We start from the raw sequence: 144179 nt of genomic DNA, 5'->3' as shown, positions 1-144179 counted from the left end.
AAAGCAGAATTACAGGGTAGATGAGAAATGAAAGGTAGGAATCATCTTGTTTAACTTGTGCAATGTGGATTCCACACACACACACACACACACACACACCCCCCCCCAAATAGCTGTAGCATTGTCCCTCACTGTCAAAGCAGGCAGGAGTTTATAATCCTAAAGGGACTTACTGGAAAACTAGAGTACCATAAAAAGGGATAAATAACAGACTATTAGTATTTTGTATGTGAATTGCTATGATTAGCTGTATTATATAGCAAATATCACTCCTTGATTACCGGATTGTGTTTTCCATACCTTTTGTTTTGTCATCTAAGCTGTTGTTGCTAAGTAGTCTTTCTCTTTTTGTCTTGTACGAGAAACTGATACATATTGAAGTAGTATAAGATTAAGGTAGTATTGAAATAAGTGACAGGCAAAATGGAAGATGTATTTGTTCTAAGAAATCATGACTTGGCAGTGATCTGAATCATCACTTCAAATAGTAGTAATTTAGGCGTTTTAAAAGTTTTTTTGGAAGATACCACACTAGGCCTTTCTGCCTCGCACAACAGAAATTTGATTCCTAGCGTAAGTGAAAAAGCCTTTCTTTACATTAAACCTTGACTTAATTCTCTTTTGTAGACACTAAGAAGAGGGAGGTAAGTGAGTGACCGGGATCTGGAGGAACTCCTGTTGAAATGAATGAGAGTAACTGTGTTTTTACAAAGTCATGTCTGTGTGTCGTCTTAGTACTGCAGTGTAAACAAAACAGGCGGATGATAGGAGAGGGAGAAAAGAGGATTTTGCTGCTCCTGGTTTCTAAAATGGGGAACAGCAAAACATTTGTGTTTTGCTTAAGCTTGCATAGGCAGTCTCTGGCAGAGCTAGAAGTTGAAGCCATGTCTCCTTTGTCTATCTTCTCTTTCACTGCGAAGCAGATTTTCAGATAATCATACTGTTTTAAAGACAAATTTCGCAGTAATGCAATTTCTGCATGTAATTCCATTTTAAAGTTTAAACTATATTCTCGGTTTTGCTGTTCTAGTTCAATCTGTAGGGGAAATACCTTTTGCCAACACTGTGTCTATAGGTGCACAACTGAAGCTCTTCAGTTGCTGCCTTGGTGCTTGCTCTTACCATACCAAAAAGACATAGTGTGCTCTTTAGTGAAAGAGGGATAAGCTACCTCACATTTTATATGGGATACTTGACATGAGGTTGATAATAGCTAGCAGCCTGGCTCGAAGATCTGTGTACATGCCATTTTCCACATTTTGTTTTGTGTAAATGTAGAATACTGGACTTCTATTGATTTTTAAATTTTTTTATAGCTACTCTGTATATTAGACTTCACATGGCTCTCGCCCAGACCCTCAGTTACTTAGACATGAGTGACCTGCTTACAGTATCGCTTGCTGCCTAATTCTGTAGTTGCCCTAGTCTTCACAAATGGGCATGCTACTAAGCTGTGGGGTGCTTGGAGCTCTAATTCAGGCTCAAGTTATTGATTACACAACATGAAGACTATCAGACTAGGTGTTTACTGAACAGTTGGCATGTAGGTAGTTTTCTGAGAATCAAAGGCTTAATCTGACATGAAAAAAGTATGAGAGATCAAGAACTGAAGTGAGTCTTACTCTTGGGACTTGTTTTCTTCATCTGTGTTGCAATAGTTTAAGGGAAGTAATTGAAACATGATTTAGGCTTGAAATCTGTTTATACACTAGAGAGAGAGCCAGATGTCCAGATTGCCAGTACTGATTAGCAAAACCACATGAACTTGTGTGTAATAACTGAAGCGATTGAAGAGACTGAAGGACCATGGAGAGCTACCGGTTATTGGGAAGGCAAACAAATCATCGCTTCACCTAATACAAAGTCAGCTGCATCTCTAGGCAGCAGGCCATTGCTTGAAAAATCCACACCTCTCAAAGCAATAGTCAGCAATAATTGTAATAGTCTTGAGTCGAACTGAAAGTGGAGCAGATGCTCAGGCAATTTATAGCCCCACCTTGTGAAGTAAGTTGGGCTAGCTACAGAGCAGAGTGCTACTTGCAGTAAGTCAGGGTGACAAGGCCGGACCTAGTAATTACAGCTGAATTACATGATATCCTATGAAGTAAGAAGGAGAGTCAGAAGCTAGTGTAGTAAACTTCTCGGGAAATCCTGAAGACTTTAGATATTGTCAACCCTATATGTGTGTCTCTGTTTCAAAATGACCAGTGGATTTTTCTATAACTCCTATTTTCAGGATGGATCTGGATTAGTAATACAAAAAGCGAGAGTTTGTTGCTATGCCAGATCTAACTCTGGAAGAATAATTGGTCATCATTGCTGTTCTGTGTTTTGGTTGGTGAATGAATTATGGAGATGACTTTTAGTAGATACTTTTCTTGAATTTACTGTCCAGCTCTGCAGCTTAACTAGAATGCATCAGAATTCTTTGGGATCATTGGAGTGACCCTAGACTGACATCAGCACATGCTTGCCTACATGGGGGAAATGAACACATGGCGCTCTGAAGAGTACATGGTTGTAACATACAGTAGAATGCTGTGCTTCGAGAGCCTGACTTGTTTAATCAGTGGTAACCTTTAGACTCTTACTCCTGAATTTTGTCATTATATGTAAATGGTTATTCAACACCGATTGTTTGATTGATTACAAGAATGCTTTGCATTCCTTTGCAGGTAGACACAAAAATAGCTGCTTATTTAATATTTAACTACCACATGATTTTGTTCTTTCATTAAATGGCAGAGGTTTTTGCTGGAGCAAGAGATAATAATCTAAATGAAAGTAGAATCTTTGTAGTATTAAGAGTATGTACACTGTCCTCCAAAGATGGGATTGCTGAGGCTTCCAGGCAAAGGTATTGGGTGGTCTGCTGTTGGTTTGGAATACTTAAGTGTTCTGTTTTAGATCAGGAAGGTGTTAGGGTACTTTTATAAAACTGTATAAACCATCATTAAACATTGTTCATTGAGGTAAATTTTAAGTAATCCTTCATGTGACATATTTGCCGTAGTTCCAGGCTGACATTTCAACAAGCTGTTTTACGTCAGTCTAACAATTAACTGTGACAGTTTCTCCATTTGCACCAAAGAATAAACATTTCTTGCAGCCAGTCAAAAGTATTAGCGTGGTTTAGTTTAATGGAAGATGAGGGAAAAAACCCCAAGTAACAAAAATGATGCTAATACTGGATGCTGCTAGAGGATATAATCCAGACATAATTATGTATGAAATGAGAAAGTAAGTTTGGTATCACTGAAAGCATTAAATATCTGAACTCTGATCCCACTGAAGTGAATTACCACTGTTAATTATAGTAGGGAACAGTTAAGCCAATATTTAATACTTTAATTCAAGCAAATTAAATGGGACCAGTGAGTTCCCTGTTATGTAGATAAAAACAGACTGACCTGGAGTAGTTTTGAAAGTTTTTCTCAAATGCTTCTTTCAATATACAAAACTCCTTTAGGAATAAATTCCAGACACATATGCAATGTAGTGTTGAACATGTCATTTGTTGAAATCTTTTAAAATCGGAAGGTAAAAATTCCTTGGGTAATATGAGAGCATCAGAGCTCCACAACACTAAGTTTCGAGACAGTTTATGGCTATGGCTTCAGTTCTAGTGTTGACTGAAGATGGCTACCATTATCACACTGTTGATAACTGGTTATCTTCCACCATCTTCAGGAAAGCCCAATGGTGACTTAGATGTGGCAGCTGAGCTAACAGTGTGGTTTTTGGGTTTGGGTTCCCCCTGCCCCAGGCAAGACAGGCTGATTTACAAACACAATTTATATAAACTATCACTTGATTTTGATTGAGTTAGGGATTGGTTTCCAGCGTATGGGATAATTGACTTGTGTAATTGGCATACCAGCCTGGTAGTAACCGCTGGTGGGATGGGTTGTGATGAGTGACTTGGCTTACAGGTAAGGGTGGGCATGGAGGCAGTAGTCTTGCTGTTCCTGCATATAGAGCTAGGAGGTGTCTTTTAGCATTAGTAGTGCTTAAACATTTCACTGCTACTTTTGAAAGATCCAACTGCTCACTGAAGTTTGGCAGTTGAACTAATGCAAGCTGAGAAGGAAGAGCACTGGGTTTGGGCTCTACAGACAGCCTGATATTCCATATCAGTAAAAAGCTCACTGAGAGAACTATATGGAATTCCTTGAATGATCTTGGTTACTGAAACCAAGCTAGTAAGAACAATTTAATTCTCTACTTTTCATGAATTTATTCTTTAATTAAGGGAAATAACCCCCAAATGAATTAATGCTTATAACTTGAGTAAAAAAATTTAAAGCAAACATAAATTTAGCTAATTAATCAATTCAAGCAAAATGAGATTTATAATGAAAAACTCATGTCCTTCTAACTGCAGGTGCTAGTAAACTAAAATGAGTATTTAATGAAAGGAGTTACCTAGGTTTCTTGAGTATAAGACGGCAATATTGCCTGGGGGACAATATCTAGCGTATAGAATTGACCAAATGAAATAGCTAATGGCTGTTTCATTTCAATATTTACTGTATTTTTGTACTGGAGCTTCATGTAAACTGAAGCAGCAGAGGAGAAAGTCTGTAAAATTGATTCTTATTCACCCTAGAACAACACTGTCATGACAAGAAATGAATTTACAAACAAGTAATGTCTAGGCATTTTAATTGAAAAACACCTCATGAGAATTGTCTTGTTTTCTGCATTTGTGCGTGTCCTTTAAAAACTTATTTCTTGCTCTGTTTAAACTTAGAGTTTTCAAGTAAAACGTGAACTATAAACTCTTACTGCTCTTTCAGAAAGGTATTATTTGTCTGTTTTTCTACATAACTGCTCCAGGTTGCTGTCCTGCCATTGATAATCAGTTGTAAAATAAATAGGTGTTTATTCTAGTCCTTCAGGGTAGAATTTTTAATTTCTGAAGAGAATTTCTACTCTTTCGAACAACTAAGCCCACACAATCTAATCCTTCAATTGTCTTTAATGTTCTCATGTTCTGCTTGGTGTGATTTTTTTTTTTTCTTTTTTGTTTTAAAACCCAATGTCATGTTTAGTATGATACCTACTGCTAGGCTGGGATCTTGTGATAGCTTATATTCAGTATTAAAGCTTATTCTCTGGCTTTTAATTAAGACTAGTCTTAAATATTTCAAACATGATGCTTTATCTGTTCTGTCTGTTGCAGATATTATTTCCCATTATTTGTCAGGTGACAGTGGAGAATTAGAGCACTTTCTAAAGGTACATTTTCTATTGGAAAACCACCAATGTGGTCATTGGTTTAAAGGGGCAAAATTTTAAACCAAAATCTTAGTCTGTGGAAATGCTTATGGGCTATTGTTAATCTTCTAGTAGAGTTAGCTAATCTTTCAATATGAGTTATGTACACCTTCATTATGTTTAATTTTCTATCCTTCAACATACTGAAAAAGCAGGAGAGATTCTTGATTTATTTTTTGTGTTGCTTCTCAACTAAGTTGCAAGTTATTCTATATCTTTCTAGTATGTAGATCTGTAAACCTCAGTGGAAGCACATGTACCACATCTCCTTGCTCTATCCTACATACCCAATCCTACTGTATTTTCATACTTTTATTCAATGTGGTTTTTCAAAACCCCACAATAAAGCAGTGATGTAGGTAATCCAAAAATAATTTTTCATATTAGTTTTTGTCTTTTTCCCTAGCCTCCTTTTTCTACCTCCAGTAGCAATTTGTGTTTGATTCTTCCCTGTCTGATTTTTTCTTCTTTTTCAGATTTTATGAAGGCTTGTTATCAAGTAGTGGTACTTCTAAAAAGAGGTAGTTTATCTGGGTGTACCTGAAAAAACAGCACGTGATTTGTCTTTGGTATTTACCAACAAAGTGTTGGTGTCATCTCTTGATCTCTCAGAAATAACTGTTTTCTGAGTATATAATTCCCATCAAATATCTGTTTAGACTGCTTTTCCCCAGATACTGTAGTTTTCATTCCTTTCAGATAGAAGAATTAATTGTGCGCTTACGTTAACATAAAGCAAGGGCAACCTCATTAAACCGGTGGAGCAGTGTAAGTGAGGAGAGAGTCAGGTTATGCGTATTGAATGAAAAAAAGATTGATACAAGTATCTTGCAAAGGTTGAATTGACAATTGGGTTTATCTATGTTGTCAAAAACTCGGATTATCTACATTGTTTGTGTAATCCTCTTCCCTTAAATTATGATGCGGTCTTTCTATAATTACATATTCTTTTTCCCCACCTTGTTTTAGGAATGAATCAAAATAGCATAGTGAAAGGAGTCTACCTCTGGCTCATCTGGAAATTTGAAAAGTATAGAGTGAATGAGGTGAAGTCTTGCAGAAAGGGAGAACGTGTTTTTTTGATTAAGACAGATTGCTGTTCTGGAAAGTTGGACTCCATCTTTAGCTTCTCACACAATGTTTCTAGCAAAGTCACTTGAATATTTTCGTAGGTGATCACTAATTGTCTGTTTCTTGGAGTATTTACCCTGAAACCCCTGGTTTAGGTTTTCTGAAGTACTTAGTGTTCTCAGATGTTGCTGAAGGCAGAGGTTCGCTTGCATCATCCATTCTATTCTATTAAAGAGTTGACCTGTTTAAAAAAAAAAAAATAATAATCTTTGAATTAAAACCAATGTAATTCACTTATATTAGGGACGAAAGCTTGCATTCACATAGTCCATTTCTCTGGCTTCTGGTGGCAGCCCTAAATTTCTTGCTCTAGAAGTCATCATCTCTGGACTCTGCTTCACCCATTCGCAGTGCTTGTTTCCTCCGCAGTCTTCAAACTGGGCCCAGGCTCATCTCCAAGTCTGGGTGCTTTCCCATCCTAGCCTTTAGTTATCACCTCACTCCCATTCTCCTTCCCCAGAGCTCTCATCTGTCTCTGTTCCTTTCCCGATTCACTGCTGCAGCATTTTGTATCCTGTTAAGTAATAATTTTTCTCACCCAATACCTGTTTCCTCAGTTTTCCCCCCAAATCCCCTTATTTTCCTGTTTTTTTCCTCCCCGCAATCCTGAAGATTTTCCTTCCTTTCCCAGCTAGTCCCAACTAATACAGTGTGCTTTCTCCCCATACTGCATAATACGTATTCTCCCTGTCAGCTCTCTCCCTGTCCTGCTGAAGTAGCATGGTGATGAGATTATTGAGAGCACAGGGGAGAGTTTTTCCTGCTTTTGGTTATAAAAGTCAGTCCAGCCCAAAGATACAATACTTGGAAGCAGCTATTATAGCAAAAGGTTGACTTTGCTCTACAGCTTCACACAAGTCATGTTCAGGATTGTTCTATGGGGTGTGTACATTTTTAGGCTTGGCCAAAACTGGGCAGACTTTCGTAAATGATTATAGGTATATCTTCTATTCTCTCTCCTTTCCCATCTAATTTCAGAAACTCTACTGCAAAGCATTAGAGTGCTAAAAGTTTCCAAATAAAAGATTGTGAGAGTATTTCTCTGAAATGGCTGAATAGTTTTGGCTGGAGTTTTCCAAAATAAATTCAGCCTGAGGCAGACAGCTGGTATGGGAAATTTCAGCTAAGAGTTGCAATTTGGCTAAGGTTTGAGAAACTCAGAAGAGATTTGTGAGGGAATTAACCCTGGGTAATGTTTCGCATTTCACCAAGTATCGTCTTCTGGGCAATATGCTTTGTCACTTTCTGTGCACCTTCCCACTTGCTTTAAAATTTGTTCTCTATAGTAACTAGCTAAGCTTCACTACAGTAGAAGAGCTATTTTTATTTGGGGTTTATAGAGTCAAAGAGTTCTTAAAATAATTTATTTGCTTCCTCAGACTAGTTGAAGTAGATAGGTATAGTCCGTCCAGGGCATTTGTATTGGAAATACCTCAGTTCTTTTATACTTGTTTATAGCTTACACCTGGGATTAATGCTAGATTAGCACTGTCACAGAGCTAGCTCGCTTACAGTTTTAACCTACCACCGTCTGTAGCACCATGCTGTGAATCCGCTTCCCTAGCGTGCCGTCTGTATGGTAATAAAAGAAGCAAAGTACACTCCTCCTGCCCAGTTCTCTTTAACTACTTGTGTGAGCCAGATTTATTCATGCTCTTGTTTTTCAGGCTCTGTCATTATTAAACTTTTTTCTTTCTTCTTTCTTACCCTCCCCAGCTTTTCACTGGGTTTCAGCCCAGGCTTACCTTCACTACTGCAGGCCTTTTTGGGCTAATTGATGGTTCTTGATTCCTGGTGTATGCTGTGACCTGCCCAATCTATTCAAAACTGTTAAAAGCCATTATCTTCTGTCATGCAAGGTTCTCTTTGCTAGATAGATAAAGTATGTGAGGTTTGTACTTTAAGACAATAAAGATGGTTGGAACATCTATCTGGCCTTCAAAAACAAGACTTAATACTGCACATTAGAGCTATCAGGAGTTTCTAAACTCCGAACCTCCTAAACCCAAAAGCTCTGCTGAAGACAAGGAAGTACTTGACAAAGACAAATCTGATCATACAGAGAGCCTTTTTGTGCTCCAATGGTCCTGAAGCACTCAAACCAAAATGAACACAGCAAAAAAAAAAAAAAAGGAAAATATGTCATTTCACCCTGGAAGATAATTAAGGCAGAGAAAGTATTTTCCCCATCTATTTCATGTTAGCTCCTATTACCATCTGGATGGGTGAGTTGGGATAGAGGAGTGTTACCTCAAGACTATCTCTCCATTGAATGTAATTTCTGGTTTCACACACCTGTTAAAAAGCAGTCTGCTAAAAACTGAATGCTGTCAAATTAACGGATTAAAATCATGAATACCATGGAGTGAGTAGGGATTGATTTTATTTCCCCCCCAATGTCTTTTTCAGTCCAAGAATGAGAGGATGTTAAATTATGTCAGCAGATTAGAAGTTCAAAATAAATAAAAGAATGTTGTTCTCAAAACGGTATAAGTTGTGCAGCTCCTGACTGCAGCAGGTTGTAGGCATTTAAAGCTTGCATGGTTTCTAAACGTGACTGAACAAATCCATTGAAGATTATGAAATACAAAAGACATAGGCCATAAATTGTTGGAGATTTCTGTAGTACTGGGTGAAATACCATTACGTGCTTGTCCTCTTACACTCTTCTGTAGATATTTGCTTACTGGTATTGGTCTACACCAGTTCCTTTTTAGGAACAGGATGGTGTCAAGCCCTGGTAAGACCAAAGAACTTTTTTCTTGGATGAGGAGGAAGGGCTAAGGGAAACAAAAGCTTGGAGAAACAAAGTGACTGCAGGGCACAACAAATGTGATAAAAGGAAGGGGTATTAGGTTCAAAGTATCAAAGATGGGAGGAGGAGGAAGTGGAGAGGATGCTGTTCAGAGCACCCTCCAAAGCACAAGGAAGTGCTTGAAAATATGTAAGGACCCGGTGGATACTTCCCAGGGGCTCCTGTCAGGGACAGGTTGTTGAACTAAATGGACCTTGTGGTTTTCTTTGCTGCCATTCGTACATTCTTGAGTGGTTTAAGTTCTTGAACGTTTGGCTGTTGGCAAAATTTGCTTAGAATGTGAAGCCAACTGAGAGTAGAAAAATTGTGATTTAAGAATTAAGCATTGCATTTCATTTCTGTAACCCCCCAAAAGCAAACTTTTGAGGGAGGAGTATGTTTAAAAAAGGGTGTGTGTTTGTGTGTGTGAAGACCTTAACTGTTTTCTCATCATAGTACACTGAGAAAATGTTTAGACTGATACATAACCTTCGTAGTGTTATGTTCTATAAAACTGGCAAGAGCTTAGTTCTTAGTCTGAATGCTATGCTTGTTTTGAAATTTAAATAATAAACAATTTATATATGTATATATTTTAGCTTAAAATCACATTTTGTCGGATTTGGCTGTTAATAAAAGCTTATGGCGGAATCAGCACTCTGTCTATCCAGTGAAAATACGAACAGGACCACACAAAATGCTTCCACTGTGTCATTTCTTTTACTGCTGTTCCATTAAAATAAACTCTTTGCCACAGAACTTACTTGTCATTTCCCACTTCTCAAAAATATCACAAGTCGTGTAGTTTCTAAAGCTTTTCCACTTCTAGCTTTGGTATCTACTTGACTGTATTTGCAGAAGATCCCTTTATATTCCTCCTTGTCATTCCTTTTCTACCACATATATTACTGGATCTTAAATATACTGTATTAAATGCAGTTTTTGGCCAGCGCTGCTTACAACTAAACCTAGGCTAGTCAGATAGCGTCATATTCGTCTTGGTTTCTGTCATCACTGATTCCAGAAAGAAAGTGCTTATGATCTTAATGCATGTATTCTTCTGTCCATGTCTACTTTAGCATTTACTGAGATAAATTCTTCTTGAATTGTATCTTCTTCTGGTTGCAGTATGCTGCTTTTCCTGGATTTTATAGCTTACTGAGCTACACTGAAGTAAAAAGAAAGAGACTTTAACTTTATGGGCATTTGTTGGGCTAGATAATGGGCTTATCTTGCTTGCACGTTTGTGCTATCTTCTATAACGTGGCCTTGTGTCTTTATCACATCTGCTGGACTTGCTTAAATCCTAAAACCCATGGGTGTATTCTTATTCAACTTCCTTGATTCAAAATTACTTTTTGTTTCATCTGACAATGGGATTTCCCCGCCTTTTTTACAAAGTATGAGAAATTCTTTAATGTGTGTTTTCAGTACTCCTGAGGTTTTTCTAAGTTACTTTTCTGAAGGCAAGTGCATAACTAGGATATGTTTAGAAAGCAGAGGAACCGGTTTAGTAGAGAAGTATTTTATGATTTCTGCTTCATATGCACAAATGAAAATTCAGAAAACTTCTTTGAATGTTGTCTTAAAACTCAAATGTAGGTAGTGATACCTTCAAATCACTAATGCCCAGCAAGTAGTGAACTGGGACACTGGAGGTTTAGGGTGAGTTGCTGTCATATGAATTTATTATTCAGTACCACCAACTTTGGTTATTTGCTTTGGCATTATATCACCTTCAGAGTAGCTAGATGGAATTATTAAGATGCTCTCTGTGAGGCTTAGTTATAGCATCATGATTCAAAGACGGTCTTCCAAATGATAAGAATGCATGAGATTGCTGTCCTAATAGGGCTATAATTCTATTCTGGTAACAATGCACAGTAAAACATTAGATGTGCTGTTAACATCTTTAACAAAAGTTTGTGTTTTAAGCATGATTGAGGGATGCATTTTAGTTTGCAAATCAACTTACTTCACATCTTAAAATCCTGGGATCAAATAAGAGTGCTCACTTGCTCCTACAGTTGATGAATACTTACAACACTTTGTTACATTTTTCTATGCAGTTAGTTTCCAACACCTTCTCTTAGTTTACAAGGGTGTGAATAATCTGCATTTACATGCACTGCCAGTAGTCTTCACAAGCTGGCAGGCAGGTAGTACTAACTCACAGGGCTGTGCTTGAATGCATCACTTCTGCTATGCTCTTACCCTCTACTGTGCCAACAGCTGAGAGAGCTGTGAGTTTCCCCTACACTCACATCTTTCTGGCTTATTGTCAGTCAAGCCGTGCCAACTGCACCAGCCAGTAAAAGCATATAGGAAAAATAAATTTGTCATAGGAAAAGTACAGAAAAGTGATTACTTTCATGCAAGACTACAGTAAAGGCACTGTTAGGCTACACTTCACTAATGCTGAAAAAATAGCTTTCAAAATCAGGGGGTTTTGTCAGTGACAGTGTGTTTGAGGACACTTCCACTTAAAGGTTTAGGTCCAAAACTTACTTTTTAAAAAATGTTTACATTACAGCAGTTTTAATAACTCTGAGTGGATGAGACAACACAATATCATGGTGCTGTATCATTCTCAAAGAATTCTGTGTAAATAATAGTAAAGAGATGTGCTGGCTGATCCGCAAGAAGATAGAGATGTGTGTAACGAAAATTATGTTTGAACTGCACTTTCTACAGTGGTTTATTCATTGTCTCCAAACATAGCATTTTTCAGGTTGTTTATATTGTAATATAAAATAATAGAAAGTAAAATAGTTGTTGAAGTACATTTGTGACTGTTAAGGAAACTCAGCAGGCTTTTGTTTTTTAATCTTCCTTAAACACACACTTACCATTTCCTCTTCTTATTATAGGGAGGGGAAATCAAGCAGGCTTCTTTTTCTGTGTAACTTCACTTGTAATTACAAATTGCAGCTTCAGGATTTGTGTGATTATTTTGTGTCTAATTCTTGCAAAGAACTTTGCAGGACCATGCAGAAGGCATTGTGATACTGAATGCTTCAGCTTATGCTTAAAGTTGCTTAGTCTTGGCTAACTAATCTAAATAATGACAGATTGCTTTTTTATTACTCATACATGTTTACAAGAATCAGTCTCACAAAAGTCAGTAGTACAACTAAAATTAACATTAAATAACACACACAATATTTGTCAGAACCGTCTTAGAGGACTGTTGCAAGTGCATCAACTTAAACTAAGGTCAATCTCATTAATCTGTATTTAATATATTGTATTGACATATCAGAGACCTAATTTCTAGCCTTCACTCAAGACTTGCTCCATGTGGCAGAGATGGCTATTGAGTAGAAAGTTCTTTTTATTGCTTTAGAAATAAGGAGTACAAGTCATAGAATGGCGTCAGATTTTCTGAAGTCAAAACGTTCGGAGTATAAAACGTGCAGAACGTTACAGGTGCTTAGCTTTGATATTTATGGACAATCTTGTCAAAACTTGCAGAAACCAATGTGTACCAAAAACAGAGACTACATTTTCTGTTGAAGCGGCTTACAATACCAAGAACACCTAGGAGTAGGATTTTTCATAGGAAAAATATCCCCTGCGTGACAGAAAGCTAACAAAGCCTGCCTTCTCTTATACCTGCTATCTCCCTGATCTTGATATAAGGTGAGGAAGGGACTATGATGAGAAACTCCGAGTAAGCCAAGGGATCGGTGTTGGTAAATTGCACCATATCAACTCATGTTGATACATGTACCCGAAAACCTGCAACGATTTTTCACTGGGCTCATCTGAGCCCTGTGAAGCCCCAGGAACTTGAGTTATTCCCGTATCTATGTGAAAGCTCTGGCTTAGATCACAATGTCAATTTAGAGGCTTAAATGCAATCTTAAGAGCCATCCTCTGTTTCCTAATATACTTTTTTGATCTCCAGAACACCCACTCTGTAATCTGGCTGTATCAGAAAACCATAGGACCTGTATTTTCACTAGTTCATTTCCTCTGGATATCTATGGAATCGCCCACATCTGATTTTAATTAGCAATTATAATGAGTCACAAGTGTGTGTTTATGAAAAAGAGTGGAGGAAAAAACTCTAGTCTAGTTGCCTTCTCTTCCTTGTGCTGGCCCAAGGAATGTTTCCTTCAAGTGGGTCAGTTTAACATGAAAAATCAATAAACTATTTTCCTTTGCTTTCCTCATTCTTGCATCCTCTCTGGCCTGCCACACAAGTGATAGAGGTGGATTCAAATCACTCTGGATCAGAAAGGTTAGTGAACTCTGGCCTTGCGTGTTGGTGGGTGAGGGTGAAAGGAGAGGGAATTCCACCGTCCAGTCAAACCCCAGGCAGGGTCCTTCTCAAGGAGTGCTCCTTCCTGTAGCCCAGAGTTAGGTGTTTAAGAGCATATCTACACCACTGTCCCTGGCTCTCTCTGCCCACTAGTCCTGAAGATATCGGTACTGGAAACCACAGTGCAGATACTGGTGGTGTAGATTGACTGGCTGGAATTCTGTTAGCATTGTGTAAACATACTCTAGTTCCAGGAGAAAAGCAAATCCATCTCAAGGCATTTGCTGTAAACAAGTCTTACACAGCTCTAAGCTCAACCTGCTCCCTTTTGAGGACTCTCTTCTGAAGTGCCTGTCTCTCACCAAACATTGCCAGGGGAACTGAGATAGCCAGCTTGGGACTGTGGTTTTCACTAGGTGGCAAACCAACCAAGTTCTGGGAGCTGTTTCAGTGAGTACCTTCTGTGATATAGCTGTTTCTCTGTGAAAGCTCTGTTAATTGTGACTCGGGCTCAATGTTGTTGTCTTGCAAGATCTGGTAAGCTGGGAGAGGGAGAACAATTTGAATTTTTCTGGCTCTTTTTTGGTTTAGAGCCTTGAGGAAAGGTGATATTACTACAGTGGCAGGTGAGACCTCATCTATAAATGAGTGGAAGACTAAGAATAGAAGATCCTTCACAAGGATGGATTTTGGGGATGGTCCCCACAGCCCTATTTGTAGGAGAAAGATAGGTTAAAAGGGAATAGGGAAAGCACCATCATGATGTAAGTCTGTACAAAACTGTGCTGTGAATTGGAGTGGTAATTTATGGGCCATGCTATTAAAATGTATTTTAATAGAGTTCATATATTTCTGAGATTACTGCAATGATGGCTGCTTCTCCTGAAAGGTAAACAATATGTTCCTCAACATATGAAATGTGTGTGAAACATGTGTGAAATCCCACACAAATGGATTAAGCACAGTTTGTGACTTTCACTTATACTCCCTTTTTTGGAAATAATTCTAATTTTTCTTTCAAATTGGCATAAACTGTTCTTGAGCAACTAACAACTTCTTTTCAGCTTACTCCACCCTCTTTTTCTGGATTTCTCCAGGCTTCTAAAAGGCGATGGGAATACAGTTAGCTATTTAATCACCAAGTAAGAGTCTTTTTAAGTCCCTGGCTGTGTGAGTCTTTGATGCAGATAGGTGGGTTTTTTGTGGACCACATGGGCTAAATAAGCTTGAACTTAACAACTTACCATCTGTTCTGGCTCTTTTACATACAAATAGAACAAGTCTGTCAATAATTAAAAAACCACTTTCTTGCTGCAGAAGACCCAGCTAACTGAGATTATACACTTGAATCAGTGGGGATTTAGCTGCATCACTCACAGAATCTGGTATGTCAATACTACTTAGTCTAATTGATATGAATGAAGAATTTGGAACATGGACTTACATTTTCTTCATTCACAAGTTTATTTAGTATCAATAAAGTTTTAGGTATAATTGACATTTAAGTGAGCTTCTGCTCTTGTAGGCTTTTCTTGTTCCCACTTCCAACATAATTGTTCCAAAGCTCTGGTCAGGCTCTCATCTTATAGAGGAGTAACGTTACTAATAGAATTTTTAAATGTTAATATCGTTACATACTCAGCAGACATCGGGACTACTGATAAGCTGCTGGACACTACTGTGGCATACTTTATGCAGGTATAAAAGCTAGACAGATGTTCTCCTACGTGTGTACCAGAGTGGCCCCTGTGTCGCCTCTTCACAAATTCTGCTAAGACTTGTTGCTGGTGAAAAGAGAGGTGGTGTGGCATACAAGCACAACAGTAACCAGCTGCCAAACCCAGCTCTAATTACTGGTGGTAGGTGGAGTGAGATTGGATACTTTCTATTTAAAACTAGATTTGCTTCCTTTCTTCAGTTGTGTGAAGTGCTATTCTCTAACAGTTCAGAATTTGGGATCTGGATTAACTGGAGTAATGAACAGCTGTTGAAACTGCCAGACTGAGCTGGTGGTGCTACCAGAACTCATTTTCTCCCAAGAGGGCATGACCTCAACTAATATAAGCTGACGTACTGCCGTTAAGTCTAGAATTTCTAATGTTTCTACTGCTTAGCAATAAGAAGACAGAGATTTTTAAAAAAACAACAAACTTTAATAGAAATATCTAATATTCTACAGCATTTTTTCAAGCTGTAAAATTTAATAGACTAATACATTATTCTGTGGGCACTTATCCTCTATCCATAACTCTGTGGAGGAATAGCATTCTCCATTTTAATACAACTTTGAAGACATGTTTGTAGAATCCTTCCAGTCTGGTTCTCAACTGAGCAGATGAAACCTACATTAGAATTCATAATTAATTTTGTTCCTATTGTTTGTCATTTTTGCTAACTCAAAAACAAACCAACATCATTATTAATTTAGAATTTCCTTTGGCAATCATAGTCATAGAAACTTTTTTTGTAATGATAGAGATACAGGATTGAAGACACCTTTTAAGTCATCAACTCCAGTCCTCATTTCTATCATATATGCCTATAGAAGTATATTAATATTACATATACTAATTTAGATAATATCAATTTATACCTATTTGAAGGAGTATTAAGCTAGACAAATCATCTCATAGTTGATACCAGGTTTACATTGGTATAATTATATTGATTAAAGTGGCTTCATTGACTACAACAGAATTACTATAATTCGCAGCAGCCACGTTGATCAGGTACAACAGTCATGCATCGTTATTGCACATCAGTGGAACAAGACTGGTTACTGAGAAGGGTGATTTATTTCCTCCAAGAATACTACAAAATGTCTTTTAAACGACACTGTGTGATGTCTACAGTTAGTAAAATACCATTTTGTAAATGGCATTTACTTTAATAGGAAGACACTAGTATTTGTGCATAGTCTCTTTTTGCTTTGAATACACAATAAAAAACATTGCTGACCAATTTTCTATACGCAGCTTAGGTTATTTAGTTTGAAAGAAATCTATGCATGGTCTGTGCTCAAAAGTTAGGAGTTTGGCAATCTTAATAGGGTGCAAAATCTCTCACTTAAGAGATTAAACCTTTAAGGCAAAATGTATTTTCCTTGACTACCTATGTATTTGTTTTTCTTTTTGATATCACAATACTTTTCAGATTTTTTTTTTCTGGCAGCTCTGATGGTGTTTCATGATTAACTTTAGCTTTACAAATGCTATTTATACATTTTTAAATACACAAATGATGAGAATGTATACTGTGCTACTGTGAAACCGTGGAGTATGCATTGCTCTAAGATACACCTCATTCTGTCTTACAAAAATGAACACATGCTTTTGTTAAATACCTGTTAATCATATTTTAGCACGTACTCAAACATCAAATTATTTGTACTTTTGCATTCTTGAGAAAATGTTAAGTTAGAGCTGAAAAAAGGTTTCTTTTTGGTGGCATTTCATGCATCTTTCTAATGAGTGGGCATTTGCATCATATGCCTATACAGGGTATTTGACAGCAGGTAGAAAGAAACCTCTGCAAATGTTTTGAAGTGTGCTCTAACTGGCAACTTGTGAGAAAGATTTTTAAACTGAGTATTCAGGCCTGAGCCAGGAAGTAGGATAAAACATGAAACAATAATGAAAAGAAAAAACCATCTAAGCAGCTTGTTTCTATGTTAGAAAAATATATAAATGGTTCCATCAGAGGCTTTACTAAAGATGCCATTTTACTTACGTGGGATATGAAAAACTTGCTGAGCTTGCACTGAAAGTTTTAAAAAGTGGCCTTTCCAACAGAAAGTGGAAGTCAATGACTAATTACTTTAACTTCATTTTAATGAAATAAAGAATACCAGTTTATCCACAGATAAGAAACCACTATGATTGTTGTCTGTTAGGAATGTTAGCAATTCTTTGAGACAACTTGAACGTGTATTACTATAGGATTAATTAAGATGTAATAGTTGTGTTGTGCATCAGCTACCCAAATCTACCTTCAACAAGGCCAAGTGCTGGGTCCTGCACTTGGGTCACAACAACCCCCTGCAACGCTACAGGCTTAGGGAAGAGTGGCTGGAAAGCTGCCCTGTGGAAAAGGACCTGGGGGTGTTGGTCGACAGCCGGCTGAATATGAGCCAGCAGTGTGCCCAGGTGGCCAAGAAGGCCAACGGCATCCTGGCCTGTATCAGAAATAGTGTGGCCAGCAGGAGTAGGGAAGTGATTGTCCCACTGTACTCAGCACTGGTGAGGCCGCACCTCAAATACTGTGTTCAGTTTTGGGCGCCTCACTACAAGGAGGACATTGAGGTGCTGGAGCGTGTCCAGAGAAGAGCAACGAAGCTGGTGAGGGGTCTGGAGAACAAGTCTGATGAGGAGAGGCTGAGGGAGCTGGGGTTGTTCAGTCTGGAGAAAAGGAGGCTGAGGGGAGACCTTATTGCCCTCTACAACTACCTGAAAGGAGGCTGTAGCGAGGTGGGTGTTGGTCTCTTCTCCCAAGTAACAAGCGATAAGCCAAGAGGAAATGGCCACAAGTCGCCTCAGGGGAAGTTTAGATTGGATATTAGGAAAAATCTCTTCACTGAAAGGGTTGTCAAGCACTGGACCAGGCTGCCCAGGGAAGTGGTTGAGTCACCATCCCTGGAGGTATGTAAAAGCTCTGTAGATGTGGTGCTTAGGGACATGGTTTAGTGGTGGACTTAGCAGCATTAGATTTAAGGTTGGACTGGATGATCTTAAAGGTCTTTTCCAACGTAAATGATTCTATGATCTTTAGAGCCTGATCTGTCTTGCACTGAAGCAAACACAAGACTTCTCAGCTGACATCAGTCTTTAAATTAAGTTGCTGTGAGTTAAGAGTTTTGAACTATACTTCTCATAATTATTTTACATTTATTTAACTCAAACCTCTCTCGTTTACAGGACCATAATGCATTCATGATCTCCACTGAGTTTTTGTATTGTATTATCTGTTGACCTTGATTTTTATATATATGATAATGAACTGTAAATCTGCTATTTCCAGTCAGGAAATAGATCACTGTAAGTTGTTCTACAGAACTATAAGTAGTATACGAGCTGCAAATTGGTTTTGGTGGTCCTTTAGCAGGGGAAGGAGGATGACATGAATAGCCCAGAAACCCTCGAAGTCACACATGACCGACTATACATGGGAGAGTGTGTCGGAGGAGTATCACTTCTTGCCTGTTTCTTTTATTTTTTTTTTTTCCATAAACATTCATCTTGACTGCTTTCAGGTAGGGTACTGGGCTATATATATGTGCATGTATATGTGTCTGTATGACTTGTTTTGTTCTGTACATTAGAAGACTAACGATCATGTATTTAAAATACTTAGTACAGAAAAATGATGTAGACCCTAGAAAGTACCTAATTCATAACTGGCATTTCAAATCTTTTAATGTCAACAAAGGTAATTTAAAGCTATTGTTTTGTATATGTAGCTTTCATCTTGGACAGAAGCTTAGTTTGGAACTGCTGGACTGCTGAGAGACAATCACAACTTTTGCAGTTTGCATCAACAGTGATATAAAGCACTCTCTTAGCAGTCATACCAAGAGGTGATTAGGAAAGAAGGTATGATGGCAACAGTACTGCTAAGCTTTTGTACTCCCAAACCAGCATACTGGTTCCTTGAATGCCTTTATAAACGGATGAAATGATGACTGTTCCCAGAACTGTTTTAAATTCTTGTGGGAACCATACTGTCAATAATCTGTCTAAAGGATTAAGCAGAGGTAACATTCCCTACAGAGTCCAGCTAGGCTAGCTCCCCAAATTGTAAGACCAGGAGCTTATTTTATGGGGTCTTACACTGTAATTTTGAAGGAGAAATTGAGCTTTACCAATCCTAAGGCATTCAAAAATCTTAAGTCAGAACTCCCAAAAGTAGATGTTGTGAATGCCCCTCATACTCCAACACTATTGCACCCAGGTGTCAGATAAAATTAAACTATATGGTATAATGGAGAGCTGTTCAGTGAAGCAGAGAGCTCACTTGACTTTGGAAAGAACAAGCTATTGGGGATTTAAGAGGAAGAGTCTCAAAGAAGAGCGAATCTGGTTTCATTAGATAAGCTGATAAAGCTGGAACTCCTCTTTCAAGGTCTTTTTCAAAATATCATTAAAAAGTTCAGAATCCATGATCACAATGTGATTGTGATCAGGCTTTAATCCATGATCACAAAATGATTTTACATTAGATTGGTAAACAAGAGGTACTGTGTAAGTTTATTGTATCCTTTCATATATTATTCAAATTAATCTGGTAGCTGGGGGAGCCATAGGTAAGTTATTTAGAGTTTAGATGTCTTCAGCAGCTTTTTTAATACATGACTCGTTTTATCTCATGATAGCTCTGAAAAATGTTTTCGAAGTTGGGAAGAGATTGTTGTGTTTGAATTGTTCTTCAGGAAATGTCAGCAGCCTAGAAATCACCATTACAGGTAGAATTTTTCAGGCATTTATCCCCTTGTCTTTATCCTGTGCTAGAATACCTCTACTAACGAGATGTTGCTAGGAGAGGAGGAATAAGCATATAAAGCCACTTACAGAGTGGCCTTACTGCTTACAGAGTTTGGACTGTTGGTGCTGTTGGTCTGCACCTTTACAAGGGAAAATGTGATTTTTAAGTTAGAAGATAAAAACTGGAGAGAAAAGAAGGGAATTAACAACAAAGTGCATGGAAGTTTTCAGTATTCTAAGATAATATCTGTTCACATAAACCATCAGGCTACAAAGGATTTCAGAGTTTTACAAAGCTGCTGCTCAGCTTCCAGCTGGCAAAAATAACTATTTTCAATAGTAGGAAAGGTGGTGGTTATGCTGTTTTGCATTGCAGAGTGTTCCATATCCCATGTTGTGTCATGTCTCAGAGTAGGTCAGTATGAAATCAAGAATGAAAGAAATGAAACTTTGAAGATATTTGTTTTTTCCAGCTCAGTAACTTAATATTTCATCAAGGGCCTTCTGGGAGCTGATCAGAATATGCTGCAGTGAAGAGAGCAGCCAGGGAGGAACTCTAATGAGTCCTCAGTATACATTCCTGACTGCCTTCAAACAATTTGGCGGCCATAATTTTTTAAAACATTCCAAGCACTCATCTCTCATTGTCTTTTGTGGTTTGGACGGAGGATTGTTGATTGTTGGACTGGTTTTGAGGTAGTCCCTCGAGTGAAATTGTGGATCCTACCTCACACATTATCATCTACATTTGCATATAATTGAGACATAAGCTTTCTGGCAATCTGCAAAAGGAATGCTGTAGAGCTGTTGTTAAATTTTCTAAGAACAAACACAATAGGAATGCCATCCTAGGATGTAGGTCAAGAATTTGTCCACGGAATAGTCTTTATTAAATCCAGTGAAATCCTCTGGAGGTTGTTAGATACGAGTTAAAGGAAAGACCTGCGTCCAAGACTTCCTTCAGTGAACTGTGGGGAGTAAGATAAAACGAGATTTGGATCTCCTTTGCCTCTACACTTGTTTTTTTGGAAAATAAAATCATTCCTGGTTTGTTCACTTCCTCTTTTTGACTTTTTTTTTTTTTCTGGAAAAAAGCACCAAACCACCCCCAAAAACAGGGTGTCACTTTTGTAAATAACGTCCATGCATAAGAGCATGTGCTGGTGGTGGGGGGTCAGCGAGACACAGTGAGAAACCGCAGAGGCACTTTATACTGAATGTTGCTCCTGCAGCAGCTAGTAGGGTGAGAGGTGACTTTAGCAATGACTTACATTACATAATACCTCCCATCTCTCTGCAGATGTGTGAGTTTGTTTAAATGTTTTATGAGGTTTTTATTACAGTGTAACATAGTCCCAACCCCTCTGCAGTTGCCAGTTTGGTCACAAAATATAATAAATTTTAAAATACCTAATGCTTCAGCTATTCAATAACTTTCTGACAGGGCCCCCGATGCAATTATGGTACCACTGTGTCGCTGAGCTACTTTTGTTTGGGATGTGTAGAATAGCAGTTTTAATTCTCTGATCCTGTTCTAGGAAATCCCTGTGTTTAAGCAGATTTGAATGTTCTGTACACTTGTAAAAAATTACTGTTCTCTGTCCCTGTCTTTTATGTGCTGTGATTCAATAGCAGGCTGTGTAACGATAACCAGTGCTTTCATACTCTTTTGGGGTTGCCATGCCTAGGTGATTTGTGGTGGAAGTAGAAGTCTCAGCTATGGTGTTTTTCAAGGTTCCGAAACAAAGCGAGTTCATGGGAAGCATCTGTACTGTATGCTGATATGCTGTTTTTCACCCGTATGATAAAGTTGACATTGAAGGCCATGGAACATTAAACACCAAGTCATGTGAGACCCGAGTACAGGCCAGTGTAGTCTTTACTTTATATTAAAGCATTACTCCCCACTATCCCCTTCCCTCAAAAATTTTATAAATTTTTGTAAAAGGGCGTAAATTCCATTTCTGAAAGGAAAAAACCCAACCCTATGCTTAAAAAAATATACTTAATTTATAAGCAGATGATAATTTTTAACTAAGTATTTCAAAGAATACTAAGGGAAGAAATATATGCATAAGGAAAGTGATTCCCTGTTTCCAATTTCTAGTTCTGGTGAGGCAGCTTTCTGCTAGTCTCTGAACACTGTATGGAAGGCCAAGGTCACATCTTGACTGAGAAGGCCAATTTTCCCTTTTGAAATCCCTCTCAAAAAGGAATGGCTCCTGAGATGCAGAAGCAGGCAAATAGAGCTTGAGTATTTCAGCAGAGTTATGCTCCTAAGGAACTTGTGTTGCTAAGTGGGAGATAGACTGTTGGAAAACAGTGGCCTTAACTCCTGCATGAAGTATCTGAATTTGGGAAGATGGAAAGTGGCTGCGTTTACAGAACTGTGAGGAATATGAAAATTCTGTACCATTTCTTTGTATGACTAATTCTTTAGGAATGACAGGTAGGAATAGAAACCTTTGGTTTCTGGCATTCAGACCCAAATGGAGACCCAAGATTCTAGAAAAGGAAAGATGTGTGGTTTTCTGTAGTTACTCTTCAATAGACTTTCTGGCAGATAAATGACTGTCTTCCATTCTAAACTAGATTATCTACATTTTGCCTGTTAATGACAACTTCTATTAAAAACATATTGACAAGATACAATTAAAAATTCCATCCTGAAACACATTTAAATTATAGAAGTGAAGTGCCCAATTGTCAAAGACATCTGTCTTGTAAAAGAAATGGTCTTACTTTGGCCTACAGCTTTCTGAATGGTCTTTGTAATAATAGGCTACTCAAAGAATGGATTTGGGTCTCAATATATCTAATCTATATCTTCTATGTAAATATCTGTCTATTGTTTAGAAATATAAAAGTTGTTTCCCTAACATAGCTCTGTCAATTTTAAACTTATTTGTAAATTCCTCAGGTCACCTCAGCAATAACAGTATCTTACATTTCATTCAGAGGTCACAAAAGGTAGTTTTTGACTAATAGGGATTACTACAGGGATTAACAGACTGCTGATTTCACACCATTTGCCAATGACTCAGTAGGGATAAGAACCTAAAGCCCTAGACCAAGCGGTATCTTCTGGTCTGTACATAATTACAAATTAAAGAGCTACCGTTTGTTACAGTGTGCTATTTCATATGTCAGATATCTCAAATTCAACAGAGTAGTGTCAGATGAGTAGCAGGATGGGATGTTCTGAAGAACTGCAAGAGTTAACGTGAAATAATGCAGTGCTGCTTTTTCCTCTGGATCAATAATTGCATGCCTGTGCCCCTCATGGTATTAGCAAGAGGTGAAAGCTTTGCCACCCATTTGGAACACTTTATGAATATTGTGTGTATGTAGCTATGCCAACTAAAATTATGTTTTGAATAATTAAATTATCCTTTTGATAATTTAGGTATGATCTATTTCCATTGTTATTCTGCTCCTCTGTGAGGTGTCTTTTGCATGTGTAAATAGTCATTTTCCATTGGTTTGAAGCTAGCTGTGTGGATTGAATACCTGCATATTTGTACAGTGCTGTACTTTGGGGGTAAAAGATGGCATATACTTACACTTTTTTAATGTTAGTGGATAAAACACAATTATCCTTACGTGGAAAGGAGTCAGTGAGATGTTCAGTTCAATGGAGAGTGTAACATAATATGAAACACTTTGGTAATTTGCTGTTTTTTCCCCCCTCTGGAAATGAAATGTTAGAAATATCAATCTAAGCTGAGAAGAAAGAATTTTAACTTAATTTTAGCCAGATGGAAACAGTTTATAAGCAAGGGTGAGGTGGGAGAGATTTTTCTCTAATTATGGCTTTTGTGACTTGGGTGAAGAGCGAGTGTGCTACCTACAGGGAAACCAGCTAAAGCCGACATACCTCACTGCCAAGGTGTTGGGATTGAAGGTACAGAAAGAAGGTTGTGAAGGCACGGTCAGTACCTCGGGGTGGACATGGGTTTGTGAAACAGATGGGAAGGGAGTGAGCTATCCCTGTCCTTAGCTGGTCTATAGTTCAGTGGGAGTTAACTCCAATTGACATAAGGGTTGGGAGAAAGCAAGGGCAGAGATCTTTGGCTGAAGCTTTATTTTCTTCTATGTAGCTTTGTGAAGAAAGGCGCCTAACTTTGTTAGAAGCTTTCCTCAATTCAGAAAGAGCCAGCCATCGCCTATGCTGCTTTCCACCATCCGAATAGGAAGCGGGCAGAGGGCCCAGGAGCCACATTCTCTACCTTAACCCAGTGACGCCTGAAGAAGGCAAGAGTCCTCTTCCACGCAGTTGCAGTGGGAAAGGGCCAGCAGCTACTTAAGATTGCCCCTTACTCACATCCGAGATACTTTGGGGGCTAGAAGGGAAGTAGCAGAAGGCAGCTGGGAGAGCTGCCAAGTGTCACACTTTTGGCAGCTTTGTCACACATTCCTTTAATTTAGGATTTGGCTCTGCCGCAGGAAGACTTGCAGGTTTCTGCTTGAATTTTTCCTTATTTGCCACTTGGGGCCACTGTGGCACTCTTGAGCAGGAAACGTAGAGCATCTCCTCCCTGTTAGAACCCTGGCAGGAAGGAGCTCTTGGGAGGCAGAAGTTGCAGCAGCATGTAGGCAGGACCATTTCCTATTGTCCTTGTTGCCTTTGCTTCACTCCAGGTGACTGAAACAACCTCGAGCATCCCGGGAACTTCCTATCACTCCTCAACTAAGCAGGTTCCCTGGCAGCCCTGGACTAGCGCTGATGGATCCCCATCCCAGTTCCCCATCCAGCTGGGAACACCTATTCGAGGTGCTGGGGTGGTGTAGTTCTTTACTTTGCCCTTATCCCTCTTCAGGGTAGGCTGTGCTGACAACAGGATTAGGTATCTGGTCATCAAAAATTACACTGCGGGGCAAACTGAAGACAAGATTATGCAGAATGGTTAAACAGTGAGAGAAAGCCGGGAGAGTGGGACAAGTTAAAAAAGTCATATAATTGCTGTTGAACATACACAGGTATCTTGAGGTAGTGAAGTTCTCTGATGGTGGCAAAAACACTGGAGTTTTTAATTTAACATATGATTGGATCAGCGTGTTAACTCATACTTTGTTAGGCAAATGCTTTGCTGTTAAATTCAATAGAGTTAAACTATTGGTTTTTTCTATAGCAGTACCTGAAAGAAAGTACATTACTACATTACTCTTTCAATCTGTAGTTAGGACCATAATTTTCGTGTTCACTTGCATTTGAAATATTGTGGAGTTCAGGCTAAATAACATTGCTTTTTCTAGTTGGATCAATGTTCATAAGGTGTTTTTTTAATTTTCTGTATTATTGGAATAGCACTGAATTGGAATGCTGTGGTTTTTATACAGTTCTCTATAGGTTTCATACAAATTAAAAGATAATTTGAGAGACTTCACATTGACTCTCACTATTTTCAGCTTCCTTCAGAGAGAACAGGCAGTGGAGATCACTTCTTTGAAGGGGTTGGAGGAAAAGATAAACTTGCCGTTCTCTCTCGTTTTAGTGATAGCAAGTGACCTCCTTAGCCTGGAGCAGCAAGTCCCTGGGGCCCAGACATCCACTGGAAGCAAAACTGACCACAGTGACCCACCGCAGCTCTGCTTCTCGGTTGCGGGGGTGTGGATTGGTATTGGTTTTCAATTTAGACAAGATGTTGTGTGAGTCACCCTGCCCCCTGCCCTCCCACCAGTGCTATGAATAATAAACTCAGTGAGGAGTTGCAAGCCAACTGATGTGCTGCCAGGGCACGGCTCCGTCTCCCTGTGGTCCTTTCCCTCTCTGCACTTTGCTGGACCTGCAGGGCCTGTTGTGGGTGGAGGTGAAACACATCTGGAAGGGGCTGATTCAAATGGCACTCGTAAGTGAAGAAGGAGGTTCTAAATCCAACCCACCCTGGGGAAAAGGGGCTGAGGTCATAGGAGGGCAGAATGCAGAGTATTATTATGATGAAAAAGTGAAAAAAAAAAAAATTACATCAAATGTTTGTTTAAGGATCAGGAGTCCTGGCCCAGCCCCTTCGGTTTGCCAAATATTACATGAAGCTACATAAAAACCAACTCTAACCTCTTACAGCTCTCCCATAAGGTCACATTAAGCTTTGGCAGGGAGGATGGTCCTACTTGGTGGTTTTCTGATTTGTGGTTTGAATTTGGCCAACCTTACTTATTTAAATTTATTTTATTTTGTAAACGCTCAATGATAGAGTAAAACTCTAGAGTAAACTTTTTCTGGCCAACATTTATTGTGGAAACATTCTGTATTATCAAGAGATCTTTGCAGAACAGCTAACAAATTAAAACAAAGCATTTCAAGCACATATTGAAGTTCTTTTTGTAAATGAAGGAAATGTACTGATGGCTTCAAGCCATCACTTTTGGTTGTTATCCACTTCTAGCCCTCCGGGCTTTCATAAAACTGGTGTCTCTTCACCCTCCCCATGAGGACAGCAGTCCCTTTGGCTGTGGTGCAACCAGGGGAATGAATCAAAATATGTTCTCCTCCTTTTAACTTTGTTAACTTTTTAACAAGTTTGTCTTTCCTTCCTTTATGAATACCTCGGTGAGCCTGTTTGCTCACATGGACGCTCGGTTTGACTGTTGCCATTGAAGTATGAAGAGCTGATTCCAAGCAGGGGTTTTCCTAATCTGAAACAGTATTAAGTACACTATATGTAAGCTATATTTTGCCCACTGAAAACAGATTTTAAAATACAAGGAGGATGACCTACTCTTCTTTTTATGTCTTCTGAATGAAAAATTTGGTTTCTCTATCAGTGATCTTTTCTTTATAGAAAACACCTTAAAAAGAAATGAAAAAAATATTCAGTTGCATTTTCTTTAACGGGACATTTGATTGGTTGAAAATAATAGAAATGCTTTACTTTGCCATCACATTGGTAGGTGACTACCTGTGGTAGAGTAATAGTCCTATTTTTTCTGAGGACCATGATCTTGTGACATACTTTCTCATCTTTATAGCTTTTTCTAGTGCAGTGCCAAGCTGTATCATTGAAATATAATCTTGCCACAGATAAGAATTTGTATTGCATGGAACCTAAATAGCTAGAGCTGTGAAGCACTTGAAGTAGCCCTGCTTATGAACCTGCTGCCTTCTAACTTTTACAATTGGGGAGTGTTGAAAATTGCAAAGAAACTATTTGAAATGTTTGTAATATTTTTTCAGAACTTCAGGATTTGTGAACTTGATCTGAGGGGTAAAAATGGCACGCTACTTTTCTCTTTGAAAAGAAATTTTGCAATGGTTTTAAAAATAAGCGACAGTAGTGCATAGGGAGCAATAGCCTAATTATGATTTTATGTATGAGTTATATGTCAGAAATATGTCTCTTAAATTGTTTTAAGAAATATATGACTACAGTTTTGTCTCAGCAAATACAATTATGTCCTGCCAAAATTAATGATTTTATTCTGTGCATGTATCTTGTGCAGCTTTTCCATCATTTTGCATATGAATTTAGGCTCTGTGCGTAGCAGACTGACAGCCTCATAATCTGGTGATTGACCAAACAGGTTCAATACACGTAGCAGCGTTGGTACAATGTTCCCCATATTTGGCACTTAACTAGGTTAATCGCTCTGCATAATTAACCAAATACCATGCTCGCTGATACCTCAGCAGAATTGTTTCTTGTCCTGGAGTTAGCTTGTTGAAACAAGTTTAAATGTTCTTATACTTAAACTGTAGTGCCGTCAGCAGTGTAGATTTAAAATATATTATAATAAGTAATTTGAAGAAATATAATCTCTGGGGTTTCTTTATGCCTATGCAGTCTTTGAACTCTTGGCTGGCTTTTTCACAAATGCTGGCAACCATAGCAATAATTTTATTGATATGGTTGATCATCTGCTACTTACTGTTAAAACACCAACCCGTTCTACGGGAGTCACTGTCACACCAGCTAGTGATGGCCTGGCTGGAGGGGAAGAGTAACCTAAAGATGAAAAATTCCTGTATTCTCTGGAAACATTCTCTTCAGCTTAACACTTTTTTCTCTTGATAGCAAAACCACCTTTAAATACCAAAGCTGTATTGTCATAGCTGTCACTGACTCTGCAATACAGAGTTGGAGACACTCTTTTACAAGGAGACATGTCAATAGCATTTTGTTGTTGTTGAGAAGGATGTTGAATCATTAAAATTTGCAAAGCTGAAGATTGTTGGAGGGAAAGTTTGCCATGTCTATTTGTATGCTGTACAAATTGGCTGCCGTATGACAACATTATTTCCATTTGTTTTTAAAGTATCTAGATAAACTTGTCTGTGAAAAAAACTGTACAAAATCTCAATAATTTGTTGGATGGAAAGCGTCTGTTGTGTTCATTAACAGTAATCTTCTATTACAGTTTATGATTTTGCTGTAGAGTTTCAGAAGTGACAGAAGGGGTAGTGTATGATATTTCTTATTGCAGGGTCAGCCTGTGAATACAGCAGTTCCTCCAATTTGTGATTAACTATCTTTACTGGCTTGCCAGAGATTCAGATTAAATGCCTAACCACCGTAATGCTAAAGCTGGTAAGAGGTCATTACTTCCAGTTGTATGAATGAGTGAAACCGAGGAATCTAAATAGAGGTTGTTTGAGTCAGTATTGGGTCAGTACTGGTGACTGCTCCCAAAAACTGCTACAAAATAAGTATCTTGTCAATCTGCTTATATTTGGTGTGTTTTTGGCAGAGAAACCTGTATGCTTAGCTCCCTCAAAAATTTAAATAGAAATCAACTAGGGAATTGCGCAGTTTTTCCTCACAAATCACACTACCCCATTTGCATTATTACGCTGTATTTTGATTTCTCAACGAGCTTCTATGACAATAGCATTTATACTTATCTTGGCTTTTATTGTGCACTGGCCAGATTTAGACACTCTTGCTTTATTTAGTATAGACTGGCTGATCTCGCAAACAGCCAGCACAGTTTAATGGCAGTATCCTGAATTTAGATTTATTGTCACTCCTCATCTGTGCTACTCCCCAGTTATGGAGAGGTGCTACGTCTTTGCCTCGTCCCTTAAAATTCTCTGTAGCTAACCTCTGTGTTACAGTTGCTTATTGGTGTATAGGTATACGAGAAGTGTATTATAGGGGTAAACCTGACCAATAGTAGGTTGCAGTGTCAGGGCTTCCTTTTGTTATTTGACTCCAGATAGGTTAACAATATTCGAGTTATATTGATATAAACATGTAGTGTGTATGTTTAAGTTCATGATGCTGAATACAGTGTAAATAATTGACTGAAAGAAGCTAACAGGAGAAAGAAGTCTTCCTAAATTATAATTAATGTGAAAAATACACAAGAACAGCAATTGGTAGAACTGGTTGAATAATGTTGAATTTGGGGAAAAAGGGACTTGAAGAGTTCACCAAAAATAATTTAAAATGCCACTTATTCAATCAAATGCCAGACACTGCATTGGCATCAAGATAGGCATAGAAGTACTCAACCCATTACATGGACATGTTGCTGTGACAATATACATCCGTGATTTGAGAATTACTGTAATAGGTGCTAGTTTGTTTACCCTGGAACACTTTTTCATGCTTTTCAACCTCAGGTACACGTATATTACAGTTCAGATCGTGAGTATACTTTTGAAACAAATCTCACAGTGGTCTCCACTTGCTGTATTTTTGGTTTGTATCACAGTGAAGTCCCAGAGGACAAAAACTGGATTCCTTTCAGGGAAAACTTGTGCTCCAGGAGGCACCTAATACCCTCCAGGCTCTACTGGTGTTCCATCCACAACCCCAAACTAGAGCAATTCTGAAACAGCAACCGTCAAAAGGCATATATAGGCAGGGATGTCAGGTCCTCGATGCTGTTGGTAAAGTAACTGCTACTTCAATTGCTACTTCAATGTTAGTTACTTCAGTAGACCCATTTCTATTGTACCACACTGCTTGCTAATGCAGACCGAGCTGTAGTATCTCTTACCTTTTTGTCATAGTGTATCTAGTTTATTCAAGGTATGCTCAGTGAGGCAGATAAGCTGGCTAATGCACTTTCCTGTGTAATAATATTTATTCTATGTCTGCTATCATTCTCAAGCAATGATGAGATACCTGCACAATGCTAAGAAATGAAATGGTACTGAGAAACATTCTGCTCTTATGCGAGTTATGGATGGTAGTATTTGTTTTTTCTTAGAATGTCGGAGCTACCACTTTTCCCTTTTAAGACTCCCCTGTGGTGACAGTAAGCACTGCCAGTCACATGGCTAAGATTCAGAGCTGGGAGAACTGCCATAGTAAACTGAATTTGAACTCTGGTCTTCCCATGCCTCCACTGGGATCTATAACTGTCTAAAAGGCAGGTCTGGCCAGAAAATTTTTGTGTTGCAAAATTACTTTTGATGTGCAGCTGGCTATGTAAAACGCTTCTTATTTGTTTGTCCAAATTCCAAAGCTGATTTAAACCACACAGTCTAATCGATAATGCAAGTTCTTTTAAAAAAATAAAAATACTTATCTTTTTTACTAGTTGATTTGATGATGATTGAACCCAAGCGTTTTTCAACACTGGGTGCAACCGAAGCGCTCCAATTTATTATAGATTGGCTAGCAGGCTGGTGAATCACTGTAAAGCCATGTTGGGGCAATGGCAAGCCTCAAATAAGTTGCGCTTGTCAGGGTTTTGTATGTAATCCTAAAAAATGCATATAATTTCTGTATTATTACATGTTAATTTAATTGTAACAACATCACTTTTTAAAGCACAATATTTTGTGCACAACATCTCTTAGATCTGCTGGTATAAAACAGCGGAGCTTCATTGCATTCAGGCATTCGTCAATTTAAACTGAAGACCCTGTCCAAGCTCCTTGTTTTCAGGAACTTTGTTTTAGAAACCTGGTAACGCAGCAAGTGAAAGGAAAAGTGTGTAGGAAAATTTAAATCAGTGACATATGTACTTATTTTGATAATGCGTTCGTTGGCCTAATCTTATATGTTCTTGGAGGAAATGTGAATAAAATCTGTTGTTGGAACAGATGAAAACAATGGAGATTAACTTATTTTTATTTTGGATGCATTTTAGTATTCAACTATAAATTGGTTAGTATACTGTCATTTAGAAGTCGTGAAAACGTTGCCAATAGAGTCTCACAGCTGAAAGAGCTGTAAGAATTGGAGTAAGTGGCACCATTCTTCTACCGGACGTGAAAAGAAAGCTACTTGTCAGCCTGGTTCCCTTCAAATGTGTGGTGAAGACCAACACAATGTGAAATGCAGCCAGAGTGTATATGAAATGTATTTGTCGATGCACGGAGACAACCATTTGTGCATAATACATTTTTCACTCTTTCCACAATTTAACAACTGTTATATTTTTTTAAAACACTAATTTAAAATTGATTAGGCAGAAGGATAGAGGTTTGAAGGACATTATGCTCCTACAAGCTTTGTGGAAACTGGTAACTGGATGGAGACCACCACTAGTGCTCTCATTGAAGGAAGAGCATTTGTTTGAGCTCGACAGTCATTTGCATTATTTGTTCCAGCAGTTGATCAGTCAGCAAACATGTACTGACTGGCCGGGCAGCACATCCGTACCTCTAAGCCAGCCGTAGCACGTGCTGCCGTTCAACCAGCTACTAATGGAAGGTGGCACGGGAGGTGTGACGTAGCTCCACTTACGTGGGTGACAGGAATAGGAGAGAGAATTTTAAAAATGTTATGAAAAATGTTTTGGAATATTTAGGAGAATAAGAAGATCAGAAGAGGGAAAGTGAGGAATGAAAGAGGAGAAAGGGCATAGGAGAGAGGCAGAGTACTACACAGGGGAGGGGAAGGGAAGCGGGAACAGGGGGCACAGATCTTGCAACGAGCAAGGCTTGGTTTGCTTCACTGATCACTGAAGACAGTCGGCTCCATTAGGACTGGGACCACATGTGTCTGACAGCGGGTTATTCTCTGCTTCTATCTGTATGACCCTTAGCTTCTCCCTATCTTTTACTTCCTTCTCTGCAGCTATTTCAGGTTTGGGGATATAGGATGGGAGAAGGCTGCAGCCATTTTTACTCTGGGAAGACATTTTTGGAAAATATGTAGGACATGAAGAGCAGGTGGAGGCAATTCTAGTTTCTCTGCATGACTATGGGTGTCTCTTGGACTTGCGATCTAGATTTTTAGACTGGTCAGCTTTACTGGGGAAAATGAACTAGAGGTCAGTAAACGTGCCTTCTACAGTCAACCTTACCAGTTACAGACATCCTGCCACAGTGGTTTTGAGCTTTTTGGTTCGGGTATATGTATAAATTAAAAACTTTTCGATGGCACTTTATAATTTTCCAACAAACCTAGGGTTTTTTTCTAGTTTTAAATGAAAAACGTCACTATAATATCTAAGCTGAGACGTTATCCTGAAATTTTCTCTTCCTGGTTACTTTCTCACTGATTTTATAGGGCAAATAAAAAGAAACATAGTATCTTTTCTTGAATGATTTTGTTAGAACTCAGCTATTTGACAGATTCAGGATTTTATTTTGGCCTGCTACAATGCTGCGGTCTGACTTCTAGGTTTTAATCATATTTTCTTTGAATATTTTCAGGATTTTGTTTTTAATTTATGAGGCCCTGTTAAAAAGGGAACTGTGGAAATTAATACTGTAATTTTAAGGTAACCTAAAATATTTTCTAAATAATTATTTTCTAAACTATGTAGGTTGAGTTGATTCTAAATAAAAAGAGAAACTTTCCTGCAGGGCTAATAAAAGTCCTTGCCCATGCTCATACAGCCTCACTTTTTTTCCAGACAACCTCATGAGTCGCATTTTTTCAAGCTCTTTATTCGTTAATGTATTTTTGCACATAGCAAGTAGGAAATAATTGGTGAGCTACCCATGATAGCATGAAGTACTCAAGCTTATTATGCATAAACCAGTTTTCCTTTTAAATTTCCACTGGATCTCTCTTCTACTTGAATACTGTACAAAATAATTATAAGCCTGACCCTGCTAGGTCCCCTGAAAGGTACCAGCATGACTCTTCAGCTGGTGTTGCGACCAGATGCAATTTGGTTCAGTATAAGATTTGTCCAAAGAAGGTAAAAAAGACACACCCCCCAAGCCCTGTAAGTATGTGGTCTAAAGAAATGCACACAGCTGCAGGAAAGAACTGCCAATTAATGTAATTTACAACAGGTTTCAAAATCTTGACTTGGATTGTGAGTTGAATAGTGGGGGGAAACACAGAAGGGAATGGTGTAGAAGTTCAGGCAAAGGATGCAGTGTGGCAGGGAAAAAATGGGTTAGCAACAACATCTGGAAACTAACTTGAAAGAGGAAACAACCAAAAGTGCAACTAAGAAGAGAGAATCCAGGCTACAATAGACTGGAAAAGATCAGAAGTAGCCAAGAGGAGAGCTTTGTGGTAACGTGGCACGCAGCAGGATGCGAACACGATTGTTCCTTTTGACTTGCAAAGTTCTATAATTTTCTTCAAGTGTGATACCTGTGTAATTAGTTTGGCATGTTGCGCTGGTTGCAAGGTCTGAGATTAATAGAGATTTGTTTTCAAAGGTGGGAAGTGAGTAAACTCCACGACTTTCTTCACGGTCCTGCTGTCTGCGATTGCCTTGTGGCTGTAGAAGTTCTTTCTTTATATGAGTATGGAGGTGATTTTTCTAATCACCTTACTAAACTATGTATTTAACTACTGTGTGATGTGCCTCTAGAGGAGCATCTTTGGTTGTGTACACATAATATATTGCTAGATAAATACTTTCTTTGGCAGGTTGCTCGTAAGTCATGTTATCATCACCTTTGCCAGTCATGTGGAGCCAATCGCAGCTTTCCCTGTTCATTGCAAAAGAATGCAGAGTGACCCATTCAAAGTGGTCCGCGAACGCTTGCTTTAACTGTTACCAGTTGCTTTGCTCATCCCTCATTAATTACCAATGGATGCTCTGGTCCACGCTTACTGCAGTGGACATGCAAGGGTCTCTCAAAGCACATGCTGACTGTGGGGCTGATAGTACTGGACAACTCAGGGCAAATGTGTATGGGGAAACCATTAGAGATGAGATGATTAATTTGGTGATTCTTTCTCATTAAAATTGGCTCTTCATTTTAGGTTAGAAGTTTTTTCCAGCTCTCATAAACTTGAGGGATGTGTCACTTCTCATGGGAGAAAATTGAGATGCATGAACTTCCAAAATGCTGTGGATCTGCTTATATTTATCAAAACACTGACTATTCTTATAAGAAAAACAAAATCACCATTTGACAACCTGGAAGCAAAGGAAATTAATCTTCATGAGACTAGTTGGGTAATTGTGCAGCTGCCACGTTATTATAGAGTATCTTATTCATATTTGCGTCTGCCTAAGGTGAAAGCATTTTACCTTTCCAATCTACAGGTTAGGGTCCTGGCAACAAAAGTGCATAGGCTTTTGAAGACAGGAGGAAAAAAATAACCATCTGAATTTATTTTTTACAAGAAATGACAGAGACAGTCTATTTTTGTTCCCCAGAACATGCTGTATCTTGGGGCAGGGAATCACTAAACAAAACCAACCTTCTTTTGCAGGGGTTTTCTTTTTACCTGAGAGTGTGAAAGCATTCCCCAGCTTTTCACCCAATGGAGTCTTTTAGACTATCTGGCTGCATGGCAAGGATTTTTTTTTTCCTGTTTGTTTGGAATAATGCGGCTGCAAATCAAATGGAGTGTTTGGTCTCTACTGTAGTATAGATGGCATGATGATAAAGGTCTAATTTATGTTAATTTTCCTCACCAGATGTTTAATATCCATCCCTGTGATCCTAACACATGGATGTTTTTCTCAAATGCCTGGTTTTCCCTGTTATCATCAAACCCTGTCTGTTTTCTCTGGACAAACTACTCCTTCTCGAAGCATAAACAAGAAGAGTTAACAGAGCAGTGAAGGGGCCTGTCTTGGATCTGTGCTAAAAATCTGTGCATTGCTATAAATCTCTGACTGGTAAAGCAAATGTCTATACTTACGTAAATGTATAGATGCACGTGAGAATGCACATCCACACGCTCACATATATACATACTCGCACATCTTCTGAATAGACACAATGGTAACAGTGTCTTAGTGTAATTGTGTTGGACTAGAGTCCCAAATGGTTTCATGCAGTGCTTTGTGGAGGGTAGATTATGTTCCTTTGCTTCTTCACTGTTACTTTTACTTACAACTAATTTTGAAGACGAGGAGGACAGTGGTCTATAAGTGATTCTTCTAAGGTCTATATGGGTCTGGTCTTGTTAAAAATGCATGGTGGTACAGCTGTCAGAGAATCTCAATATGTAATTGTATTTTTTTATTTCTCCGGACTTCTTTTTTCCTTCTATTGAAATTTCTTAGGTTTATTGTGTACCATACCTTCCACTGCATAAAATAAAGATACTTAAACTCAGAAAATTTTATGCGAAAGAAAAGTGTACGATGAAATTACACCTCACCATCAGTTATTTTTAGCCCCCTCAAGTTCTGTTGCAGTTAGAAAACAGGTAAGGGCACATAAAAACGTTCAGAGTCTTTTAGAATCTATGAAAATGTCTTATATGTATGCTTCTAGGAGAGATTCACCAAAGAGAACTTCATACTTTTAACTGAATATTGTATACAACTCATAACTTGCATATTTAAGTCATGCAATTTTTGTTTGCTCCTATAGTACCTTCTACACTGGACTATTCCTATGACTTAATACAACTACACTTTACAAAAAAAATTCCACTCTGAAATTATAATGTAAGATTGAAAGAATCTGTATATTTTGGTATTCAAATTCAAGAAAAAAAAGTCAAATAGTTTTTCATGAAAGGTGAAGGTGATTGGGTTTGTGATGTAAATTTATAGGAGCAATTAGCTAGTACTGCTATCTGAAATGCTGCGTTTTTTTGAAAAATAAAGTCGTCTTTTGGAAAATTGCCTGTTAAAGTAGTCTTTAGACTCAGAAGTTACTCTTTTCTAGAGAGCTGAAATTGGATGTTATTTGGTCTCATCTCTCTGCTTTACTCTCCAGATTAATTTTCCTGGCTGTTTCCGAAGGCGTATGAGTTATGCGTGTGTCTGTCTTGCTGTTTAGCAGTGGGTAGCTCTTTTCTCATCTTAGTTGTATACTTCTGCTGGTTAGGGGCAAAAAATCAAGAATATCTATATTGGAATAACATCTCACGCAGATTCCAGTCTTAGCTAGACAGCAGAGAAAGTGCCACATTTCATTTTACCTGTTAACACATTTTCTGTGCTCGATTAATTTTGATCTTGGTTTAGGGTACGTGTTTTTAGTAACGAGTACTAGCTATTTTAGAAGTCTTTTTGGTTAAATTCTAATTCTAAGCAGAGCAAAGTTTGCAGGGTGGGCTAAGGAGAATGGGTGATGTGCAGTGTGAGAAGTGGTAAATGCAAAGCTGTTCTTCTGGGGGGAGCTGGAAGGTCAGCAGAAGGCTTTACTGGACAGCAAAGCCTGTGCCGGTGCAGAGCTAGCGGCTTCTTTCTTGTAGAACTTATTCCTATGTCCCACTAGGTGGCACGTTTTAGGAGACTTGGTGACATGGGGTTGTCAATACATCAATAAAATCGTATGGAAAATTTTTTCTTTAATCAATGTATAGCATGCGTGGTATGCTTTTACAAGGCGTAAATTTTGCTCTGGGACCTAACGTTATTAATCCTGTATTTCCTTCTGTCCAATGGAGGCTACATTTTCAGAGCAGTAAAACATTCAGAATGTGTTCCTATGCTTTAGACTGTAGTATGCTATCCAAATTGAAACGTCAGCTATTTTAATATCTGATCTTTAATGTGAACCCCCTTTTCTTTACAATCTTCTGAGGCTCCATAGAACTTTAGTAATGCTCCATTTTAGCTTTCCTTCGTTTGGAATTTGTTTGAAACAAATAGCATATGCAATGTAGGATAAAGAGATACAACATTTGTTCTTGTTTTTTTTTTTTCCCCCTCAGGATTTTTAAAAATAGAATCATAGAATCACTGAGGTTGGAAAAGACCCTTAAGATCTTCAAGTTCAATCATTATCCTAACACTACCAAGTCCACCACAAATGGTCCTCTCACACTCCTTTAGCTTTAGATCATTCAGTAAATCTCATATATTGCATAGGAATTATTTTTTTTTAATCACATCAAGTTAAGTTTTCAACTTTTAGAGAGGATTTTTTTTAATTAGGTCTAAAGGTAAGAAATTTGAGTATTACTATTTGCAAATTAATCTGAATAGAACTACTTAGTGTTAAGTATCTTGTTGAACCAAGTCTCAGTGCTAAATTGTCATACCATCTTAAACGTGAACTTATATCCTCTATAGTGTTTTGTGTATTTATATAAAAAAGTCAAATATAATGATCCATGATATAAGAATGTAATTAAATAATTAGCTTTAAATACATGCATCTTTTTAGGAAGTTACACCTCAGTGCAATTGTTGATCGGATAATCGGGGAGTAAGTTTTCTTAAACAGGTTAGCTGATGGGTGGTCTTAAGAATATTAATATTAAAAGATAAAATCAAAGAATAGAAGTAGATAGAATGAAATTGGTTAACCTCCCACTCTGTTTAGAGAAGTATTCGGTTTCAGTAGAAGCTAGCTGTTACAAGACCATGACAGCTTTTGGATATCTCAATGGGCAAATAGTTTGTGGGTATAGGTATGACAAACTTCCACAGGTGTTTAGAAAAGCCTTCTGGTTCACCTGAGGTTTCATATGAAACTTATTGTGAAGAGTAGTGAGGAGTGCAAGCACAAATGAATAAATATCTCAAACCTTTTTCCATAAATCATGCAGCTGTGCTCTGGGGAACCTTCAGAGTGGAGTGGGGCAGGCTTCTGCGGAGAAAACAGATTCTTTTCAGATCAAGAGGGGTTGTCCCACAAAATCTGCCTGTGAGTGGTGGAAGCTCATACAAAACTGAGTATAGAGTAAGGATTAAGATAATATAGAGAAAGAAAAAGTTATTGGATAATGCCAATCATGTTTTTTCCAGATCTGTTGAGCACCATTTTAGTGTATATTTTTCAAACTTAGAGGTTGCTATTCAGTATCTATACTCATATTCTTCCAGTAACAGAAATGGTGTGTTTTCAGAGGTTACAATAGTCAGCACTGAAAATCAGGTTCAAATTTGTTGTGCCAGCTTTCTTTTTGGTTCCTTTCTGTAAGGTGTGACTAATATTTATTATATATATTATTATATATTTAGAGAATTAATTAGCCCTTTCAAAGTTATCTGAAACTTTGGATGAAAGGTGATATAGAGGTATGAATTATGAGTGTGAATATTTAATTTTAGAACATAAAAATTTTGGTAGGCAAGTGCAAAGGAGAAATAGAAGAGAGACAGGCTAGTCTTAATGGCCATACTCTTGAGAAATATTGTTTATTTCTGGTATTGCCAGTAGGTTTTATGTGCAGGAGGCAGTGTTGACTTGCTATTAATTTATCTGAATAAAGGATCTGCACAATAGCTGTAGTAGCTACTAAGAGGTAATTAGTTAAATCTTACTTTCTGCCTGTGGCTGAGATTTGGGGTTGTTGGCCAACGATACTGAAAACACTGTAGCCTTGAAAAGATTTTGACAGAGCTCTGTCACTCGTGTTTGCAAGAGACCTGCAATTCATAAAGGTTTTGTCTCTTTCCATCTGGGGTCTGGGACAGCAGTCACATTTTTGAGATGAAGGGTATTTCTGACAGTCTCCAAGACCAAGTGAATTCCTTTCCTGACTACTAGCATAAATTGTTACAGTAATCTGTTGTATTCTGAGTTATTGCCTAATGCTTTATTTTTAGATAGTTGATGTTAAATACACAATCATCAGAACATCATTTTGCTGCAGGGGAAGCACAGAGACTGAGGAAATACATACATAATACAATGGTGGATTTCATTTACCATGAATCAGTGAACTTTTGAGTGTAAAGCTTGGCTTGGAATAACTCTTGCATTATTTCTTATGTGTGCAATTTGATATTCAATTAGTGTTTCAAAAAAACAAATCTTAATGTTTTAAAAATATTAAAAATACTTTAGAGAGTTACATCTAAGCTTTCAAATTCCTGCAGTATCATTTGATAATGGTATTTTAAAGTAAATAGAATTGTACTAAATCCCTTCTAATAGATGTGAACATCTATGAACAATTAAAAAAAAAAACTTGTATGCAATTAACATGAACTTCATAGGCTTCTGTTATCATTTTATTGGAAATCAGGTTAATATTTGAAGGATAACAGACTCTCATTAGCTTAAAAAAAATCCACAGTCTATTAAAAAAACCCTAATGAAATGGAATAAGTGGTTCCTGATTATTGCAACTAAGGCTACAGCCAGTTTCTACAATTTTCATTCTCATGGACAAAATGTTCAGTTTAATATTTTCCTGATGGAGAGTATGAGTATGTATCTTTGAATCTAAAGGTCTGTTCTACCAGTTATTTTCATGCTGGATCCAAGTTTCTACAGCACCTGGGATTAATTAACTGATTCACTAATGGTTTTGGGTCCACCTTTACCTGAAATCATTGACCACATATTTATCATCATGCTTTGGTCTAACGAGTTTTGTAATGAATGTAGCATTAGTATAGACAATGGCCTACAAGGTTCGGTAGTTTAAGGAGGATTGTTGGCCAGGCATCAAGAGAATTTAAATTTCATCCTTAGTCTTGAAGTGTGATAAATCTGGCTAATGCTGCAAAAAAATGATATGTCAAAATATGGTGAATACTGTGTCAGTTTTGGAATACTTTTGTTACTCAGTTACTGCTTTCTCAAATATTCAGCTAACGAGATACTTCTTTCTTTGCCAAATGCCTTTTTGGTAATAGAAAACACTCTGGTGAAAGACTGAGATGGCTCTGCATAAAGTGTTGTGGGATAACTGCACGTGAGTGGTACACCCTAGCAAAAGCAAGAACTCTTGTGCCATATTATCTTACAAGGCAGGAACTGGTCCAGAATGGATGTAATGTTAATTTCGGGCAAGAATGTAATGTTAACTCAGGAAGTTGCAACAGTACCTTGACTATTGCTGAGTGATTTCTTGTTAGGGGATATTTTATTTGATATACCTTGCCTGTTTATTTATTTGTGAATGAGTTCAAAGTAATTCTCAAGATTTAAGATGTTCTCAAGCTTAGTGGTTGAAGTGAGTAATTTAATTTTTTTTTTATACATTTAGTTCAATCAATGTAGTTAAATAAGAGATATATAGTTAAATTAAACATAATCAACCAACAGATCAGTGCAGTACTTGTTTGATATAATAGTCAAACTTAGTTCTGAGAGATAACATAGCCAATAAAAGAAATTTCTAATCTAATGGAGGAATACAATGCTGAGAATCTAGTTCCTTGTTAAATACACAGTTCAGTTTCTAGGAATGTTCATCAGTGTCTGCTTAATTTTTTTGCTCTAAATCACATCTGCAAGTAAAATGCCAGAATATTTGCATAAAATAGTTCAAAGTCCTGAGCATAGATACAGTAAATCCATTAGACATTTAAGATTTTATCTTAAATAAGATCTGTAATGAGATCTATAATATTCTTCTGCAGATTAATTCCAGTCTATTAATATCTATTTACTTCTGTAATTTCTCTTTTAAAGGTAGCGTTCAGTGATTGGGGAATGCATGGTAGGATAGAAACAGTGGAGAAAGGGAGGCATGCATTCTCATAATTGACATGGAAGCGTCATATTTTACTAAGATTTGGATTCTGATAAGAGGCAAAAGATGGGTTTATCTAAGGGCCTAGATAGCTCTGTGCAAACTAGATAAGGGACTCACAGTTGCTGCTACGGCAACACAGTAGTGTACAAAGTGGCTTCGAGCAGTGCATAGTTTGACACAGAGGTGGAAACTGCCACCGCCAGTGATCCTGACTGCTGTTCTGCTACTGGTGCTACCCAATGCCATGGCCACTAGTGGTATCGGCAACAGAAGTCTCTAAGATGCCTGGGTACAGATAGGTATTAAAAAGTATTTACATTTATCATATTCAGAAATAATTCACAGCAATGAAATATGAGGAAGACTGTTGTTATTCATATCCCTAACTTTCTCTTCAGGGCTCATTATCCTATCAGTCCTTCTTTCTTTATAATCTTTCATTCCATTTCACTTTTCTTTGCCATTTTTCAGACCCCTAATCTTTTCCCATCAGTCTGCTTCCAGTTCCACAGGCTTTTTACTATTCTAGCCTGTCTTTTTCACTTTGTCCACGGATGAGGAGCTCAGGAGGAGCTAACAGTACTCTTCTCTGGAATAAATAGGAGAGATTTTAACATAATAATAACAACAACAACAATAACAAAAAATAGAGAAGTTAAAAAGAGGAGCCTTCTCCTTGTAACTTCTCCATGGTCAGAAGAAAATGCAAAGGCGAGTCTTGCTCTGCATTCTTCCCTAGAAATTTCGGAAGGTAGCACAAAGGTTACCCAAACCCTTTTTTTCCGAGAAGAGCTGTCTTTTGTTCCCAGGTTGGATGTAGTGTAGGAACTATGGTCATTGTACTCAAAAGCTATCGTTTGTTGCTGGGTGAAATTGATCACATCAAGTAATCTGTAAAAATCCATCAGTTTTGTGCTGCTGCAATAGCCGGCTTGGTTATGATTTGCAGAGAGCAAAGCTATTTAATGGCCATAACTTGTTTTAGGATGTGGACCTCAATGTTGCATGGACTCAAAATGCTAAATCATGGAGTGTATAAAAACTTACGTTCACATTTTATTTCCGTACTTGGAAAAATGTCTGTTTCTTTTTCAACTGAAGAACAGGAGTTTTGTTCACAAAGTTTCTTCTGTTACTCTGGCAGGGATGAGTTTCAAAGTCTTATTTTTATTCAATGTGTATTCCACATACACTGTTAATGAAGTAAAATTAGGCAATGACATTTATCAATTTATTTTGAGGTTTGAATTAATGATGTGGAAATGTTGAGCTTTCCCTTATATTTGGTCTCTTCTGATTTTGCCCTTGTTTCTGTTGGAACAGTACAACTGTTCATTAAAAAAAAAAAAAAAAAGAAAAGGTTAAAACTGTCACAACCGAATGAAAGCCTTGTTTTGATGAAGTTATAACGCATGTGTAAATTGCAGCACTTGCTGTTCTGTGTTCCGAGCCTGCTGTTGCTTTCTCCATTAGTTGAGACTCTGGTACTTAAAATGCTCCTCTCCTTCATACATACAAACGCACCTCCAGCCCATCAAACTATTTCCTTGGGAAGTTGTGGTTCACTACAGTACGACCAAGTTAGCGTTCTAACCTGGAAATGAAAGGAAAGCAGAAGCTGAGCAGTTGGAGAAACATTGGCATGGCAAGGGATTACCCTGTCTCGTTTTCCCCAAACCGCATTCCTCTGAAATTACGCTGCCAGGGAGAGTCCCCACCCAGGCAGTCCTGCTCCCAGATGAGGTATAGGAAGCCACCATCACGCTGAGCTAGGAGCCGCGTTAGGCTTCTCGGACTTGGAAGCCTCTCTTCATTACATCACACCTGGCCGTATTTCAGAGATTAATGAACAGCATCTTGTCAGTTTTAATATATCGCAGTGCTTTCGTTTACATTGACGATGTAATCATAAATTCCCTGAGCTGTGAACTACACCTTAAGGACTCGCATGGAGTTCTGAGAAGGCAAGAAAAAGAAATGACTATAAACTAGAGAGTGTGCCAGTTTTGAGAAAAACCTGCAGATTTTCTAGGACATTAGGTTTCAAAAGAAGGATTACACACAGACTAAACAGAGTAGAAGTCATAAAAATTTAAAGACATCACAAAAATAAGAGCCTTTTTAGCTATGACAGAATACTAAAGGAAATTTATACTGAATTATACCACCCAGGCAGACCCATTAATTAACGTAATGAGAAAATATGTTCCATTTCCATGGACCTAAGCGTGTCAGGAAGCATTTGACACTTTTAAAAGGGGGAGAGGTGAAAGCATGCACTTTACCACTCCTGAAATTCTCAGATTTTAGCTTATCTATTCACATTCATGTTTGGGCTGCTGAGGCATTTTGATATGTACTAATCAAGAGAGAGGAAGAAAAAATTACTGTAAGTGACCAATATGTCTAAAAAAAAATGTAAACACATTTTGTGCTGTGTGACTTTTAAAATTATGTCTTGTATCTCTAACATTGGAGAGATTATCATATCACACCAGGAAACCATGAGTGAAGAGAAGCTTTTTATTGTCAAGATACGATTCTGAAAATGATATGTACGTGAAACTTTAAAATCCATAAGCAGATACTCTGTGTTCATTCCAACTGCTTATATTTCTAAAGCTGGCAAGTAGGGCAATTTGCAGGATCAGGAAATAAAAGCCAGACTTTCAAGGTTGTTCAGACAACAATTTTTCGTGCAAATGATTTTAAAAGTCAGGTTCTAATTCCTTTTCTCAGAGTTTTATTCCATTCCTGTTGTTATAATATTCCCATGCATATTGCTTGGAAATTCTTAGTCATTCCTTGATAGAAGCAAACTGAAAAAATTAGTTTGATCCTTAATTTTTTTTATGATGCAAAAAACCCCTGGGACGGGTTCTTTCATTTCGTATCTGTGATGTAGTGGCCGCTTGATCTTAAGAATGGGATATTATAGGTAGTGTCTTCTGCAGTGTGTCATGTAATTTTTCAGTTTGGATAGCACCTCCCAGATGTTTCCATCCCTGTTGATTTGAAGAATTTTTGATAGATGTGACTACCCTCTGCAAATATATTCTTAGACTTAATACATTGATCTGTCTGTATTCAAGTGAGGGCACCGCTTTACTGTGTTTTAATAAATGTATGTTTTATACATATCTGGCTGGTGCTGAAGGATTTTCTAGATTACAATGTAGTACAGTTTTTATGCATGCAAAATTTTAAGAGTTAATTACACTTGTGTAGGTAAGCGTACACGTCTGATACAGTTCAGTTAATTCTTTGATTTTTTCAGATTAAACTTCATGTTCCGTTTCATTTGTTAGTGGGAGGAAATGGGCCTGCAGATCCCTTTTCTCTTTTGGGCTAAGCGGTTGACATGCTGTGTGCGCAAAACTGCGCTGTAGCCAAAATAATATTTGAAATATTTGGTCACCATGAAGCAACAGAAAGAAGGCCAAACCTCATGCTTTTATGAACGCATTAAAAAGCAGGAGGTAGGTAATAATAGCTATCTGTGCAGTTGAAATGCAAGGTAGCAGTTGTTTTATAATAGTAAAAAATACAGGATAGTTGTTAAGGCAGAAGATGTAGGAGAATTTTGTGTTTAATTGAAATCAGCGCAAATATTTTACATAGGCAAAATCCAGTTTATTTACTTTAACCATTATCATATATTGCACTGCCATTTTATAGGAGTGCTAATTACTACCCTGATTATGTTAATCTGAATGTTTGCAATCCAATGAATATTCATTTGTTAAAAATCTTTTGTCTCTTATAGTTGTTGTGCGAAGTTTATCAGCATTACCTATTTCTGAGGAGAAACTTACTGGGGAATATGTGCTAATAATCCCATTGCAGGTAATTGATGAAAGCTCTTTCCGAGCAGGTAGCTTTCAAAATAGGCAGAGGAAGGAATCTGATTAGCATGGCTTTACTCTTTATAATTGTTAGTTAATCCCTGTTAATTTGAGTGATCATTTTCTGATCTGTGGAAGGTTTTACTTCAGTCAGTAACGATACTAAAGATGAGTCTTTGGCCATGTCTGTACTGCAGTTAATAGTGACTGCAGCACATAGCATAAATTTCTGAATGAGGTGTCAGTAAGCACTTTAGGAGCCTGGTCACAGTTACAAACAGTGATGCAGAGCTTCACAGGCTTCCATGAGATGTTTCTTTGCTTCCCTACACTTCCTGATGCCACTACTAGACTGCTGCTCATGCTCAAGCTGACTTAAAGCTATCTCCCAGATCTCTCTACGACTCAGTAGTCACTAAAAACTTCAGCAAAGGCATGTCTTTGCTTTCATTTCCTTTTATAAGACAGAAAACACTTCAGCACTTTCTGTTACCTGTTGAAAAGATGCATGCAAGGATTCATTTAATCTTGTTGTTTTTTGATGTCTCAGTGCCATAATCTGACCAATCTTTCGTTTTGAGCTTTTTGTAGGGGTATTCATTTGTCAGGGAGCTGAAGCTCGAAACTTACAGTGATAGCCACACGCTCCACTGAAGCCCATTGCCGTCTGAACTTGCCTTCCTACAGAATCTGTTCAACTTCATCAGATTTTAATCTCTCTGTGGGTTGGTATGCTGGCACCACTGAAATTGCAGGCAGAGCTCCTATGGACATCAACAGATCTGGATTTACTCTGTGATCTTTTTTGGCAGGTGGATTTTGAAAAACGAAAGAAATAACTTCTAGCTCTCAGGTGGTAATTTTTATGTTGGGGCTGTTTTCTTAGCACTTCGTCTGATGGCTTTTTGCTTTTTCTGTTTAGTCTTCTCTTCCTTGTAAACCTATGCCTGTGATATGAACTGGGGCTTTTATCATGTGTAGAATAGTAATAATTAAAAAATCCCTGATTATTACCTATAAGCAAACACTTCAGCTCTTGTCCCTAAATACTTTTACAAAACTTCTTGGAGATTTCAGGGATGCTCTGCCACAGTGAGGGGTAAGTGAAGAAGTGCAGAAGAAGAGGCATTCTCAGTGCTGTCTGTTGAAAATGGACCAGTTGGAAGGGCAGAGCACAGAGGCAGAAAAGGGAGTTTGACTCACCTGGAAGGAGGAATAACTGAGACACTGAGTCCTGCTTCCTGGAGTGTGTATAACTAAATTGCTAAGCAGAACTAATTTAGGGGGCCTTTCCACTTTCAAATAAGTTTTATAGGCCAGAAGATTCTGACTCTGTTCTTCTCCCTCTTTTGACCCACTGATTTTTATCATTTCTGGCTGCATCATAGCTTGGGTTCAACCAGAAGGACTGCAGTCGAAGCAATTTCTTGGGAAGTTAACTAGAAGAGTTAGATCCACCTCTTTCTGAATTGTAGTAGTGTTCTTATCATTAAACTGGCACCACCACCCATGAAGTTAATTGAGGTGCTGACTATGACTAACTTTTCAGGATTCTCCAAGGTCTCAAGCAAGCTTTGGCAGTTGTATGTCTTATCCTGGATTGCTTTTAGAAGGAGATAAATATCTGTCTCCATATTGTTCGGGTACTTCTGAGGATATATGCCAGCCAGAAAAATTTCTAGCCAGATTAAAAGGTACGTAGTGAGTTCAAGTGCCAGGAAATTTAAGTAGTACTGGAAAGTGGGTAGATGGGATTGTTTGGGACTCAGAAGGGTTTAAGTGCCTGGGACACGCTTTGGATAGACATCAACAGCACATAGTTTGAAACCTGCTATCTCCTTGGAAGAAAAAGTGGTCCTAAACAAAACAAAAAAATCCAGTCTGATCTGTGTATGACAGTCATAAAAAGTAAGATATTAAGAGTGTTCCATCTGGAGTAATTTTGGGTGAATTCCATACCAGGTCACTCTGCAGTCTCAGCAGTCACTGCTACCTGAGTATTATATGTGATTATTTCCAGGCTAATAAAAGAAGTGAAGAATTTGCAAGACAATCAGAAGTTTAGAAAATATTAAGATGACAATTTATCTGCATACTGAAAATCTGATAATTCCATAGATGTTCCATCATAAACAAAAAGCTGTAATTATAAATGCAAAGTAAATATGATTCTAATAATTCACAGGGGGCATCTTAGACACAAGTTCATCTTACTGCTAAGGTATTTAAATAAGAAAACCCAGAAAATGTCAGACAGTTGTATTCTTTGGAATGATTTTAATAAGCTAACATGATAATGAGTTTACTGGTTGCATCCTGTTGCCTATATTCAAGTCGCTGTGCAACTCAGTCACCTCAATATAATTTTTCTCTTGCATAACCATCTTAAAAGCTATCTAATCTATTGTGTACCTTTTCATTCCTTGTTTGCATTGATTTAGAACCAAATAGCTTTGAATAAGCGCACAAATAATGCATGAGGTATTATGCGTGTGTGCGTAGCTGCAGGTTTCTGTTACAGATATAATAAGCAACAGGTATATGTAGACTGTACGGTTATATGTCTTGAAAACCTTAGGGTTAGGCTGACATAAGTGCCTTCTGATGGCTTGCTAGGTTAAGATCTAGCATGAGGCTCTCTAGGGATGAATTTCTTAAAAAAATAAAAGTTGGTTCGACCACATTTATTTGATATTACATTCATAGGTGTAAAATAGCAGTTTATAGTTTCACTTGTCCATTTCCCTTGCTCTGGATCTGCCTCCCTGATCAAGAAATTCAATAGCTATTAAAAGCTGCAGCTGTACTAACAGTCTTAGGCTTTATAGGAGGCATTTTGCAGCTATTACTTTAGAACAGGCGTTCCGTGCCAGTACAGATGTTGCGTCCACCTTTTTCATAAGCACTTTATCTGCACCATGGGCATTGCATTTCTAATGTTTGCTTGAAATTGCTAAACATGCTCCATAGCTGTAATTTATTTGGGCTGGTGTAGTTTAAAGACCTGAAAGCTGTATCTGCACCTGTTCTATTCATCTGACCAGGAAAGGACTAATTCCACTGCATGAGAGTTTGTAGAGTTTGGATCTCTTCTTTCATAAACCTCCTGAACCAAATGCAGCCCTTTGATTCATGTGTATGTTCCCCTTGCCTGAAGTAGAAATAGCTTGCATATATATCACCGAATTTCAATTTTCTAATATTGAAGGGAGAACGTACCGCTTCATGTAATGGAGGACTGGCATAGAACTCCTACATTCCCTCCCTCAGTCAGTCCATCTCTGAGTAATCAAACGTACGTAGTGAAAGGTGAAACATGTAGAACTGTGTGTGTAACTGGAGCAAACTCTGCTAGTATGATGACACTGGTTTCATTGTAGAACGGTATGACCAACACTTCTGAGTGTAACGTATTTAAAGTGATATAAAATGAGTGAGAAGGAAGAGCAGCTACTTAACATAACCCGATTCACTTCCTGACAACACTGATATCAGTGAATTTGTACTAATGTCAGATAAGCAATGGTTGAAGAAGGCTGTGGTATTGGCAATAGCCTAAGTAATAAATGATACATTTTAAATATTGAATGTTGAACCAGTGTAAGAGCCATTCATTCAACTGTTTCAGCCTAAAATTTTGGAATTCAGACAAAATCCAGGAGTAGTCCTAGCTTTGCAAGACAAAAAACCTCCAAAAAAACCTTTAAAAAAAACCCAGAAACCACCCCAAACCAAGCAAACAAGAAAGCGACTGTTCAGTGAGGTTTTTCAAAACCAAAGCTATGTCCCACTTTGCCCAATTCTGCCAGAGATGTATGTCATCCGTAGACATGTCATCAAATATGACTCAAACCAACCCTTCCCCCAAAATAAATAAATGCAACCACATAGACCGAAATGATTCTTTGGCATTTTAAAGATTCTCCCCTACTTACTTGCGGTGCCTTTTTAATTTACAGTTAAACCAGGGGCTGATCCCTTACTTAGTGTTTTTGTTAAAATAAAATAGAAAAAAAAGCACTTGTGCCATAATCAGTCTTGTTAAAAACTTGTAAATATGTAGTAAATTTAGTGCAACAGAGTGGAGAAGCAGCAACTCTATAAGAAAACAAATAAAGAACAAAAGACTTAAAGAACAGAGCTACACATGGAAGTAAAGAGAAGGCAATAAAAGTACAGAAGCTTATTCGAAGTATATATTTGGGGAATAGTGATTAAATACTGAAGCAAAGATATTATTAGTAACTATTTTACTAAAATGAAATGCTCCAGAATTGTGCATTTAAGCTTTGAATTCCTTTTGAAAGTTCTGATGACTTTGACAAACCACATAAGCCTCGTTCAAGAGGCCAAGGATACCTCCTTTGATTCTTCTAAAGGCAGAGCAGAATTTGGCCCCTTGGGTTTAGGATGCCATCAGAAGCTCTAGATAGAATTACAGTCTTGCTGTACACAGCTGAGCGTATATAATTCTTTAAGTAAAATTCATGTCTTATGTGTTGTAAAAGAAATGAGAGGTAGCTGTTAATTTCAAGGCTTATAAATATGTCAGTGGGTTTTCATAATGTCTTAATAAATTACAAGAACAAACTCCATGACTCCTGTCACCAGAACTACATGCTGCACTGTATTTATTGTAATTATGTAGTATACCTCACAGAATTCCTTTACTTTCTACATGAGTATATAGGTCCCACTAAAAAAATCAAAACAATCCTCATTGATTTCTTCATTCTTTTTTATTTGCTATCTTTCAGCTGTTTTCTTGTTCTGAGCCCTTCTTCAAATGAAGAAAATTTTGAAGAAAATGTATTGAAAAGAACATTGCTGCAATTGCTATACTTATTCATTGAAAAGCTGGAGTAAAATACAGTTTTCAAATATCCCCAAATTTGGGTGAAGTTCAAATTTTCCTTGGATCCTAGTTCTCTGGCTGGCCACCAGCCCGTATCACTAATGGTATAACTAGCTGAAAACTGGAAAAACAATTTCATGAAAATGTCAAGATTATTTTGGCTTAGATCTGAAACGTAGAGATAGCGTCAATGTCGTAGTGTCAGTAACGCTTCATTCTTTAGTCTACAAAATAAACGCGGGACGGGCTAAACACTTTAGGTAAGTTAAATGTGTAAGACTAATTCAACAGCATTTCAAAACCACTAAGGTAAACTTAGCGTGTGAAGAAGCCTTTGGCTCTTTGGTGCTCCCTGTCCAAACTGGTTTTTACTCTCACAGATGTAAGCTGCAAGTGTAGTTTGCATTTAAGTGCTGTGATTAAATGTTCTTTTGTATCAAAAAATATAGTGAGTTGATAGATTGGGTTGGCCCTCCTCCCACATTTATGCTTAGGTGTTGATTTCAATGGAACAGAACCTGTTGCTTTTAAGATGGGGAGAAATGGAAAGAATTCCGCACTGCATCCATTTTTTATGGCCCTTATTTAAATCACTGGAAATGGTACATCTGCATTTAACATACGTTGATCTGATGACATGCTTCTCTGAAGATATTAAATAAACAAAACAAAGAAATTACCCCCAAGGTTTCTCCCATCGTTACTGAACTAACTCTCCAAGCTACCTATGCTTGAAAAGCCTGTACGTGAAATCCCCTGTATATGAACTCATTCACGTATGGCTTGCAATGAAACAGGTATCTTTTCAATATGGAGGTCTTAATTTTCACTCTCATTTATCCAGAAGCAAACAGGAAACCCCATTCCAAACTTCCCATTCCAAAAATAATAGCAGTGTTCAGTCACATTTTATGAAAGCATCTTAGAATTTATATAAATAAAACTAGTGTACATTTCAAAGAATATATAAAAAGCTGGCCTTTTGCCTTTACTGCGAAGATCAAAGAGCTGATTAAAATTAAAATTTCATGAATTTTAAATTATGCATTTAGTCACAACAAAAATATTAAAACAAAAAATTTAAAGCAGCAGGTGTACCTTATATAGTAAGATAAAGTTTAATATATTTTATTAGCTTAAGAGACACAGAATAACTATCTATCCAGAACTTCAGGCATGCATTTACATAAATATATTAAATTAAGAAAAGCAATTATACACTTAAACATCCTTTTGTCTAAAAAAATCATTAAATCCACAGATTAACAATAAATCCAACTCTATGCATTTATCACTTCCAGATACAACTGTTCCATTTCTCAGATATTACACAAATACATTTGTTAGAATTTATATGCATTATACATATATTATATATTACATAATAGTGTGTATACATACATGGTGTTCAATAATATAATAGTAATTTGTACTTTTTATAGCACTTTTCATTTGAAGAGCTCAAAGCGCTTTACAAGGATTGATTTCACTAATTTTCAGATGGAAAGTGGAGGCACAAAGATGCAATTATTTCAGGTTATATAGAATTTGTGACAGACAGTAACTGAATTCTTTTGTTGTGAACTTCAGCCATGCTGTCTCCCTAAAAAGAAATACGCATATAGCATATGTAGTGTACGTAGGTAGACTTGCAAAGACTTGTAAGGTCTCAAGCCAAGAAAGCACTTAATTATATTAATAACGTCAAGCACATGACTTCAGTGAAACTCATATGCTTAAACTTACTTATGTGCTCCAGTGCTCTGCTAGATTGGTGCCTGTATATGCTTAGTAGTATGATACAGTTTATAGAAGATACTTAAACGTAGTTTGAATGGTATTTTCTAAGCTATTTTCCCACATTTCAAATGTACATACAGTACCTGACAGCTACTATAAAGTAAAACTAATCGAACAGAGGAGTATCACAACGGTAATGTTCTCCAGTGACAGAATTTTGTTATTTCTTTTTCGGCTTGGCTCCTATTACAATCTGATTGTTCTCAAAAAGGGAATTGAAGTTTTAATTCTGCAGTATATTTTGTGGGGGACAGCTAACAGCATTTCAGGATAATTCACGGGGTAGGGCTACTGCTTCTGCTATTAATGGAGATCACTACAAGATATATCTGGTGACTTAACACCAGATGGTTTCTGGCCTCAGTATATCTTGATACGAATTAAGTTCATTCTGCACACCAGTTTTGACTCTGCCTAGAACATTTTCCTTTCAGCGGCTCCTCCTAGGAACATTCAGAAAATGGGATTTGTTTGTTACTGCCTTGTGATGCAAACCATCTTTTTGTCCTACAGCAAAATGCATCCTGCATAAAAAAAAACCTCCTCCGAAACAGCCACCTCTCTCTGCCGTCTTTCCACCCAAGAATATTATGAACACAGCCACTGTATATATTCACATACTTTAGCTGGCGCCTCCTTTCTGAAATTTCCTGGGAATTTAAGCAATTTTTCATTTAAATATTTTTTCCCTTCTGTTTTCATTGCAAAATGAAAATAAATGGGAAAATCTCATAGACTGTAAAAGGAACTAAACTAGATGATACAGGGGACCCTATTGATCACTTAGATGGAAAATTGGGTTTTATCCGTAGAAATAAAACTCTTCTCCAATAATGCAGCTTGCTGTTTGTGCACATTCTTAGCCGTAATTTCTGACATTTTTCATTCTGGAAGCCAGTGTGTGTACAGTAGACAATAGGTAAAGACACACATTAAATGTGCGTAACACAGAATATTTTTTTTTTGTGAATTCCTATAGCATGAAATGATCGCTACAATGATATATTTTCAGTACTGAGAGCTCTGGTAAGCAGGTGTGTCACTTGGCTTTCAAATCAAACTGTGCAGTGTAATGTGAAGAAAAATTTCCTATGGAAGCCTGTGGAGTTTTCTTTGGGTTATGGGACAACATGATAATCCTTTGCTAATATATAGACCAAATTAGTAATTCTTAATAACTCATGAGTGAACTGAAGGAAAAAGGTGGATGTGTCAGTTGAACCACTTGTACAGCGCTATGAAACACTAATGTTTCTCTTTTCCCAGATAAGGCATTAGTAATACTGTCTGATTAGTCAGTCTGCCCGGTGTAAATCTATGCAGAATTAATTGCTGTGCTAAGATTGTCTGGATGTTGTGCATTTTATAGCTTGACAAATTCTGTGTGCAGAGTCGTAATTGAAATCCATGAGTACACAGGCAAGCAGCTATCCTTTTGCCTAGCACGCGTCTATAGAATGCCTGCTCATGTCCCACCCCGTAGTCGCTTACGCCTGTCATTTCAGTACTGAGCAGTCTCATCGCTTTCAGTCTTACTAGTCTTATTAGTAAGGGTGACAACAACATTTTTGGATTAGGATGTAGTCTTGATTGAAATATTACACCATCCCTATTAAATACAGGAAGAAAGGTTTGAAAACGTGCCTAATGCTGCTGAATTCAGCCTTTGTACTCTGGACTCGAAACAGTTGAGGGAACTCTTCCATGGATGTTTGTGAGCATCTGTGGGGGCAACTTTGGGCCCTGTCTTACTAAGGCTATTTCATAAAATGGGGCCGCTGACTTGGTATTTTAATTACTTTCCTGCTTAGTGGCATATGCTTACGTATTTGAAATAAGGATACGTATATTATATGTGTGTGAAAGAGAAAAAATGTGAGCTAATTGCTCTACATTTTTAAAGAAGTCTCAAGAAGTCTGGCAGATTTAATAGACCCCTTGTGTAACTGTTGGCAATACCTGCGCGGAAACCCAAGAGGGTTGGATATGCTCCGTACGGCTTTATGCAGGGCTGAATCTGCAGTCTTACTCCAGAAAACCTCGGTGCGTCTAATGACTGCAGATGCAGACACAGAGAGGTCATGTGTGCACTGATGTCTGAAGTTAAGATTTTCTGCCAGCTAAGTGGATATCTTTTAAGGACTTAATCCTATAACTAATGAAGTCAACAGGAGATTTTCAGTTGACATCAATGGACTTCAAGTCAGGCCCTCAAAGATTAAAGTAATCCTGTACTAAGCTTTCAGGTGGTTTCTGCTGTTTCACACCTATAGCCTAAATAGTGCACGCGTCTTATTTGACTGAATTACTCTGCTGTTGAAAAGAACAAACAGTTTAGCAAAACGGTCCTAACTTTTTTCAATGTTTCTATAACATTTTGCCCTGAAGCTACTTATGGAAATATTTATCAGTGTTTTTTGTAGTCAGGACCCAGATTATTTGGTACATATTTTCTGCAAATTTGGATTGAAGAAATTTAAAGGGTTGGTTGCCTTTTTGGTGACATCCTTAGTTAATTTTTTTTAAATGGCAAAAATAAAATATTGGTCAATTTTTAATATTGCAAAATGGGAAAGATTAGTTTTTATTTACTTCATGATTCCCTTCTGTTTTTTCTGAGACAAAGATCACCTTTTAAGTTGGACAGAAGATTAAAATGGTATAATTCCTAATTAAACTGATACACAGTTAAACTAAAGGTTAGTAAATTAAAATGCGTTAATGTCTTTTAAAGGATTTGCATAATTAAGGAAAAGTAAGCAGAGCAGGATGTCCTTGGAGTTGTTTTTTCCATGTAGACCCAATCTTATAAATGCCTATTTCATGGATGCAAGTAGAATTACATGTACGAATATTTATTTTCACCTTAAGGGGACTTTACACCTGTGAAAAATTACTTGTTCGTGTTTTCAGAATCTCCGTTTTGCCTATTTGTACATGAAAAGGTCCTCATTTCTAACCCCAAATTAGAGAAAGGGTATACTGAAGAGCGACATCTCGTCATCCCAGGAATATCGTTCTGTTTTTTACTTGAGGCATCTGATCATTGGATCGAAATTGGTAACTTTCTGATGCGCATAGTGACGGTACAGTGACCAAGTGCTTTCTCCCTTCCTCCAGCCTCAGTCTCTCTGTAGCCGAGCTTCACAGCCTGAGGCTGAGCTGCTTGAGGCTCGTACTCCTGAACTGTAAATGTCCAGCTAAGATACGGTATTAGAAGTCACTATAAAATAACAAAGTTCTGTGGAATGATCAAAAGATAAAAACCTCAGCCTGCTGGGAAGCCTCTTTGATGCACATGTCTATCAGACAGTTTCAAAAATAATAAGCATCACCTGCAGCAACCAGGGATTATTGACGTTTGCTGTGGTTCTAGAAAGGAAGGAGCTGCAAAGCCAAAATGTGGAGAAGTGAATGAAAGGAGGAGATAAACAGAGGTGTCATGTTGGCAATACAGAATTTATAGTCTTATACCTAACTTACACTTCGTTTGCATGAAATAGAATAACCTGTGAGGATTTAAAGGTACAGAGGGTTTGCATCTGACTGTTAGCGGAAGAAATTAATTTCTGTGAAGGGGAGGGTTTGAGTTAGTATTTCTTATTGGGCGCATTAGAAAAATGAGTTTACTGTTTTTCTGAAGTGGAGTGAAACAATTTGGACCTGATTTTACATAACATCTTTTTGTATCCCTACTTATGTATGGAGTAAAGATGTTTCTCCGTATATTCCAATAATATGCCTTCTTTCTGATCAGTGGCATTTAAAAAGAGAAAGATGAAGGTTTTCTGTCCCAAAATAATAAAACGAGGGTTGAAAACTAGCAGATATCAGGAATAGAGTTATGTTTCTTGCAACAGGTATGTTTGTTCTCTGCTAACAGTAGAAAGCCTCAAAGAATGCTTGAAATGTACAATGTGTTGGGAACAGAGAGGCAGTATCTCTGAATAAAGGAAGAAATGAACGGAATAAAAGATTAGGAGAGAGAGAGACAGAGACAACTTGAACACATACATAAAATCCCTTCTGGAGGCCCTTATCTAATTGCCTCATTTATCTAGTTTCATTTATAAGCTCAGTTTTATTCTGGGACACTCTTGGAGGTTGTGTGAGAATGGCTGCAGAATGACCTAACTGGCAACGGGCTTTCTACAGACCTTTTTTTTTTTTTTTTTTGTATGCCAATTCTCAGGGCAATTACTGCAGTTGCCCTTTTTCTATTAGCATCTTGGGTGGCTAGGCCTGGGGTTTACTCACTCTTTTTAATAGTATAATTTCTTTTGATAAATAAGCAGCTAGGATTTTTTGTGTCCTTTTTTTTTTTGAGACTACTTCTTTTCCACTGGGACTTCCTATGTACCCATGTGGGCTTAATGCAGATGCTTGCTTTCACGTGATATAAAAGATGATTTAAAAATGAAGCAAAACACTTTCCACGAACTATCTCCCCTCTCCCTCTAATCCTCAGTTAGATTACCTTTTAGTTTGGAAGTTTTGATGGAATGACTCAAACAGAAATTATTTTTTTAAGGAATTAAACGGAAGTATTTTGCTTGAATTTTGAAAGCCATTTTCTGGGCACAGCACAGCCGATGTGAGTATGTTGCCGTTGATTTGAATGAGGCCTGGGTTTCATTCTTAGCTTTTACTGGAGTTTTATTTTCTGATTTCACTAGTAAACTAAATTGCCTTTATGATTAAGATCAAAACTCTTAAGATCATTATTACCTCTTCTCTACATGACTATGGCATATATATTACTGGGGATCTTCAATTTAGGTACCATCTGTGGTATTTTTTAAGTCTGCAGGAACTAAGCAGTGAGAAGAGAACTATCACATCTCCCCAGCTGGTTGTTGAAAATAATGCGTCACAGTGGAGTTAAAGTTGGGTTTATTTTTAAATATATTTCATTAAAGAAAGTGTTAAAGATGTTATCTCTGTCAGATATTTAAACGTTGCTGAAATACTTCAGCGACTTTCTTGCTGTGCCGATTATGAAGAGTGTAATAAAACTGCGCTATTTGACAGATTTAGACAGCTGGCTCATTCATGAGAAGTTCACATTTTTGTCACCCACGTTGAATAAGGAAAGATTAGATGCTAAGGTCAATTTACAAAAATGGTTGTCAGGACATTTTTTAATTGTAAAACTTTTTGTGATGGAATTCAGGGAAAAGACTAAAGGCAGAAAGCAGCGGAGACAAAGAGCTGCTATTAACCTACAGATGCTACCGCAGGGTTCATTTTAAGATTGGTCACACTGCTTAGCCAATGAAGTGTTCGTGTGACTATAAGGGACCACCCTTTTCTGGGGTGAGAGGGCAATTTGGTCTTCATGCTCATTTAATCCCGAGACGTCTTTCAATGGTCTGTCAGTTGAATCTACATTGTGCAAAATTATGCATGCACTTTTTAATGCAGACCATTGTTCGCTGAGCACTTAACCAAGATTTCTCAACCAATTTCCATTTGGCATGAGGTCACTCAAAACCCAGGCAAACATATATGGAAGGCAAATGTAATTTTCTGTTCCTCTGAGCTGGAATGCGTAAGACAGAGTAATGCAAGTATCAGTCATGCTCTACTTTCAGATTTAATACTTAGGAAATGAAGACTGACAACTTTCTATAAAGGAAAATTCGTTGCATGTCACTGCCCTGGAGAGGTAATTTTGCTGCTGGAGAGTAAGATGGCTATTAGGTCTTATTGCCTAAAGTGTTGTAAATCGTTGACGCATGAGCAGCTGCTTCTAAGAACCATAGGATGAGCAGTCTGTGGCTACTCTGCTTTCTTTTCATAGGCAAGATTTTATAAAAGCCGGGTAGTGCAAAGGAAATCTGATAGTCGGTAAGTAGTGAGCAAAGAAACTGCCAATAACGCCCTAGAGCTGGAGATAAGAGGGCACCAGTTCTGAAATACATCTAATTAGACTATTAATACTTTAGAAAACCTGACTATAGCATGTACACCATATTTATTGATACATTTACAAAGACTCAATTTTATGTTAGCTTTTCAAGGAACATTTACATTTAGAACGGCATTTGGCGAGCATCGTTATACGTTTTGTACAAGTGACATCTTACACAGCCAACACATGCTCATGTGAGCTCTCATCCAGGGACGTTCCGTTCAGTGTGAAATCGGCAGCAGTCTACTCGTGTATAATCTGGCCCGTCCTGTTACAGTGAAAATCACTTTATGAACACTTTTAACATATGCTGGAATTTTATTATGATTGGTTGGCGGTTGATTTTTTCATCCGTCGTAAATGAATACAAGTTGACACAAGGATACATTTCTAGATTAGATCCACAACACATTAAAGAGTGTGTTTGCTCTCTCTTTCCCCGTCTTTCCAATTAAGTTGGTGAAAAATGTAACTTTAGTATTTTACAGGACATGGTAAAGCTGTCTCATCTAGGTGATGTCTATATTATAAAAATAAAATAAAATAATATAAATATGTAACATGAACCCAGTGCCCATAGTTAAATAAAATATATGATAAAAAGCAGACCTTCTAGGATGACTGGTTTTGAAATATGCTAATATAATTTAATTATTAAACACTTGAAACAATCTTGATATTAAGCTGCGATAACCAGATTTTTGCATCTATGCTAGATAAAGAAATGCGTAACATTCTGTAATAGAGTTACATTGATGAAGGTGAAGGTTACAGCCTTGCAATGAATTGCCTAGATAGGAATGCATTAAGGACTTCTGAAATACTGTCTCATGATGTAGTTCAGTTCACCTCAGAAACTGTTACAACTGGATTTTATTAACTCCAGCAGTTTATACAGCGATGTTCGAAAACCGCTCTCTTATTGCTCTAATCAGATAGGTACAGACACAAGATTTCTGGGATGTCAAAGAATCCATTAAGACATCAGGGAAGTCCTTTGACGAAAGTGTGGTTTACAGTGGAATTACTTTGTAAACTATTTCTCATGAAGAAATAAATAGAAAAAAAAAAATTCCACTAGCTGTAAAACCGTATTTGTGATAGTGCGTGCATGTGTATGTGTGCACGTATTGGGTTATCGGTACGTCGGTGGAGACGTACAGAAATATTTACACACATACAAAGAATTTATCTGCACATTTGTGGATATTATACTTAAATTAATAAAGTAAATCAAATCACCGGTACTTGTTGCAGGATAACAGTCTTTTAAAAATGACAGGATTCAAAACAAATGCCCGTTGAAAGTGTAGTTTCCAAATAGTCCCAGAAACTATACAATATAGCTGGTTAGATCCAGCAAATAGGATGTCATGTCTAGGATCTGATCAAGAATACCTGCCCTTGTCACTCTTCGGATGTTTCTATCCACTTGTTCACACTGGGGGCCGAGATAGCCTTTTTTACATAAGCATTTATTGGGCCTTACACAGACACCTCCATGTCGACAGGCGGGGTCACATTTTGCTGTGGGTAAAAAAACAGCGATTTTTCTCATTTGTTTAGAACATCACAAACCAAAAAGATACAGTACGCATTCATTAAGAGCTTTTCTAAACTTATAATGATAAAGCACATCAATTAAAAACAAAATTGAAAGGATGAAATAGTATTGAAACTCTATTTTTAAAAGTTTTAGAGTATTAGGGGGAGGAGGTAATTTTGTATGTCTGAGAAGACATCACCCAGGACAGACCGTGAAACTCAAATAGCGTATTTTTGCAAATGCCCGATTCCCATATTCATGCTTGACTTTGGAGTGCATAGGAGACCCATCTCAAAAGACTTCCGGCTCCAAATGTCTTACCATTTGAAAACAAGACGTACAGCACATCTAGATCTTTAAACAGTGGTGGTCTACCTCATCCCATTTCTCATGCTGGTAACCCAAAAAAGTCCTGAGGTTGGTGAGACGTTTTAGCACCTGGCCATCTCCAAGCTAGCAAGTACTGAACCTCAGGCGAATGCCTTTGTACATGCAGAGTTCTGCACTACACGCTTTTCTTAGCAGAGCCGACTACAATTGACCACAGAGATGCACTCCTTTGGCTCTTGCATCACTTAGGCTTGGAACAAAATTGAATTCCCTTTAGAAAAAAAAGAACCAGCGTATTTTTTTGACAGCTTTTGTCAGTTAGTTAAATGTCAAAATTTTCCTTCTCTCTTTAGCAGATGCCTGACAATTCACCTATAGAGTTCTAGGTTAATCAGCTATATAAATATAAATGCTATTTTAAATACATATAAATGCTATTTTAAATTGAAGCCAGTGATAGCAAAACTAACAATCAATAACTGTAGTTGTGGAAGTATTTTCTTCTGGGGTAGAGTCACAGCACTGTGATAAATATAATGTATCTTTCTTTTTGCAGACTTTTTGCTGTTTAATGTTATCTATTACAATAAAGCTGTAATATTGATTTACAGAGATTTATAATATGCTATATAAAAACAGGTTTCTTGATTTTATTCATGAGTGTCTTAATTACCTTAGGAGGAAACTGATGCCTCAAGGTAATTTTTCTTACTTAAATTATAATAGTAGCTTGAGGTCCAACCTAGAACATCTCTGTTAAGTGCTGCGTGGGATACAGGGAAGAAAGATCCTTAGTCTGCGTATTTTCTGTAGCTTTCTTGTACATTGCATCGATCAAATTATCTATCATAGAGCTGTATTTTTTTAAACAAAACAGATTATTGAAGACCCATTTATGTTCACACTGGTGACGATTTTTACTTTAAGTTCCACTTGGATGAGGGCTGTAGAATGGGCCTTTTTCTCTAAATGTAGGAAATCTCTGACTGATAAGTGAGGACAATTGAAGTTGGGCTATTTGGCCAGATCACCTCATCCATTTCTCCAACCTGCTGTTGTTGCATGGCTGTATGATGGTCAGCTCACGAATCTTGCCAGTAAGATGTATCATTAGTGATTTCATTCATTTAATTTCATTCCAAACAAAGTCACTCCTGCTTCTCACTAAAAACCTGGAGGTTGCTGAAATGTACGCTCCAGGCTATTAGACCTTGTAGCTGACCCTACTTCATCAGGGTCCTCCTGAGCGCCCTTCCGACCTGAATTATCCCTGGTCCGTCGTGTGATCCTTCCTTTGTCGTACTCTGTGATTCTTTTCCTCTTTTGAGTTCTACTGCCATTACGCTAACCTTATCTCTTTGTATAGGCATCTGGTCAAACTCGCTGAGCAAATATGCTCTGTCAGAAGACTGTGCTGATGCTCTGATAACACCTCCTGTACCCGGGCTTGCTCTGGAAGATCTGCATAGGCCAGAGTTATACAGCTCAGACATAACCACAGCCTCTGTGAGACAGTGATAGGGCAGCTGTGGCACTCCAGGTTCACTGATCTCATCGCTTTGGTGCCATACCCAACATCTAGTTTGATCACAGTCACTTTTTCAAATGACTTATAAAAGGTATGCTACGGCAACAAGATAGGTCTTAATAAAAGCACTGTCATTAATAATGGGTTACAATAACGTTCTGATTATTAGCTGCTTTGTGATAAGTTGAACATGGAAGTCTCTTTAACAAACAGGAGCGATTTTATTTTGTAGGATCAAAAGGAAGAATGTACCAAAACTAAAGTATTTGCATTAAATTAGCGAAGTGCAAAATATGCAGTAGTGACCTGCAGGTCTGTTTTATCATCTTTCTTGACAAGGTACTCCTGTTTGACACTGACAATGATAATACTGCAGGTGGAAGCCGAATGTCCAAACACGGAACATGTATTGATTGCATTTCCTTTCATTTTACAGTCTTGGTGAGAAAATAAGAATATTGTTGTCTGTCATATTTATGCTGTTAATTGCATTCTGTAATGGTTCACATTGCATTAGATGTTTTCACTGTTGCACTCCTCTAAAGACTAATTGTTCTCCTACAACTCATGAGATCTGTATTTCTTCAATGTTGTGTTAGAACTGATGGTCAATGACATATATTGAAAATTTCTCTCAGCAAATAATTAAAAGCAAATTATGACATGTTACTGCTTTTTTCACTTGTTGCTATGAATCTATATACAAACCAGTTCTGCAGAACTCTCCTTCCCAGCCTTGATTACAGCAGCATTTTCCTGTGGGAGTGCAGTGCCCATTCCGACAGTGCCTTGAGCATTCAGATGTCAGTATCTGTGCAGACTGAGCTGTTCTTTTGCATTCTTCAGGAACTAAAGGCCTGAATAAAAATACACAAACCAAGCAGACAGGTAAAAGTTGGGGTCAAGGAGAAAAACACTGTTTTTTTTATTACACGCCTTGTTTTCTTTTATGGTGTTATCATTGGGAGAAATCTGGATTGCTTTTTTTCTCAAAAACACCCGTAAACATAGAGCTGATACGTTACATTACAGAAAAATAGTGTGATTTGCTATTCTTTCATATAACTGCCTTCAGAGATCTTCTACAAGATTAAATAATAGTCCTTGATAATTCCTGAAGCTTGAACCTGGCAAAACCAGCTTGCTGAAGAGCTTATCACAGGCAGCGTATATCTCTAGATAATATCATTATTACATGTGCTAAATTCTACTGATTGTGTGGCTTTTCTTCAGAGAGCGCAAATAGTCATATAGATGAGTCCAGAATCTGATGGTGTCTTTTTGCTTTTCTAGCTGATTTATATTTTCGAATGTATGCTGGGAAGAGTAATCTGAACAGCAAGTTTTGTGTCGCACATTATGACATGCGTAACAATTTTGCGAAAGTATTACCTCTGTCTACCAATTCATTGACATTGCAGATTTTTTTATTTCCATATTTTTGTGAAATCATATTTGGATTATGCATTCCAGATGCTTATTTAAGCATCTGAACATTGGGAAAGACTTTTTCACTATGAGGGTGACTGAGCACGGGCACAGGTTGCCCAGAGAGGCTGTGGAGTCTCCATCCTTGGAGATATTCAGAAGCCGTCGGATGTGGTCCTGGGCAACCGGCTGTAGGTGGCCCTGCTTGAGCCCTGGGTTGGACCAGATGCCTTCCAGAGGTTCCTTCCAACCTCAGCCATTCTGTGGGTGATTCTGTGAAACGTATGCATGAAGGAAATTCTAGTTCAGCTGACTTAAGATATTTTGGGTACTGTTTTTTTTGTTGGGCTTCTTGGTGTCAAGTCTTACATAATGCAATTTTTTCTGTCAGTCTCTTTAAAATATTTTGGATGCCGAGTAGCCTTTTTTATTTACAAAAGCACAGCATTATCTTCCTTAACAAAGAAGGATCTGTAGTGTTCCTTCTGTAGTGTTAAGTGTGTAAAACACTTCAGTTTTTTAACTTAAGCGTGCCCTAACTGTTGATACGACTTCCAATACTTCTTAAGATGTTTATTGTTTTTTTTTTTTTTAATCTAGCTGTATGTCATCACGCTGATCACTTATTTTATTTGCTGTCTGAGCTCAGCAGCTGGAAACTAATAGGGTCCTCACAAGGCTACAGGTTCCCAGTACAGGTACCATGTTTTGTCTCTGCTGTGGGTTTGATTGCACAGGAATAAGTTGAGAAAAGAATGTCAGGATCTCCCAAGAGATCGGAATAAGTAATTGAATGGGAGCATAATGGCAAGTTAAATTAATTAGTGACAAATACAAAATTATTCATTCTCAGGGAAATAATTTGAACTACTGCCATACATTCCTAAGCTTGAAATTTGCAGGACAAAGATTCTAATAGTTTTGTGGAAAGCTCAGAGAAGCCTTGGCTAAGTGTCCAGCTAGAATCCAAACAAACCAAAACAAAATTGTATGGGATAGAATAGAATAGAAAATAACACTGTTCATTATACTGACATCAGTATTAAACCCCCAATTATATGCAAATAGCTGGAATAGCAACTTGTGCACTGATTACCCTGTCAAATGTTAAAATCCTAGACTGACACTGCTGTGTGGAGAAAAGATAGTATTTGGAGTCTGAGAAAGAAGGGGTATGATAGAGGTGTGGAAAACAGAAAAAAGGAGGAGGAAAATTGGGCATTCTAGTTTATCTCCCATTTCAACATCAGAAGAAATATCTAGGGGAAAAAATAAGCTAAAGAAAATAAAAACAACTAGTTGAACTCATGGCTTCCAAGATATCAATGAAGCCCATGTTCTAGTAGGATTTTAAAAAGATATTTCTATGCACAATGGGGCCATTCAAAGTAATATTAGATAGGGTAAAAATAATTTTTAAGAAAAATAAGCACTCATACCTAATGTCATAGAAGTCCCTCACTAGCTGACTGTGCTTACATTCCCCACCCCCCCCCATTTTGGCACGAAGCTTGTTAATGGTACATTACAGGCTTTCTTCCATTTTTCCTTGAAACACAGTAATAGAGTACAGGCTCACTGGTTTCTTTCACCCGTAGCACTTTCCCTGCGCAGTCTTAATTGCTACCATGATTATTTAAACATCCATACAGAAGAACTGCTTCCCCAAAGATGTTAAAGACAGAAAAAATCTGTAGCTGCATCTTCAGTGTAGCAGCAAGTTCTGATTTCAGAAGCACTTCTGAGAATCAGACTTCAGGTCCTGTATTATTTAAGGACTCTGAAACATGTTTTGACACCTTTCGTGCAGCATATTTCAAACCCTTTCAGGTTTTGTGTTTACATACTTCCACAGCTGTCTTTTAAATGTAATGCATTATTTTTTGACCTGTAAGGAATTCCAGTTCTGCAGTAATGAGTGCATTATATATGATCTGGTTAAGAAAGTTCCTACACTTAAAAATTATATGAGAGATTCACAGGCAATACTGTTTTGGAAACAGTTCTACAAAATGTTATGATTTTCAGTGGAGACTTGTTCAGATTTAAAGTAAAAAGATTTGTGTTCTAAATCCTACCTATGGAAAAAAAAAATCTAAATTTTGAGTTGATTTCTTTATAGCCAACTGCATAGGAAACAACAGTCTTTCTTCAGCTGTCGCTGTGAAAGCCCATTTCTTTCAAGTTACTTTAAATGGGAGTCTTCTCTTTTTCTTGCTCAAACACAAGTACAGTACTGTGTTTAGCTGGAAGCATAACCTTAGGCTCCTGGAGCATCTCTTGGAAAAGAGCTCCAGTGGCGTATCTTTAGCAAAGAATGACCTCATAAGTCACAGAGATGATGATTTATTTTATTAACAGATGTAAAGTATTTATCTATGATAGTCCTGGAATATATGGTTCTTTTTTTATTTGTATTTAACTAGGGTGGCAGAAATAATACTTTTTTGTATCCAGCAAAGCATGGCTGGTGGCTTTTATGATTTAAAGTTTTCTAGTGCTCTCGGTACTTGTGAATATAACCTTGCCTTTTATTCTGCCATCAATCAATAACTTGCACTCATCACCCTCGGATAATATTTATTAATGGTGGGGTGGAGTAGAAACAAAGATGGAAAAAATTCTGGTTGGCAGAGTGCCTTAGGAGATGAGGAATACAAATGCAGCTGCAGCAGAATCCTTCTTGTGTGTGAGAAGAATTACTGGTTTTCCTTAGTTGTACTACGGGAAAAGCCACACTTCTTTCTCAGGATTTGAATGCCGTTATGGTACCAACACGTATCAAGAGAAAGTCTCTGCCCCGCAATACTTACACTTTGCATTCTGAAGGCTTGAAAAGGGTGGAAATTTTCAGGCTCAGCATAAGTTGAACTGAATCTCACAAAGATAACATAAGTCTTGAAACTGACTGCTGGGACTTGATCTTTCCAGCACTTAGACAAGGCTATGATTTTGTTTATATAACTAGTGCTTCGCTGTGTCTCTTGACGTGGAAAATGGAGGGGAATAGATGGAGCCACACTGCGGGCTGGAGAGAATTTTTTTCCTTGTCTCCCTCAATCTATAAAACTCTAAAGGGTACAGCTTGATTACTCCTCCAGTAAGCACTATTTGGTCCGCAGAAAGTCAGCCAAAAATGTAGCTGATAATGACTATTTATATGGTCTGTACAATTCTAGTTATCTTAAAGAGCTGTTCATATATACAGTACAGTACAGTATATCTTGCTTGTTAAAACATGCTTTCATGAAACTGTGTAACAACTCTGAATGTATGGAACATGGAGGAAAAGCTGTACTGGGGGCTGGGGCCCTCGCTGGGTCCCTTCGCTGACGTGTGCAGTGAGCGGGGAATTCTTGACTGTACAATGTGTAAACCAATTTTTGCTGCATTACTGTAGCTAGCGTAAGAAAGTAGCCTCTGCTGTTAGTTTAAAGGCATATGAAAGTCTAACATGCTTTAATAGATCAAATCTCATCCTGGAACTGCTTAGGATTTCATGCTTTCTTTAGTGCATCTCTTCACAGTTCCACTAAACGCCCAGAGTGATTTAGCTGCTATATGCACTAGCCTGTAACTCAGACAAACATAAATCAATGCAAATGGAGGGTCAAATTCAGCAGTAATACAATGGTACTGAACAGAAAATAATTCTTCCATCATGCCTTTGACACAACATCAAAAATCTCTACTTCCCACTAAAGTGAGAAAAAACCCGGACAAAATTCCTGGATGTTAAGATTCGAACAAGAGACATGGCCGGAGAAATCCTGATTGTGGTACAAAATATATGGAAAGAATGTTATGCTTCAATTAACGGCACAGAAGATATTCGTTATTAGAATGATGCTTAAGTATGTCACCAAAATTTGTGCATTAGTTGTTTGGGTTTTTTCCTTTATAAGGGAAAATGTCAAGAAAAAATAATTTTGTTTCACTACTTGTCATAGACTAAATTTAATACTTGTCATAGAATAAATATAGCATCTCTTCAGGTACAGCTTCTAAAATTAAAAAGTATACCTTTAGTCCTGGGAGAGATGCCAAAAGCTCGTTACTTGTCTCCAGATTTACTACATGGGAATAATGTGGAAAAACCTCACGGCTTTTAAGATTTAAACTCAGCAGCATATCAAATTTATTCTTATATGGTATACTTGTTCATGACCTCTAGTCTTAAGAAATTCTGTCATGTTTGAAAACTAGTCCCTAGTGAAGCCTGTATCAATGTTAATAGCTAAGAGGTCAATGCAACTGCTAAACAGTTTGTATTACTGTCAGGGTGGTCATGAAAACAACACCTGCTGCATGAGCACTTGGCAGCTGGGTCAACAGGCACTGTGGGAATTTATCAATTTAGGGGGCCACTTGCATAACACTTTGACTGATGAATTGGGAAAGACTGGCTTACTGGGCTAAAGCTGCTCTATTATGTATGACTTTCTTTAGGATGGCAGAGGCTTCCTGCAGGCTCCAGAAAATAAGCAAAAGATAAACTGAGCTGTTTTTTCCTTATAAAGCGATAAAAAGTGAGAACTCCTTAATAGCCAATGCTAGAAAGACTAAAAAAAAAGGGGAAAAAAAATCCCAAACCAAAACAAAAACTTTTACAGTCAGGGAGCTGTGATGTGATTGAAAAAAATCCTTAGGTTTTTCCATCGTGGTTACAAAGGAGTTTTTGTGAAGTACTTCTGTAAAGTGAAACTCTCTAGACTGGTATTCGCAAAAAGCTCTAATTTCTCTTTAGTGTCTCTTATGGGAATAGTAACTGCATGTGGGTTGGTAAATGAGATAAGAATTTTGCATGCTCCGGCTAAACTAAACATAATTAGACATTAATTCTGGCTTTCCATTCCCTCAAATGACTTAAGGGATAGTAACTTTCTGAACAGAAAGAAATCATATGGCCCACCTGGGTTGGTGAGAGCATTCACCAACAAAATTGGCTCATTCTATAGAGAGTTTCCAGTAGTAGCTTCAGAGTATATCTATAACCCATCAGAACTGAGCATCTTGATGCAGATTAGTCTAATACCGTGGGTTTCCGAGTTTCCATTTCCATTTAATTACTATTTCCATTTATAATTACTATTAAAGTCTTCAAGAGGGCTGCGCTTTCATAAATGCTATTCTTCTCTCATACCATCAAACACTCTGGACTCATAATAAAAAAAAAGAATCACCAATGTTTTTGGAAGGAGCCCAAACAATGTGGAAATCAGGTATGACCTAGGTATTGTCCCTTACTGTTTGTAATCAGTCTGTTTGGAAATACTCTCCGATAGCGGAAATCCCAGAAGGTGGTGATGGAAAGGATGGTAAGTGGAATTACATACTCTGGAGGGGCACGAAAGAGGAGTGAGATGGTTTGAATCCAGTTCAAGTTTCAATCCAAGGGAAAGCAGATATTCTGGCTGTTGATAGGAAACATACTGAAATCCAGATCTATAAGGTGTTATAAGGAGAGGAAGAGGAAGTCTTCTTACGTGTGCAAGGACACTTGCTTAAGCTCTGCCCTCTTTGGTAAAAATCACCTGCTGGCTCCAGTGCCGGCGGTGGCAGACACTTAAAACTTCTCAGGGGTTACAGCACTGCGTGACTGCCCTATGAATTTTTCTGGGTTTAGTCTCATCTTTTAAATGGCAATCTTTTCTATTGTCTGTCAGTCCGAATAATCTTCTCTGAATCTCTTTCATTTTATCTATAATTTGCTTTGAGATAAAAGTGATCATAATAGAAATATTCTAAAAGAAGACTTACAAAGCCACATTATGGCTGTTCTACCACCTTCCAAAGTTTATTTTCTTACTTCTTGGTCTGTCCTTATATATGGTTTTCAAAGAACAGCTGGTAATAATGTTTAAATTACAACTGATATGAACCTATCAACAGATTTCTTATTTAAATATGCATTTTTAATATTACCTACAGCTGATTTTCTCCTCTCATCATGCTAGAAAATGATTACTTTTTCTTTTCTAATGGGTTTGTCTCCTTTTTATTCTGTTATTGACTAACCAGATTATTTGGACCTATACACATTTTCTATATCACTGTTTACCTAGTTATTTTTCCTATGCATTCATCAATGTTTTTGAGACTGATTTTAGTATGCATTTGTAGAAACAGAAAGAGAGACAGAAAAAACAGAAAGTAGAAAAATAGAAAATAAAAAGTTTTTCTCTTTTGGTCAGCAAGGCAATTTATAAACTGCTAGTATTTGCACTGGTCTTCAGGACATCTGACGAACCCTTCCTTTTAGCTGAAAAGTATAGAAGTCTCTCTCCCTATATTTTCTCATTAGTTCCCAACCCTGGAAAGTAGTTTACTTGTGATAGCATTTTTTTATAACCATCAAAGAATGGCTGTATTTTTCAGAGACACAGTTTTAACTTAAGCCTGCTACTTTAACTAATTTACCTAATCCTAGTTTTATGTGTTTGTAATTCTTAGGGTTTCCCACATCTCCTCCAATCTCAAAGCTAAATATGCTATTACCTATCCTCTTCACTCCACTCGATTTTGGTTTTAGGTAGTATATGTGTATTTTGCAGCACCTCACATACTTGGTTTTTACATTAATTTTTAACTTTTCTGATTCTGATTTATCACTTCATTGCCTAAGAGCTCCCAAGTACTAAAGTATCATTATGACAACCTTGTTACAAAGACAATGATTATTTATTTAATTCTGTGCTTGTGATGTGAGGCTATTTAGTTATTGAAGTATTTGGAGGAACTGAATTCTTCAAGGTACCTTGAATTCTATGTTTCAAACTGCCGTGATGATGGAGGGATTCGGAACCCATGTGTTGATTGTATTTATGAATTTGTCATACAACACCTCAGTTTAACACCTCATTTTATTACATGTGAGGGACTGTTTTAGGATAGGACTTTCCCACTGCTGATTTTTGAAGACTAACACAAAGGGTTCTCTGGATTACCCTCATCCTCTGATCTTCTAATGTTTTAATCTGCCCACTTCTTTTGAATTTTTTTCTCCTGCCAGCAATATCCAAGTAGCAGGTTTCCTTTCTTAAGCTATATTTGAGACAAGGAAATCACGGTCACGGTTATGTTTGAGAACAACTTTGATTACGCAGTAGTTTTCTACAAAAATCAAAAGAAACCAAACCCTGCATCTTCATGTAACATTTATTATTTAGAATAAAAGAATAATTTCATAAGCTTGCAGCAGCTTGTGAGTGACCACTAGCAGAAGAAGATTCGTTTTTGCATGAAGTTACTGATTTCCAGCAAGGGGCTACCACAAGGAATGATAGTTTTGTTCTTTTACACTGCCCCATGCATGGAAGGCGCTCCCTGCAAATTGATGAGTCTTCCAGGGGCCACCCCTCACAGGGTTTTGTTAGTAAGTCATGAATTTCTAAGATGTGACAAATCAGTACTTTGATGACTTTATTTATACCTGATGCTCACAGCCCACCCGTAGCATCTTTAGTTTGTGTTCTAGAAAGCTTACTGTGCTAGGGTTTACACCTGTATTTGATGTATTTGTGTGGTGCATACCATGGGGAAGACATTAAAAGGAGCAACAAAATATTAGCATGCAAAAAATATTAGCATGTGAATAACAATTACTATTTTGTTAATAAAGCTTTACAGGAACATTTGCCAAAGCCATGGAATTTTAAATTGTTTACATGTGTAATGTGAAATTAGCATGAAAGGGTAAATAGACCTGCAGTGCTCTTTTGTGGAAGTAACTCACTATCTTTCACTTAAAAGCCTGCCATGATGTGAGATTGAAAAACAACAAAACTCAAAACTTTGCCTGAGTGAAAATTATGCCATGTTTCTAAAAAAGTGTTACCAAAAACTACATCCCTTTGCCACAGTCTGTTTAGTTTCAACTGTGTGCCAATTTACAAAAGTATTTTATAGTTTTCTGGTTACTTTCACCAGTAACCAAACACGGTCTTGACCCTTTTCCATACATGAAAACAGCCAACCGTGAGTGCAGCAATGGGAGGTCTGGCCTTTCAGGTATGTCAGCTGAAGACCACCCTACTGGAAGAGGTAACAAGAACAAAAAGCCGAGGTCAAAGAAGGCAGCCCCATGTAATTAGATACTAATAGTGGATTTAGGGTGTAAAATTCACTTAAACCCATACACCAACAGACTAAACAATCCCAGTAAGAATGGCAAGTTTTGTTCTAAAAAAATGTTTTTAATACCAGAAAGCATAAATAAAACACACATAATAACCTTGACTGACAGACTGCACTAACCTGCAGTAACATCTGCTTCCAAATTATTTGCTATAGGTTTGGGATAGTATAATTATTAAAACACTGAAACTCTACTGTAACTTACAGTACAATGTGCATCCAATTTAATGCATTTATTACTGAATTCACTTGTTGTCCCAATAACAATTTTTAGAATTTAAATTCTGTCAGGAAAATAAATTCCTCTCTTAAACAGTCAACAGCAAACCCAAAAATGCATGCCTAACTGTATGTGACGCTAATGGGGAAACACACTGAAGTAGATGCTGAACAAATAGGCACTTGCTTTTGCAGGGTATGATGGGGTCAGAGTAATTAATATGACAAACTTCGTTTCTGTTGGCCGTTTCATTTTGTGTTAATTGCTGATGCTTTTGCAGGGTGGATGTGGTACCTTTACATGCCACGGACTTGGTCTGATAGAGCAGCAAGATCCGTCATGAAGAAAATGGTACTTCTGCAGCTAAAGTGAGTATCTGCTAGTCATCTTCTCTTATTGTTGCTGGGGCCCCTGGGTCACGTTGGGGACTGGCTTTTTGCAGTCCTTCCAGATTCCCTAACATTTTCGTAGCTCTAGCTGCTTTGCAAAGAACCTGAAAGTGATCACATCTCAAGAAACACTGGTTTGATAATTTTCATTTATCCTCATTTTCCAACGGGTAAATTAATCTAAATAATTAAACCAATCATATTAATTCTGAGTCTTATAAATCATTTGAGTGGGATTTATAAGCCTTCTGGGAACAGTGCTTTAAGAACTGTTATAAGAATTTAGTGTATTTTTGGCACACAGTCCAAGGGCAGGTTTCCTTCTTTGGTGCTGCAAACCTCCCCAGGAAGAGACAGGTAAATGCAGGGGTGCGGAAGGATGCTGAAAACTAGTAAAAAGTGACAATTCACACCCACTGAGGATGCACTTCTCTGTATTCTTCTCTGTTGGTGGTATCTCCTATACAACAGAAGAGATGTTTGGGGAAGACTAAATTTGTCCCTCAGAGATTATGGCAAAACTGAAATTGAGGAAATAAGACTGGAACTGACTGGGGATGGCTTGTCTGCGAGCTAGTACTGTCAAATTATTTTCTGTAGTAGCTTTTCAGTATACAGAGTAGGTATTGTCAGCCAGTACTAACCTTTTGAGCCAGCTCCCATTGTGCACCGTCCCACTGCAGTGGCAGGTAAGGAAGCAGTAGTGCTGGGGAGAATTCCAGCATCTGCCTTCCATTGATGCTGCGTAACCTCTGTGGTACCTACAAGTCATTTGGCTTCAGATCTACCAGGAGCATCTTTTACCTGTACTGGTCCATATGGTTCCACATTAAATATGTCTACACTTCTATGAAAACATGCAAAGAATGTGAATCTAGGTGGGAAAGTGGGCAGCATTTAGCATGTTGAAGAGTGAAAATTTCCAGAAGTTAGTGTTGGTTACACCTCTGTTTTTTGGACATTCACTATGAGAGAGTGATTGCTTTTAGTGAATCTATTCTGCTTGCTGCTGCTGGTACATTTGCTTTTAGGAAGCCCCCTGCACTGAGAATTTCCCTTCTTATTGAATGTCAGTATTGCATGATTCAGCTACATGGAAAGTACTACGTTTACCTTTTGTTTTTTAACCTGTTGAAGAAAAGACTGATCTTAGTGAGAAATGTGATCCTCACCTTTTTGGGTCAATGATCTTGTAGAGTTTTCCACTGTGAGGCTGTGTCATACTTTTACTGCTTGATAATATGTAAATCTCACCTGTTAAAGAAACCAACACAATAAATTAGTTCTCCTTTCCTAAGATGTCAAATACATGACTTTTGTGATCTAGCTGTATTTGCAAGATGAGGTTAAAAAAACTTCAGAAGAAACACTCATCACTGAGAATCATTGCTATTTGAAAATTTAAATAAGCACTTTCCCCAAATTGATACTAAAATGTGGAAGATACTTTATCATGAATGCTTTTTGTTTCATATTGTATAGAATTGGTTAAAAAAGTAAAATCGGGGAGGAAGGGAGAAGAGGGGGATCGGTCTGCTCACGCAATATCTTTGCCCCTTAAGTCTGTGATCACAGAATCATTAAGGTTGGAAAAGACCTGTAAGATCATCAAGTCCAAAATGTTGGTAATAAAAGCAAGTATATGACACATCATGTCATAGTGAGTGGCACAGTTCACAGAATGTGAGAGACAGTAAGGACCTCTGCCCCTTCCAACAACCCATTCTCTTCTCGGTTCTTCTTACAAGGCTGCTGAGGTGTAGCTGAGAGCAGTGTAGACAGCTTTGGCAAAGGAAAGATAGCCTTTAGATTTCTTTTTTTTAAACATTTACTGTAATTTTGAATAGTTCAGCAGGCATTACCGATAAGGCTTATGATTTAGTAAGATATTTTTTTTTCTATTTACCTAATTCGTCTTCACCAAATCCCAAGACAGGGCCTGAAAAGAAACCTCTACATGAACCAGTGTTGCCAAGACAGAGGGGTTTCTCTTGCCACTGTTTGGTTGCAGGACTCTGTTGCAGTGTTAAAAAATTTCTATATTCAAAAACACATAAAGCAAATTGTTACATTACATTTTGAATAGAGAGTTTTCACTGTCCAGATAAATAAGTAAACACTTGCTGCAAGTAGTTCCATAGGTACATCTGTGCAGTTCATCATCTTATGATTTCTTGCCTGTTATTTTTCAGATGCTGACAAAGCATAGCATTTCCCTTCCTGTCATTCAAACACTGCAAAATTCGGTTCAAGCCATACTATATAGCCATTTGAGAATACTGAGCTATTTGGCATGGGAAAACTATGCCCATTCATTAAATAAACATTCCTTTTGCTCCATCAGTGATGTTTCCATAAAACCCCAGAAGTTGTTTATGTCTTACCAATTAGACCTGTTTGGGAAACAGTTCCACGATTAACATTTATTCCCATCATAATGGAAACGAAGCATGTAAGTGTTTGTAGAACTAAAATCTTGAGAGTGCCGTGATGTGAGCGTCTTTGTGCTTTTTTCCAAGGATCAGGTATGTTACATATGTCGCCATTCATTAGAATGCTGTGCTATTTTATTTCCAAATCTAGAATTTAATCTGCATTGTCACACCGCTAAATTGGCCAGGTGACACAATATACAAGACTGTTGGTGTTGTTTTATACAAGAAGCTCAATAACTAAATATACCTTATACACATTTTTGTTTACGAGAGAGTTACAAGAAACCTACCCATTGCGATCTCCAAATACATAACTTCCATAGAGTCTTTCAGACTGGCAGCCTCGATAGACAAATCCACCAACCAAGGATCCACTGCTGAATGGTTTGAATTCTAAAAGTGAAGGCTCACTTTCTAAAAAGGAACTACCGTAGCATTAGATCATATGCAGTCTCATATTTCGATTTGCATTTATGAAAATGTTATTACTTCAAGAAAAGAGGTTAATTCCATTTAAACATTCCCCAAAATTCAAGATGTGTTGCTGGAAATGAAACATTAAAAAAATCAGAAAATTACAACAAGGGCTATTTGTGAAACAATCGGTTAGGGATTTAGATAGGAGAGGCTATAATTGCTTTCTTCCGTATGCACAAGCTGGGAGAATAAAACTATGTAAGGATTAGGTTGGACTTTCATTGAAGTTGATGTGATTACTGCTATTAAGTGTCAATACAGTCTGCAGAATGGATCTCTTGAATATGAGGAATACAATCAAACCCCCTTCACTGTGAAGTCCTTCCTGTATCTAAAAGCAGAAATTCCAGTGATTTTCAGCAGAACTTGTTTTCAAAGCCATTCAATGGTTTGAGAAACTCTTTCAAAATCACAGTTTTAAACACGGTATGTGTGTTATGTCCCATAAAACACTAGTAGTGCTGGTTGTAGCCTCTTGTGGTAATTTATTTTATGCTGCTGTTGTAGTTGCAGTTCCTACACGTACTTTTTTCCTTTTTTACAAAACTGCAGAGTTTAGTCATATCAAATAATGTCTTCAAGGAAGTTTCAGTGTAGCTGTTCCTATTCATGCAATCAAATACAGCTTAGGGTAAAAGTAGGCTCAACTTGACATGCTAACTACATAACTTTAAATTAAAGCCACGGCCAATAGAACTTTTTGTTTTACAGGAACTTTCTTTTTTAGTTGGAAGGCTATCTGCAAGTCTTTGATAAATTAATTTCCCAGATTATTCTACAAGAGTAAAAGCTACAATTTTATGTGGGAGAAAAGGATGATGAGCTCTTTTTATTGAAGCAATTGACCCACAGCCTAGTATTAATATTGGCGAGCTGTTCTGGATAGACACAATATAGCTTAGTTTACTCTGCAATAAAGATGCAGTCAAAATTCCATTGGAGCAGTGGCTTACCAAATATTATTCTTTGGTTTGGCTTTTATAAAATAAACACAGAAAATACATGCAATAACTAAAGTAGAACAATTGCATTACACTATTGTGTACGATTGTACTAGCCAGCACAACTGCTTTGCTTTTAAGTACAGTACAGGTGGGAGAACTAGGGAGGTGAATAAAATCAGAAAATACTACGTTCCAGGAGGTAGACCAGTTCTTGATGCCTTTACACACTTTTGGCATTTATCGCCTTTTACCACCATGAATCTACAAGCTGCTCAGTGGTTAACCAAGGCGGATGATAGCTCAGAGTAACTGTCACCTGGCTTGCCTGAACCAGCAAGCAATCTTTGTGAGTATCAGAGCTAAACATTAAACTAAAATTGTGACTGCCAATCATACTGATTCAGAGAGCACGAGAAACACTTTAAAATTTTACGTCCCTAACCGAGGGGACTTTTTGCAATCTAATCTAAACTAGTCGCTTATTATGAAGTAGTAGCATAGTGCATTTTTCTACGTTTTTCATTTTTAGTAACATTTAAACAGAGCTCAGTCATTTCCGTGTCTGGTTGTGGTCTGTTGTTGTGTATCTCACTTTTTCCATTATAGGAGGCACATTACATGAGGTTTCCATTCTGTATCTTAAAAGGTTTTTTGTGAATGGCTAAGAATACATTTCATAACTTCCTGATATTCCAAAATCTTTTCTTTATGAGCCATCATATGCAGCAACAGTGAGATCTTTGATAGACTAGCAACTGGCATATTTCTTAAATCTTATTTACATGATATTCTACACCAACAAGAACAAAGTTGTAATTTAAATTTTGTTTTCTCTTGCATCTTTTATCTGCTTGTACCATACTTTTCATAAGTTCTATCTTTTGTAGGTTGCCTATCCTGTTTATACAGTCCTTTATCTATTTTTTTCTGCTTTCTATTTATTATTCCATGGGCATAGAAGCCAGCTGTTCCCAGTAGCTTTACCCTGGCTGGAACTTACCATAGTCTTTACCCTTTATTATTTGTAAGATTCTTGCTGAAGATCTGTTCTTTCCATTTGAATCTGAGCAAAGTATAGTTAAATTGATGTTTACATCTGTTGGATGGCGGTCCACAGCACATCTGTAAAACAAAAAATGTAAGAAAATCCATGAGATAGATGAACTTATAATGTATAATTCTCTATCAATAGTATGAAGCATCACATTTTGAAGGATTATTGTTTCTTTGTGGTGCCTACTCATTTGAGGGACCTATTTCATACTGAGCCAAAATACCTGAGAAGTGGGTCAGATTTGTATAGAAGAGATAATATACCTTTCCCATCCCTGCACCATTTTTTATATAATGTGAAGTAAACCTATTTTTTCCTAAGGATAAAATGTACTCTGCTCAATAGCACCTGAAATGAATAGTGCTTTAACCAAGCTAAATGAGTTGACTTATATGGTGTAGGAATTCTGGACTGTTAAAAAGTCCAAGAATCAACTCCTTATCTGACCAACTTGCCTTTCTGAATTTTTTCAATTCATGACTTCAAGTGTCACTTCAGTACTACCACCCACCTAATTTGCTGAATTATGTGTTGTTTAGTTAAAGTGTTGTTCTCCTCCTTGTTATTGTTTAGATATCACCAGATGTTCTCATTTGTTTTCCACATCCCTTTTTTTCTCGAGCAAGATTCTACTGCTCTAATTTCTCACATTCCCATCTCAGCTGTACTTTACCAACTCTCTGCTTTAAGTTCTCTTTTTTTCATAAAGGTAATAATTTTATTATACATTAAAACCAAAAATCCTGTACTTTGTTTCTGTCATTTCAGTCTTGACTTGTAATAGTTGTGCATTGTCTTCTCCTTCCCCTTTGCCAATGTACATTTGTTTCGCACTGTGACATATGGGTGGAGATGGAGGAGTGGATGTCTTAAAAAGTTCACGAGTGCCTTTATTATTAAAATTTTGTTACCCAACTGTATAAAAGATTTCTGGTTGAAAACAGTATCTGCTTCAGAGTAATTCAGTTTAACTGTAACTTACTTACCGGCCTGGATTGTGGAGTCCATGTGCAAAAATCTCAGGAGGTTGGTTTGTGCTATTAAAATGTGGGTTGCTCCGTGGTATGGAATAAGGGACATTGCACAGGTCAGTATTTACGTCGAGGCGCAATACAGAACCTGTAAAATCACTGAGAAAGTTGGAGGATAAAATAATTGGTTTTTAAAAGTATTTTACTGGTAGTTTTAATCCATATAATACTAGAGTGAACCAGCAAAATAAACCACCCACTTTATTGAATAATCACATCTTGATTGTTTTTATGGTACATACAAATCCAAAGAATAGTAGCAGAACCTATCAAAGATTCAGTTTGGCCAATATGTTGCCTTGTTATGTGCATACTAGAATGCCTCTGACCATGCTTTTGGGAAGCAACTTGATAATAAGAGCAACTTTCCATACATCAACATTGTTTTATAGCTTCAGCCGTAAGGCTATTAACTCTTTCATACTGTATCTCCTCTAGAGTAACTATGGATATAATCACTATGTAGTTACATAATGCTTTTTGCTAACCGAATCCTACTCTTGGATTAAATGATTTCTAGTCACAGTACAACCCAAAGATTAATTATACATTAATAATTAAAAAAAAGTAATTATATTGGTTGAATGGAGATGTTGGTATTTTTGGTAAAGAATCAGAACTTTCTTGTTACATGAAACAGGACGGAGTAAAATGTTTTGCCTTACGTTCATGATAGTGATGGAGGAAGGGAGAGGAACAGGAATGTTTTACAAACATGAATAGATGTGATATTTAAATTGATTCCTTTCTGTCTGTCTTCATCATAAATCTGTTTCAGTCTCCCCTTGTTTTACATTAATTTAAAATCAAGTATTAGAATTGCTCACTGGTTTTTGTTTTAAGTATATCCTCACTGCAAAGGGCACGAGCACCTGCTATTCCGCTGAGCCAAAAAGGCCTTTGAGCACAGTAACTGCTTTTCAGTCTGTAAAGGCTCAGTACCACACTAAGGCAAATGTTGCAACTCTAACAGAGCACAATGAAACAGAGGGGAAAAGCAGGTTGAGAAAATTGTATAGGTAGAACCGAAGTAGGATTGCTTCATACGTTTTCTAGACATTTTCCTAAGTGATACAGTGTTGTGATTGACTCTGGTATGTGTAGACATTTTTAGAATGTTTGTTCAATGAAGTTGTCTTGTTCATAGAATAATAGTTTGGAAAAAAGAAATCTAACCTGTGCTTAAACACAATTGCATCCACTGGTGAGGGCTCCAATATTTAAATGGTTTGATAGCACACAACTACAAAAAGGTGTATTTAAGCAGTAAGACTGTTCTGAAAATCAGCAGCTTGCTACACCCAGGCACTGAAAATAGTGGGATTATGTAGTAAAGGAAGGGGGAGCAAGATTTGTCCTGACAACTGCTGACCACTTTTGATTCTGACCCCAAATACTGTGCAAAACCAGAATACAATAATAGAAGTCTATCCATTGGTAGTTTTTGTACCTTAAACCATCCATCTCCTCCATATCATCAAGAGTGATCATGCCATCTCCAAGAAAAATGTATAGGAAACCATCTGGGCCAAACAGAAGCTGTCCTCCTAGGTGTTTTCGATGTAGTTCTGCTACTTCTAAAAACACTCTTGCTGTTCTCATATCAACTTGGTGTGGATTTTTCCTGCAATACAAAGATATGAACACAGTTTTCACAGTTCACTATCATTGTTCTTCTTTCTAAAAATGAACTTGAGTCATTCAAATTATACTTTAAGATGTGGATGTTGTAACTTGGTGGAAAAATGTCAAACAATTATTTCTGAGAAATTTCAATTTTCCAGCATTCACAAAAAAATATTTTGCTGCCTATACACAGTAAGTAGGAGATAACTATAATTTAAAAATGACAGAATATGTAAAAAAAAGTCTTAAAAAGAATAAACCAGTGTACTTACTCGCATTCCAAAACTACTGTTTGAAATAAAATCAGCAATAATCTTTCCACAAATGCCCAAGTATACACATTGTAAATCTGATAGTTCATTTTAGAAATGGGAAATACTAAAATGAAAAGGTTGCTGAGAAATACAGAATTTGTGAATTTTAGACTTCTGCTGATACCTGGATACTGTGTATTCTACGACCCTAAGGATGTGGTCATGAGGTCCAATAGCCCACCGTTCTTGGTTGGTGGTATAAGACACATACAGCTTTCCATTTTTCTTGTAATTGGGATGGAATGCAAGGCTTAACAGTCCTCTTTCATCTCCTCCCTGCAGTCAAATGAAAAACACAAAGAATTGTGAAGTTAATTATGTTCTTTATTGTGTTTCAGCTGGAACCCAAAAAAAAAGTTTCTTTCTTGTGGATAATCTTTGCCCAAACTCTTTTCTTTCTTTCCTGACTACTGCACAAAAAGGATTATAAAACATTTCACTTTGGGGAACTCTTTAAGAGTTAGAACAAGACAATTGTCTTATGTAGTTATCTATGCACAAGTCTCTTACGCCACTTTTGTGGAGTGATTTGTGTACGTAATGTTTGGGAAGCCATGAAGACAAGTTTAAGTGCTGTGAAGGATTCTTTGCTGGGTTACTAGGTTGCTTGTAATTCGTAGAAGACAAATAAAAAGGTCTATAATCAGCAGTCACTTCTAATCCAAGTATCCAAAACCTAAAACACAGTGCTGGCTGCCAACTCCCACTGTCTTGGCAATATGTTTAGAAAACAGTTAAATTGCTTGTGTAATATGTAAACCTTTGTTTTACCCTGGAGGCAGCAACATCAGTTGTCACAACTATGGTGGTCTGTTCATCATAGCTGGTATACTGTAGGTAATAAGCAGCCTCAGTCTCAGTGCAGAGAAACCATAGTTTTACATGTGGTCCTTCAAGGGAAAGGTTTTTGTTATTTTTTAAAATAAAAATAGAAAAATCTCCGAACAACTTTCTTTTGTTACTATGTTTGCCACAAAGGTCAGTACAGTTATATGTTAAGCATCAAATCCATGTAATGTACTGCGACAATGCAAATACCCTGTGTACTTAAATAGAAGGCAATTTTCTCTTTGGCTTCTAAAAATGTCTGTAATATTACTACGCCTAAAATTGTATTTGTATAAATGAAGAATAAAACTTAGATTCATTTGTGGCTCTTGAGGTAATACAGGGGAGAGAGGCTGAGGCATAGAAATAAACAGAGTACATATTTAACAATTCAAATTCAATTCATATACGTGATTTTTCACAAGCTGATAGTCGTTTCGGAGTTTGACTCAGGGTTTGCCAGCCTTTCAAAACTAGTGACTCTGTTGTAGATTCAAGGGCTCCAGCTCTGCACCCATAAGGAGACAACGTTTTGCAACTCTAACCACACCCATGATAACTAATTATGAAATTTTAAATTATAAGAGAGAATGAAGCTTTTAAAATGTATTTGCAATTCAGAGTGATGGATGGGCCTGTCTTCCTGTTGAAAGACATCCCACAAAAGGCCTAATTGGGAAAGTGCACAGCTTTAATTTATTTTAATTCAACATGATTGCCATACTTCCTTTTGAATCACAACCATCAAAGAGAAACCTGAGTCAGAAATGGAGATGTAAATAGGTCAAGAGATTTCCATACAAAGAGATTTGTACAATGAAATCTGGATCCTGCTGATTTAGAGGCAGCCAAAATTTGCTAGTTTGTTTGCTTGAAAAATTTAGTTTCAGGGGGTTATCAGAGAGGTTAGTTTTGAAAGTCTAGCTAGAGCTGCCAAATCAGTTGCAGTCATCGTGGATGAAGGGACTGGTAATCTAGCTCTTTCTCCTTTACAAGCCAAAAATAATTCTGCAGCTGAGTCTGAACTGATTGTAGATATTATTGTATGAGTTTCTAAGAGTTTTGACCAAGTTGCTCTGATAAAGTCTGAAGCAAAGGGAGGCAAATCAGTTGCTTTGGGAACAGTAAGGCATATTTCAAAGATTCCTGGTGAATGATTCTATCTGTTGTGCCCAGACAAAGACAGTCCTATTTCTTCTCCTGAGAGATGAGTTCAACTCATTTAAGGGCCCAGGAATGTCAATGAGTCACACTAGGCCTGCCATTCAAGGTGAGTTATTGAAAGTATTAGTAAGAAAAGATCTTTCTGTTACTAAGCTGAAGATTTTATTTAGCACTTGATGTCATGGGAGCAGTCTCAGTGTGAAAGTGAAGTTGTTGAAAGCATAAACAGGTAAAAATTAAATTAAGAGCTTTTAAAGAAGTACCCATGAAGCAAGCATTTGACAAATGAATGAAACATGGGAGCTGCAAGGTAATAAGTATGGCAAGTTGTATTCATCGGATCAGGCCAGTATTTCTACTAATTGCTGTCTTGCATGATTCTATTAGACTGCAGTGTATTACTTACTTTGTTTGTAGAATGTATCTATTGCTTTCTGAAAAGTCACGCTGCTTTCTGTTTTTCAGAGTGAGCCAGTTACACTATGTTCTAAAAAGTCTATTTACTCTTGCATTTAATAAAAACTTTGGAAATATCCCTCTAAGATACTGAAATCAGTGCAGCATCAAGCCATTCTTTGGCTTATGGTCAACTAGAAATCCAGCTGAGTTTTTCCACACTTACTTTTTCTGGGTTTGGAAAACAATTGTTCATGTGTACTTTCAGCTTTATCACTAACTGGCAAACCTGTTGTTTCCAATTAAATCACTGCCACAACTTCCATAGCTTTTGAAACGATCTCTGTGGTGCCAGAAAGTATATAGTTTTCTGTAGTGTTTTGTTATGGGGTAAATTGAGAGATATCCAGCAAAATCCCTTACGAGCAGTCATTTTGGTACAGTCAAACTGAATAATTATGCACCAAATTTCAAAATTTCAGATTTTCCCTATAGAATAATCCTCACTTTTATTTTTTATCAATGGACTTTTGATGTCTGCTGTGAAACCAGCATCCCAGGCTTTATAGTCTTGTCTTGTAGACACCATGTGTCAAATATATATCTCTTTCTCTTGGCAGCTTAATAACCTCTTGACATCCTTTTCTTTTTAAGTTTCCCCTTAGATGAAACCAGCACCAACAACCTGTAGATGACATAGTAGCTTGTATGAGATTGTGCACTACACAATTGGATGGAATAGCCATTAACATTTGTCAGTTGTATAAGGAAGGGCGAGAAGAAGGAGACAAATATTTGTATTCCGTTGGGATGTCTGTTGAAGACAAAGAATGATGGCTGGCTGGAATGAGTGTTAATTACCTAAACGTACTGTGGACTGAGGCCAATGTGAAATTTCTATCGTAACTAAACCTGGAAGCTCACGCTTCTGGTGTCTGCCTGTGCAGCTCTTCAGCTTGAACGCTCCTATCTTCTACTGGCAGTGATTGCATGTTTTGCACCAATACTACACTTGTTTCAAAACTGATTTTCCTTGGGCCAGTTTATAAGCTTCAGCTAAGGAGTTCTGTGAAAGGAAAAACATTCCTTTAAAAACCAGTTTGGTCTAGTTTAGGACCACAAGCATGAAAATAATTTAATCAGAATTATATTATCTTAAGTCAGTACAAAGCCAAGTAAAGACTAATTGTATGCATTAAACTTGAAGTGTTTCTTTACTTTTCATTTTTAAATGGTTGGGTAGGTACATTCTGTCCGTTCTAAAAGTATATTACACCAGTAAGTGTTCTCAACTGAAGTATATTTTTAATATTTCTTTCTGCATTGTAATTTCTGTTGTAATATACTTGTAAAAATCTTAAACAACTGAACAACACGATCCACTTTGTATTTTGATTATCATGAAGAGGAGTAATCGTTGCATGTGAATACTGGATTTTTATAGAAAGGTGCTATTTTCACGTAAGCGCTCCTTAGAAGTGGGCTATGTGTTCCAAATGTACTCTGGTATATCTCTGATATCATATACAGAAGTATTATTATGTTATTAAGATATTATACTTTTTCTATAATACAGAAACATATGCTGCAGTTATTTTTAAGACATGCTACCATTTCATTATGTCAATATATGTATTATTTCCTATAGTAAATTTAGAGAAATACATGGGAATGCCTTAACTGGTATTGTTAACTATTTCATTTAAAATAGATCATACTGTAAGCATGACCCTTAACTACGTAACCTTAATAGTAATTAATTTGAGTAAGCAAAGCCAGACACAACCATTTATTTCATTACTCTGTGTGGCTTAATAGTAAACAATATAGGAGCAGATTCCGAGTTTTCCTTTAAAATTGATTTCACAATTCACTCACTTATATAAAATAGTGGTATTTATACTTAACAGCTTTTTCATCTGGACAATCCCACTCTCATGTTGGAAATGAGTAGCAACCTTTTTTAAAAGGGGTTGTACTTAAAATATGTATACTCAATGGTCATTTGTGACTTAAAATATTAACTCTAATGTAATGTCTTTATATAATTTGTTTTCATCTATTATTATAGAGCAAATGCTGGCTAACTTGTTGAGGTAGTATGATCACCCTAAATTTAGTTTATTTCCTATATAATAAATACCATAACTAATATGCATTACCGTGTGTTTGATCTTAAGGAGCTTTATTTGTAAAAAACATGGGGGAAGGGGTCATGGAACATTAAAATCTCTTATCAGGCAGTACCATATGAACTCTTCAGAAAGGGATTTCTAATTAGGAGATCCCAAAAGAATCTCTGCTTATTTGAACCTTCCTTTCCCGGATCTTACTGTAGGGCTGAAGATCAATGTCAGGTATTTTTCTCAGCGGGAAGTCTTTGCTTAATCGACATGTTTTGGAAATTTGGCCCCGGCACAGCGTAGAAACTTGACTACAGCAGAAGTGGGAACCAGCAAAGGGCACACCTTGCCTTTCAAAGCTGCATCGACTATTTTGAGAAGCACAAGGGGGAAGTGCCTCTGACAGGTGAAAGGGGACAACAAATGCAGAATGAGAAAACCAGAAATTGATTGGGCTGTAGGTATGGTATAGGAATAGAGCTCCTATAGACCTCTTGGGTGTTGAGAACTCAAGTGCTTTGCTATCTGAACATCTGTGGGGCCTGAGGCCTCTGGCAAGGGAAGAATTTGTAACATAAGACATCTACCTTAGGGAAAAATAATTACACTGATGTCATGGCTCAGTATAGTATGCATACTAGACCCTATCTCCAAAGCATTTCCTTTTTGCTGTTGTGCTGCAAAGCTTCATTATTTTTTCCTCATTTATAAAGGACTTTGCAGTTATCTAAGGACTTTTTTTAAGCATTTGCAATATTTTTTACTGATTTTAACAAATGCGCTATTTTAATACTTCACTTAAAAATAACTTTAGCTACAGTAATGCTTTACAATTAAATTTATACAGGAAAAATACTTAGAGAGCCATACTCTTACTTGGAATTTAAGCACAAATCCTACTGAAGTTGGAGGTGTTTTTTTGTTCCGTTAGGTGCAGGGCAGGATTTGGCTGCAAATCATTGATGGCCAAAATGCACCCATCACAAAGTTGTCTGCTCTGATGTTTGCAGTGATATTTATACGCTCATTTTTTTACAGGACAACTGAACTCACAATAAAGTAATGACATCCCACTCCTTTAGTGCCCAGTGGCTCCAAAAGTCAGACCTATCAAAAGGTAGTAAGAAGGCGATTTGTAAGACCAGTTCTTTTTTGAATGGGGCTTCTCTGCACTTAGGGAAAAGTCAGAGTACCTATTGACAGGAATTACACACAAATACTTACTATGCAGCAGAGTTTTTGAGCAAAAGAACTCTGGAGTGGCCATAACTTGGAACAGAAATAAATCAAAATGGTTTGAGATCTAAAGGTAGCACTGGAACTTAAAACCTAATTCTATTTTTCTGATTATTTCTGTTGCAGCAAAGACAAAATTTTGACATGGCCTTGATCATTTTTTCTTTTCCTTACCTTCATAGTCCTTTGAAGAGCCCAGTCACTAAATGCAGGACCTTTCACTTCTAGTCCTAGTCCTCTGTACTTATTTTTTTAATTCCTCAACTCCAGATTTTGCTGTTCTGCTGGGCAAGTCTTTAGTTTAATCCAAATGACAATCCTCGTCCCCTGATAATACAATTCTTTCTTCCCGTCCTCCTAAAGAAAGTATATGAAACTTATAAATGCAGATACCAACCCAACACAAACCCACAGCTTGCCTCCTTCACACTCGTCTAGTAAGACACGAATCCTGCTTTGACAACTCTCCCAATTATTGGTTAGAAGCAGCTAAAAGCTTGGCGACTGCCAAGAGCCAGCCAATAATTGAGAGGTTTTGGGCAGAGTGACATACGACTGCGAGTGTGCTTGCAAGGAGGTGGCCATGAGCCCATGTGAGGTCTGCATCTGGACTGAGAAACTTTATGTACTGCACTACTTTAGGAGAATTGGAATAACAGAAGACAGTGGAAATCAGTCCCGGAAGAGGGAGATTCAAATAAAGACCAGATGATTATTGCATTCAGTAAAGCTGGCTCAAGGAGGTGTGAATTACACACTTTCCTGCACCACAGAGGCCTCTTGAGCTGTAAGCAGCATTCATCCTCTGGGAACACAGGTGGTGATTCCACCTCTGTCCCCAGCTGGATTTATTTTCAAGGAAGCTTTACATTCCACCAGCAATTCAGTGAGTGGTTCACCAGCGGAGGCCACTAAGGGAAGGTAAAAAATAAGCATGCTCCTTCTCATTTCCCTGGCACGCTTCCACTTTCTGGTCTTTATTTATTTATTTATTTGGCCTTTCTGCTCTCCTATACTTTTCCTCTTCAGCGTTTTTCCACTATAGACTGTCTTCTCCTGACAGCTTTTCAGCTGCCTTGGTTTGAGGTCTATTGTGTTGTAGAATTAGCCTTCTAGGAAAGCGAGAAAGCTTCCTTCAAGTGAAGGAGAATGCAGCAAGTCCTAAGAAATTTACTGACCATGAAAATCCTTCATTAACAGGGAGAATAGACTTGATGACCTTTGTATTTTTTCTCCTTCTTTCTGTTGCTTTTAAGCTTTACCCACCTTTCCATGCCATTTCTGTGATAAAGGCAAATTTTACAACTCTCTTTCAGTGGGCAGTCCAATAAAATTGGCTCAGATGATACCCCAAAGAGAACAGACTACATTACATTAACATTCCCAAATACAAGACGTGATGACAAAAGACTAATAATCCCTTTTTCATTCACCAAAACCGTGACTTTACCTCTTGCAATCAAGAATGATTTTTTTTTTTTCGCTTAGACCCTATTTTAATGCTATCTAACATTTTTCTGTAAACACACAATACAAATTAATCTTATTAGTGATTTACTGTTCTACCCATGCTCCAGTTTGACCGTAGTCCTCTCAGGCAGCTACACTGTTTTTCTCATGCTCTCATTCCTTGACTATGTATATAAAACTTCTCTTTATTTTTCAGTAGCAAGTTTCATAAAATTTTTCTTTTCAGTTAAAATACAGATCTAATGGCAGAGAGTTGTTAGAAGAGTTTAAGAATTATAAATCAATATGTAAGTTCCTTTTATGTGGCATGACATTTCAGCCAATCACTGCTGCTTTTATCATTGCTAAAGATAAAAATATGCTGTGGAAAAATAAAAATCTTACTATGGTGCAAAGATCTCCCTGGGCTGCTAAATTAAGACTTTTCATAAATGTCCGCAGAAAAGTCTACAGCACTTTAAAATGAGCTGTGAGACTTTTTTTTGTGCTGAGAGAGGGAAAAAAAAGAGGATGTATGGTGACACATAGCAAATTTGACAGTGCTTATGTAAAATGAACCAACCTACAACAAATTCTATACTCCGATAATTGAAAACAAATTCATGCTGTTTTACCGTGACCACTTTATATGGAAATTTAGGGATATAATTCAGAACAGAATAACAGTAATTATCGTACTCTCTGCATTAAATTAAAACCAGAAATGTTGATCTGTCTAATTGTAGGCATTAAAAAATAACTAGTTTCAAAAAAGAGAGATGCAATGGAAAGATGCCCTGATGACATTACTCTGTCTTACCCACAGTTCTGCCTTTCTCCTTTGGCTCTCAGTAGTGAACTGTTGTCCATTAAGGCAGATACTTGCTTTTTCTGGCTGCAAGGGGAATGTTACATTCACATGAGCTATATGTATTTAAATATTGCGGGGCGGGGGGAGAGAGCAGCAAACCACACCCAGCTTGAGGGCAAAAAGCTACCGATTTCCACTTAGCTTGGTCCCCGTGTCTTTACTGTTGTCTGCATGCTAATGGGTATTAAAACTTGCTCAGCAAGTGCTGAAGTTGCTAGCGGTCTGCATCTTCCAAAACCAAATGAAAAATGCTCACCTTTAACAGGATACCTTTTGCCAGAGGGTAATAAAGGACTAGAGGCGCTTCATTCAGTCCGCACCATTTGTGTTTTTACCCCAGGCATTACTATGGTGATCATTCATGCTTGCAACAGAAGCTAGATTAAACTGTGGGCCTTATGAGCTGGGCTCTGTCACTGTTTTACGAGAAGAGTGAGTTCAGTGGCTTATCAAAATGATACTAATCTTCACTGTAATGTATAAAGGTACTCTTCTTCACTGAAGGTCATTTCTTTAGCAGATTTCTGGCTTTACTCACTAAGGCTCTGAAGGTACTTAGCAAAGGTTGCAAAGTGTTTTCTGCAAGGTATTTCAAATTGTCTTTTTCTTCTTATTTTAAGAAATTGGAAAATCGTATTATCTGAATGGTTTTTGGCAGGGGAGTAGGAGACAAGTTGAAGGATAGAAGTTCAGGTGACCTAGAAACACAGGACAGAGACAGAGAGGATATGAAAGGTTAACTGTCGTTGATGCTTATATTCCACCTATCATCTTGTCTGGGATTCTCTCCTGAAGGCAGAGCCGCCATGTAGAGTGTGAGGCTTGCCTGCAGGCACCGAAAGGTGGGAACACGTCACCATTTTTCAGTTGCCAAAGAATGTGTGTGCAAATTCTAGAGATAAAGCAAATGCTATTCTGCTCCCTAATATCCAAAGAACTTTCGGACTCTGAAATCTGGATGCATGGAGAGGCATGCTTCAGCCTATATTTAGCATCAGCATTCAGCATAGTTTTGATAATGATGTGTCCTATCTTCAAAGCAAATGCTGGTTGCATATGGTGCTGGTTTTCTCAGTAGATGATCATGCTAAACGTAATAGGCAAAATCAGAACTTGTATTCTCAGAAGCTCTGTAAGTATTCTTCAACATTTTACCAGTAGACATACAACAGATCTACTGGATGAAGGCTAGACAACTATGTTATGTCTATTTACTCCAATTTTAAAATTGTTTATACCTATGTTCTTTGTCCCTTCAATTGTTCCAAAGAGTAAACAGTCTTGTCGTATTGGCACAAATGCAAACAGAAAATCAATTTAGAGGTCCAGCATCTGCTACTGAGTTTTAGGCTTCCACATATGAGCATGAGCATTGGAAAGTGTATTTGTTGTCCAAAATCAAACTGTTTGAAATCTAAGGACTGCACTTGTTGGAGTCCTGATACAAAGGCAGCTAGAAAAAGACAGCAAATGCTATTACTGCATTTTTTTCAACAAAAACTGTGCATGTGCATCAGGTTTTGCACCTGGGTCAAAAATATATTTAAGCACCACCACCCTCACATTTCTGAAAAAGCACTGGATGGGAGCCGGGAAGTAAAAAGCGTTTGAATTCGCTGATACTGCCCAAGCACTTTTCTCACTGGTGCTCTGCCAGTCCCTTCAGCCTCAGGGTGCCTCAGGAGCTGGGCAGCCCGAGGGCGGAAAGGCTAGCGTGCCACTTACCTGCGCTGCTGCAGTTAAGCAACAGCTTGGATTTCAAATACTGACTCGAGTAATCAAATAGTTTGAGTTCTTTCAGTAAGTCTTAAAAACTATAGGTAATTTGCCAGCTACCTGCAAACAAGGAGTAAATAAATCCAGAGAAATCCAGATTTTTCCACAGACATTTTGCGACCACCAGAGGAAGCTAAAATAATGAAGCATTTTTGTGCTTGATCTTGTCTTTACCTCTCAACTAAAATAGTGAAAAAATATTAATAATTTGAAGAGAGACATGAATATTTTTATGAAATGTGCCAAGTGGAAAAACCAGGGTGGTGGAGGATATACGGTTTGCTCTTCATGACTAGAATCTGTATATAAGAGGAGAATGATGGCAATCCGCAGCCGTGTTGACAATTCAGACATACAGGAAATACCCTTGTAGGAAACTAATACCATCTGGGTTTGGCCCAAGATGTGTGAATGAGAAATATGTTTCTTGTTGAGAATGCAAAGATAGTTTTGGACATTGCAAAGAAGGAATGCGTTAAGCATGCACAGTTATAAAAATGAAATAGGGTGAGGCATTGCATGCATATGGAATAATTAGAGGAATATGTTTGTGTGCGTCAATAGCTGATGCAGACTTAGAACTTCAGAATTCATTTGTCCTAAGACAACCAGCAAATTACTATGAAAAATGTCTTCAGTATAAATGGCCAGGAGCTTTCTGAATAAGGCAGTATTTGAAAATGCTGATTTGTCTAAGCCACTGCGTTCCCTGATAGAAAGGGAGGTTTGCTTGTATTTGGGGGAAAAAACTAAAATAGTTTTGAAGTTGTTGAAACATCCAGTTCTAACATTTGTAAAATTAGGAATTTGGATTATTTCAGTGAGTTGTTTTCAGTTTAGAAATTAGTTTTAGTTAAAAGAATGTCAACACTGAACTGGAATATTTCATTTGGCCCTTCCTGAGAACCTTTCAGTCCACACTTGGTAAGAGTCTGTTTTCAAAATCTCAGAATATTCTCACTCCTCTCTATCCTGTTCTTGCATTAACTGTCTGAGATTTTAGTGTCTGTTCTTGGCATAGGAAGGCTCTCTGGTTTCTAACGAAGCCATTGCCAGCATTCTGAGGTTCCTGAGACTCGCTGCCTGCGGGATGGATTTTTGCCTCTCCCTTGACACCCTCATCTACTTGTGAAAGCCCCAGCAGTGCTGATTTTTCTGTTATTTGTGAGGCTAATGAATGCCTTGCGTGGACAGGAAAAAGTTCCAGGCTCTCCTTTTGGTGCACATGTGACTTCTTCTCCAGATTAGCCTTTAGTACTATCATCCTTTCTCTAAGTTCAGGCTCTAAATGCTCTTTTTTAAAGAAAATTATTGAGAAGATAAAAGGTTTGCTAGTCTTCCATGTCTGTCAAGATCCTGGATTAACCCTGTTCCAGGTTCAAAGACACTCATTATACAAATTACCTGTTCCTTAACTGAGCAATGCTCATACGATGACAGTAAACTGTCTGTTACTGTATCTTGGTTTTCATTTGGTTTTCAGCAGATTTTTGACATCCCTGAACAGGATTACTCTTGTCACTGCTGAACACTGCTGGAGACATTTATTTTACACATATTAATTGTTTTAGTGCTTACCTAGAAGGCAGAATGCAAAAAAAATGTGGAAAATTGAAGTGGCCATTTTGATTCTTTTATTTTCCATTCAGTTTTAGTATGCGTTGAACATGCGTAGCACCTGAGATCTTTGGACAGGATGATCAAAGTCTATTGAATCAAATGTTATTAATACACTAATGGAGCACCATCGCATCTCTTTGATGGATTACGTTCCGTTTGACGCGGGCTATCTGAAGAAGCAGGCAGGCTAGAGGCAGGAACAGCAGCCCATTACAGAGTCCATTGCAACTGCAAATTTGAGCAAATCATCAGGGTTGAGTTCTGTGCTTGCTGGCTAATAGACTATGAATATATGACTTGATGGAAAATCCATTCCTTGTTCTTTGAAAATGAATTATTAGTACCTCTTTCAGCTTCATGATAGAATTGTGTTATATTAGTTCATCCTTTGCTCGGCTGTACACAAAGCATTGCTTTCATTTGCATCTACTGTGGAACGTGCGCATCTGCCTTTCAGGTGAGAATTTATGACCGTGCAAGGCTTGAATTTTCCAAGCTGTTTATGCTTATGTGTTATGCATATACTCACTACATACACGTATAAACATACACATGCACCCAGCATTTAGGTGAACACAGATTTCCTTGTCCCTGTAGTTTAAATTCTCATCAAATTAAATTCTTTTTTGTAGTCCCATAAGCGGAACATGAGTGGATATAAACAGTGCACACATGCTTGATTGGCCTATCTTAAGGATTAAATTAATGGTGTTTGAACTACCTAAAAGAATTTATTTTATAGTATAGAATAAGTTAATATTGTTATGCCTACAACGTTCAATTCCGATGTTGGGGAAAAATGGTTTTGAAAAATGGGCATTTCATGTATGTGCCTGTGTTTTTTAAAGAACTCATTAAATTATGGTTGTGCTACGTATTTTAAATATTGACATTTCTGAGTGGGGTTTAATTTTTATTCTGCCAAGTGTTGTAAATTCGTGTTTTGGATCCTGAGGATTTTGGTGGAGGTGGAAAACCACTAATAATTTCTTCTCGTTCACGCAACTTGTATTCACTTGCATGTCTTAACTTGAAGCAGACCTTTTCTGTTGATGCTGATAACACTGTTCTGAGTATAAACCAAACTCCTTTGGAGTAGGAAAGAGTAAAATTTCCTCTAAGTAATAGCAATGATAATTACCTTAATATAAAATTTTGTGTCAGAAGGCCCTAATTCAGCAAGTATTTAGGCACATGCCCAAACTCCACTGATTTTTTTTCTAGTGCAAAACAGGATACCATGAGGCAGCTGATTCTCTCCCCTTCAGAGTTTACATGACTTTTGGCGTCAGTAAATGAGATCTGATACAATGGTGATGAAGGAATTTATCGATCAAAAATGCTTCTGATTGAGGGGGAAAAAAATTACTGGAAAAAATGGAGACTTTTCTCTTAATGAATCTGACCCTGAGATTTCATAAAGATTTTTTTATGGTCTGTAGCTAATGTGGTGGTTATGCAGCTAAAGGCATTATCTTCACATCATTATAATGAAACATAACACTGGTATCCTTGACTTTATTAGCCAGGCTTCATTGGTATCTGATGTTATATATTTCCTATTATAAATCTAAATAAGAACTTGCATTGACCTGTATTAGACCAAACATTAAACAATTTACTAAGATTACGACTTTGAAAGGGAACTTAAAAAAAAAAAAGTCTTTTAGACCACCAAGAAACAACCATAAATTTAAGGAAATATGAGGTTTCCACCATGTGACTTCCCCTGCAGAGTTATGCAACTGACTGCTGTTACTTAAAGGTCAACATAAAAAATTTATGGTACATTTTTTAAGAGATTTATAGTGTTTCTATTTATACAACTTATATGTCAACAATTTAAAGGTATAGTATACTGAAATAACAAATTAAAGTCTAATCCCTTTGAATCCTTGATAAAATAGAATGCTCTAATATGTCATATATAAAAGAGGTTTAATAAATGTATCTGTATTAATTGATGTGGTATGTGTGATGTAATGATTAGCTGTTTATTATCTATTACAGATCATTTGTTCATTTTTATCCTGAAAGTCATTTGCAAATGGGATTGATTAGGGGAGCATTCTTTGTCGCATAGGCCCATTACATGGTGGTGTAACTCCCTTTAGAAGAGCCCTGCAAATCAGTCTCAGAACTAACGTTCTTTCAGTGCTGAGATGGATGATGCCATTGATACTATCTAGACCTCTTGTTTCGGAATATCTTTGAACTCAAATACATATCATTTACCCAAGATGTTGTTGGACTCTCTGCAAGTAAAAATTTGTAGCACTATATGAAGGTACCACCCCTTAGTTATTTGCTGAACTTTACTTGGTTTGCACTGAAATGAAGTGGGAGCAGTTACGCAGTTACTCGGCCTTAGCTGGGGCACGAGAATGACAAAGAAGACTGAGAGGGGGTTATTTCTAAAACCATGAGAGCTGCTTTACCAGTAGAGTTTGAACTCAGCCATAGCAGTCACATTTTCAACCTTGCCTTTGCACACTTAACCCATACTTATGTATATTTACGTGGGAGTTGAGACTGCAAATGCATCATTTTTCGCCCGGAGTCGGAGACGTATACACAGGTCTGGCAATGATTATTGATGCTAAATTAATCCCTGAATTTTGCATATTACAATAATGCATGAATACGAAGGCTCCATTAGGGCACAGTATTTAAGTACCCTAATGTGTGTAAGCACTTTGACACCATAAATATTAATTTCTCATGAAAACAAGACTTCATAGATAAACAAAAGTCCTAGTCCATGAAACACCTATGAACATGCTGAACCGTAAACACTTTGATAATTCCATTGCCTTTGAGGTCAAATGTAAACACAGTGCTGAATGGGACAATAGCATTGGGAGAAAGATACTAACACGGTCATGGAGATCTGTCTCTACCTGCTATTGTGGCCTGATCTTGTCCTCAGTAAAGAACCCAAGAATGCAGTCTGGTGGTGGTAAGTTCCTAAAAATAGGGAGGGCAGTTCTCCACAGGAGACAGCCTTTGGGTTGCTGTGCCGCCCACTAGGTTTTAGTTACGGAGTCTCTACTGACTTGAATCGTCATATCTAGTTCCTTGGTGACTCTCACAGTATTCCTGTAGCAATGCCCTTTGTCTGGGCTTGAAAAATGTTTCTTGCCTTGCTGTGGGAGATGCTGTTCTGTTGGTCTCCTTGGCTACTGCTAGCTCCAGCTCTGAAGACGACATAGAATGCCTGAGCAGGTCTTCAGAGCTGGAGCTGATGCAGTACTTCTCGGTAAGAGGTCCTCAGCGGTTTTTGCTGTAAAATAGAGTTATACTGGTTCTGCAGATTTTGGATGTTTCTAAAGTTGTGGCTTGCCTGTGATTTGCCTTTGCTGACTGAAGATAGCGCTATTCTAAACTGGTCATCACCCCTTCATCAGCATAATTCATTTCCATAGTAAGAAACTGCTGTAAAGAAATTTGGCTACAACTGTTTCAGCAGAGTTTATAGGTTCATAGGCCAACCCAAGCAGCAATTAATTTAAAAGAAGATGTGATCATTTCCTATCTTTTATGAGCATTAAATAATACTTTTTTTTTTCTTTTGGACAAAAAATATTTGACATGTCAAATGACTAGAACAAGAGCTGATAGTATCTATGGTATTTTTAAATATTAGTATTTTTTACAAATAAGAAAATCACAAAGTGTTAGAAAAGAATAACAGGTATGGCATTTTAAAAGCTGGTTTTCTTTTTAACTGTAAGTCTAGAGTTTCAGAGAGAAAACACTAATAAAAATTAGTCAGTCATCATTATGATGTCATTCTCATAATTTCCCTTGAAGTAAACTAGCAAGTACAAATAATATTTGTAATGTCTGACATCATCTATGTAGCTTTCCATTGCTCAGACTTTGGGTTAAATTTAGTGATGTTTCCCATTTGTTAGAGAGAACACCTTCTGGGTGGAATGGATTCCATTAAGAAAATCACTCTGAAGTTAAGCCATCGTTGTAACTTGTTTGAAACAAAACAAAACAAAACAAAAAACCTCCAAACAGGCCAGGAATGATAGGAGTACGGCAGTAGCAATTTGTAAAAAACGTGACCATCTGTAAGAACCAAAGTTTCAGTCCTGAGTCTGAGTGCTCACATGAAAAAAGGAACCATGCTTTTCAGTGACGCTCTCTTTAAATAGAAATAAGCATAATCATAATTGTTTTACTCAGGGAACAATATTCCCTTCCACGTGACATATGCCCATTTATGATAGTTTGACCTGCAAAGGCTTCTTAGAATCACTCAAACTTTAAAAAATATTTCAGAATAACCATGGACTCATTTTTTGTTGCTTCTGCTTTGAGATGATAAGCATTAAAGGACATTTCTAAAAGTGATTCCTTGTTTTTAAGGTTTAACTTAAAACAGCTAAAAAGTGTCTAGGAATCACAGAAAGAGCCATCAGTATTTCCTCAAAACTAGTCTCAGGTTGACCACAAGCACTAACTCACATTTGAAAATCCTTGTCTTATATTTACATTAATTAGAATACTGTCTATTAGGTGATAATTTATGCATATAGAATGGCCAGCCACTGCCTTTCATCTATCTTTTTCTTTTCATTCTAAAGTTTTCTACATTTTTCTAAATGGTAATTTCATTTCATTATTGCTGTCTATTAGTGACAGGAGCTATGTCAGTACCACAATGTTACCGCAATTCTGTGCAATAGCCTATGCTAATAACACACATAGAAGATGAGAAAGTTGTATTTCACATGAAACAAGTCTTGTTCCACTTGTGGAATACACATTCTTGCTTTTTCTGTCTCTTGCCCACTGCGTCCTTTCCCAGATGTAGGCCAATGATGTCTGAGCCATCTCTCTACTCCCAGAAAAGAGCAGAGGAGCAGGAGAGATGGTGGTGAGACATGTTCCCCATTGCCTTCCCCAAACCATCTGTGCTGTTCTGCTCCACAGCACGGCCGACTCATCAGCATCTTCATCCTTAACATACTTTTGATCTAGACAAGTATGTCCCAGTTGAGTTCATTTTTAATGAATTTATCAACTGGAATGATATCTTTCAGTTCTAGTCGTCTTTCAAAGATATGCAGTACACAGATGATTTGGACCAATTTAATCCTACAACCCCAATAACTTTTTCAGATAATACACTGCATTACTTAATATAAACTTGAAAACTAAGTAAATATTATTCATTATTCCTCATGTTTTTATTGTTGTTGGAAGACTTGGGCATCTGTTTTAAGCGGTGTCATTATTTACGCACGGTGACTTCTGCATTTGAATGGACATTAGCTAAATGTGACAGTTACTCAAATTCAAAGTAGAAAAAATGACTAGAGTAGTCAGAATGTTGTGATGCACTGATTCATTATTCCTTGATAAAGGCAAAATTTTCTATTACCCTCCCTCCCAAAAAAAGGAATAAGGAACTCACCCATTTACAATCTATACTTAAGTGCTGAATGGAACATTTCCTGTAACAAAAATAGCTAACATAAACATAATTTCTTCTTTAGAAATACGAGGTATGTAATAATTAGCAGAGCCTCACTGAGCTACGAAAACTACATTCCCTTAGGAGAAAAAGAACAATAACTACTGAAAAAAAGTGACAGGCTATACACAATTTGTTATATCTGAAGAATACAAATATAACTCCTTAAACATATTTAAAAAGTGGTAAATTCACTTCCTCTACAAATTCATAAACTCACAAATATTTCCTTGCAATTGTTCTTGGAACTGATAGAGGAAAATCTCTCAGGGACACATGAAATGTAGTAAGTGTAATATGAAAATTGCCCTTTCTTATATGAAGATTAAACCAAAACAGATACTCTCCGGAAAGCCAGCAGGTTCCCCTAGTCTCTGCTCGTATGGGCTCTTCCCACAGTCTCACTGCATGAAGGACTCACGAACTTCATCAGAGCTGACTGTATGGAAGGAATGTGGACTCAAACATGTGAAGGCATGCCACAGAACCTCAGCAACCCAGTCTCTTGTTAATTACAACTAATATTTCATTTTCTTGTGGAATTTTCAGCTACATAGATGTCTATACACATCTTAGTGTGTAGTGTAGCCCATGCAATTATTTTACAAGCCTTGCAAAGCGTAAGAGATGTAGTGAAAGCTGAAATCAGTAGAATAAAACATTCCAGTAGGTTTTCAGCTTTTTAATTTGAAACCTTTAGACTTCACGATTGCAGGAAGAAGTTTGAGAACGCAAATCAAGCTAAAAAGTAAGAAGGCAGTGAATTTCCACTCCCCCTGTTTCCAAATGGATTTTTTTAAGCACGGCTTTTAAGGCAATTTCATGATTTTGGAGTCTGCCTCATGAGTGTCTGAATGGACAGAAGTGAAGGTACTTTATATGGCTTATTTAAAAATAACATCCTAACCCAAGCTATAAATCATGATAAGTATTTAATGCCTTATGTATATAATAAATATTCAAGTCTAAGTATCTGGTTACAGTAGTGATTAAGAGTTCTGAAAATCAACCCCTTAGAAGACGCTCTTCAGTGGAAATGCTCTTAGTGGTGAGGCTTCTTTCACACCCTTCTATGCACATCTACAGTTCACAGCCATTAAGTCAACAGCGTGACAGCATCTGTAACTTCTGAAGTGTTGTGCACGTCTATACACTTGCAAATCTCATTTGAATATTGTTTTTTGGGAAATTTAAAAAATTCTTAAGAGAGAGAGGAGCCAGCCTGATAAGAAGCTGTATACCTTACAGTGGTTAAAGCAACTGGATGGGGTTTATGGTGGGAAGAGGGACAGAAGGATAAGAAAGATATCTCAGGGGAGGCTATCTCTAGATTAAGGTTTTAATGAGAAAACTTGATCTTCATTGAGTTGGGGAAGAACCACCTCTGGCTGGATAGCCACAGTCAGAAGGAATGAAGTGGAACTACAGGTACAGATTACCGCAGACATTTTCTTTTTCAAATCCTATTATGTTTGCAACAATACAGGCAGAGGACTGACTGGCTGTGGACACCTCTGCTGAAAAGGGCTTTGGGGTCTTGGTAGACAGCAAACTGAACATGAGCCAGCAACGTGCCCTGGCAGCAGAGGAGACCAACAGCATCCTGGGCTGTATTAACAAGAGCACAGCTGGCAGAGCGAGTGATCATCCTCCCTTCACGCTGCACTCACGAGGCTGCATCTAGAATACTGCGCCTGGTTTTATAGGCCCCTGAGTACCAGCATGATGTCGATACACCAGAGTGAGTTCAGTGAAGGGTGGTTGGGGACTGGGGCACTTGCCCTGTGTGGAGAGGCCAAGAGAGCGGGGCTTGTTCAGACTGGAGACGAGGCGGCCTCGGGAGCTTCTTCAGCAAGTGGGGCAATGAATACAAAGACTTACATCACTAATGCTAGTCTAGGATTTTTGGCAAAACATTTCTGTGGCAGTTGTTGTTGTTGTTGTTGTAAAATCCTAATAAGTAAAAAGATCAGTTCACACATCCCATGTAAAGGTCTAACCTATCAAGGTATTGGTTATGTTGTTATGGATTTTCTCTCATTCTCTTCTTCTGTTTTTACTAGCATTTCTAGTCTTAACCTGAGAAGGTTTCCAAACAACAGTTTCCTTAAAATTGGAAGAGGAATTCTGCACTTGATTCATGGCAGGGACTACAATCTGTTACTTGCATATCCTGCATTCCCTGATCATCTGTACAGAGAAATGAGTCTCTTTTACCACACAACATTTATTTACACACAGTAGCACAGCAGGTCTCTTTATGAGCAAAGTGCCATTGACTTTGTATGTGCGTTTGGAGCTGCTTCTCTGAATTTCATCTCTCTTATTGTATATTGCATCCAATATTTTACAATTTTATAACTGTCCCCAGAATTGTATCTTGACAACCCTTGGTCACTGTTCATAGCCTTGGAAATGCTTACTATTGCATCCAGCCCTGACATAAAGCAGACTTTACATGTGAGTCTGATAGCCTAAATGAGTTCCCAAGTCACCTTGATTTGCAGCATATTCAGTTTTTCATATAAAAGCTAATTTTGAGGTCTCTTGGTTCTGCTCCACACAGAAAAGAAACAAAATTAGGATATTTCTGGACAAGGAATCTGAAGCAAAGATTAAAGGTGACAGTTGTATAGACTACAAGACCAGCAGAGCTAAGACCTACCTGCCCCCAGTTTTAGTGACATATGACCCGATTCCCTATCAGGAAAGCTACATGGCTGCTGCAATTTTTGTAAACAATTGGATAATAAATTATAGTAGTAGGAAAGCTAGAGGCAAATCATTCATTAATTGGTGTTGAATCAAAACTATCAAAGCAGCAGCATGTAACAGACAAGTGATTATTTTGCTCAAATGTCATTCCTTTTATGTGTGACAATTCAATTTGTTAAACTTTTTCATCAGAGAAAAAAGAGAATGAAAATATTGCCTTCTCTGAAATGTATTACTTCACCTATTTCTGCTAGATCTTATTTTCTTCCAAATGAAATATATTTTTAGATGCCACCACAAAAAACCCTTTTCAACACTATTTGCTCCAATTGTGTCTTGCTGAACTCCTGAGGATGCTGCTGGGTTATATAGTGACAGTGTTTGTTCACCAAAGTACTTCAAACTCTCTTTTAGATACTGCTTAACACCTGCTTTTTTATAGTTGGGTAGCTACTCGGAGTTGTCACTGATGCTTCTTAAGTATTTTTCAGGACAGAATAGAATAAGGTGAGAGCTCTTTGTGTGTTTCAAGATTCTTCCTGAGGTACATTATATAGAATTTAGTGTGCCATTCCATTACCTAGATTTAGAAAATTTCTCTAGACTTCCTACCAATGTACTCTAATCTTGTACCACCAGCAAATCCCACCACTTAGTTATCATGAATTCTTCAAAGTAACAGTTGATTTTCTAGAAGCAATACTAGATTACATATTTTAAAATTATTTTCAAGATACCGGTTATTTATTTCTTCTATTTGTTTTTCACCTCCTAGTTTAGCAGTATACTGGAGGTTAAGTCCAGAGGCACTGGTATAGAACAGTTCTTCCCTGAGTGCAGTCTGAACCACAATGTTTTTTTTTTTATTTTATGACTAGCAATCTCTCATACTTCTTTCTTCAGAGACACTGTATAAAAACTTCTAGAAATGTAAACTATTTTTTCTTCATTTTCTTACTAATTCTTTGACAGAATTCTGTTTGTGGCAGCAAATTAACACTCACACAAGATGCTTTTTTGACCTAATTTTACAATTCTCTTAATTTTTCTCACCTAAGATTTTGCTAGGTTCTCACTTCTCTGCAATTTGCAAGATGACCTTCAGAGCCCTTTTATAGCCAACCTCACAGATAATAGTTACATTTTGTAAAAATAAATGGTATGACTTCATTATCTCAACTACTCCAATTTTCAGTTCCTTTAGAGGACTTATTTTTAGGGCAATTTATGCTGGTGCTTTCCATCATTTCTCTTCTCCCTCTCTTTTTCTTTCCTCAGCCTCAAGGTGGAGAAATGGAAAATGCTAAACACCAACTATAGGTGAGTCTTTCCCAGTCACTCTCATGCAAAGAAATCAAGCTGTATCTTTTGCTTTTGTACTCTATTGGTCTAGCTAACCGGCCTCTGCCAAAGACCATCACTTAGCTTGAGGAAGTTCTTTTATCACAATGTATTAAAAATTTCTCCGCATTTTTCCCTATTTGTTCTTTAAATTTCCTCTCAAACCTCAGAATATTGCTCTACCATAAATGTCTATGGGACACTGCTACTTACTTTGCCAGTGAAACAATGGCAGGATATAACCCTTACTCTGGTGTTCTGAATTTATATTCTGCTCTATTAGTGTCACTTGAGTTGGATTTCCATTTTATTATAGGATTATTATTTTTTGGGGGCCTGAACATTCCCTTGTACCTTGCTATATTTCTCACCTTCTTGATTCCTGATTGTTCCAGTATATACATTCTTTCTCTGAGTCTAATAAGGTACTTTTAAAGAACCTCCATGCTGCTTCTACAGATTTTAATTTCCTAACTTTCCCCTTCAGGCTATTTCTAACTTCCTCAATATAAAAATCTTCCTTTTTTGAAAAGTACTGTAATATTATTACCTCATGGTAATACCCATGGGAGGATGTTGAACTTAATTATATTATGGTCACTTTTATTTAGTGGCTCAACCACGTTAACTTCCTGAATCAACTCATATATTTCACTCAAGACCTGCATCAAGACTAGATTCGCCCTTTCAGTATTCCAGAATTCTTGTACCAAACGATTGTCTTGTGTGTCTACACACTATTCCAGTATTACACTCACAGGGCTTAAAAATACGTGCCTATGATATACATGAAAAAGTCACCAGGAAATATTTGTTTATTCAATGCACTTTTAAGAGTGCCTAAAGTCTAAAGGGCTCAATTGTCAGTGAAACCACATGGAGTTTTTTAAATTCAAATATTCCTTCTCTGTGCATGAATCAAACTGTATGTTTGGGAGGTCAGTTACACATCTAACTCTGCGTGTGTTGAAATTCATGTTTGTGCAGCAGGAAATCTTGCAGGTTAAATATCCTATGGTTATTTAAAATCAGCAAATGCAAATCACTGGTCCTCCCATGGCTTGAGAGCCGAAACCCACTGAAATAGCAGTTGGTTCCTTATGTTGTAAAAAAACCCCTGAAACTCAAACTGTAAATTAATGATTTTGTGACCTGTAGTAAACAGAAATTGTGACACCTTAGAAGTGAAAGCATATTATGATGTACAGTAATGTACCTCAAGTAATCAGTTGTCGTTAGGCTAAGATTCGGCTGAAAACAAACTTTAGTAATGAACTATATGGTAGTTTTGAAAAGCAGATTGAAATATGGTTTGTCTTTGAACTAGATCCACTGCTTCCCTGAACTTATAAACATGACTTTGAAAGAATGTACACTGTTTTCCTGATTAGAAGTCCCTTTTTTTTTTCCATTACTCATTTATTTCAATCCCAGTTTTAAAATCTAGCTCATTAGAAAAGCATTCTCAGTAACAGAAGTTGAAACAAATATGGACATGTGTATCCTCGTTCAGCACAGTGCAAGACAGCTATTACAATTACATGTTATAAGAACACTAATATTTGTCTGTACTAGACTAAATTTCGTTCTTATTTTATATCCCAAAGTGATTAGTCTTTAACTTTTTCTTAAATTCACCAAGTGAGAAATGTTTGCTTCATTAATGTTATAATTTGTGGTTCACATTTCAAAAGAAAGCTAAAAATAATCTCTGAAATAGTGTGTCTTGCTGATATAAACATAGTTAACTTATATTTTTGCAGCTTCCAGGATTGTTTCACTTCTATAAAGCAGTAAAAGTATTCTGCTCTTTCCATTTTTCTCGTACTATAAGAACCAAGAAAGCAGGAATTTGTTTAGCTCATTGGCTCCATTTATCCTGAGCCAAGACCATGATCTTGGAAACCCTTTAACGTGGCTGAATCCAGTACAAAGTTCTTTTCAAAAAGCCAGTGCAATTAGAACAACACAGTGTATGTTCAGTCTCAAAATTAAGACGATAAAGCTTCAAACAGCTCGAACTGAAACACAGAGTATCATGGACTCAGACCTTTAATCAGTTAAACACAAATCCTAACTCCACTACTTTTTGATCAAATGAAGAATAGTGTAGTTGAGGACAGCATTAAGAAAGCACTATTCTACCTTTTTGCAAAGGGGCAGAATTAACACAGAAAACAAGGAAACATAATGGAAGAAGTGTAAGTTTTATGCAGTCCAGCCTCGAGAGCTTCTCTAAATACTCCAGACAGAGTGATACTATAATACAAGCTATACCCTTTGTGCTTTCTATTTTATCACTGGTTACTGCTAAGTGATAATACACATTTGCTAACCAAATTGGCACATTGCAGAGTCTGTTTTGAAATCCGGTGCTTCATTTTTGAAGCTCTTTTTTTCCAAAAACCTCTCCTTCACTGCATATCTAGTGCCTTTGGATGAATTACAGCACTTAAGAAAATCAAAGAAATCAAGTTCAGTACTAAGGATTCTAGTTCATTGTGTTTCATTTCACCTTCTGAATTGTTTGCTGGTTGTTGAAGGTACGTTTTTGTTTTATTGAACAAGGGTAGGAATTCTCAGGCCTTATTAAAAGATAATTTTAGCAGTGCTGAGATTGAGAGTAGAGTAGTAGTTTCTTTCATGCATTTTGTTTGGGGTTTTTTTTGATCATCATATAAAATGACTTCAGAAGTTACTAGTTAGTAAGTAGCTAATTAAGTTCATTTCAGTCATTTGCCACTGTTTTTTCCTTAGAATACTAACTCCTGGAAGTTGAAATATTTATGCAGATAGTCAAATATAATAAAGTTTATACACATTGATAAAATGTATATAAATTTTATACAAAATAGAGGATTATATGAATTGTATTGAACTATGTTCCTCTTTGTTCTTTTATTTGTGCCACATACATATTTAACATACGATTTCAAAAGTGAAATTATTAAAAGGCCCATATAATTTGTAAGGAGAATGTATCTCTACAAAAAGTACAGAATGTTGCAAAATACTGACTCATTAAACTACAGCAAAAACACAGTTTTAATTGCTTCTGCTTCAAGAACTGAAATTACTTTTAAATTAAGTAATTGATTACACATTTTTTTACCAAGCATTTGTAAATAAAGGGTTTGATCCAATTTTATCTGTGGCCTTCCCAGCCCCACAGGCCTTTGGAGAAACATGGATACTGGCTGTGAAATAGTTTTGATTTGTCCCAGTCAGGGGCAACCTAGCAGAGGGGGTAAAACCTGACAGACGCTAGTTTCTCTTAGGCAGTTTCCTAATAGTCTCTACTTTTGGATTTGTCTGTTGCTTCAAACTTTTGACATGACATTTGGAACTTCACTGGCAGGGCTGTGATTTGTAAGTAACTGTAGGGACAAATTTTAATAATCTCATAGGTGGCTTGTTAAGTTTTATTTGATCTTACTGACTTATTTACACACGCACACACATGCTTGTTAGATGAGACCACTGACTTCTTGCTCTTTCCCTCAAAAAGTCACGATAGCAATAGTGTCCTGATAATACTGTCCTGTCATATCCTGTAAGGCAATTATTGGGGAGGAAAGTAGCAGTAATGGAAGGTGCCAACATTTTGCATTGCCTTTCTTCTAACCTGAAATTCTATTTATTTGACTAGATCTTTAAAGTGTTCAAGGCTTAGAGCATGCATTAACATACCTAAACATTGTCTGATACTTGACAAGGAGAGTCAACAGTGCTTAGTCACATCTTCAACTAGGCTCCTCTGAGGTGTACAATATTATTTTACATTCATTAGTCACAATTAAACATTCAGTTTGTAATGGAAAGGTATGTGTTTTCTTTACAGAAGACCTTGAAATGCTGTCCTGAGAGGAGTTAACTTCCTTCGAATGTGGTTCCTCATGAAAACTGATCACACTTCCAAAAAATGATGGGGATACTTCAAGTTTAAGTAAGTACTTTTCTTATGTAGTTTGATAAAAAAAAAAAATTCTCTTCTCCTTCACACTACAGTGTGACTCAGATCCATTCATCTACTAGCACTTTTGGTATGTTGTCTCTGGGCTGTTACAGCGATTGAGAATCGAGCTAATAGAGATTCACAGAATTTTTAGGAATGTCAAAAATATGAAAGTTTTTGGTGATTTATTCCCTCTTTTATTTCTTTTCAAGGCATTAATTTAGCATAAAAATAATGATTATTACATAAATTAAAGTTGTTGCAATTCAGCTGTAGGGATTGCGATTCAATGCCAGTGAAGATAGATCAAGGTTTTAAGAAGTATCTGCTGTAAATTAAAAACAAATGGTTGAAAGTATTTTGCAGACCTCTCTCCCACAGATTGTATATTCCATTTTCCAAATTAAATCTAACAGAGAATATTACTTTATTGAGATTTATGGAATAATTTCTTTAAAAATTCCAGCAATATGAGAATGCAGGCAGACACTAAGAGTGAATAAAAATAAGTGTCAGCTACTAAGTGGTTTCATCTTTTGGAGGGTTTTTTTTTTCCGGTAATGGGAAAAATTAGTTCTGATTGTTTTTTAAAACTAAAATTATATATAAACCATTAAATTAGGGACAGATCATTCGTCCAATTTTAACTGCAAAGGGGATAAAGTGGGTGGAAAACATGATAATGTACCAGTGCTCCGTTGGAGGAAGTGTTCCTCCCTCAATCCAACTTGCTGATCCTGTCTAAGGAATAGGACTTAAGAGCTTGTGAGAAAATGTGTGTAAGAGGATATAGAGGAAAATTGTTCTGTGGCATCTGGGGGAAGTACATATAGAAATAGCAGTTGGGCTGTATTAACTATGAAAGTATATATGATATTCAATTTTTAATCTCTTTCAAGACAAAGTCACAACCCATTTTCTGTATGGCATAGTACAAGGGATATAACACCAGAGGAAATCATATAGCTATGATGGACAGGAAAGTACACAGAAGAAGTGTGAAGGACGCAGTACTGGTTTTGAGAACTCCAGTACTTCATGGGTTCCCTAAAGTATTCTAGGACCTCATTACAGATTTTGGGGTGTCCAAGAGCTTGAAGGGATGATGAATCTTGGAGCCTTAGTGGACTGTTAAACCTCCTCCCATTAAAGAAAAACATGTGGTTGAAACTGTTGGCTAAAAACCATGGAATTTTCTGCGTAACTTTATTCCTTCTTTGCCATTTTGTGTTGGATATCATGATCTGCCTGTTATATTTCAGCAAACACAATGATTTCCTTTTAATTAGATAATTACCATGTTATTCATTGGTTTTGATCACTCACTTCTAAATTCAGCTTTTGGTTTTAACAAATGCAGTTTCAGAAGATGATGGATTTTTACATTTTTAAAACCGCTAAATGTTCGAAAAGGATTTGTACACATAACAAAATTAAAGTGGGGATTATCTAGCACTGTGTGTGGGATACAGCTACAATCTATACAGTGCATGGAAAAGAAACTGGCATTCTCAATTGCACTGCACACATCTCAGTAATAACAGGGTATGAGGCATACAATTTCATGGAACACCCACAATGAAAATTATTCTTTCCAAACAGAGAATTGTTTTGGAATAAGTTAGGTTAATTGGCACCATGGGATTCCTCTCAAGGAAACACAGAACATTAAAATCTACACATGTGCATGTAAAATGATAAAGTATTATCTTCTTTCCCCTCTCAGCTCCTCAAATCTAAGACATGCTACCCAAAATCAACAGAAACGATTATGTTTTGTTGATTCAAATTTCCTTAGAATAAACTGGCAATTCTTCATCTGGTCAGCTTACAACCGGAGAGTCACTGCACTGTTCCACAATTGCTAGCTTGGGTATGGTTATCTAGTGCAGTCTCTCACACAAAAATAGAGGTCTCTAGAGCTTTTGGCACATGCTTTTCAGAATTGTAAGAATCTTTATTTTCTGTGCAAGCAACAGAGCTATATGGTGGTAAGATATAGCCTCTTTCAGAGGACTGTTGTGCCCCTTTTAGGATTAGAACCAAAATCTGCAAATGGTTAATGGGAAATCCAGGCATATTTCACTGTCATTATATAGCCCTTGGTTAAAACCCTGATTGTATTTTAAAGTTTCTGAATACAGTTGAAGTATATTAAGTCCGCCCAAAAGTATTATCACCCTCTCAAAAATCATAAAGAACTTATCACTAACAAAGAAAAAAATTTTCCTTTTCATGAAGAAGGCTGAATTCTCATGCAGGCTGTTGTGCTGTGTGCATTGTGTCTATTTCATTAATGTTTAAGGTCATCATAAACAAGGACATTCTACTTGATTTATCTTTAAAATGTCCTATACTTTCACATTTGGCCATTTGGACCCCTTAACCATTATTTCTTTCCTAGTTTTCTGCCCCAGTTATGTCAAGACATTTAAAACCCGTTAATTGTGATTCCTAGTGGGCATGTCACAGGTGAGGTGTGGCCTCAGAAATGATGTCTGTTGTGCCACAAGACTGACTACAGCTCTTCTGACCTCTTGAATGAGTGAGAAACCCCCATGTCCTGTGACCCCCCATGACTTCACATGTAAGTCCTCTGCTGAAGAATAGTCTTCATCACTTCCCTCTCTGCAGTCTCCAGTGGGAAGCTGAGGTGCATACTGGTTGCCTTTGTCATTTTTGCAACCATATAGACAATGTAGCATTTCAGCTTCTCACCAAAGACGTCCTAGAGTCTCCCCTTTCATACTCTGAAAGAGGAGCTCCAGGACACCAAAGAATACCCCAAAACATATCACTGTTATATGCCAATAATTTTATTTCCCTTGCCACTCTGAATGGGCCTATGCACATATCTTAAATGGACTTACCATTTAATTAGTTGTAGTTAGAAGTACAGGAGCAAGACAGCAGATAGAATTTGCACTCAGCATTGGCAGAATTAATTGTAGAATGAAATGAAAATTATACCTTACACTGTTCATAATAGGATATATGTCACATTTATATTCTGTACTCTAACATTGTTATTTTAGAGGACTGTCCCTTTTCTTCATAGACAGATGGGAGCTTGGTCTGGTAGAACAAAGAGGGTTTACTTTCCAGAGTTTTCATAGACATTGTTTCTGAGTAACTCTGAAGAGTTGCAGGCCTGTTAGGTTGAAGAAGGAAGAATTTTAGATAGGATCGCCCAGTTCTCCTTCCAGTCCTAAAGCCTGGAGAGAAGTACATCCTTCCACTGCTCCCCTTTCTCTCCATACATCCAAATCCCCTGTTTGGGAGTAATTGGTCACAAATTTAGTAGCCACTATAAGTTTGGCTTTCTAGGGAGTAGAGAGCAGAAGATAACCTTTGCTGAGAGTATAAACTAGTGCTTAGTGGACGAGAGCCCAGCTTGCTCTGTGATTTCAAGGCAAAGAAGTAGTTCAAGAAAGGTTCATTGATTTCACCCTCATCCACGTAAAAATTCAGAGGAAAATAAATTGAGTGACATTACTGGACTTGGATGGAAGGATTAGCATGAACTGTGTAAATTGTGGGTCTTTTGTAAGTAACATAAATCCTGTGGGTATCGATGGACAGTGTATGCGTTAACTTAGGTCTGTACGTCAACGTGATGAAAAACCAAATGTACATATCCACTGTGAAGAGGAATATGTGAGAAGTTCTATCAATGATAGAACTGAGCATACAATTCAGCAAATAACACAAACAATCTGATTCTATTCACACACTAAGTTTTAAATAGATTTTATCACTGGTTTATTCTAGTTTTTTGTAGCAGCACTCCTCACTGCAAAGGCTGCACAACCTATTATAAGCTCCTTGAAACATGCTGTGCCAGTGCTGGAGGTAGTGGTATTTTTTTGATTTTTTAATTTATATTTTATATTGAATGATCTGAGTAATACGTATTCATGTGATTAAATGTTATGTCGTGATACAAACTTGAAGGCATAGCAGAAGTTTCACTACTAATTCTGCATTCCTGCAAAAAGGTGCCTACGGAGACAAGGTGCTCATTTGACCCTGAGAAGCTCTGGAATAATTGGCTCATAGCAGTATAGTTAGCATATTTAATACCTGACAGTCTGCTTTCATAGCCTTATACTGAATATACGAATGGCTATGTTCCACAGCACTCTTCATGGCATCACAGAAGATTCCTACCTGAATCACTGGATCACTCATGAATAAGACTTTGCAGGACTGAAAGTACTTGTGCTCTGATGTAAAAGCTTACTGTCTGTTGGTTAGAAGTTTTAACTCTTCTTCAGACTATTACTTGGACATTTGCTGAGCATACACTTAGAATAATTGTTGTCAGATACTTCTACATTTTTTTCACTGCAAAGAGAATTGGGTGTTAAAATATTTACAAGGAATTATATAGGAATATAGCATTTTAAAAACTTCAGGAATTAAAAAAACCCTTATAAAGTAGTCTTACTGATTAATTTGAAAGTAAGATGAAATAAAAAGGTGATTATGGCTTAGGATTTAGGGGAAGTTTCTGTTAAAATTTAAGTGTTTCTGACAAGGAAAACCATAGTCGTAGAGTAGAGAAGAAGGTGACGGAGGTCAAGGAGTCTATCTCATACATTCTTAACAGTGATCTCCAATACCATTTCATTGAGATTTTCTGTCCCTTTTCCCTTCCCTCCCCTGCCCTGCCCTGCTCTTTTCTTCCTCAGAGGCTTTGTCCTTTATCACAGTATTCCCATGAGAGGTACTAAGAATATTTTCTTACTAGCTCAAAAAAAAAGAAAAAAGAAAAGGTCTCTACACAAGTACAAGTGGTAATTCCGTAACGGCACTTTTAAGGATACCCATTTTGTAGGGATTTCTACTCTAGGCATTCTGCGAGGCAAAGTGCAACAGAGTGCATCCATTCTTGCTGGCTGCTTAGTTTATGACCCTGTAGTCAATAGATACACACCAGAACTACACCAGAGCTTGGTCACAATCAAAAAAAGTAGCAATAAACTGAAAATAACTTAAGGATCAGAAATGACAAGCAACTGAACGTGAAGCCCAACTGCAATTCCATACCTAAAGAGCAAATTCAGTCGGTGGATTTATAAGTAGAAAACTACAATGTAACTACAGGGACTTGATTTTACCACTGGCAGTAGTAAGATGTAAACTTGGCTACTCTGTACAGCTCGGAAGTCCTTCATTTTAAAAGGATGTTGGGAAAGTTGAATGATTGTAGGGAAGGACCACAGAAATGATGTAAGGACTAACAGTTGTAGCCCTAGAGCTACTTAGCTTTTCAAAAAGTATTTTGAAAGGTGAATATAGCATTTAACTCCCAAGAGAAGTGGTAGGCTCCTTTTTTGTTGTTGCCAAATCATACCTTGATGCCTTCCCTTCTGAACAATACATTTTAGACCAATATATTTTAGACCAATACAGGTTATCAGGCTCAGGAGACAAGAGAATAAGTGAAAATTGATGTTGTGCTACATTTTATGGTGGCTGCTACTAATATAAAGGTTTCAAAATCTTAGGAGATAATACAGTTAATAAGATAAAATACAGCCACAGGAGTAAGGAAGTTTGGAGAACTGCTAGAGCATTCAGCATTTTTCTGTAACTTAGATAGATACAATCTTGAGTACAAGGTGACTGATCCTGTAATAATAACATATTCAGCACTGCTACATCTCAAGAAATAATTAAATTCTAGTATTTAGAATGTTTTGATCCTTTTTTTTTTCCTGCTGAGTGCATTATGGGATAAAATCATACTTGCACGATACTTCTAAAGCATTTAATTATTTTGCCTAACTTTTTGACAATAGATTCAGATACCTCATACTATTTTTTCTCGATAATTGATTAAGGTCTCCTTAAATGCCAGTGAAATCAAAGTACTACCATTATTAGTTCAATAACTTCTCATTGAAACTTTCCGCCTCTCTTCTACTTGGCAATAGTTTAAAACAAAAAGAAAATGACGGTCGTGAAAATCAGTCCGAAAGAAAAAACGGGTACTAATATTTTCATTAAAAAATTGTCTTTGCTACATAACTTTGAAGGAAAAACTGTAAAATCTTGTCCTGTAACTAACAACTCTCTTCACCACAACATAATGGAGCAGTAAATCACCAGACCAGGGAAGCAGACTTCTGGGGTTTTTTTCTGGTAAATGCTTATCCTTTTCTTCTACATACATGGCACATACTCAGGGTACTTTGTAATATTAATGGGCACAGCTGATGGAATCAGTATTTTCTCCACTACACTGGGCTATATATTCCTAAATAGTTGAGCCCAGGTGCATGTCCTAGATTCGAGTTAGAGGTGCATGTCTCACTCATGTCCTTACTCAACTTTGGGGCAAGACGGAGGTGCACAGCTTCCTTCTTTTCACCACATTCTTGAGATAGGGAAGAAAAGGCTAAGGGTGACAGGAGGGACTTGGCCAAGTGCCCAGTCCATCCACACATACTACAATACTTATGTGGCCAGCGTGACATAAAATACATCGGAGAGGGCCACAGATGTTGAGTTAATAACTTCTTCATTAAGATCCATTCATGGCTTCCAACAACTTAGTTGAAGAATAGAAGGTCAAAAAAGCATGCCCGCTAACTGTACTGTCAAAAAGGATTAGAAGTTGGGAGATGTGCAGAGAAAAAATGTTTCTTAAGTTCTTGAGAGCTTTTTTTTTTTAATCTTCAGGAAACCTGCATCTAATTTTCTCTTGAGTAGGGTCTCCAGGAAGCACAAGCTACCATCATCCATTCATGACATCTCTCTCTGTTATGAAATACTTCTACATGCTTGTGCTAATTCCTTCTGAGATACTGGCAGCATATAAAATTATCACTTCTTCTCTTTCATTTGAACTCCTTAAAATGAAATCACAACTGTCAGATTTTCAAGCAGACACCTCAATGGCTTCAATGAACATTAAAAGCCAATGGACCAATAAAACACATGCATCAGGTTGTACCACTCTTCTTACTTAATTTCCGTTTATATCCACAGACCGTCACAGGAGTGACAGACAAGAAGCAACTCTAGATAATCCTATTTATGTGCTTAGGTTAGCAGGACCAGTGAAGAGGCCCTACAAGCTCACTCACAGCAATGTTAGGGGCTCCAAATGAATTTCATCAACACAGGGACCATTAGTTCTGTTAGAGGAACAAAACAGCATCTTTTTAGGAGGGTATCATGGCTGATTGCTATACAATGCAGTCACCTCTCTTCCTCTGTTTCTGTGTATTGTTTTCCTCCTTATCTGACTGCCAGTGCTGTGATGAGCAAACCGATGTTAGTGAGATCAGAACTAAAGTTCAGGATTATTTTTATGAAGAAAATACGTAATTTCTGTTTCTTGGTTATATCAGCCTCAAGATAGTTTTAAGTATATTCTTTGGAAAATCATCATGCAACAGATCTGCTGCTTTGTGACAATATAACGATTTCATCACTCCTAAATTTCCTCTTTACATTAGAAAAAGAAGATAAAATCAAACACCACTATTTTACTCCATCTATCAACATTAAAAGTATCTTATTGGGATAGCTGTCCAAAATGCTTTTCAGAGGCATCAATTTAAATTACCTTTCATTCAACAACAGCTGCATAATCATTATTATTATTTACTGGATACAACATATATCTATAAAAGTTTGAAAAAATATTTTACTATTGTCACTAGAGTTAAGTATTTGTTTGTATTTCAGATACAGACAAAAAATTAACAAACTATTTTCAGACACTTGTGTATAAAAGAGAAAATTCTCACACTTATTTTTAGGGAAAAAGAATCCTTTGCCTTTTCTTGCTACCATTGTTCCAAGGTTGGAAAAGAGGTGAACGTTTTTTGTTTACTTCAATGGAGAGCCTCTGTGTTAATGTGAGAATAACGTGGATGAAGTTACACAGGAATTGACTAGATATTTGGGTGAACATCTATGAATCTGTGTAAATGAACAGACAACTCAAAAAGGCAACATGTTACCTTGGCAAAACACTTCACTGGAACATATGGGCCTAAGTTTGATCAGGGACAACTGAAAATTCATTGATTTCATTTTACTTTTTTGCTTACAGCACTATATGAGAAGAATCAGGCACATCAAGCAAAATGTATACACACGAATTCATCTACCTTACACTACAAGCATTTCTTGAGTAGGCACAGAGGACACATTCAGGGATTCTCACACTTTCTATGTGGGTGCAGTGGTTTAGATAGCTGGGTTTTTTTAATTTCTGGCTCTACACTATCTGCACTGCCTGCTGGAAAATTGTCTATCCACATAGTAGTCTCCATTACTGATTTCTACTTTTAAAGTGTATAACAAGTAAGTAAAATCAAATACCCTTCAAGCAGTATTTTGACAGAATAATTGCTACTGTTCTCGCAGTCATCTTGCATCCTTGTAGGTAAAGGACCATGAACAATGATTATAAGAATCAGACTGCAGGGGATAAACATAAAAATGTTTAAGAACCCTTCTTTTAAAACAACCATTTGGATTGTGTAGGTTTTGTTTTATTCTTCTTATTTATTATTTTATATAATGTACTCATTCCTCAAATTCTTGTACTTTCCCCTTTCCATTTAAGAGCTGGAGTATTGCTTCTAGGCACATTCCCTTTCTCCTTACCTGTGAAGTACATAAAGCCTCCGTTCTTGCCAGCCTGCATTAAACACTGCAATACAATTATCCTCAGTCACTGAACTGTTATCTCAGGGAATTGAATTAGACTTTCTACCTTACAGAACATCAAATTATTTACACAAAATGTTATCGCTGAAACAGAGTTTAGAGTAATATATGATGGTTAGGGTAGTAAAGACTAAAAAGATCAGGTCACTGATTTAAAACAGAACTAAAAGTTAAATCTGAGTCTGAGGGTAGCTGTTGTGAGTTTTATCAACCAGGCTATTGCCTATTCAGAAGCATGGGAAATCAGTTTTCCATTTAGCCTTGCCTCTAAGTTCCAGCTGTAAAAGTTTTCTCAAAGTAGGTTTGTTTGGGAGTGATAGCAGTTCTGTGGAAAGTTTCAGTGTCAGTTTTTCACAAGTACAATCTATCAGAATCTTCGGTTAAGAAATATGAAACAGCCTTATACTGATGTTCAAAAATATCCCTGCTAAGCCTCTTCTGTTTTGGTACCCTGAACATAATGGTTACCTACAGAGGCAGAAAGGGAAGTGTTCAGGAAATCACAGAATCATATAAATTGGTTCTTTTCCTGGAAAAAGTGTCATGTATTTCCTTTCTCTCTCTCTTTCAACACAAACCAAAAACCTCTGAGATATCCTCTCAGAAACGACTATCTTAAATTGGCTTATTGCCCTTATAGCTAAAACACAAAATGATTAGTTAGCATGTGCAATGCATTTTAAATCAATATAGTTTGTCACAATTATTATTTAAGGTTACTCTGTTGATAGTATGTCAATATATCTTTCATCCATGAAGGCTTTATGATATATAGTCCTGACAAAGTCTTGCAGGTCTAGGCAAAACCTGATTACAATTTAAATTTGCTTTATATATCTGGATTTTACTTGCATTTCCACTCTAAAATGTGACAAGAAATCAAAACGGAACAACACTTAGGAGATTTCCAAAGTAAAATACCCCCCAACAGACTTACGATTTTTCCAGTAGTACTTACCCCATACCTAGATGTAATTTCTTACCTCCACCCTCCACTATGTTCCCATCATTGCCCATTCACCATTCACTCCCCTGACCATGAAAGTCATCCCATTAGACACGATGAAAATTGTTGCACCAACCCGCCTGCATGTCTGAATTTAGAGGGTCGGACCCTTTTTACGTTCATCTCAAATACATGCCGTTTTAAAGCAGCCTCCCACCAAGAGCAGCTTGTGCCACATTTGAGGTTGAGCCAAGAAGGGGTGAGCACCGCTGCCCCTCTCCTGGGGGTCCCTGCGCACTCTCAGCCCCCCTCCAGTGTCCGGCTCCTGGGGCATCACTGAGCACCCGTGGGTCAGGGGAGGCCCTGAGCCAAACTTGCTCCCCCTGGAATCACAGCCAAACTCAGCTGAATTCAGTGGGATGGAAATGAGCCCAAAGGAGGAAAATACAAAGATAATGCTGTGGGATGCTGGTGTTGGATAGTTTCTTCTGAATTTAAAGTGAGGAAAAAATGAAGGGAAAGAGAAAAATGTGGTGACAGTTATAAGACACTATGTTTTCCCTTCCTGAAACAAGAAAGTTTTCACTTCTTTGCCAGATAGAACTGTAGGGTCTGTTGTCATTGCTCTTCTTTTTTTATTATTTAAATTAAAATAATTTCTGAAAAATGTATACAGGCTAAAATATAAACAGATAGAGATAAGTAAAAAAATCCAACCTTTATTCCACTTTGAACAAGCTTGTGTATATCCAAAAAAGGTTCCTTGAGTATGTCTCCTTCAGGACTGAAAATCTTCACATATCCTTCTTTCTCAAGAATAAAGAGGCGATGGGATCCATCCCCACAATGTACTGCTCCAACAGGCTGCCTTAGTCCACTCACAACCTCCTGAATACAGAAGCAGTTGTGCTTGTGTTTTCTAAAAAAATTTAAAAAAATAGTGAGAAATTTCTTTTTTCTCATAACCATGACACAACAATGTCCCTAAAAGATAAAGTGATTGTTCTGCAGTGATATTAGAAACACAGCTATACAATCCAGAATAAATTATTTCCTTCAATGCATGCAAGCAGATAATATTGAAAATCAGCTTGAACTTCACTTGAGCAAAATTTAGTTTGTATACTAGAAAGAGAAAATTAACAACTTAGATCTGAAATGTAGAGGAATAGGAGAGAAAAAATTTGGTAAAAAAAGATAAAACAATTCATAAATACAGAATTTCTACTGTACAACAAACAGTAAATTCCAGCAATTTGACAAAATCTGGCTTCTAAAACCCATTTAAAAATAGTGACTTACGATGAGACAATCTAATTTAATTATTTTCACAATGCAAAATATGTGAATGAAATAAATTGAAAATCATGAAATAAATATTTTACTAATAAACTTATTGTAGTTGTTGAGTAATGTTAAATTCAGGTAGAAATGACTTCCTAGAACTATGCACGATCCACAGGGTGGACTGTAACCAAGATCCACAGGGTGGATCAAACCAGGATTCTAACACCTTTTCAGCAACACAAATATCAAATGGCACTGAAATATTGAAGCTAATGTAACTTTCTCTTCTGACATACACTAGCAGCAGCAAAAGAAAGTAACATCTGGAAAACACAGCTGCTGAGCATAAGCACACACTGAGCTGTTTCACTGTGAAAACCACAGGCTTTGCTAGGGGTTTTTTTCAGATTAAACAGCATTTATCTTTATGAACCTGCTGATCTCTTCCTCTTTGTCGTATTCTTCCATGTGGTCCAGGGAGTTAGAAGCTGGCCCTCGCACTTGTTTTCTTGGAAAATCTGGAAAGCATACACCACCATCTCTTCTTGCATAGTAAAAGCAAAACTCATCAGCTGTAGTTCGGAGAAAACCTTAAAAATGCAAAAGAGCATACAAATATTTAGTGTGTTGTCATGCCTGCAGTTTTGTGCCGTCAAACTAATCTTTAAATAGATTATACATTTTGTGGAAAAAGAAGTAATTTAAAAAAATTTTTTAAACAGTCTGCTATCTGCAAAAAAGGCCTGCTCTCAATAAATACGAACTGAGTATTACCTTTTATAGTTTATTCATCTGTATTTGTATTAAACCTTATTTTCAGTGTGCTTAAATAAAAATACCAATTCATTCAAAATGACACTACAGTTCACTCATTAAAAAATTAAGAGGCAAAGTTCAGAGTTGAGACGGTTATACACTTTTCCCTGATTTTAACCCTATTAATCGAGTGTAGTATCTGCTGTAAAATAGATTGAGCAGCTTTCATTTAACTTTTTTTTTTACGTGGCTTGTTGTAGTAAAAAATTCAGTAAAGACTTCGGTAAAAGACAGGCAGGAAAGACTTTGTGGAATGCTGGCAGCAAAGGACATCAGTCGGAGAGGTGAATAATTAGTTGTCTCAGAAAGCAAGAAGTACTGCCGAAAACTGCACCGTGTTGACATGCAGTTGGCCTCTGGTTGACTCCCGGCATTAGAGTGGGTGAACACATTGTCCCATCGTGAGGTCTACTTCCTTGGCCCCCATCCCCTGAAAAGGGGGCTATGTCTCATGCTGCACTGGAGCTGGCTTTAAGCTGGCTTGGATGAAAGGTGGTCTTTAGGTTTTAGGTTAAAATGGGAAGGAGTTTGAAGACCCAGGGAAACAAGAAGTTGGTAAAATGAGAGCCTTTGAAGAAAAACCCCGCCGCTACTGATATTACACTATGTTTAATGACAGCAAAAATATCTACTTCTGTCCACAAACCTATTTCTAGTAATTTCTATCCAGTTTTTAATCTAAGAAGATAGAATTTGGCTAGTTATACATGTACTATTTTACTAAAACAGATGTTAAGATAGTATGTCTTAAGTTACCTTCATTCCTCTTTGCGTTATTGGCATACTGTGTTAGGATGTACTATGGTCCAGGACATAACTCATAGACTACACAGAATTAGCACTTAATTGGAATTAGAGGCCTAATTTATGCATGGCTTTACCACTTGTGAATAATGCAGTAATCCATAGATTTTGGCCATAAAATCTCTGGCTTACAATGTACAACGAGAGCTGATCAGGGACAGCTGTGTTTCATTGGAAAACGCCAATTTCTTAAAAGCAAAGCTTTTTCAGAAACATTATCAGTTTTGACAAAATTTTAGCTAACATGATGTTTCTGGTCCAAACTCAAACTTCTGGTCTAAATGAAAAAGAGAGAAACAGACAGCAAACCTCATATCACTATACTCCAATGTCTTGCAATTAGGGTGTTTCATTAGGAAGAAGAATATTCAGGTCAATGCCCCTCATCTGTCAGGCAAGAGTTTGACCCTAAGTCTCCCATTTCCCAAGTAAATGTCCTAACAACGACTTTATTAGCTATCCTGGGGTGGTCTCTCTGTGGCTTTCTTCATGGAAAATTTCGAAAGAGTTCAATTTCTTCCTTATGTGGAATAGGAAAATTTTTTAGATCCCAGAATTTTTGTGGAGTGGAAAGCCTTTCCCACCCAACTATACTTCTTTTCATATGCATCTTCCTTTAAAAATATTGGAAAAAAAACACGACAAAGCCTGCCTTTGGTTTCTATAAAATAATATCTGGAAACACATGGTAGTGTGTTGTGGTGTAAAAGTTTAATTACCATGATTTGGAGTTTCAGTAAATATCATCTCTGAGGAGCTGGTTTTAATTTATAGTAGTTATTTGGAGAAATTGGGAGATATTATTTCAAGTGGAACAACTGAAGAGGAACTGTGATATAATCACGGACTAGTATTCCAAGGCTTGTAGATATAATGCCAAAATCAAAGGTAACCTAAAATCTTGCTGTTGAATTATTTGACTTAAGAATACACAGTTTTGTCTTTAATAATTTATTTCTCTAGGCACAGTGGATCATTCAAGAAAATGCAATAGCACATTAGAGGTGTACAATTTCTAAGAATTTCTAGAATTTTCCAAGTATACCATCTACTATTTACTAAAGATAAACACTATTTACTAAAGATAAACTACTCTTGGCTTGAATGTTATCTTTAGTCAGAAAAACTGAGAGCATATTATGATCATATTGTTTACTCGGTACAAGTTCATTTCAAATAACAATCAGATGCAAACTCACTTGACTAATGCCTTACTCAATGCCTTTTCTTATATGCAAGACTAATCCCTTTTCCTTATGAAATATTTTAGCATGCACTTAAGTACATGTTGTGCTGCAGCTGCCTTTTGCTATTTAGCAAACCCATCAGCAGGTTCCAACAAAGGATAAGGCTTATGGTCCTTTTTCCTTAGAAATGCTCGTAAAAATGGAGTTTGAATTAAACTATGAAAATCAGTCAGTAAATTGCTAAAATGTTACGTTACTGGAAGGAATGTAACCTCTGTAAATACAGTTTCACCTGTGTATTAAGGATGGAATTTTGTTCTATAAAAACCACAGTAATTTAAAAAAAAAATCTGCTTGTGTTATACGGGCTAGATTTAACACACTAGCAGCTTCACTAAAGACAGTTAGAAAAACATTTGCTTCTACTCTCCTATCTGCTTGTAGCCATGTAGTGTTTTCTTTATTGTGCTTAGATTGTAAGGTCTTCAGCGTAGAGTTGGCCGTTTTGTTCAGTGTTTGTACAGTGCCCGGACGAATGGTTCCTGACAAGTGCCCCTAAGCACTAGAATTGTTTGGAGAAAAAAAAAAAGATCATTTTGCTCAGTCTGAGTTTATTCAAATACAGCTTTGTCACTGTCCTCTATGAGAACTATGCCTAATAAGGACTGCAACATTTGGTCCTGTGTGAATTTCTGTACTTATGACTTTATTTTAAAAGACTCATACATATCATTATGAATTTCCTACCAATTGTGTATGTGTTGACAGAGCAGTGCCCGTGTTAACAAAGAAAACTGAGAACATAAAGGAAGATTAAACATAACGTTTAAGTGTTGTACATGTCAGATTTTGCACAGGCTTGCATTTCTATGCTTTTAAAACTTTCTGTCTGGCAAACAAGAATCAAACTACAGACTTTTCAGTTAAGGCAGTTACAGTGAAGGCTTTCTGTGTTCGCCTTTATAAAAAAACTGTGGGAATAAGGTGCATGACTTCAAGCTTTCTCAAAGGAAAATTTCTGCTCTCAGCTGATCCTCACCTCCTCTCCCCACTAGTATTTGTGGTCAGTTATTCCTCACAGTGTATCTTCCTTCCTATCCTACCAAATTCCACTTTGCTGGATTCCCTGCTTACCTATCCCCCTGTCTCTTCTCTTTGATATACAATTCAAATGTTGTGGTAGCATTTGTCTTGGTCTTTACAGCAAGTCAAGTTCCTGTTCATTCCTTTCCTTGTTTGCACTGCACACAGGATTGAGTATCACCCACTCATCTGAGTAGACCTACACTGGCTTAGAGTGCATCTGGAAATCAGGCTCACCTGCTTTATTCCTGCTATTACTGACTTTGAGCATACAGTTCAGTATTGTGTAAAAGTAGCATTCTCCCGATGTTTTTTTTTTTTCCTGATTTGCACTTTTAACAGCTAGATGTGAATTTGTTCACAAAACCCACATTCTCTCTCTTCTCAACTCTCAGTGAAAGTTAAATCAAAGAGGTGATTCCAGATTGATTCTTCCAAAATGTAAAAAGTTCAGTGGTAGCTCACATCATTTCCTACTGGTTTCCAAGTGACTAGGGTCCCCCTTCTCGTACTCACACATTGCACAAACCTGCACACAGGCAGTGCCAGGGTTAATCCCCTTGATGCTCTTGTTAGCAGTAGCAACATTATGAGCCACTACTATTTTTCTGCAGGTTGACTATGTTGACTGTGACTATTAGTTGACTACATTAGAACTTCTGGAAGTGTTGTGTGGCTTGCGGAATTTCTTAGAAGATTTAAAGGATAGGGGGGAATGGCAACAAGTTCCTGCCTGACGCAGCAGGCAAGCCTCCTCTGTGACTACCCCACCTTCCCAGGTGCCCTTGCATAATAGGTACAAGGCTCTGCAAATGGAACCGAACGATAACAAGGACGATGGTTCATCTAGCGTGGAGGTGTCCCCGAGGTTAAGTTGGCCTACGCCTTGCGTCAAAACCACTTCCATAAAGAAAAAAAGACAGGTGATTGTCAGAGGAGACTCTCTTTTGAGGGGAACAGAAGGCACAATATGCAGCCCGGACCCACTTTTAGGGAAGTCTGCTGCCTCCCTGGGGCCCGGGTTAAAGATGTGAAGAGAAAGCTTCCTACCCTGGTGCAGCCTTCAGATTATTGTCCATTATTGATTTTTCAGGTAGGCAACGATGAAGTTGCAACAAAAAGTCTGAGGGCAATCAAGAGAGACTTCAGGGCCTTGGGACAACTGCTTAAGGGATCAGGAGCACAAGTAGTGTTCTCCTCTGTCCTTCCAGTTGCAGCGAACGATGAGGCAAGAGCCAGCAGATCAATACCTGGCTCTGAGCCTGGTGTCACCAGCAGAATTTTGGGTTTTTTGATCGTGGGTCAGTCTACACGACACCAGGCCTGCTGGTGACAGACGGGGTATACCTGTCTGAAAGGGGAAAAGGATCTTTGCACAGGAGTTAGCAGGGCTCACTGAAAGAGCTTTAAACTAGATTTGAAGGAGGAAAGGGATAAAACCAGGCTCACTAGAGATAAGCCTGGGGGTGGCATGCCAGTATTTGAGGGATGGTGTGCTAGCAAGGTCCTTTGGTCTGCCATCTCAGTGGAGGTAGGGGATGGAGATCCATGGGGCAGCAAAGACACAAGAGTTATTGATGTGTTAGAAACCACAGAAGAACCTGAGAACGGTCACGTAGGAATTAGGGCTTCTGCCCCAAAAAAGGTGGTGGGATCAATAGCCCAACTGAAATGCATCTACACCAATACATGCAGCACGGGCAACAAACAGAAGGAGTTGGAAGCTATTGTGCAGCGGGAAAACTATGATATAGTTGCAATCACGGACACATGGTGGGTTGACTCGCACAACTGGAGTGCTGCAATAGATGGCTGTAAACTCTTCAGAAGGGATAGGCAAGGAAGGAGAGGTGGTCAGGTAGCCCTGTAAGGGAGTGTTTTGACTCTCTAGAGCTTGATGATGGTGACAATAGGGTTGAGTGTTTACGGGCAAGAATCAGGGGGAAGGCCAAGAAAGCAGATATCATGGTCAGAGTCCGTTATAGACCACCCAACCAGGATGAAGAGGCAGACAAAATATTCTATAAGCACCTGGGAGAAGTCTCACAATCGCTAGCCCTTTTTCTTGTGGGGGACTTCAACTTACCAGATGTCCACTGGAAATACAATACAGTGGAGAGGAAACAGTCTAGGAGGTTCCTGGAGTGTGTGGAAGATAACTTCCTGACACAGCTGATGAATGAGCCAACTAGGGAAGGCGCCCCGCTGGACCTGTTGTTTGCGAACAGAGAAGGACTTGTGGGTGATGTGATGGTTGGAGGCCGTCTTGGGCACAGTGATCATGAAATGATGGAGTTCTTGATTCTCGGAGAAGTAAGGAGGGGGGTCAGCAGAACTGCCACCTCGGACTTCTGGAGGGCAAACTTTGGCCTGTTTAGGAGACTGGTTGACAGAGTCCCTTGGGAGGCTGTCCCCATGTGCCAAAAGACGAGCTGGCGGGGAAGAAGACTGGCCTGGCTGGACAGAGAGCTTTGACTGGAACTCAGGAAAAAAAAGAGAGTTTATGACCTTTGGAAGAAGGGACGGGCAACTCAGGAGGACTACTGGGATGTTGTGAGGTTATGCACGCAGAAAATTAGAAGGGCCAAAGCCCAACTAGAAATTAACCTGGCTACTGCCATACAAGACCATAAAAAATGTTTCTGTAAATACATTAGCAACAAAAGGAGGGCTAAGGACAATCTCCATCCTTTATTGGATGCGGAGGAAAACATAGTAACAAAGGATGAGGAAAAGGCTGAGGTACTTAGTGCCGCCTTTGTCTCAGTCTTTAACAGTAAGACCAGTTGTTCTCCAGGTACCCAGCCCCGTGAGCTGGAAGACAGGGAGCAGAATGAAGCCCCCACAATCCAAGGGGAAATGGTTAGCGACCTGCTACACCACTTAGACATACACAAGTCTATGGGGCTGGATGGGATCCACCCAAGGGTACTGAGGGAGCTGGTGGGAGTGCTTACCAAGCCACTTTCAATCATTTATCAGCAGTCCTGGCTAACCAGGGAGGTCCCAGTTGACTGGAGGTTAGCAAATGTGATCTCCATCTACAAGAAGGGCCGGAAGGAGGATCCGGGGAACTACAGGTCTGTCAGTCTGACCTCGGTGCCGGGGAAGGTTATGGAGCAGATCATCTTGAGTGCCATCAATGTGGCACATACAGGACAACCAGGGGATCAGGCCCAGTCAGCGTGGGTTTATGAAAGGCAGGTCCTGCTTGACTAACCTGATCTCCTTCTATGACAAGGTGACCTGCTTAGTGGATGAGGGAAAGGCTGTGGATATTGTCTGCCTGGACTTTAGTTAAGTCTTTGGCACCGTTTCCCACAGCATTATCTTGGAGAAACTGGCTGCTCATGGCTTGGACGGGTGTACTCTTCGCTTGGTAAAAAACTGGCTGGATGGCCAGTCCCAAAGAGTTGTGAATGGATTTAAATCCAGTTGGTGGCCGGTCACAAGTGGTGGTCCCGAGGGCTCAGTATTGGCCAGTTCTGTTTAATGTCTTTATTGATGGTCTGGATGAGAGGATCAAGTGCACCTTCAGTAATTTTGCAGACAACACCAAGTTGGGTGGGAGTGTTGATCTGCTTGGGGGTAGAAAGGCTCTGCAGAGGGATTGGGACAGGCTGGATTGATGGGCCGAGGCCAACTATATGAGGTTCAACAAGGCCAAGTGCCGGGTCCTGCACTTGGGCCACAACAACCCCAGGCAACGCTACAGGCTTAGGGAAGAGTGGCTGGAAAGCTGCTCTGTGGAAAAGGACCTGGGGGTGTTGGTCGACAGCCGGCTGAAGATGAGCCTGCAGTGTGCCCAGGTGGCCAAGAAGGCCAACGGCATCCTGGCCTGTATCAGAAATAGTGTGGCCAGCAGGAGTAGGGAAGTGATTGTCCCACTGTACTCGGCGCTGGTGAGGCCGCACCTCGAATACTGTGTTCAGTTTTGGGCGCCTCGCTACAAGAAGGACATTGAGGTGCTGGAGCGTGTCCAGAGAAGAGCAACGAAGCTGGTGAAGGGTCTGGAGAACAAGTCTGATGAGGAGAGACTGAGGGAGCTGGGGTTGTTTAGTCTGGAGGAAAGGAGGCTGAGGGGAGACCTTATTGCCCTCTACAACTACCTGAAAGGAGGCTCTAGCAAGGTGGGTGTTGGTCTCTTCTCCCAAGTAACAAGCGATAAGCCAAGAGGAAATGGCCACAAGTCGCCTCAGGGGAAGTTTAGATTGGATATTAGGAAAAATCTCTTCACTGAAAGGGTTGTCAAGCACTGGAACAGGCTGCCCAGGGAAGTGGTTGAGTCACCATCCCTGGAGGTATTTAAAAGACATGTAGATGTGACACATAGGAACATGGCTTAGTGGTGGACTTGGCAGTGTCAGGTTTACAGTTGGACTCGATGATCTTAAAGGTTTTTTCCAACCTAAATGATTCTATGATTCTATGATTCTGTGACCTTGGAAAACTTAAAATTCATATTGTTTGAAGATACTTCATTAAGTCACTTAGCTCCAGTGATCCCATCAGTAATCACTTAAACTGAGGCTCATAGTAAAGATCAGATGAGAAATAATGAGAACAGTCACCTGGGATTAAGCAGGGAAGTTCTAATCTCCTAGACTTTGTGAAACATTACACTGTCCTGTGGTGACATATCCATACAATCCTAATAGCTATTGTTATTATTCTGTTTGAATAAAGATTCGGGTCGACTTTTCCTTTGGATATTCCTAAAGAAGTCAATGGAAGTTCTGATACAGTCGTAACTGGTGGGCAAACTGCTGTCTTCAAAAGATTTAACCGGGGAGCTGCTAGAGTTTTCGTCTTTGCAAAAAGAGAACAATAAATGAATTTCTGGAGCTAACTCATCAAAAAGCCTGATGTATAATTTCTCAGTCTTCTTGGTTAATATGTACCACTAAAATTTCTATTCCAGAAAGGATGCTTGCTGTCTTAAATCGCTAATAATTTTTCTCATTTGTGCAGGACTTAAGGGATAAAATTATTTTTGTAGTCAGCAATTTCCTTAAACTCCTTTGTATTGGTGTTCAGAAACAATTAGCACTCCCTAATGGAGGAAGAGTAATTATTTGACTTTTTAACAAATATGCAGTGAATCATTGCCAGAGACCTTGGGTTTGGGGGCCTGTTAATTTCCAACTCTTTGTTTCATCCTCCAGGCTAAACTGAAAACATAACTTCCATATTTTCTATTTTTTTCTTTCTTTTGCAATAAATATTATTATGGATATACAGGTTTCACAAGTAAAACAGAAGACCTAAGTAAGTTGTTATTTTAATTATTTATATTTTAGAATGTATAAGACTATTAAACTATATTAAAATACTATAGGCCATCTTCTAAAAAAAGACCTGAATCTTACTTAAATAATACCTTCAGGAAGTACTAGTATAGGTTTCAACAACCATATGTACCAGTCAAGTCACCAAATCAACCCTGTTGGTGGATGTAAGTATGCAACAACTTTTTGTTAGTACAACCCACTTTCAGAAGAAGTATTTAGAATGATTATTAGCATCTGATTGATGTAGGAAAAATCTTATTTTAACTGACGCTAAAGTATGTAAGCTCTTTTCCTGCAAAACACAGTGCTCTGTCCAGTGCTAAAGTTATGCTTTCATCTGGTTATCTTTCAAGGCAACCTGGGTGGTCACAAAAAGCACTTGACATCTTGATGCACTTCAGCAGTTTTACATATACACAAACTTTGTAGAAAAATAAATTTGTCATTCGTCACCACATATGTTGATCTGAGGAGTGAGGTTCCTGTGGCTATAGCTCCTGTGCTGCTCAGCCCTTTCTCATTCTCTCTCCCTCCCTCTGCCTCCTCCTTCTTTCTCCCTTTTCCCTCTTTTACTTCTTCCAATTAAACAAATTGTTTCCTCAGAAACACAGAATTTCACAGAACAACTATGAGGGACGTGCTCTGCAGAATATGCTAATCATTTGCACTAGCTACAAACTCATGTCAAAAAAAGTCTTTGTGCTGACTTCTTATATGGGCCAAACATTTAGAATATCTAATCTGTTATCGCTGTTCAGCAGGCAGTCTTGGCAACTGTGATCTATTCTGCTTTGCTTTGGGGAATGTGATAAAGAGCAAGAAACAGCTGGTTTAAGAAAGCCTTAGAAACATCTCTTAGTTTATAAAGACAATAATAATATTTTCATATTTGAATGGGTTGAGATACATGTTAAACCACAGTAAAGGGAAAAAGTAAGTAAATTCAAAATGTTTTCTCAAGTCAATAAAAGAACACTGCAAAAAATCCCTACACTCTTGGGATTTCAGAGAAAACAAGTACACACTGTACACACGCAATTAAAAAACCCTCCTCCAAATCTCATCCACTTAAACGATCCCCTTTACTCAAATATGTTTATCTTATATTACAAAGCTGCGTTCATATGTCAAAAATGACTCTTCACAAATTCATTTCTCATATCATTATCAACTCTTTTTTCCACTCTGTGTTGCTAGTAAAAAAAAATCTTAACCAGTTTAATTATTTTCTCCTGTGTGGCATTAGTTATAAGTAGTGTTTGGACAGGGAAAAAAGCATAGTTTAAAAATGACAGTCTTAAACATATAAATAATTTACTATTGAGAATACCAAAGATGTTATTTAATATAATAGTGTATTAAGACAGTATTTCTAAAAGAACCATCTTCTGTGGTTATTTTGTTGATATAGTTACAAGTGATCGCACACATTTGGTGACTGCCTTAGACAACACAGGTCAAATTCTGGGTTTGGTTATGTCCAGCAAAGTCTACTGACTACACGGAGGAAGTGTTAGGTTAGCTAAGAGTTTGGTTGTTAACAGCATGTTGGAAGTGATTCAAAGATCACAGAATTCTATCAAATAGCTCCCTTTGATTTCAATGGGCTTTAAACCCTGTGGAAAAACCATCAGTTTCTAGGGTAACAAAACCAGAAAAAACACTTTACTCATCAGCTTTTAGAGTCTACAGCAAACAGCCAGCATCCTTTATTACTTGCATTTTAAAGCTATCTATCATTTAGAATAGCCTTTTGGACAGCCAACTACTTGTTTACGTGATTTGAACGAACACGCTAATATTTCAGCAAAGGTAATAGTTTCAGGTGCCTTTGACAACAAACAGCCCTGTGTTTCATGGAGAGTTTAATAGGAGGCTGGCAAGAAAGCGCTCAAAATATTTACCTCATTACATAAGATCTGCTGTGAAGACCCCGAGATATTCTGTCTTTGCTTGCGCAAAATCCCCTGGATATCAATGGGGATTTTACCTAGTGAAGAGCTGGATATGTGACCGCTCAGGCAGTACCAACATTTCAAAACAGACATCCTTTAGCCCCGTATTTTGTTATAGGTTTTACCTGGTATGTGACCTCTGCAAGTATAATAGAATTCTTTACAATAGTCTTTGCACAGGTAGGGAAGAGTTAGTTCTCTTTCAGGTGTTTCCCCTTTCTCAGGTGAGTGGAATAGATTCTGAGCGTGAGGTGAGCAGTGTGCACATTTGATTTCCTCCAGTAGCTTCGCACATTCTGTGTTGTTGGTAACAGAAAGTATCTGCAAGCCACAAACCAGAGACAAATAAACATATGACCTGTTTCCCCATCTTACACAAAAAAAGACTGCATGATCTAATGTAATAAATAATGCTAGTGGAACTAATACAGTTAGTATAAATGCATCATATTTCATGTCACCGCTTTGGAACTGCAAAAATGATTACTATGAAATGTGCAATATGTCATTGGTACAGCGAGATTTTAAGCACTTGCTTCTCTTTCTCAGATACAAGTAATAGTACTAAAGTTATTTTATGGACTCACGCCTGCAATCTCTTAATCACGTAGGCAATCTCTGAACTAGAGGGATCATTAATATAAAGAGGAGCTACAGCAGCAGGCCTTCTAGCCACTTCCCTTAGGAGAGATACTTAAAAACCTAACTTGTAAGGTGACCTATTCAAGTATTTAGAGACTAAAAATTAAAATTCTACTATCAAAACACATCAGGAAAATCATATCTAGGCATTTGTTAAATAGGTGTATCTTGAATGATACCACAGTCCGGCTACTGAAATGACTGCTGTGGAGTTCAGCAGGCGCCTTGGATTTTTCATACTTTAAATGCTGCTCTGCTTTTTGCTCTCTCTAATGCAAACTACTCGGAGGTGGGACAAGCTGTATGTTTTCCGACATTTCTTTTTATAAGTGAAAAAGTAGAACTTGTTCGTAACATCTTGTTTGTCTCAATACTGAAACTAACTTTGTCCTGAAAAAAGAGCATATATTATGCATAGTACTTGAAGAAGCACAAAACCACGATTGATGATGTGTTTAAGTAAACACAGGAGCCTAAGGAGCGTAATGTCATCAAATCGTGAAAAATAATGGAAAACAGCAGAGTCGTCTTTATTAGTCTTTGAATGCAGTGCACTTTGTTAATCTATTGTTAACCACATGGATTGTTTTTTGATCATTCATCCCAATGGTGGGTAGTGGGAAATGTGTGCTCAGTTGAGAGGGAGTGAATCTGATCCAATGCAAAAAACAAAGCCCAGGTTCTTTCTGCTGTTTGTTTAATGCAGTTATAAACAAAGACTGTAAGACACTTACATTAAGAAATACTAATGCGGTAAATATTTGTATTCTGTAGAATTTGTAAATACTTACAAATAGCACATTTGAAAATACTGACACAGTTTTGCTATAGTTCATATCTCTGAGTTGATTTGTAGAAGGACTTTCCAATGTCATTCCCTTGCAACTTAACATTGAATTATCTAAATTACTTTTGATAAAGTAAGTTATTCAATGCATGAAGGCTCTTGATATGTTTGAGCATGCTGTCTCATAGGTCGGCTCTCTTCTAGAATGCAGTACTTTGATAACACAGTTCTGAACTCAGCATTTTGTTTACGCATCATCATTACATAAACCTCAAACACTTCAGAGAAATGCACTCTCCATTGTTTTAAACAGATACGTATTCAAAATACTATACAATATATGGCCTGTACGGTTACACAAAATCCTATTTAAAGGAACCTTAATTTAGAAGACAAACTCTTTCCAGGAAGCTTTAGTCTTACCATACATATATTGTCAAAAGGCCATCTGAAATGTGTACTGAAGTTCAGTGGCGTAAGTTGGACCACTGACTATCAGATCATCATTTGGCTTCTACCCTTATTCTGGAAGAGCTACCATTGGCTTCAAAAAGAATTCCTCCAGATTTGCCAGGATCGTTAAATGCATTACATGTTCTGTTCTTTAGACTACCTGTTCTCAGACTATCCTCAGCTTCATAGCAGCTGCAATTAAGAAATGTGACTAACATCTGCCACGTATGGTTTATTGTCTCTCTTCAGACCCTTCTTGGGAATATAATTGTCTCACATCTTCTTTTGGAAAGGGTTTGTCTTTTTTTTTTTTTTTTTAAACCTTGAAGACAATAATCAATTCGTTGCATGTTGCGTGTATGGCAGAAGGTTTGCATTGGCCCTGAATTCTTTTGGGAATTCTTTCCACAGCCCCACCCCCTTCTCTCCTGAAAAAGTTTAGATTCTTTTTGCTAGATTGCTTATTTGGGCCATAGCAGCAGAACTGTTAATCTTAGTCTTCCTTCCTGAGTTTCAGATGTTGTTCTAGATATGGTAGATCTGGGGAAAAATGCCTTGAAGACAACAAGTAAAAATACAATGATAACTGCAATAACCAAAACACATAATAACTAAAACTTTGACCTTAATACTGCCTAGGTTTGCAATCCAGGTTGTAGAGAACAAGCTTTATATGCTCGCAGTAATCCACGCTGTTGAGGCAATCTTCTGCATTAGCTGGACTTTCTTAAGGGATGATGGCATCCTGACCTTGGTACCTCGCGCTGCTGTGGTTCTGATGGGAAGTGGCCTGTGTAACTCAGTCAAGTCATTCTCTGCCAGATAGAACAAAGCCTGAAGCCAACAGGGGATGATCAAAAGCACTATCCATAAATGCTACTTTTTAAGAACATTATGTCACCAAGAAGCTGGGAGCTCTCCTAAAGTAAGGATGAAATGACCTATTTTGGTGTTTCCACCAAAGAAAATTGCACCATGACTACAGACCCTTCAAAGTACTTGCCTACATTCAGCAGTATCACCTGCTTTGCAAGAGTCTCAGATGTTTTCACCAGGGAGTTGATCTCAGGCTTTCTTGTGATAGCAGTATGATGGTGTGTTTAGAAGTACAAGTAAACACGAGGTATTACTAGGTAAATATTCGGTGTGTTTATTGAATTAACTCCACAGTGATGCAGATAGAAAACTGTACTTCTACTGGAAGACTCCAGAACACATTGTGAACAGGGGAAAAAAAATAAAAAAATTACAGGATAGCAAAGCTAATTTACTGTTTCTTGTGGAAAACGTAATTGACGTTGCCTGGTGATACAGGAGAAGTAACGCCTGCCAACATTTCAGTCCTCAAAGTTAAGACAAAAGGATCCTAATCCCCCTGAGCAGCTGCTATCCAGGAATTAACCACAGGAATTCACCCCCTCATGTCATTTCTGGAATGAATCTTGGTCATATAATAGCTAATCGGAAGATTAAGGAATGGGAGTCAATCAATTATCTGAAAATCAAGTACAATGTTATTTAACTTTTAGAATGCTCAAGCAAAATAGGGTGGTAACATTTGCTCTGTGTGAGGTCTGATGTGTAAGTCTGTCCTGGCTGGGAGATAGGACAACTGTCTATTCTGAATTTCAGTAAATCGATAATGTATTTATCCTGCAGTATATGAAACCAGTTTTAAGCAAAAGCTGAAATACTTATTTGAATGAAGCTTTTTCTGTTGGATGTCTACTTTGAAAATGACCTTAAAGTTGACAATGGCTTTGGTCTTTTGAAGAAATGTAAACTAATTTCCTGCTTCGATTTTTAAAGTCATATGTGAAACCATCAAACTGCAGTGGTTTAAACTAACTGTGCTCTGGAAAATATGTAAAACTTCCAAACATTTATTGCAACATGCCTAATAATGATTATGCCTGCTGCTGACTAATTTACAACATCTGTAAGATCATCCTTTAATCTCTAGCCACATGAAAGTAAAACGGGTAGACTAAAGGTAAGATAAATCCTGGAATGCGCAGGAAAGCATAGCATACTAAATTGGTTTATCAACAAAAAGAATAGTGCAAAGAAGAAGAAACAGGAGACGATACAATAGACAGAAGTTCTTTACATTGAATATTGTCATCTGTTTCGTACACTCTGTCCTATCTAGTTTGAGAAAGGCGGTATAATTTTGATGTTAACAGAAAAAAAAACCCGCAGTGAAGTAAGTCATTGCATTAAGCTGTATTTGATATACAAGCATTTATGTCTAAAAATCATATGCTTACGAGATTGTTCAGCTGTTGGGTTGAACATATGCTTCTTCTGTATTATAGTGCTGGATTATGTCATTAAAGAGTTCGGTTTCAATTTTAGGGTAATATGTAAATAGATCATTGTACTAAGGCAGCTGTTAAAGGGACCCCAAGATGAGTTATTTGTTTAGTTGGATGTGTTCAACAATAGCCTTTGTTCGTGAAAGAGCCAGAGCAAACAAATGATTGTAAAAGGGCACACTTGAAAACAATTACTTTTCACCCATTCCTTGACAGCCTTGGCTATGAAACCATCCAAGGTAGAGAGGACTTCTTTGCCTGTCGGGCTGTAAGCAAACTTTTAGAAAAACTGATATTACAATGTTTGACTGGGATGCAGTAGCCCTTCATAAACAAGGGGATATTGCAGAAAAGGAGAAGACAAAGAGTTAAATGCCAAGAACAGAATGCAAAAGTCTTACTTGAGCCAGTGCAATGTTGCATCTGCTCATTCTGGTAGCTCCATTTTTGTTCCCAAAACCGCAGGCAATGGTAGTGATTTCATTATAAACACAGATCAATAATTTGGTCAAAAATTCTCAAAGACCTGGCATCTTAACCAAGAAGCTCTTATGAAAATGCCCACTGAGCATGCTCAATTCTGTTTTTTTTTTTTTAAAAGAAGCTAGAGTTCAGATTTCTGTTAATGTCATAGCCACTCCGTCGTGTAGATATATGATGGAGTCTCAAAAAGCTGGTTTTGGAACTGTAGTAGAACACAGTTTAAAAAATGTGCTTTTAGAAAAGTTCCGTTCGAATGTATTCTGTAATAGTTTGGCATGTCTTTTATGGAATGACCACCTCATTCTGTCAAATATAAATGACATATGTTTTGACAGTTTTTCTAAACATATACTGATATGATAAAGCGTATTTGCGAGTTTCATAAACATTAATCTTTGGTGACAAACAGTCTGATTTTAAAACCCTGTAAAATAATATTCCCTAAAAAGTGTAATTTTTATTTTAAAAGACAGGTTCAACAGCTCAGAAATAGCTATTGTGGCATATACGGTCAATTCCTCACACTTACATCAGGTTTTTAGTACCATTAGTAAAAAAAAAACCCAAAGGGAATTAAAATACATGAATAGTAAGAAGAGGATAAACCCTTCAACTGCCTGGAGATTGAAAACTAACCGAAATTCAACTTCCAATTTACTGCATTCAGCCAATTACTACAAGGGTCTCCAAGCATTGAATAATCTTGGTAGCATATATGCCACCGAGACGGTGGAAGCAGGGTGACTTAAGGACATATTTTCCAGTCCTTATTCTTTTTTTTTTTTTCTTTTTTTCTTTCTCCCAGCTAGATCTTTCAGGTTATCTGTGTGTGGTTAGTTTGTAGTTTAATTCAATTATCACACAGGAGCTTAATGACACTGTCTCTAGACAACATGAAGAAATATATCTGCCTTGAATCTCAAACTGCTGCTGCATATGGTATGAATAAAGAGAGATCTGCAGCTGAAAACCTGCAGTAAGACAGTTCTCACTCATCTGGGAATAGAGGGGGTAGGACAAATGCTCCCTCAAAAGGCATGAACATTTGGACAGAGCTGGGGACTGAAGGAGAATGATGTTCTCCAGTTTCACCCATTAGTGAACCAACTAACAAACACAATGGTGTTGTTGTTATTCTTTTGCCATAAGCAACAGGACTCTGTGTGTGGGCAGCAGTTTAGTGGGGAGGAGGATAAGTCGACCCCTTTTTGTCCTATTGATTTTTTCCTATTTGCATGACTTGAGCAAATTAAATGATGCAATATGGCTTTTTGTTACAAAACAAAGTGAGAGATACCACCCAGACACATATGTTGATTCGTAGAAGCTGTTTACATGAGAATGGAGTGAAATCTACCGTGAACTGAGCATAAAAATTCGATTCAGGCTGGGTATTTTTTTTTTTATTATGCTTGGGCCAGCAAGACTGAAACACAAGTTTTCCAAGAGTCTCTCAGACCTTGACAACTACAGAGTTGTAACTGAGGAATTCTTAATTAAACCTAAACCAGGATGAAAAAAAAGGAAAAGAAAAAATAAAAAGACACCTGATTGTTTATTTCACGTGCAGTGATTCTTAATGACATTATTCAGCAACTCCCCTCCCTGTGTGTACCCCAGGACGCAACACTGGTCATCGCAGCAGAGCTTCTCGATCCGGGTCCTGCAGGGTTAGCTGCCGAGGCCTTTGACATTCCACGCAACGGGCTGATAAGCGGAATTTCGCTTGCCAAAGGACGCCGAGAACTGGCCATTTTAAGAAATGGGCGAGCAGAGGAGGTGCTTCCCTTCACATGGCCGCAGCCTGAACTCGGGCAGAGGGGCTGCCAGGTGATGTGAGAAGGAAGGCCATCTCAGGGCGCCTCGCGAGCGGGAGCGCTTCGACCTGCGGCCGAAATTTCGGGGGCCTTTGGCAGCTCATAGATGTGATCGTGAGGGGTGCACGGGCCCCTGGGGATCACGAAGTTTCGGTGCACCGGCACCATCCACTATCCACAAACCTTCCTGACTAAACACGTGGAGCAAAGGGGACCAGATTTTTCACCCCAGACAAATAACCCGGAAACCACCGCCAAGCGAATGCGCGGCCCCGCCCGGACGGCTGCCAAAGCCCGTCCAGCGCCTCCACCTCTCCCCGCAGCCGCGCCCGGGCAGCGGTACCTGCCTGCGGCGCCCCGGGAGGAGGCCGGCCCGGGGCCGGGGCCGGGGCCCGGGGCCGCAGCCACCCGCTGAAACTCCGGCGCTGCGGACAAAAAGTAACTTCCACGCACACCCCTCGGCGAGCGACGCGCTCTGCCCGCGGAGCGCCCGGCCCCTGCGGGGCAGCGGATGGGCGGCCGGGCTGCCCGCGGCTCCCCGGGCGAGAAATCGGCACCGGTGTCACGTTCCTGCTGCGCCCTCACCTCCCCGGCAGAAACGGTCGCCCCCCGCCGCTGCACCCCCCCGCACGGGACCGCGGCAGGTTAGCGGCTGGTGCGCGGGCTCCGCGCAAAAAAAAAAGAAAAAGAAAAAAAGAAGAAAAGCCAAAAACCTCCCCCCGAGCCCCAGAGCAGCCTTAGGTGGTGCCTACCTTCGCCTTCGCCTCGGCGTGCAGCAGCCCCTGCGCGTCAGCGCGGGAGCAGCAGGACAGGCGGGGGTAGAGGCCGCGGCACATCGCCTCCCCGCCGCCCGGGGCCTCCGGGGACAGCACCCGCCGGTCGCGCTTCTTCAGCCGCCGCGGCGGGGTCCCGTTGAGGCACCTTCTCCTCCGGGCGCCGCTCTCCCCAAACTTGGCATCCCCCTCGAAGAAGCACAGAACCACGGCCACCAGCAGCAGCTTGAACGGCAGCATCTTGAGCATCATGCCTGAGGGAAGCGTGTGAATGCACCCAAAAAAGGGGGGGGGGGGGGGAGAAGGAGGGGAATCCCACTGACTTTTCTTTGCACTTCAGATCAGGAAACCACCTCCCTCCCCCAGAAGGGGAAAGTCTGGAGGCGAAGAGCCACAGGAGCAATTAAAGAGCCTACGGAGGAAGAGCACTTCGGTCACCCCCGCTTCCAAAGAGGCGGACGCGGAAAGGCAGGGACGGGGCAGCAAGCCCCCGAGCCCCGGCGCGGCGCCGCGGCGGGAGGATGCTCGGAGCCGGCGAAGTTGTGCAAGTGGCACAGGTTTAGCAGCTGCCGCTGCCGCGCCGAGGCGCCGAGGCTCGGGGCGGGCCGGGCAGCGGGCGGCGGCAGCCCTTCACTTGTCGTCCCATAGGAAGGGTGTCCCCGAGGTGGGACGGCGGCGGCGGCGGCCGGGCCGGGCGATGCCCCCTCCGCTGCTGCCGGCGGCGGCTGCGGCTCACTAGGGCTCTCATGTTTCGCTCCCTCTTTTCTTCTTCTTTTTAAGCCGCGCGCGGGGAGGTGCTGCCACCGCGCGCCCTGCACGTCACCCGGCGGCACCGGCCGCGCGCGCCGCCCGCGCCGCCGCGGGGGCCCGGCGGGAAGCGGCGGCGCCGCGCCCGGCCTCGCCCCCCCCACCCCCCCCCCCCCCCCCGGCCCGCGCGCGAGCGGCCGGGCGGGAACGGCGCGCGGCCGCGCCCGGCGCGAGCTGCGGGGGCGCTGCGAGGCGCGGGGCACGCGGCGGCGCCCCGCCCCGCAGCCGTCTCCCGCCGGGGTCGCCGCGCCGCTCGCCGCCTCAGACTTGCCCCTCCACCCCTCACCCCCACAGCCGGTTAAACGGGAGCCGGGGCTCCCCGAGGACCGGCGGTGGGGCCGGGCGCCTTCCCTCTCCCGGCCGGCCCTGTCTCGGCGGGAACCGGTGGAGCCGCGTCGGTGCCCGGCGGAAGGCGAGCGCTGTAGGTGGGTGCTGCTCCCCTGAGGGCTGAGGTGCCCGGCCCGGGGCCCGGCGGAGGAACCGCCTCGGCGGGGCTCAGCCACCCTTTGGCCAGGCCGCCTGGTCTGGGTCTGCTTGGCCGTGCCCGCCTCTCGCCTGCCCGCCTCATCCCCGAACGCCGGGGAAGGTTCCAGACGCGCGGGGCAGGCGTCGGCGGCCACAGGGGAGAGCCGTGGGAAGTGCCGTCAGCTCCCGCTGGCTTTCAAGCGGAGCTCCGGCACAGTTACTTCCACAGAAGGTGCAGCGGGCTGACTCCGTGGTGTCTGTCAGCGCAGCGACGCTCGCACCTTCCTTCCGACCACGCTAACCGAGTTCAAAGTAGAACTGGTTGGTAATTGCGGCAGTCAACATGGCGGCCGTCGCTAATGGTAGGAGGGAGCGGGGTGTAGAGGGGTGAGCGTCCTCCCGGTGTGCTGAGAACGGGAGGCCTGTATGTGGAAAGCGTGGATGAACCGAGTGTCTGGCACTTGGTGGCAAGAAGGCGCCTGGGAGACCAGGAGCTAGCTGGAAAGGGAAGGGCCAACCCAGTGTGAAGGGGGGTGAAGTCAATTTGGGAAGGGGAAGGATGCGAGCCCAGAGATCGCCAGCCCAGGGCAGAGGCTGAGGACCGTGGGGAGGAGGTGCTACAGAGCCCCCCGGCTGGGAATTGGGGGCTAGAGCATAGCGAGGAGGTGTTAGCTTCTTCCCGTGGGGGAGAGGAAGGAGTGGAAGGCCTCAGAGGCAGCTGTAGTGTGGGGGCAGCTACGGCCACTGACCTGGGGGTAAAGGGCAGCTGGACAAGTAGAGCCCTGAGGCGTGTTTACCAGGGACTTGCTGCTAGTCCCTGAAATAGAGGAAAAGCTGGCCTGCACCCAAAGAGCCCCCTTAGGAGGGAGAAAGGAGAAGTAGTATTGCATGGAGTTCCTGATGTGCAGTAGCGTTGTTTGTAAAGCAGCTAGGGCCTGTTACTGTTCTCCTCACGTTTATTTTGAGTCTCTTCAGATTTACGTTTGAGCTCGTATCCTTAAACAGTCTGCGCTGAACTAAATAGGAATTTGGCATGGACAAATAGTACGTCAGATAAATCACTGAGTAGACGTGGAGACTGTTTCCTCTACCTTTAAGTGCATTTCTCAAAGGCTCGTCGTTCCTAAACTCATGACCACCACTTGTCTTACCACTGACTCTCATTTGGCTGAAAAGGTTCCCAGCCAAGGCTTGAGCTACATCACCGTGAATGAGGGAGGCCTCTGGTGCGGCACGGGCCCCAGCACTCATGTTGATGAGTGAAATAAGGATGGCACCCTTAGGATATCAACAGCATCCTTGCTTTGTAGTTTCAGAAAAAAGTACTGCTTTGCAATATGTGAACTTGTTCCACGAGCAACATGACTGGCAGAACTGTAGCAATGCAGTTGTGCTACAACAGCTATGCCATTTTGATTACTCTGGATTATTACATAGATTGTTCTGAAATAAAAGTGATTCTGGCATAAAGCAGAATAATGGTATGGGAATAAAGTCACTTTTATTCCCAAGCAGGCTCCTTACGGAGGGTTAGACTGGCAGAATTCTAGTGGCAAAAGGACACAGCTGGAGGTCTGCAGGTCTCTCTCCCTGTGTAAGCAGGTGTTCCTACTTTTCAAGTAGATTGCATACTTCTGCCCTGCATCTCCCTTACTGGAGTGGGAAACTGGAACTCAGTGGAAAGAAGTGACAGTGGGGCAGATACCCTCTTGAAAAAACAAATGTTCAATGAAAATTTCTGTTGAGCAGTTGTGGCCCGGTCCTCGCAGCTCCTGTCTCGCTGAAGGAGAGAGGAAGTGAGGTATATAAATCTATCTGATCAAAGTAATACAGCTATTAGTAAATAACCTTTCTTCCTCCTTCGAGTGCTGCCTGCATAAATATCCGTTTCTATATATACCTGTACCAGTTCTCAGAGGAGGTGAGTTTGAGGTGTATTAATTAAATAGAGAATGATTTCCCGAAATGGGATTTAGATCAAGTTGCCAAACTGAGAAAGAGCTGACGGTTTGTGAAGGTCAGTTTCTACATAGAAATTTTACACAGGCCTGTGATGGAGACATTTCCCAGAAATTCTGTGGAATGTACTGTTGACCTTGTATAATATAAAGTGCTCAAAACTTAAAGCTCTGTAGTGATAGAGTGATATAAAGATGTATAAGCAAGACTTGAAGAAGGTTGAGTGTTCTTTAAAACCTCTGAATAGAAATTGCTGATTCTTGGGGTTTTGTGCAAGAAGACCTAATTTAATCTTATGTTCCATTCCACACTTTAAAAGTACATGATGGCTTCTATAACAAAGTATTTTTTTTCAAGTTGGTTGATACAGGATTTTTTTTAGAAACCTTTTTAATAATGCAAAGTTAAGGTCGGTATTAGTATATGCCAGTTTAGAGTGTCAACTTCGGGTGACTTCCAGCCTCTGATAAACAGAGATAAGGGGATACTTATGAAGTAAAAACATACACATAGGAAATATGGTTAATAAACACACCACTTTTTTAAGGCAACCTGGATTCTGTCATATGAAGCTCATTACTAGACACGATTAAACATGGTAATGCCGTAAGTGAGCTGAATAAATTCTGTAATTTGTTCAGAGTACATAGGATGTAGATGAGAATCTTTGGGTTACAATGCAATTACGTGTGAAAGGGTTAGAAAGTTTTAGAAAAGAAAGCTATTGCTGCTACAGTGTTTGAATGTAGCTAGATTTTCTTCTAGATTTGTCTAGGAGATAAGCAGACTGTGCTTATTTATGCCATTACCTTCATTATCTATATTATTATCTATATCATGATATGTCATGGTACCTGTATCGTGTGAATTAAATGTATCAGAATACCCTGCAAAGAGTGTAAGGCTGATTGTGGCATGCACTTGAACGTATTATTTCTCAGATTATTTTATGTTTGTTCTCAGACAGTCATACATGTTTTGCAAGGGAATTTAATTGCACCGAGAAACCTGTGTTAAAGTTTAAAATTAGTGAATTCCTCAGTAGTTTGAACAGAAGAGGAAATGTGTAGTTATGTGTAGCAGCTAGTATCGGTTTTAGGAAATACAGTTATCATGTGAGTTTGCAGATAGGGCAAAGTGATCTCATGGCATCAGGTTTGATGGAAGCAAACAGTAGCATTGAATTATTCCTAAACTCCCAACAGATGTTGTCTGATGGCACACCTTTACATGTTCTTGTGATTCACAGAAGAACTTGGCACGCGGTCACCTCACTTTTACCGCTAAGCCCATGCGGTATGACATGTGTCTTCTCAGCAGTGGTATCGGGGCCAAATTCCGTTCTTCCACACTGGTGGCAAATACCTGGCATGCCATGAGGAGGAATGTTGCAGTGTTGGAGCAGGCGAGGAGGCAAACCAACACTCATGTTGGTCTGCATCTGAGAAATTACAGTGTTTAAGATACTAATACAGGAGGATCACCCCCCTGTATCAGGGACACTTCACTAGGTGAAGCAAGTGGACTTCAGCTCTTGGAGAGTGACTCTGCTTTTGTTTTAGCTGGCATTTGAGTTGAACTGCTGAAACATACTTTTGTCTGGACATTTATTTTGAGAGAAAAAAGCTTTTTTTTTTTTTTCAGAACCACTTGTCGGATGAAATGCGGGTGGAATCTCTCCATATCTCATCACCATTCCACTTTTCACTGAGTCCATTGTAACACTATACTTGTTATTTCGAGCACTCTCCCTAAACTGTGGGATGTGTTGTGAAGCCAGTGATTCTACTTTATTTCTTAGTTTTGGGTAGTCCTGCAAGGAGCAGGAAGTTGGACTTGATGATCCTTATGGGTCCCTTCCAACTTGAGATATTCTATGATTCTGTGTTCTTGTTGGGGTCACTTTATGTCATAGACCAGCGAGAAACACTCAATCATGGATTCTGCACTGTAGATGCTCAAAATTAGAGTTCCATTTCCAGATTCAATTCTGAAAAAAAGCCTTTCATTTTGAATTTTGTATCTTTCATTTAGAAAGGAAAGTAGAAAAATCTTTCTAAAGTAGTCAGATAGCTCATTTAAATTACTTTGGAACAACCGAGCTTGAGAGTCCAAGCACTGAGGCTTCTGCCTCAGCTGTGGCTCCTGAAACTTAAAGAACCCATCTCCCTGTTTTCTGTCAGCTAGATGGACAGAGACCCGGGAATGAGGACTTGGGCAGGGATCTCAAAGTCTGGCAGTCTGGGCTCCTGTGCCTCTGGGTTTTTTTGGGTGAAAGCCCGACTGTCCTGAGAGTCCCATTAGAAGTGAAGTTGAGAGTTTTTTCTGGCTCTCTGCTGCATCACTGGGGCTAGGGTTCCTGTGGCTTCAAGGCAGAGAACTGGAATATCAGGAAACCTTGACTCCGGGACAGTCTTTATGGCAGGAGTTCCCCACAGCTGTGAACTCCGCAAGTCCGCTCGCTGTAGCAGCTCCTCTGGTAATGAAGAAGGAAAACTGCTGGAATGGTTTCATTAAAGCATCTTGTGGTTAGTCAGAAGTTTATAAAACCATTATATTTTTGCTTATATTTCTGTTTGTGATGTAACAGAATTTTTTCAGCTTGGTCAGAACATTTCTGGTTGGTTCTATCCACCATATACTATAGCCCACATCATTTCATGGGGTTGAGAATAACATGTTGCTTGTCTTTGCATACCACAAATACGAGGTGTGAAAGCTGGTATAACATGAATGAACAGGACTTGTTAGGATATTTTTTATGGGAAAATAGGTGCCCAGACAGTCACAGACAGGTTTTTAGGGTATGTCTTTACCACAGAGTTCCCCATGGCTCTTAGAAACCCTCTAAACCAGCTGAAGCCACCTGGACCATTTGGGACTGTAAACTAATGCGTCTGCTCTCTAAACATGACTTCAAAAAAACCTGAGTCCCGTCTGGGTACAAAAGCAGTATTGGGCTGATGTTAACTCTGCTTGATTGGCCCATCAGGGAATATGAACTACAGATTATTTTAGCACATCACGTCAGCTGCTAACACAAACCTTCAATTACGTGTGCTCAGTTTTGCAACATAGGCTAGGCTGACTAGAAGGCAGATAAAGCAAACCATTTTGTGAGAGAATGAAGACTCAAGAGGCCCTCTTGCCTACGGTCTGCATACTTTCACTACCTGCTGTAATTCACCTCCACAGCGGGTCTCTATTTATGTGTGTTACAAAGAGACAAAGGAAGCTGCTGTGGGAAAATCTTTCTTTCCTACCAGGGACTGTAGTAATCCCACTGCCTACCGCAGTTTACCAGCCACGTGTATGCTATCCCTTGCTCCAGTGTTTGAGGTATCCTTAACTTCCTGTACGAATAATTTGTACAAGGTGTCATCAAGGAAACTCTGAAATGCTTGTAATAGTTACCAAAGGAATAAAGGTCTTTCTGAATAAGTGATATTATGCATGCCGTAACTAAATAGTGGGCCTAAATATTTGTGCCCAGTATTCCTTGTTGCCTGCTAAGTGTGGGGATGGAGACTGTAGCCCATCAGTGGTAAAACTAAGCCATCATGAAGCTCTGCTCTGAGCTGCTCAATGACTGGGATGTCAGGTAGGATTCCACCGATTTTCTCTGTGTTGATGCAGTGCATGTGGATTTCACTCTGTTACATAAATCAGTGTGAGTCAATTCATATTTGATATGGGAACTTTGGGAAATTCTTCATAATAGCTTTCATCTAATATGTGCTAAGGCACCATGTACGGCATCGCTGCATATAGAGCATATATCCTATATTAACTGTGCTATTCGAGGCTACTTTCCAAACAGTAAAAGAACTTTTCTCCCACAGATGGAAAATAATGATGGAGTCAGCAACCATTGTCATATATTTTCCTAGAACAGTACGTGTCTAATTCATACGTATAATGTGGTGTTCAGAAAGATGCATCTAATTCAGCAGCATAATTTACCTTTCAGAAAGTAGGGAGTTCATCTCAAATATGTACACTCCTCAACACGTTGTTCTCAGAACTACCAAGTACGCTGGCACATTCAGGAAAGTACCAGTGTACCTAAGAGTCATTCTCAGACACATGCTAACAGCATGCTCAAAATCAGTTGTTTTGGCTTGTGTTAAATGACTTCAGAATCGTGCCGAAAGCTGCCTCACGTTTCTGGCATCACACATGCTTCCGCAGGCTCACGTGCACTTCTAGGCTGTCTTCTCTGTGCCAGTGTAACGCATACATAGCACCATCTTTTTCAAGCGTCCGTTTAGCCTCCACTGACTTGCAGTTACGAATTTTACCCTTGGTAACTTTTTCTGTCTTGCTTCCCTGAAAGGGCATTGGGACCGTTGTGTTAGCAGCCTAAATCCTGACCAAATGAGATCAGTCTGGAGAGGATTAAAGCTATAGTCAGAGTCCCAGTCATGCAAAGAAAAAGTTGGAAGAAGCAGGTGATTTTGTAAACAGCTAATTCTTACAGAGGCTGTTCTTTGAGAACCCATCATTGAAGTGACTGAGTTTGGCCTGCTCGCCCTCCCTCACACTCCCGTGATGCACAGCAAATTTCAAGCATGTGTATCTTAGATTATTTACAACAGTCAACCTTTAACTAGAAAACAGTGCTCAACTTCACTGTAATTAAAATGGAATGTAGACACCAGTTTGGCTAGGAGTTTAGGAGGTGGTCATAAGGCTACTTTATCCACATGGAGCACTCTTGAACCATCAGGTTTTGGGACTCCCTGGTTCTGTAGGCTGATACTATTTTGCCAGGAACGTGGGCTTCAAAGACAGATTGGACCGGGTACGTGCTTCTCAAACCTTGAGATGAAGAGTCCGTTAACTTTGGTGAGAAATAAATCTAAGTAGGTGGTAGGTTCACACACAGGTGGCAATGTGTGAATCATTTCTTTCATTTGACTGTAAGATGTATGAACAAAGAAGATCCTTGGATAAAGATGTAAACTGATGTGGATGCCAGATGAACTTTGACTGAACTTAAGGCCCAACCATATTTTAAAAAATAAATAAATAACCCAGGATAAGGAGACACAATAGCAGATGCTGGAACCATCTGTTCCTGGACAGCTCTAATAGAAAACTTCTTCTAGTTTATTGTATGTTTCCCCGTTAGGTAGTAGTATTCTCTGTTTGAATGTGGTCTGCCTGTGGTGAGATATGAACAATAACGGCCCCGATCTCCAGGTGAGTTGTCCTCAATCCCAGAACTTTTATATGCAGCCTGGCTTCTACAGCATTTGAAATTCTGTGTATAATCAAGTGATTGAGTTAAGCACTCCATCCTAACCTTAAGGCACGTATTACAATCACTATCAAATGAACTTTAAGGATGAGCTGTACTGCTCCATGTAATTTGTTACAGATGTGAGGGAATCCCTAATTTCCCAAGGAATGGTCACTGCTGACTAGATGTTGTTTGAATGAGGTAAACAGACTGCACTTAACCCTTACTGCAGAGATGTGGTTCTGATTCTGCCAAAACCATGATTTAAAGTGGTCATGCTTCCAGCATTTTAACCTTTCCTACTCCCCGTATAGTTTTTTAGAGTAGGGCCTAAATGATTGTTTAAAACAGGAATCATAGTGTTCCAGGGGTGGTACAAAGCTACAGATTACTTTCTATGTCTGGGACAAGATTAGTAGGTATAGGTCACCCTTCAGATAGAATATAACAATCAATGGATTAAGTGTTGGCTTCCATAAAGGATGATAATCAGGATCAAGTTTTCAGACCCATCCACTGGAATAATGATATTTAATGATTTTTAATATGGAAATACCTTGCTTGCCAGACAATATGTATATCATGGACTAGTTGTTGAATTTTGCTAGCAAATGAGTCAAGTATGGGTGGGAGTCAAATGAGTTTCTACTGACATCAAACATTTTTTGGAAGCTCAAGGTTCAGTTGGTTGTTCAGTAGGGAATGCTCTGTTCCAGCAGTCATTTTTTTCTAATATAAAGTCTGAGATGCTAGTACTGTACTTTCAGTGGAACTGTTTATGATAAACTTATCTGAATATATGTAATGGAGGAGGGCCCTGAGGACATTCGAATCTTGTGCCTCTGGCAGCTTGAAGGAGCAGAGGGACTGTGTGGGCTGTTCTCTCTGGACTTGCGATTTTTTTATATAACCTCACACCGAACGTTCAGTTCTTCTGGGAGGCTTGTGTATCGCTCCACCAAGCGTGGCTTTCCAAAGGGTTTGAACTTTAACATCAAGGGCACTTGTGTGTCTCAGGAGTAGGTAATCTGTACAGACAAAACTTTGGGAAACAGTTCTAAGTGACAGCTGTATGTTCCCTGAGAGTGCTGTTGTACCAAGAAATCAATGAACTAGTCTGGAAGTCTGCAGAATTAAATTGTTTTGACAGAGCTGAGTGGGCAGGTAATAATTCTAAAGTTTCCAGTATTTTTGGGTAGGAGACAGAGTTTTAAAAAGTTTTAATAATCATTTTTAACATGATGTTAAAAATGTAATTTCAAGCAGATAATATAGTAATTATGAGCTATTTATCTTTCTGGTGTCCTACAGGGAGGGATTCATACAGGACACAAATAGGACACTTGAGAAAAAAAAAAACTTGATGGGGAAACAGTCTTGTGCTTCTCTTCTTTCTTACTGTTCCTTAATTTAATAGATTTCTCAAATAGGATTCCACACTGTATCTTGAGATCCACTTACCTACAGCTGTTGGGATGAGATGGAATTCTGAAAAGATGTAACATATAAATGACTAAATTATAATTTTTTTACATCTTTTCTCAAAGTCGGCAGCAATTCACCCATTGATGGGTACAGCTCAGTAAAGATCCTTTTATTTGAAGAAAATAAAAAATTATGAATAAAAGGAAAATGAGGCTAGCACTGAAAAACAGAAGAAAAATGGATAACAATTAATGATTAAATAGAGAAGAAAAAGTGAATAATGAAATCAAGGTTCTTTCATATATGCTTTATCCTCTCTGTTGGGGCTTGATCTAGAGCCCATTGAACAAGTTCCCCTAAATTTATCAGTTTTGTCTTGGTCGTCCCCTTATTACGTACATCCTTCTAGCCTGGGCCTGAACTTCAGCATTACAATATCTTGATACTTTATTTCTTAAGAGTGCAAAGATGTTAGCTAGCTATCTATACAATATCTGCTTACTTGCATACTTATGTTTATTTTTGTACTTATTAATATTACATTAATATGGAATATTTTCAGTCATGCGTTGATAGGACAATAGAATTGGTTCATGTACCACTTAACTTTTGAACAATCAAGGAAGCCATGGTTTCTGGTTAGCTCTGAAACAGAAACCGTTGCAATGTATTCTGATTCGTATTTGAGAAAACATTTATTTTTAAATTTTTCTTAGAGAAACCTGTCCATTTCAGTGACCTTACTTGTAATATGCGGACAATATTTACATGCTTGTTTGAGGAGTATTGTGAAAATGCAAAGCACTTCATAAGTACTAAGTACTGTTTATAACAGGAAATTTTTCTTGCATTCCAAAACTGATACCTAAGATCAGTTTTTCTTGCATTCCCAACTGATGCCTAAGAAGATACCTAAGGTCTTCTCGGTAAATTATTTAACTAGGCTGTGCTGGAGCTTTCTATAGTGTTTAAATGAGAATAATGTTTCATTGCTTCATTTGGCAGATAAGATATAGTCATTGTGTACGGCAGTCCACGAACTAGAAAAGAACTGTAGCACTGCAGTTTATAATATTAAATTATTATATGTGATAAACATGCATTTTTCATTGGTATCAAGTGCTATGAATAACTGTTTTAACATAAAGCAACAAAAATTGAGAGATCTTATGCTTTGTCATATAGGTTTAATACTTTATGAGTCTGCATATTCATAAACATTGTGGAATATTTATTATTGACCTGATGGAAAAGAAGCACGTGAATACGCAAATATTCCTGTTCAAATGAATGATAAAAATTCCTTCTTTTTCGTAGTTATAGTTTTACATTTTCAAAACATGTAAAATACTCTGGAGCTGCAATTTCTTTAATTTGCTTTGCTTGTGGAAATAGCAAAGAGCTGTATTGGTTGATACTATGATTTTGTTGACATATCTTTAGAAAGGAGACAATTGGAAATGATGATATCACTGTTTTACAGGT

At 38.4% G+C, this 144179-nt stretch overlaps 1 protein-coding gene across 1 annotated transcript; it reads right to left on the bottom strand.

The window, feature by feature from the left end:
- Positions 1–58364: 58364 nt before the first annotated feature.
- On the bottom strand, positions 58365–133045 carry HHIP (hedgehog interacting protein). Its single transcript, XM_059826916.1, has 13 exons — positions 132779–133045; positions 125646–125841; positions 114818–114974; positions 113815–114016; positions 78614–78765; positions 78000–78173; positions 76505–76648; positions 75465–75586; positions 73334–73457; positions 72515–72645; positions 71781–71862; positions 61144–61292; positions 58365–58558 (listed from the first exon to the last, which is right to left on the bottom strand). Exons 1-13 carry the CDS (start codon positions 133043–133045, stop codon positions 58365–58367), a joined length of 2094 nt encoding a protein of 697 aa, XP_059682899.1.
- Between the last annotated feature and the right edge of the window lie 11134 nt (positions 133046–144179).

This window comes from Gavia stellata, chromosome 19 (assembly GCF_030936135.1).
Source record: "Gavia stellata isolate bGavSte3 chromosome 19, bGavSte3.hap2, whole genome shotgun sequence".
Lineage (NCBI taxonomy): Eukaryota > Metazoa > Chordata > Aves > Gaviiformes > Gaviidae > Gavia > Gavia stellata.
This window is presented reverse-complemented; position numbering and strand designations above follow the sequence as displayed.

What these genes read in the sequence shown, in the direction of transcription:
- HHIP (XM_059826916.1), bottom strand. Translation starts at nt 133,045, where the DNA reads ATGATGCTCAAGATGCTGCCGTTCAAGCTGCTGCTGGTGGCCGTGGTT. An exon ending in GTAGAATACACAGTATCCAG is followed by an intron (nt 78,174 to 78,613) that starts GTATCAGCAGAA and finishes TTTGTATTGCAG; the next exon opens with GAAAAATCCACACCAAGTTG. An exon ending in GTATTTGGAGATCGCAATGG is followed by an intron (nt 72,646 to 73,333) that starts GTAGGTTTCTTG and finishes TTTTGAATATAG; the next exon opens with AAATTTTTTAACACTGCAAC.